The sequence below is a fragment of the Diadema setosum genome, chromosome 1 (genome assembly GCF_964275005.1).
Source record: "Diadema setosum chromosome 1, eeDiaSeto1, whole genome shotgun sequence".
Lineage (NCBI taxonomy): Eukaryota > Metazoa > Echinodermata > Echinoidea > Diadematoida > Diadematidae > Diadema > Diadema setosum.
Genome location: NC_092685.1, coordinates 5,499,449 through 5,643,627, shown reverse-complemented (window position 1 = coordinate 5,643,627; position 144,179 = coordinate 5,499,449). Strand labels below are relative to the sequence as shown.

The 144,179-nt window shown below is 38.6% G+C and overlaps 6 protein-coding genes across 10 annotated transcripts; 2 read left to right on the top strand and 4 right to left on the bottom strand.

Moving 5' to 3' along the window:
• Positions 1 to 24,433: 24,433 nt before the first annotated feature.
• On the bottom strand, positions 24,434 to 39,589 carry LOC140233592 (uncharacterized). The gene is made up of 10 exons (XM_072313687.1): positions 39,294 to 39,589; positions 35,984 to 36,121; positions 35,443 to 35,610; positions 34,505 to 34,666; positions 33,136 to 33,269; positions 32,230 to 32,615; positions 31,455 to 31,621; positions 30,565 to 30,916; positions 29,028 to 29,138; positions 24,434 to 27,825 (listed from the first exon to the last, which is right to left on the bottom strand). Exons 1-10 carry the CDS (start codon positions 39,387 to 39,389, stop codon positions 27,629 to 27,631), a joined length of 1,911 nt encoding a protein of 636 aa, XP_072169788.1. The 5' UTR covers positions 39,390 to 39,589; the 3' UTR covers positions 24,434 to 27,628.
• Positions 39,590 to 42,805: 3,216 nt separating this feature from the next.
• On the bottom strand, positions 42,806 to 47,918 carry LOC140246969 (COMM domain-containing protein 1-like). Its single transcript, XM_072326282.1, has 4 exons — positions 47,724 to 47,918; positions 46,328 to 46,486; positions 44,897 to 45,031; positions 42,806 to 43,527 (listed from the first exon to the last, which is right to left on the bottom strand). Exons 1-4 carry the CDS (start codon positions 47,898 to 47,900, stop codon positions 43,426 to 43,428), a joined length of 573 nt encoding a protein of 190 aa, XP_072182383.1. The 5' UTR covers positions 47,901 to 47,918; the 3' UTR covers positions 42,806 to 43,425.
• A 26,370-nt stretch (positions 47,919 to 74,288) lies between these two features.
• LOC140233560 (arginine kinase-like) lies at positions 74,289 to 97,078 on the top strand. The gene is made up of 8 exons (XM_072313683.1): positions 74,289 to 74,447; positions 91,186 to 91,391; positions 91,959 to 92,063; positions 92,420 to 92,587; positions 93,442 to 93,613; positions 94,378 to 94,501; positions 95,081 to 95,279; positions 95,840 to 97,078. Exons 2-8 carry the CDS (start codon positions 91,214 to 91,216, stop codon positions 96,010 to 96,012), a joined length of 1,119 nt encoding a protein of 372 aa, XP_072169784.1. The 5' UTR covers positions 74,289 to 74,447; positions 91,186 to 91,213; the 3' UTR covers positions 96,013 to 97,078.
• Positions 97,079 to 97,582: 504 nt separating this feature from the next.
• On the bottom strand, positions 97,583 to 105,606 carry LOC140233576 (translin-associated protein X-like). Its single transcript, XM_072313684.1, has 6 exons — positions 105,464 to 105,606; positions 103,504 to 103,609; positions 102,801 to 102,917; positions 101,914 to 102,007; positions 100,871 to 101,041; positions 97,583 to 100,418 (listed from the first exon to the last, which is right to left on the bottom strand). Exons 1-6 carry the CDS (start codon positions 105,510 to 105,512, stop codon positions 99,927 to 99,929), a joined length of 1,029 nt encoding a protein of 342 aa, XP_072169785.1. The 5' UTR covers positions 105,513 to 105,606; the 3' UTR covers positions 97,583 to 99,926.
• A 4,033-nt stretch (positions 105,607 to 109,639) lies between these two features.
• LOC140233523 (carbohydrate sulfotransferase 11-like) lies at positions 109,640 to 124,411 on the bottom strand. 5 transcript variants are annotated; one of them, XM_072313668.1, is made up of 5 exons: positions 124,316 to 124,411; positions 120,211 to 120,359; positions 117,565 to 117,715; positions 116,117 to 116,265; positions 109,640 to 110,588 (listed from the first exon to the last, which is right to left on the bottom strand). In XM_072313668.1, the coding sequence occupies exons 3-5, from the start codon at positions 117,704 to 117,706 to the stop codon at positions 109,731 to 109,733; spliced, it is 1,149 nt and encodes a 382-aa protein (XP_072169769.1). In that variant the 5' UTR covers positions 117,707 to 117,715; positions 120,211 to 120,359; positions 124,316 to 124,411; the 3' UTR covers positions 109,640 to 109,730. The 5 variants fall into 5 exon arrangements, with proteins under 5 accessions (XP_072169769.1, XP_072169754.1, XP_072169761.1 ...); XM_072313653.1 differs by having other exon boundaries at positions 120,211 to 120,434; positions 124,316 to 124,388; XM_072313660.1 differs by having other exon boundaries at positions 120,211 to 120,370; positions 124,316 to 124,373.
• On the top strand, positions 123,803 to 140,797 carry LOC140233512 (uncharacterized). The gene is made up of 9 exons (XM_072313634.1): positions 123,803 to 123,938; positions 131,020 to 131,186; positions 131,657 to 131,785; positions 132,702 to 132,860; positions 133,689 to 134,004; positions 134,285 to 134,602; positions 135,230 to 135,474; positions 136,393 to 136,568; positions 137,438 to 140,797. Exons 1-9 carry the CDS (start codon positions 123,803 to 123,805, stop codon positions 138,912 to 138,914), a joined length of 3,123 nt encoding a protein of 1,040 aa, XP_072169735.1. The 3' UTR covers positions 138,915 to 140,797.
• The last annotated feature ends 3,382 nt before the right edge of the window (positions 140,798 to 144,179 follow it).

Below are 144,179 nucleotides of genomic sequence, written 5' to 3'. Positions count from 1 at the left end.
TGAATATCTCTCAATGATGAAGGGTTTCAAAGTTTGTATTTAGTTACATTTTTTTTTAATAGATCATTATGTTATAAAAGTGATATTGCATTGTGGTAGGCAAGAGTGGATGAGAAGTAGTTACCAGTAGTAAATAAAGGCTCAAAGAAGAAATACTGCGATTTCCACTCTAGGAATAGAAATACAAAGACTCTGGCAACGAGAATAGCTGAGATCGCTCTATGTTTCTTGCTTCTGTCTTCTCATCTACTGTATAAGTGGTTATTTTCGTGACGGTTTAATTTTCGCAAAATTCGCGAATCACAGTTGGATCGCGAATTTAACAACGCGCGAAAATATCGCCATACACTAGATTAGCAATGCATGCAAGATAGCATTAGTGTCAGCTCGCGAAAACAACATCTCGCGAAGATGTCTGTGACCTTCTAATTCGCGAAAATATCTGTACGCAAAAATAACAGCTTATACAGTATCATGTTCTGAAACTCATGCTCTGAAAATTTGTCATTATGCAATTCTATTGATAAACAGCCTGTGCCACGCAATCAGTGTGAACCACAATTTTGCCTTTCGTAGTAGTTGCACAAAATACAAGTTTAGGTAATTACCATTGTTAATTTCAGCTGAGGTATTTTATTTTTTTGTGTTCCAATGTGTGAAAGAAATGTATGAAATTGTAATTATCAAGTAGTGTGAAAGCTTTGAATGTAGACAGTAATGCTCTTGATTTGACAGTAAATAAAATAAATGATTATTATGTATCAAGAACACAAGTAAAGATATTTCCTTTCTGTGTGTGACAAAGTTTTAAAAGTGGCATTTCATTGATTAGGTGATGTGAATGACTAGTGGATCAGGTTTGCAAATGGAAAAAAAAAATTATCTTGAAAGGGTGTACAGTGTGTATGTTTTTAAATCATTTTAATGCGTGATATGAGGGTTTTTTCAGGTGCAGAATTGCTGAATTATTCACTTTCATTCATGTAGCTTTTTTTTTTTCTAGAGTTTGTAATGGCCGTGATGTATAAGAGAAAGATTTTGGCCTTAAAATTCCTGATTTCAGTCTTGGTCACAGTCTCATTGTAGTAACAATTAGATTTTCAATTGAAACAGGGTATTGTAAAGAGAAAAAACAAAACAAAACTGTGAACTCTTTTCTCATGGGTAGCTTGCCTGTAAGTGCAACTTTGAATCAGCTTTCAAGTGTAATGTATGAAGTAGGAAAACATACCTTCACTCACTCGGTGACTGTCTGCATTTGAAGGCAACATTCAATTTGCCATTAATCATGAGAAAAAAGACAACACCAAGTTTTTATCGCAATGTTGGATTGATCTTCTGTTGATCAAACTTCTCTCCCAGGATGTGAATAATGAGGCAGTACTCACACATGAGCAAACAGACACTATAGATAAGTCTTTTTCATTGCAAGATAGATTACAAAATTAGAAGAAAAAAAAATGTAGCAAGCAAACAGAACATATGCACAAGAAAAATGTACACATGAGTTGTTACGATAAAATGATGCATTAAACCTAAAAAAGCACCATCAACTCAATTCCACCTTATGTTCCTGTTGGCTTTGATAAATAAAATAAAAGTAGACAAAGAAAATGGTAGGGGTTTCATCAAAAACAGACCTGACTAAAACAAATTATGAAATATTGCAGTTTCCTTTTATTGAACAAATCACCAATCATGTCCGTGTATTCAAATTTGCAAAAGTAATGATGTAATTAGGCTTCACAAATCTCTTATAGAACTTTACAAAAATTTGTGCTGAATTTCCTTTTCTTGTCATTAAGTTGATACAAATGGCAAGGTGTACCATTATCAAGGAAATGGGTTGTAGTTGCTAAGTGTCATTAAGCAAAAACTAGTTCAGTTGTCTGTTATGAAGTGATAACTCCATTGCCCATCCCAGTGTGTGTGTGTGTGTGTGTGTGTGTGTGTGTGTAGTTCAATTCAGTTCAATTCAATTTAATTCAATTCAATTTTATTCAACCATTCAGTAAAAACATACGTATACACATCAAACAAAAATATGCATGCAATTATATCAGAAAGTGTACATATATAAAAGACATTGAAAGGTCATGGGCCCCTGTGAAGCAGGGCTTGTATCGATGGGGCCCAGTAACAAAATCACATTCTGACACAAATCAAACTTCATATGATACAAACATTGCAATCAATGCTACTGTTTGATGGAAATGTGTCCTTTTGAAATTCCGTAACTTGCTTATTTCATGTCCAGTTTTGATGACACTTCTACCACTGTCTGACTTTGTTTGTCTGAAAGCTCTATATTTTTGAGGTATATGATATGGAATAGAAATTTATAGTACTTTATGTCAACATTAAATCAGAGCTTTGTCTATCTTTTTTTCCCCTTTATTTTACAAAAATAATGCAATGGAACTAGAAATGGTTCATGAGTTTTGATCACAACCTTCCTCACTGGGAGCAGAGGAGATGCATCTGGCAATGTTTTATTACATAGTGTGTTTGTATCACTTGTGGATATGATTTCTGCCAAAATCTAATTTTCTCTCCCTACCTGAGTGAAATTAAATTCCCAAAAGGTCTCACCACCGCAAAATTCCTCGATAAGCTTTTGTGTTTTTTGAGGTTACTCTTCAAGGGCGATTTAACTAGATGACATTAAAGACCCTGAGTGAATGCCAAATTTTGTTCCTGTGTTCCAGTTTCTCACATTTAATTTTAAAGTGTGATAATGTGAAGAAAACATACTCATTCCTTTTCTAGAAAATGCAATTTCCATGGTTCTCAAAATGTGGTTTTGATGGTGCCGATAGCTACCCACAAGAGAGAAAGGATCATTGTATCCTCTTGTTATTTTGATTGCTTTTGTAGAGGTTTAAAGTCTGTTCTCTTGGGTAATCAGCTAATATCTCCTTCACTTTCGTCCCTCAAGCTCTTGGGAGCATATTTTCCCAAAACTTTGCATTTTCTGACAGCTAAGACATCTTGCGGCCTACCATGAGGGGAACCCACGCACTTCCCTTTAAACTCTTAACGGATCCAACAGATCATATATTAGCGTTGCTTCCACTCAGTCAGCTGTGTGAGGCCCACATCTGGTGTGTGTGTGTGTGTGTGAGAAAGAGCGGGGGAGTACGGAAGACAGGGAAAGCATATGCTTAATTGGTTCCTTGTCAGTCTTCGGTACTCTGTCCACGCGAGGGGACACAATAATCTTCCGTGCCATTCTGAGAGGACGACAGACCGTGTTCCGTAGAGGCAGGGGTCAGTTTAGACACGGGTGGACGGATTATTCTGGTGATTTTTCTTTACAAGTCTTTTGTGCCTTGGATATTGGCAAGGTGAGTGTTGTGACTGCCAGTGCTTTATGTCAAACTTTCTGTAACAGGTTCTTCAGTTTACGTGGTGATGGAGGTGTACTTGTAATTTCACAGTGGCTGCATGTGCACTCTGAGCACATTGACACACCACATTGGGACTTGTGGCAAGAAATGCCACACCCACATTTTCCCTCTCTCTCTCTCTCTCTCTCTCCCTCCCTCCCTTCCCCTCTTTCTCTATATACTCTCTGTCTGTTGGTCCATTTGTCTGTCTTTTTGTCTGTCCTCTGTTCTTTCTCTATTTGGCCATTCTTCTATATGTCTCTCTGTTTTGATTCTTGCTCTGTCTGTTTTTCTGCTCCACCTTCATCTCTCTCCCTGTCTCTGTCAATCCGTTTGTCTGTCATTCTCTTGTACTGTATCTTCATAAATCTGTTTTCAAGTTTTTGGTCTGTCTGTCTCTATCTCTATTTGCCTATCTGTCTTTCTTTGCTTTCTCTGTCTGTCTGTCTGTCTGTCTGTCTGTCTGTCTGTCTTTGTCACTCTCCTCTCTATTTCATCATTCTATCTGTTCATACATTAGATCTGAGATCATTTCATAATGAGCTGAATGGACTTGCTGGGCGTAACACATAAGACAGCACTTAAAGTCTCTTATGCCATACTCATTATATTGGTGTGTAATATGTTATGACAATCCCTTTCCCTATTTTAGTATCCCTTCTCTTCTCTATCCATTTATCTGTCTTCCAATCTGTCTATCTATATCTGTGATATCTGGCAGTATCATTTGTCTGTGCTGGACCTTTGGCCAAACACCAAACTTACTCCTGTCCATTTATTGTCGTTCAGATGTGCCTTTTACTTTATCACATCTATTTGCTCTTTTCATATGTGGTATTGGAAAAACTGTTGAGATCAAAACATATCTTTTTGTTCAACATTTGATTCAGTTTTGTTGGATGGCATATGTGCTCTATGCCTGAATGTCATCATGTGTATGTGATCGATCAGTTTTATTTATTTTTTTATTTATTTGTTAAAAATAGATAGCCTGTGTAAAGTGCTACTAGTATAGGCCTCGTAGACCACTGTGTATATCGCGTCCACCGAGGCACATTGATTTTACTTTATCACATCTATCTGCATTGCAACGTGGAAAAATTTCTATTTCAACAATTTTACTCTTTTTTTTTCCCGAAAATTTGTGGGAGTTATAAAAAACATATGTAATATCATGCATAGTTTCGAACCACTTGTGAAATTATGGATTCCTCTGACAGAAAGTGCATTATATTCTTCAGGGCTGCACCCTCAGAAAATAATGCTATTCCTGCCACCTCGGAATCCATAATTTTGACTAGAGCCTCTCAGTGCATGGTATATATTTGTTTATTACTCATGGTCATGCAAGGATCGATATGGTTGCAGGTGCAAAAAATAAATGAAATCCTGCATCTTCAAAAGCATCTTTCAAGCCCCATTAATGATTACAAGGCATTTTGACCTAGAATTTGGCTCATGGTCTGCAATGAAACTCGATTGAGACTGTGAGGACAAGCGTGCGAGAGTATTGCTACCATGGAGCAGACGCCTGCTGTGAACATCTGGGGTAGTCTTCTGCGTGGGTCTGTTGCTCTTTAGCCTTGCGACAGCTGCTGATGTATCAGGAATTCCTGGAGAAATCTGACTCAGGGCAAAGCTCCCAAGCCGACAGACACAACTTCCAGACAGACAAGACATGTTTCCTCCAAAGGAAGATACTTTCTTGACATTTTAGGCATGATGGCCATCACTGCCGACCTTGGCGGAGTAAACTAATGGGCGTTGGCTGCAGCAACATGTGGGAGATAAAAAGAGAGATGTCTGTTGGTTGGCCTATATTTAGGAATAAGAGGAGAAAATGCATGGCCTCAAATTATCAGAAGCCAGTTTCTTAAATCTTCCAGGTCTTGAGAAGTATTGCTTAAAACATTTTGCCATGTCACAAACAGGCCTCTGGTCACAGAATGTCTAGAGTTAGTTTTTGTAACAAATGCAAGGGTGCTTTCAGAGACATTCTTCACTAGTAATTGCAGTAAAGCCATATTCCCCATGTAGGCTACTGTTGCTCATTGGTTATGTTACAGAAAATCCTACTCCTTAAGATTGTCAGCTACCATGGATAAACAAGAACAAGAACAACACCACCACCACCAACAACAACAACAAACCCAGACAAAGTTGTCAAGTACCAATTAAAATATCTATGCTACTTATGTGTACATAACAATTTTATTTTTTTTTTTTGTAAAATATGATGTACGATACAATCCTGACTCAAAGCAAAAGTAACAATTTATATATCTCAATCAAATTCTAATTTGGTACCATTTCCCAAAAGGTAACTCAAATAAATTCAAGTGTGAAGAGTGTTTGATTAGGCCTGCTCTATCCCTTTATTTTGAAATGGAAATAAATAAGTGAGTCCACAAAGAAATTGAAAAAAAAAAGAAAAAATCACAGCCCAGAAACTACATTCTGTGGTTTCATGCTGTATGTGTATATGATGATTTTTACTTGTCATTGTCAGGCAGAAAAGAGACTTTTCTTTCCCTTGAGCCCTGTAGGCCTGTTGGTTTCATACCATTTTTCATTTCACTTGTAAATTTATCAACAGCCTCAATGTTGCTGTTTTCATAAGTAAAGTGATATTGTACTTTGAATGGCAACACATTTGATATGCTTAACACCAATATACTGTATCTTTCTAATATGATGGCAAAATTTGTAATGATTTTATGTAAGATTTATTGACATTAATCAGTTTCCTCAAGTCTTTCTCCAGTACATGTATAGGATGTGGTCTCCAAGCCAATAACCTTCAAAAGTACTAATTTAATTAGAACAGAATGATCATTCCTGTGGCAAAATTACCCCAGGACACAATAGGTTAGATGAGGCTAAAAACCGTTGACTGGCAGTCAATGGCATGGAGGCATCCAGATTGCTGAAGCAATGGATCACGCCATCTCACATCTATGAGTCATTCTTGACCTTACACCACCATTAGGGTGGAGTAGACTGGAGTGGGAGTAGAGGATGGAGGGAGGAAAAGGCAAACACAAAGACATGCTCCAATTCAAACAAGAGTCCAGAGGCATTGGGAGGAGAGAGGAGGAAGAGATGGATACACTACTGGAAGAGATGATGGAGGGAACGACTGATAGCAAATGAGAAGTTTGAGAAAGAGGAGACAGAGAAAGAAATAATGAGTGAAACAGACTGAGAATGGGTGAGAGAAGGATTTAGCAGGAGAGCAGAATGAATTAAACTCTTCTTACCACAGCTTATTTAGACGAAAGAAGGTGTTCATGGGTTTATATTTGTTAAGGTGATAATTGTATAGATAACATCACAATTGAGGTGACTGGTGAATAGTTTTGTTGTTTGTTTGTTTCATGGCACTGTAAATTAATACGTACATTAGAATTAATTACCTTTGATTTTTTTTAACTCTCCTTTTCACAAAATGAATTGACAAACTGCAATCTTTCTATTCTAAATGCTTGCTTGATGTCCAATAAACAATTTTAGTTATCCATTGACATTTTAAACAGCCATTCTTCCAATAAAGATGCACATAACCTCATGCCTTAGCACAAGACACAATGTAAAACATGAAACACTTATCTCCATTCTAGAAGCAGTAGAGTGCCACCCCTGTGGACTTTCTATAGTATTAATGCCCTTTTACTTCTCATGTTGTTGTAAAAGTAGAAATATTTTAAAGTGATGTCTAAAAAGGTCTTTCATTCATCAGAGATTTGACAGGAAAACCTTAGATCAGCTTTAGAGTAGTGTTTGTTGATTAGCCGCATTCTTCCTCTGAGCCATGATCTCCCATGTCATTATACCAATGAGTATTTCCAATCATATGTGCAGTTCTTAATGCTCAAATGTGATGGTAGCTATCATATACAATCACTATCACCTTCAAGGTGAGAATAGAAATACTCACTTTGGCATTCATACAGGCCTGCATACTATGGAAATCACAGTGATGTTAAATGTAAAGTCTTGCCTTCATTTCAGAACAGACAGGAAGACCACAGGTAGGATGCAGTGTTTGTTTATCACCTACCCACATCCTCTCAGTCATTAAGTTACAGTATTCCATAGTAGCACAGTCATGACCACCAAGCATTTTCATACAGTTTTGCTGCTTCCAGGAGAAGATCAGTGTCACATTGCATGGTCCAGACATGTCCGTAACTTGATCCATTTTAAAGGTACCTGTTCTATACACTTGGGCGGGTGGCGCTGAAAGTAGTGCACGTGCATTGAAACTCAAGCAATTTGGTCTCGTCAAGAGAAGTGTAATGTGTTTTTAAAAAAATAGGGTAATGCCCTGGTTGCTTCTTTGTGTGTGGACAAATCAAGGATGTCAGTTATTTATATTGCCTGGTGATGGGTTGACCCAGGGCCCGTTTCATAAAACTTGTCATCAGTGACAAGTTGTCATAGATGTGACAAGCTACTGAAATCCTTGCATCTGATTGGCTGAGAGCAAATTTGTCATAGAAATGTGGCAGTTGTCACTGATGACAAGTTTTATGAAACGGGCCCCTGTTCTGTTCATCTGTTTCTTCCAGTTTTTGTTTTTACCCTGTTGTTACATCAGGTAAGCGTAGGGCAACCCTGAGGCTAGTTTTGGGGCTGTCATATTCAACCTCTGTAGCAGAAGTGTGCATAAGAATTTTGGCCTTCTTCAACATAATAATTAGGCTTCACTTCCTTCCTGGTTTGTTTGTTTGTTTGTTTGTTTTTTCAGCACTCACTTAGATTCTTGCTCATCAGTGCTGATGTTGTCTATGAACTCATTTCTTCATAAGTGTCCTCTAAAAGTCTGCCAAGCATGAAAAAAAAAAAAAAATATATATATACATATATATGTTCAACTTTTCCAATATGATACTCTAGAAAGGAATCACCCTATGCTTCTTGATAAAAGGATCCCCCCTTTAAGTCGTTCTTGTCACCCTCTATAAGGCCATCATTTTTAATCTGTCACTGTCTATAAACATCCTGTCATAGTCCCAGGGCCAAATTCCATGGAGCACCTTGCATGAATTACAAGGCCCATTCACATACATCCAAAATGAGCAGTTTTCAAAAATTAATTTTTTTGCAATATGATGTAAAAAACATAAATTCTTGTGAGTGGACACTCAAGAAAATTGCTATTCTAAAGTCAGTCCATCTTGATTTTTGTTTGTTTGTTGGAAATTCTGACAATAATTTGAGTCAGCAATTTTAGTGTTTGAACCCTTGAGTCTCTTAACCCCACAATCCGTCTTACCACACAAGATCCTTACAATATGGTGCTTGTGGTAATGATTGACCTCAGATCATTGTTTAGGCATTTGCTGTGCATTCGAATTAGGTGATCCGAGTATCCTCTCGGATCACCTTCTGTATCTGTACGGATTCTTTGTTGGTTCTTCTTCTTCTTCTTCTTTATTTCTGGACAAAATTTGTGTAGAGGTTAGCTCAGAAAGTCCTCTTCCTATCAATTTCAAAATTATACCATATATGTATCATGTCCCAAAGACGACAGATCTAATGTATAATAGTGATCAGTCGACCGTGACGTCACTGTGACGTCATTATATGAAAACACATTCTCAATCATATCTCACTAATGGAATAGAGTTTTTCAATGAAATTTACGTCACATATATTTCAAGTTATGCGCATTCTACTCATATTCTCAAAATTCATATTTTCTCTTAAAACGTGCGCGTACGCGCGCGTTGAAATATTTGTATCCTCAAATCGAGCTCAAAATTTTTTTGCACACGTTTCAGACCATTTGGAGCATTTTTTGAAAAATTGAAAAAATCGGACGGACGCGTACGCGCGCGCACATATACGCACGCACAGCTCATATGCAATGAAAATTTCCCGTTTTTTCACTTTGATCGGATGTCTGAAATGTCAAGGAATATTTCTACCAAGTTTCAAGTCAATCCCACTCAAAATGACGTCATACGGGCCCGTCAAAGTTGAAATTCCGCGCGCGCGTCAATGGCGATATACAGTACAACAATGCCAAAAAACCGCCAATTTTAAATCCGATTTTACTCGTCAGGATGGACGGTGACCCCCCATTTTCTTTACATATTCTGAAAGCTGATGAGTTGTACATGTCATTTCATGGGTTGGCAATGCTGGAAAAATGATGAAAAGATATCAAATTTCTTAATAAATCAAAACAAGTAAATTTTCAAAATGACGTCATCAAATTTCAAGTTTACTCGAGCGTATCTCACTTATCCTTAGTCAATTTTCACCCAGATTTCAGTATGCTGTAGCTTATTTAATACTCTATCAGTTATGTAATAACACAATTTTGATTGAATGACAGCATGACCTCATAAAAATGAATTGAAAGTAACCTTGTCGAATTTGACCAGTTTACGTGTTATCTCTATGGGAGTGCAGTTTTTCTGGAAATGAAAATTGACATGACTGTTTTTTTTCGAGCACTAGCTCACTTATGCTTCGGTGAATTTCTCCCAGATTTTAATATGTTGTAGCTGAGACCTTGGGCTATCGTTAATGTGCATTTTGTTTTTTCATACGATGTCGGGATCACGTCAATAAACGTGGTTGAAATTAAAGCTTATATTCGTTGTATTGAAATATTTCTTTCTTTCTGCAACTTTCTTTGCAATAACTCAAGAAAAACATAGGAACCTACCCTATCAACACCATATTTTGTACATGCTTAGTTCATGTCACGTTCATTATTTCATAAAATAACAACTACTTGATCAGATGCCATCTTGGTTATGTAAAGTAGGGTCAAAGGTCATAAATGTTTCATCCTGTATCTTGGTGAATACATCTCCTATCTTTCCCATATTTTGCACACGTAAAGACCATGTGACAAGGATCATATCACAAAATAACCACTTTTTGCTCAGATGACATCTTGTCTTTGCAAAGTGGGGTCAAAGGTCATATGTACTTCTTTCTTTATCGTCATTATGACGTGTTATCTCTATGGGAGGGATTTTTTCTAGATGTGAAAATTGACATGATTGTCTTTATCGAGCACTAGCTCACTCACCCTTCGATGAATTTCTCCCAGATTTTAATATGTTGTAGCTGAGACTTTGCGCTATCGTAATGTGTCCTCCGTTTTTTCATACGACGTCAAAAGCACGTCGAAAAACTCGGCTTAAGTAATCAAAGCTTAGCTTCATTAGGTGATCCGAGTATCCTCTCGGATCACCTTCTGTATCTGTACGGATTCTTTGTTAGGTGATCCGAGTATCCTCTCGGATCACCTTCTGTATCTGTACTGATTCTTTGTTCTTCTTTTTATTCTTCTTTATTTCTAACCAAAATTTGTGCAGCGGTTAGCTCAGAAAGTGCATTGCCTTTCAATGTCAAACTTATACCATATATGTATCATGTCCCAAAGACGGCAGATCAAGTAAAATCATAGTGATCAGTCGACCGTGACGTCACTATGACGTCATTATATGAAAACACATTTTCATTCATATCTCATTAATGGAATAGAATTTTGCAATGAAATTTACGTCACATACATTTCAAGTTATGCGCATTTTACTCATATTATCAAAATTCATATTTTCTCTTCAAACGTGCGCGTACGCGCGCGTTGAAATATTTGTATGCTCAAATCGAGCTCAAATTTTTTTTGCACACGTTTCAGAGCATTTGGAGCATTTTTTGAAAAATTGAAAAAATTGGACGGACGCGTACGCGCGCGCACATATTCGCACACACAGCTCATTTGCAATGGAAATTTCCCGTTTTTTTACATTTATCGGATGCCTAAAATGTCAAGGAATATTTCTACCAAGTTTCAAGTCAATCCGACTCAATATGATGTCATACGGGCCCGTCAAAGTTGAAATTCCGCGCGCGCGTCAATGGCGATATACAGTGCAACGATGCCAAAAAAACGCCAATTTTAAATTCGATTTTACTCGTCAGGATGGACGGTAACCTCCCATTTTCTTCACATATTCTGAAAGCTGATGAGTTGTACATGTCATTTCATGGGTTGGCGATGCTGGCAAAATGATTAAAAGATATCAAATTTCTTAATAAAGTAAAAAAAGTAAATTTTCAAAATGACGTCATCAAATTTCAAGTTCACTCGAGCGTATCTCACTTATCCTTTGCCAATTTACACCCAAATTTCAGTATATTGTAGCTTATTAAATGATCTTTCATTAATATAATTACAACATTTTGATCGGAGGACGGCATCACCTCGTAAAAATGGATTGAATGTAATATTGTCAAATTTGACCAGTTTACGTGTTATCTCTATGGGAGAGCAGTTTTTCTGGCAGTGAAAATTGACATGACTCTCTTTTTCGAGCACTAGCTCACTTATGCTTCGGTGAATTTCTCCCAGATTTTAGTATGTTGTAGCTGAGACTTTGGGCTATCGTAAGTGTGCCCTCCATTTTTTCATACGATGTCGGCATCACGTCGATAAACTTGGTTGAAAAATGGCACGTGGCTTCGATGCAGCGTCATTTTGCTTAATACACAGGGCCTATGGAGCATGAAATAGGTCATTGCATAGCGCATCCGACTCGTAATCCTAAGGTCCCTGGTTCGAGCCTCACCCCTGCCAATATTTTTTTTTAATTTTTTTAAACACTTTTTTCTTCTTTTTCTTTAGTTAGTCTTAATCTCCCTTCATAACTTTATCTTTTTCTGATTTATTTATGCTTCTCCTTCAAATTTCTATAAAATAACATATTTTTTTCTTTATTTTTCTTTCTTTCTACTACTTTCTGTGCGATAGATGAACAACAACATTGGCTATTGATCCCATATTTTGCACATGTTTAGTTCATGTCACGTACATTATTTCATAAAATAACAACTACTTGATCAGACACCATCTTGGGTATGTAAATTAGGGTCAAAGGTCATACATGTTTCATCCTGTATCTTGGTGAATACATGTCCTATCTTTCCCATATTTTGCACACGTGAAAACGATGTTACAAGGATCATATCACAAAATAACCACTTTTTGCTCAGATGCCATCTTGTCTGTGCAAATTGGGGTCAAATGTCATATGTACTTCTTTCTGTATCTTCGTTATGACGTGTTATCTCTATGGGACGGAATTTTTTTTTATGTGAAAATTGACATGATCGTCTTTATCGAGCACTAGCTCACTTACCCTTCGGTGAATTTCTCCCAGATTTTAATATGTTGTAACTGAGACTTTGCACTATCGTTATATGCCCTTCGTTTATTCATACGATGTCAGAATCACATTAAAAATCTTGATAAAAAATAAATCTTATCTTCGATGTATTTAGATAGTTCTTTCTTTCTGCAACTTTCTTTGTAATAACTCAAGAAAAACACGCCCTATCACCCCCATATTTTGCACATGTTTAGTTCATGTCACGTACATTATTTCATGAAATAACGATTACTTGATTGGACAATATCTTGGGTATGTAAATAAGGGTCAAAGGTCATAAATGTTGCATTTTGTATCTTGGTGAATACCTGTCCTATCTTTGCCATATTTTGCACACGTATATAGACGATGTCGCAAGAATCATTTCACAAAATAACCACTTTTTCCTCAGATGCCATCTTGGGAGTGTAAAGGTGGGTCAAAGGTCTTATGTATTCGTTGCTGTATCTTCGTTATTCAGTGTATACAGAATTTGGTACCAATGATGGCAGATACGACTCCCTTTGCTAAATGAGAATGCAAACATCACACGGCCAATGTCTCTAAACACAGATGAAACTTGTATGGTCATGCCTATTGCGATCAGGACTCGAATCATTGATAAAAAAAAAATCGGATCACCTTAATTTGTCAGTGATGACAAATTACAATCTCTAGTTAGGATTTTTGTTTGTTTGGGTTTTTTTTTTTAGCCATGTATGAACTGTGACAATTATGATTGATTTACACATTGGATCCAAATTCTGATAACTTTTGTGTGTGGATGGGCCTATTTTTAACCCTGTATCCCAAGGAATGTTCCAGAAGAGGACCAGGTCTCGGTATCATTTATTTAGTATGATTGTGTTTTGGGTTATTCTTTTTTTTTTCAATCTTTATTTTCTTAAATTTTGATTGTCATCTTTGCCATTTGTCTGCTCCCTGCAGAAAAAAAAGTAGAAAACATGCAAAATAACCCTTTTCAAGTAGAAAAGCAAGGTAGAAGCATACAGCTACAATACACTTCACATAGATTTTATTCTTTCAATGTGACAAATGAAGATGATGATCATGACTGCAGTGCAAACATCTTGTTTAAAAATATGAAATTATTGAGTGAGTGAGGTAGGATTTTTTTTTTTTTTTTTTGGGGGGGGAGACATGCTTAGGTATCTAAAGGAAGCAATTAAATGCTGAAAAAAGGAACCCACCAAAGGGCCAATTGCTTTGAAAGTCCACTTTGAAGGACATAAGGCACTAAGCCTGGGGATCAAGTGCCATGCACAAGGGATACTGCTGATGCTGCTGTGAATGGATTGAACCATAGACCTCGAGATTGAGAATTTGAAGTCTTGTCCACCAGCTGGAGCCATAACAGCTTCACTCGCTGATTGAAGAATGATTTAAAAATGTAAGGCATCATATCATCTAGCACTCCCATGACATGGTGATGAGAGTTAGTTCCTGGTAGTTTATATCTTGCAATGCATTTTTTTTTTCAATGGAAGATACCATATCACTTCATTCATTCATACAACAATGGGTATACTTGTGCCAAGTCAACCTGAAACCATTTTGCTCTCTCTTGCTAGACTGTCATCCAGGGCACAAACTACAAGGGGTTGGTATCATCAAGGAGGTATGAGTTCTCTCATACCTCCTTGGTATCATTCACATAGTCTCTGGTGTGTGTGTGTGTGTGTGTGTGTGTGTGTGTGTGTGTGTTTGTGTGTATTAAGATAGGCCACTACAGGTTTCCATCCTGCCTCCTGGAAGGGACAAGTGAAGTGGGATTTTGTGCAAACATGAGTGCATGAGTTTCACTTCTCTCATACTGGAGATCTCTATTTTATGTGTTATCTGGAGGGCACAACAGTCTATTATCTTACCAAAAGGGTTGCACAATGTTCATATATAGCAAATGTATATTTGCTGAGTTGGCTGCTCTATGCCTTGAACCCAAGCTCTTGATTATAAGCTTGACATGTTTTTGACTGAACCTGCCACCCAACTGTATCAGTACCGGTAATCTTGTGAAAATGATGTTCATGTATCAGATAAAACAAACTTTCATCTTGTTCATTAAGGCTTGTCATAATTTTAGAGAGAAACACCACAATATGTGAGGAGTTGTATAATTTTAATATTATGTGACCTTGAAAATCATGCGACATTTCCACCATCCATTTATGAGACAGTTTCATGTAATGAAAACGAAATTAGGTGTGACATTTCGATGTTACATTGCTCTTTTCCAACTCTGCAGATTGCGTGCATAGCCAGCTCTCACATCAATTTGCCATCACACAAGACAAGGAAGTGCCCTGCAGCTTATTTCAGCAGCCTTCCTCCAGAAATTCTGCTTGCATCCCCATTTCGCCTCTCCTTCAGTGCACCGCATCCCACCACACCCCGTTACCATGGCAAACTGTGGCTGGCTCTGGAGCATCATCTGGGTCATTCTTCTTATCATCATCGGCTGGCCCATTGGCCTGCTGTGCGGGATCCTCTACGCCATCTTCTGTGCCTTCCCGCCCTGCTGCCCTGGTTGTAACGACCTAGTGAACTTTATACACCGCGGCCTCGACCTGCCGCGTACGTGTTCCACCAACATGGTGGCCCAGCGCTCTGGATGTTAAAAAGAGGAGTCATCAAGGGGTTCTCCAAATTTGATGTGGAGGTGAGATGAGAAATGGAAGCTGCGATTACCAGGCTATCATCAGGGACTCAACATGTTCTCTGGGCTGCTGACATGCAGAGGATGTATTAACAACATATCCTGTCAGTGAAACAGATAACAGATAAAAATTCCAATATTAATTGATTAAGATTCGCAATATGTTGCCAATCCCTAATTGAAATAGATGCACAGTTAGATGCAAATGATAGAGACGTTCTCCAATGAGATTTTGGCAGGAAATTCCAAACTTTGTATGAACCAGAGAGACCTGGGTTTAGTTGCATCAGAACTCGTAGCGCACATCACATTCAATTGCTGCATATATTTCTTCATGCACAATTTAGTTGACCTCTAAAGGCTTTTAATTATTCTTTATGGAAGTGGCATTATACTCGAAATGGAAAACAGTAAACCTAAATGAATGCTCACAAAACTGGATTGTTTTGAAGATGCTGTTTTATGAGAGATAAAAACCTACCAGCATCTTACAAGAATCCAGTCCAGCAAGACGAAATCTAAGTCTTGTGATCCAGCTTGCTTTCATATCCTGTATATACCATAGATTAGCTAATGTTGTAGCCACTAGATATCTAATGTATTAGTTTTACTGTAAACATAGATAAGGCAATATAGTTACCTGTTGTTCCCCGTCATTCTTCCATATAATTTTATCTGTCTTTGTCCTGAAATGGCTGTACCTGCTCTATTCAAATTGACATTGTTAAGCCTGGTGCATGTAAATGTGTTCATTACAACTCATCAGTGTTGTATCTTTCTATCAAACATGTAGGAAGAAAGAGGTATTCAGCTTTTCAAATGAAAGACATGCAGTAATTTGTCCAAAAGCAGGGGTGACCTCCCTCCTTACACAAACACACACACACACTCACACACACACACACATAATGTTAAAAAAAAAACTACCAAATCATAATTGATGTTATCTTCTGTCAAAGAAATATGAATCAAAGATTACTGTACGAGCTGAAATTTTCGCGGTGGTTTTATTTTCGCGAATTTCGCGAATCGCCTTTGAACCGCGAAATTAACAACACGCGAAAATGTCCTCATAGGACCAATTCGCGAAAATATCTGTACGCGAAAATTTCAACTCATACAGTAGTATGGCGGTACTACATATGGATGAGCAAATGATAGACCTATTGACTTGAGGTCGCGCTTTAGGGTCACCATTTGGCTTTCCTTGTGAAGTTGATTTTTATTGAAATGACAACTCAAGAAAATTATTCTCTTTTCTTAATGGAAGATTGGAAAGCATGTTTGGAGTAGGAGCATGATTATATTATTGATGTTGGAGCAGCTGTTCGATTTGGTGACCCAGGTATTATTCAAAGAACGACTTTATAAGGCTCATTGTAAGTTAATAAGATTCCAGGTCTTCTCTTTTAAGATTTTTTTCTTTTTTTTTTAGATTTCAACAATCATATGGGACATGGACATTGTGAAAACTTACACATGTAAAAAAAAAAGAGACTGAGATTTAAGAAAATGCCAGTTTTTAGCTTTTTTTAGTCTGCCATGTACTAAGCAATCGTGAGTAATATGTGAAAGCTACAGGCAGTTGAAGATGCTTAGAGATGTCATGATGTAGATATTGGGGGATGGCGATTCTCACCCATCCACCCAACCTAGACATCACCCAGTCATTGCTGTAATTACCCCTTCCTTCATTCATCTCCCTTGGGGACGTGATCCAGGTCATCTCCAAAACAAGCAACGTCTGACGGGTTTTGCCAGGAATATATAGAGGTCATTGCACAAGTGTCAGTGATACAGACAATTCCACTTCAGGCCTCCCAGTTCTTATTTTTAGCATGTAAAAGATAAATAGGAGCACAGTTTAAGGAATTGAGCAGAGGTTAGGGATCTACTGACATTTCGAACCAGGATGTAATGATATAGGTCCGTCATCGAGGTAAAAGGGAACAGGCAGACTAGGAGCAAGGCATTGCCAAATGGTGAACTAAACGTTGTCAGGAAGGATGTACTTCCTGGGTATCCAACAATCACTTAACGATATTTGATCATTGAGCAGTGACATCCCAAATTTGGCCACCTGTCTTTACAAATTCCGATAGTTACCAATTTAGTGATTGATAGGCATATATGTTTGAAAAACAGACATTACTGCCATTTTTTAATGGTTTGATCTGTGTTAATTCTAAATTTACAGTCTTCTGTTCTTCTTCTAGATAGTCTCTGCTTGAAAGATTGCAGAGCAGAGATTTTTCAATTATCCCAGTCTGTTTCCTTTCTCTCTTTGATGCATTTAATGATCTAGAGTTATTGGTTTACTTTTGAAGGTAGTAGCTGACTTTTTAAAGGCTGAAAGTATTTATCTCATAAATATATCCACAACTGAAATATAAAGAATTTGCACTCATAAAAACTTGCCTAAGAAAAGATGCAAGAACATGTCAGATGTCCATAGGTCTATGTTGTAGGTGTCCGTGATATCTTTTTTACCAAAAAATGGTAGCTGATGATTGATAGCCCCAACGTCCGGATAGTGGGTGTATCAGGAATATAGGTTTGTGCAATTTCTGCACGTAGTAGGCATTTCTGTTCATAGAATATGAAGAATATGCAATGAATAAGATAACCCAAGATACATACTGTTTGTTAACAAGTATAGATGTGGTATGAGTGTGTACGTCGATGCATTGCTTGAGGATGAGGGAAATATTAACGCGTTGACTACCACTTTCTGAAGTCTCTGTTGGATTTTAAGATGACCTAGCAGCTTCCAGCAGGCAATGGCACATTATCTGGTGTGTCCTTGGGTGCAAAGGATCATGTAGGAGAAGACCTGGTTCATTTCCTCATCCTTTTGTTTTCTAACAATTAAGCAATATGTTTTGTACCATGTTTTTATTATGTATGTGAACTCAAATATGTATGTTCATGCGAACCCCGGTGCTAAGACATCATTTCAGAAATATCACTCTGGCTGCCAAACAAAGAAATTGTAAAGATTCAAACAACAAGCACATTTTTAAAATCTCAATTTTAGTGTCATCTATTCTAGTAGGACATAAGAAATTTATGATAGACAATGTATATAAAAAGACACTAGAGCTGAAGTGGAATCATAGATTTCCTGTGCCAAGACATTTCTGAACTGAAAAAGACTAAAAATTATCATACTTCCATGAGCTAAAAGTCTTACCTGACATTGTCACTTTAATATGAATGTGTTGTTATTTGGATGATATTCAACTTAACATGTGTTTGGTGTTTGGGATTTATTAATGGCGGTGTTTGATACATATCGCCAATGCCTTCCAATGAATATGGATAAAAATTGTGCCAACCATTTTTGTGTAGCCTATACTATTTTGTATATTAAGTAAACAGTGGAAATATGGTTTTGCAGGGATCAGCACTTCATTTTAGACTTTGTAATAGCTGTGTCAGAATATGAATGGACATTTGGCATTCCAAACAAGGTGACTAACATCTCCTAAAGCACATACTGTCTATTTTACTTTCACAAACTTTCTGTCTTGTATTCTGTTATCAATGAAATATATCTATTCTTATATATAAGTTGTTACCATTGCAACTATATTGAGAATGAGCATATGAGTTATGGGTGGGAGGAAAGAGTCAACACAGAGTGAAATTTATGGATATATTTCATGTATCTTTTTCTCTGTAGAAAATCTAAATTATACAATCTTCCAATTGGAACATCACATGTTTAATCGGTAAAATGTGGTTGTTCTCTGGTGCCTGTATTTTTCTCTATTTCTACCAGTTCTTTCAGTGAAATTTGCTTATTCTCAAACAAATCAGAAGTAAACACACAGCACACATGATGCACATAGGTCTTATGGTTCTGTACAGTTGTTTTTTTAAACTGCTGTTGCTTTGAGGGATATTACTCATAAATGGATTGTTTCCTCCTCTTTTTCTTGTTGTTGCAGACAAAAAAATGACATTTGATTATTCAGTGCTATGGCACATTTATTGTATTTTATTATTTATCTCTTGGGGGATACAGAGGTGCATTTTTGAGATATGAATTTTAATCACATATATTAAGAAGGATTTCCAAATGGTTTGATATGATACTGGAAACTCCTCATTAACATGCGTGTTGATAAAATAAACAAAAGGCCTGTTCAATGTTGTTGTGACCAATCTTCTTCAGTTCTATCTATCCTGGGATGATGCTCTCATGTAAATATTTGTGTGCTTTTCTTTTGCTAGAAAAACCTTAATCTACTTGTCTACTTTTTGTGTGTGTGGTGGGTTTTTTTTCAGGGGTCCAAAGATACAGATTATGAAAAAGGAAAGTTGCTTGTATAAGTGATAGGATTAAAATATGTCCTTTTGTCTTTGCAAAGTATTAGATAACACTTTGATACATCTCTGTTGCTGCTGCTGATATATTTTTCAGGGTGGGTCACTGTAGGCGAGCAAAACCCAGTGTGACACCTATATAGTCATCATAGAAACAGACAATAATGATAAATTTGAGCCTGCCAGTCATTTCCTGTGGTGATGTGGTTGCATTTTCCTGAATACAATGTAGTTGTAATTCTTCTGAAAGGTCAAGTCACTTACTTTCAGATAGAACAGCTATCACCCAATTGTGTATGTTGTCAATAAGTCAATTAGGGGTTACTTCAAGTCTGCAGTGTTTTTATGCTTTGTGTTTCCAAACTGAAGAAGTGAAAAATCATGGGAGCTCAGAAATTGTGATTGATAACAAAGTCCTTGCCAGATTGATGTTAGTTGTGTCATGAACTTATGTTGTGCTTTCATGCAGTTTATATCTTGTCTATGTATAACTATAAGGTTGACCTTGTTTTGCCTGCCTGATATCTTCCTTGACTCACTAATACAGAGGTAGCAGTTTGTAGCTAAGTTAATGAAGTCGTTTGCATATCCATGTGTTTGTACATGTAATGTAAAATAAATAAAACACTACATGAAAGTTCAAGTGTGCATTTTTGTTTAACAGATGTAACCTGTGTTGTGCACTGTGTGCAATTCAATTTGGGAAGCATTTACTTTTGTGGCTTTAATTTTGCAAGTTGAAGTCAAATGTGGGTGCTGGTAGATATGAGAGTGAAATACAAAATCAAATTAACGTACAGTTCAGGGACTGTTGAATGGGGGTTGGGGGCATAATCTTGAAGACGGGGGGGGGGGGGGGGGGGGGGGGAGGGATAAAACTGCAGCCCTCCATACTTTTTGGATGGTGAAAAAGAAAAGCACAAAGTATGTAGAAATATATGTACTGTATATATATACATGTGTGTATATGAACACTGTATAAGTACATATTCATTAAAGTGGTGTGATGCTGATATGAATATATATATATATATATATAGATAATATATGTATATATGTATATATATATATATATATATATATATATATATATATATATATATATATACACACACACCTTTATATATACAAAGTATATACATATATATGTTTTATCACCAAACAAAAACATTCTTCTCAAGTTGAGAAATTTGCATTTAACCCTGCTGAAATTACAGAAAATGACAAAGCATGGGATATTTCTTATAACTTCAATAATATTCCTTGTTATGCAAAAGGCAAGGTATAATTGGAATGGTCCCATTTTTGCTCTACCTAATGAAGGACTTACCTTCAAGGGGATGGCTAGTAACTGATCAGTGAGAATCAGTGGGAAAACTGGGGGATGATTGTTCCAATCCTTGTGGGATTCATTTAAGAGTACATTATATATCTATTGTTGTGTGAAAATTATTTGCTTCAGAATGGTCTCATATTCAAGTAATGTGCAGTTTAATGTTTCCAGGTTAGCATGCCTGTACAGGGCAGGGTGATCGTTAACAGCCCGGTAAAATGTACTCTTAAATGAATCCCACAGGGATTGAGACAATCATCCCCCAGCATTCCCACTGATCAGTTACTAGCCATCCTCTTTAAAATATGTAAATACGACACTTAACCTGTTTTGCGATCAAACTAGGTCCTATACGTACAGGACTCGATACTGACTTTTTTTGTTTGTCAGGTGGCCCATTTGTATGGTAGCCCAAAATGAAAGCATAAGAAATGTCTTGTAATCTATTGTAAATCTTAGTTGCCCAATGGGACCACCAAAACATAAACTTGGTGGCCAAACAAAAATTTGTAGTGACTCTGGGCCACCACTAATGTTGAGCCTCAAATATATTTCTGACATGTGTGTATATATATGTATATATATATTGTAGCAGTCTTTAAATCACGACTCGAAACACATCTTTCCATTTGATTTATTATCATCAAGTACGTCAGAAGCTTTTGCAGCACAGAATATATGTCTATAGGTTTTGCGCTTTATAAATTGATATATCATTATTATATATATTCATATTTTTATATAACACACAGCTGTATGTCTATATACACATGTATATGTATATATATATATATATATATATATATAGATAGATAGCGAAAACTTTGAGCAAAGAAAATGGGTTTTCATCGGGATTCGAACACGAGACCTCCGGATTACTAGACCGGTGCTCTACCGACTGAGCTATTGAAAGCCCTAGATCGGTGTTCGTCCCAAACCCTTAATTCTCTTTGCTCGTGTGGTCAGAAGCTATAGTGTGTGCATGTGTGCCACACACACACACACATTAACCTGACATAAACCCAAATGATGTAAATCAACTTTGGAATAAATGTGAGGGATCGCGGAAGCGATGCAGCTTTTTGTAATATATTTTGAAACAAGGAAGGAAAAACTGACCAGAAACAATTGTAATAATAGATAGCGAAAACTTTGAGCAAAGAAAATGGGTTTTCATCGTAATATATTTTGTAATATATTTTCATTTTCTTTGCTAATAGATAGCGAAAACTTTGAGCAAAGAAAATGGGTTTTCATCGTAATATATTTTGTAATATATTTTCATTTTCTTTGCTCTTAAAATGCAAAATGCAGAAAGTAAATAACTTGTGACATGTAGATGTCTTTAACTGGTTAAACACTTGGATTGAATGCATTCTTTACCCTGCAAGGCATCAATTTCTTTTTGTGGAGTAGAGAGGAATCTTTCAATGTAATGTGATTCTTGGAAGGAATGCTAGTGACTATATATATATATATATATATATATATACGTTTATCTTTTTAGTCATTTATTGATTTATTGATTGATTGTTTGATCAATTGATCGATTGATTCATTCATTCATTCACTCATGAATAACTGAATTGAAATTGCTGCACTGCAGTCTCGACCTGGTGGCTATAGCTCTGTATGGCACATTGCTACATGGCACTACATTGCAGTTGTCCTTTAATCAATAGCGAGGTGCATGTGGGAGGTGATTATCCATATATGGTAAGCCCTTCCTACTATCTGTGTGGTAAGCATGTGGTGTATGCTCCCACCTGGTCTACTTCCCAGACCCTTTGGATATTTGCATGTCTTTTGATGTTGTTGCATGAAAAGCAAATATCTCATTCATCTCTATCCCCCTCTCTCTCTTTCTATGTGTGTGTTTGTGTGTGTGTGTGTTTGCACTTGGCCAGCTTGACACAGCAAACTGTATTGATTGCCAATAGTCTGAAGTGCACATTTATTTTGCTTTGGTGTTGATTTATAATCCTCATTGGTGGGCGTTTTTTTTTTTTCTTTGTGTAACCGACATATGCTTGTGATTAATCAATGATGTTAGATTCCTGAAAAGATACTGCCTATATGAGATGACACTGAATGTGCATATTAAACAATGATCTCCATTGCAGCTCACACTAAAAGACAAAGCTAGTTTCATTTTTTTATGCTGCCAAATTCAGTTTCATAAATAATTTTGTACCATATTGAAAGGTAAAATGTCTATATGATTGCAGCGATATTAAGAGGTACATATACACTGTATCAGTCATTAATTTGTCTATAAACTGTCTTTACCACTGGAACTTTATTTGACCAATGATAGCCTGGTACTTTATGGCCAGAGATACAATTTATTTCCTATTAATCTCATTGTATGATGTCAGTTTATTTTTTTTTTTTTATCACTCTGGCCTGTCACAACTTCTCTGTGCATGCGTGCATGATAAGATAAAAGTTATTACATATTGAATACATTGTATATAATGACATATTATATCATGAACTTGGTCAGATGTGTTCATACATGTACTGGAGATTTACTTTCATAATTTGTAAATCATTCATTAAACAAAGTGTTATCACCTGGTGACACAACATTTGTTCTGGTCTTATTTTCTCAAAGGACTTGGGGGTTCGGGTTAGCATAGGGTTGTGATAGGCTTTTAGGTTCAGTTTAATGTGAGGGGTAGGATTAGGGTTAGGGTTCTGTTTGTGGGTAGAAATTACATATACATGTACATGTATGTTTTGCGTAGCATGAAGATATTTCATGGGAGCATTTGCTGCAGGAGCAAGTGTCATGGAACCTACCACCTTTCCTAATGTGAATGCAGGTGTCTTTATACAATACAGTAGAACATTGTACAGTACATTGTACTAAAATGCATGACTAAACCATCAAAGCACACATAAATGTCTAATCCCACACGTATGTCAGTTTACTGATGTACAATAGTAGTGAACGATCAGGAGTGTAAGGTTAGAAGATTTCACGAGGTAAAAAATGATGCGCTTCATTCAACAAAGCTGAGTTGAATAGAGCGTCTCTTTTTTTCATTGAATGTACATTGTAATTATATTGTCGCATGTTTTATACATGTACTGTACTTTCATAGAGATCAGTAACAAAGCTTGACATGATTCGTTTTGGATATTTTTGAATACATCAGTCGGGGCCAGTCTTCCCATAGCATATTATCCCATCTGGGCCCTGTTTTATGAAGAGTTAAAACTGATTATATAGTTGATTTCAACTGTAAGTCTATGGCAGTCTGTGTGATAAGGAAATTTAAAATCGATTTTATCTCTTGATAAAACGGGGCCCAGGCATGCTAACTGAATGAAGATTGGAATACAAAATGTTTATGTGATTGTATGATAAAGGTATAGATTAAAAAGAAAAACTGATGGTGGAAATACTATAGACAACGGCACATTTTATTTACATGCTCATTTCAGAAAAATACATTTCGTACTCATCCACTTCCCTGCAAAGGAAAATGACTCAAAAGCAAGAAACTCCCAACAATTCTGATCAAGGCCGAAAGTGATATGGGCCTCTGGTTTATTTGTATGTACAGTACACGCAAGAAATAGCAAACTTCACATTTTTTCTTTTTACATATTTACACAGATACAGAAACTCTCCTTGGGTTTGTGTAATGTAAGGATAGCTGGAGAGAAAAAAAAAAAAGTTAATCTCCTCGCATACAATGGCCAATGCATGATTTCAAATGTGACAGAACTAACAGAATAACAGAATATGTACACATCAGTTTGTGCTCGCAGAGGCAATTGAATTCCTTTAGTATGTACATGTTACTTTCACATGCATTCACACCTTCCAGCACCTAGCCTGACCAGATGCAGTGCGGAGCAACAGGGCTGTGTATAGTTAGCCTGCACCTAAACATAAAAAAAAAAAATGAATAAAATTGTAGTTCTTGTGTAAGTTTACTAATGCTAAAATATGTGAGATATGTGTTTGATGTGAATTGTTTGTGTTTGTCCTTTCAATGACTCATCTTGAAGTCACAAACACAGGTTTCTCCTATTTAGATCTAAAATTTGAAAAGACAATGCATAGGCATTCCATTTGTATAGAAGACCTAGCTGCCATAAAACCTGCATACATGTACATGTATTTAAGAATCTTTATATTTACATCGTGTCAAACACTAAAATACATTGTATATACTATTCAGCTTGATTAAGTTTCCCTGCAGCACAAAGGCAAATCCTCAGCTACAGTCATTGTTTTGTCTATATGTAATACAATGTAACAAGACATTTCTGCAGAAAGGTTAGAGTACAGTTGTATTTCGAAACAAATTACAAAAGAAAGATAATATTAGCACTGTATTAAAGATTTGAAATGAAATGAAGGGAAACAGATATCATTTCATTATTTACACAGCAAGTAACTCAATGCTCCATCCATGCTACTTCAAAGCTTTTTATGCACTAAGCGAAGTCATACTTCACAGGCCGGGTAAGTAGGTGTAATTAATGAAGCATCCATGCAACATTTCCCTACAACAATGAACTACATTGCTGTTTAGTAGACTAAACTGAGTGTACTCACTCACAATCAGAGGAAAACTAGCGTTAAATGTGTCTTTGACTTTTTGCACATCAAAAGCTGACCAGCAAATGCTCTCATGATGCTACATGTGTTATACTGTCAGCATTCAAACCATGACATACAGCAATAATGGCGTGGGAAACTTTGGCACAATCTTAACAGGGAGAAGTAATTTTGGTACGCAACTTGGCTGCTTATAATGCTTGTACAGTATTCCTCTAAGCCTAATGAAATCAAGGATTTTTCAGACGGAAGTGAAATTACAGCAAGGTTCTCACAATCAAGAGCATTAGTGATTACAAGACAGATATTTACAGGTATACACCTCCAGATAGGTTTCATTGTCAACACTTAAGCACTCCAAATTTCACACAAAATATACAGTACTGGTACTAGAGATCTTAATGTATGCTTGTACAGTATCTACTTGAAAAAACATGGTTTTACATACTTATAAAACATGAAATGATCACACTTTAAACAAAGCATTCCCTAAAACTGGTAAAATTAGTTCAAATCATGTAGCCTTAAAATGCAAAATGCAGAAAGTAAATAACTTGTGACATGTAGATGTCTTTAACTGGTTAAACACTTGGATTGAATGCATTCATTACCCTGCAAGGCATCAATTTCTTTTTGTGGAGTAGAGAGGAATCTTTCAATGAAATGTGATTCTTGGAAGGAATGCTAGTGACTTATCACTCCATGGAATAGATATCAACAACTTCCTCAAAAAGTGGATCATTTTGATGCACAGAGTCTACTGATGATATAAAGAAAAACAACAAACTTATAATTATTTGTGCATAATGTACAAAACATACAGCATATTCACGAATCTTAAACATTAATCATGACATGAGCTATTTTTAGGAATATCAATCATTTCTAAGATTTTTTTCTTATCTGTTTTTATAGTCTTTACATAATTTAAGCCTAGTTTAGCTATGCTATCATCTTACAATGTGAACACAGCTGGTGGGGGACAAAGCGTAAAGATGACTGTCGATACATTACTGAGATTTTCGTACCAAAATGTAGTCTTTAAAATATACAAAAAAGACAAACCAGACAAAGTAAAATTTGGCATTAAAAAGTTGACTGTTTTGCGTCTATGTGCCAATACTGTAATGGCCCACTCATTTTCAAGTGCATTGCATACTAAAACTGCATTCTAAGAAAACTGACAGCCTTTTTTTTTTTCTCTCAATAGTGATGTCTACCATGTGTCACAACATAAAGACCAGTATTACACTGTCACACAATCATTCTCACTCTGAAAGTTTGGCAAAATATTGATAAACCTTCTTATATTCATTTGTCTCTGAATTGAAATATATTTTGCCCTTGAATTAAAAAAAAAAGAAATGAGTAAATTCAATTCTTTTTTTAATTCTTTTTTGCTGTATCCATGAAATTATTCTTTGATTACCCTACACAGTGAAATCTAAAAAATTCAACCATGACTTTAAATGCAAGACCTGTACCACAATTTCCTCTCTGAGTGTTGAATAGATGCCAGTGTCTTGCTACAAGCATACAGTATATGCAATAATTTCACACACTCTATGCCTTTAGTCATCTGCAAGTTGTTGTCCCATACTTCAATTTTGTTTCTGGTCTATTACAGTTTGAAAGATGTTTTCAGGTAAATCTGCTAATTGTCCTACAATTTTAACTTTTTTAAAGTCTATTCAAATTCAGACAGGCAACTCTCAATTAAAAGGAAAAAGGAAAAAAGAAAAATCCAGGACTGCACCACACAGACATTACGTCTCTTCGTTTAGACTGAGAGTGGTGAGGAAGCAACTAAAATAATAAGTCTATAACTTTGTGGCAGCAAACACTTGAAATTTTAAAGAAATTACCTGAGGTTGTGACGAAATAACTTGACCTCCTCTCTGATACATCTCAACCCAGACTTTTTAAAACAACACAATTTGACAAATTAAAATCTACATGAATAGGGGAGAGGATATCTTTGGTCATTCTAAAAAGTCAACATTTTTTCAAAAGTCTTGAACCTGTGGTCTCACTGTCAAACTATGTATTATTATATACATATGTGTATTATACATTCACAAAACTTTACAAATTATAGTCCTTGTCTGTGAATTTTTACAGCGACTGCCGCACAGATTAGCAACCGGGAATGCCTCGCCTTGCCATGAAGCTTTCATTTCGTCGCTGGGCGCGGTGCTTGACGTTGACTTTTCGTCTCTCCTCCTGCCCCTTCAGGTGTGGCTTCTTCATGAGGGTCTTGGCGTAGACGATGTTCGACGCTGGTTTGACATTTGCCTTGCTGTATTGGGACTCACCGAATGGCTTCAGCTTACCTACAGACACAGCAAAAAGAAATGGCATTCTCAAGTAATACAAACCACCTACAGCATAGATGTATACATACAGCATCTTTTGCCATGTTTTCATTTCAAAATATTACACGAGGCACATCATACAGTGGACTCTTGTTATAACAAAGTCCTCGGGACCGGCAGTTTTCTTTCGTTACATCGAAATATTGTTATAACCAAACAAATAAACATTAAAAATAAATGAAGTGGATAACGTTACAGCCTGAATTTTTACTTCGTTATAACCGTGTTCGTTATAACGGGAGTGCACTGTATTTGTGAAATGAATAACTCACAAAAATATTTCTTTCCGTACAACACACACATTGCATGTATCATATCTAAGATGGAAAATTGCTCAAATTTCTCTTGAAGATTAGGACAACAGATCTTTCTCATTCCATCAATGTCGTTCTTGATTGCAAATCACAAAATTGTTGTATTGATAACAACTCACAAAATGGATGAAATATACAGTATTATGTGTTCAGGTCCTACTCAACTACTGTAAAAGTGGAAATTTTCAGTGCTCAAACTTTCATGCATTTCACGCAAAAAGAAACTAGCGCAAAAATAAAAGCATGCAAGTATTTTTGCTTGCCATGCATTCAAGTAGTTGATGTCTTGATTCCACGGAATTAAAAACACGCAAAACTCTTCTTACCTGGCCAAGCGCGAAAAATTAGTCGCGCGAAAAATTAGTCGCACGAAAATATCCACTTTTACAGTATCACTTTGTCTAGTTCTGCATGTTTTGTGTCACTTGGAATATCATTTGCATGAATTTCCAGATCTACACAACAGAAAAACAATCCTACCAGGCACTACTGAAATGTGAGACAATTTTTTGCAAATAATAAAATATCTGACAGTCATATGATCTTAAGATACACTCTACACAAGCACATAACATTTTTATAAATTAGGTTATGCATCTAACAATCCAATGACATGACATTTATTACTTCTCTTCTTTTCTTCACTTCACTTCGATCAAATATGGCAGAATACTACACACCATGTGATATATTTCCCCCAGCAGGGTTGCACTATCACATGTTTCATTGGATGAAATCAACCAGTGGAATCCAGTAGGAATTATCCGAAATGGTTCTATTTCAGGATTTAATAAAATAAAACCCCTAAATGTTTCTATGTTTCCATCTGAGGAGAACTTCACCTACCTGTATGCGGTTTGTACGTGAGAGGTTTGCTCAGCGATTGAGTCAGATTGAATGTCTTCTTGGCAGAGGGAGTATTTGATGTTTTGTCGAGTTGAAACAGCTGTGAAATGCCTGGAAAAAAAAAAAGAGACATAGGAAATTGAATATCAATGGAATAGAATACTGTTGCTTTCATGTTTTCATGTAAGCTTCATATAAAAGAAAAACCCACATTATCTACAGTTTACAACACTACGTATGATAATCAACATCTGACAATTACTCAGTGAGGATACATTCAACAGTTTTTGACCTAATCAACAGTGACATTTAAATGAGTCATTCATGATGTTAACATCATTTAAAGCCATTATTTACCACTTGCAAATGAAACAAAAACCCAGTTATTAGTGCTTGAAAACTGTACAATGTCAGTTAGGGATGAAAACAACCAATGTAAAAATGTCATTCAGTATTATCAATGTTAAGTATTGTTAAATATACAAAATGTGAACAATAGTTATCATAAAATTGTTTCTAGAATAAACCATCTACAATTATTGTTAATTGAGAAAAATAGCGATATCTCCTTTAACCCTAAAAGGGCCGGAATCCGCCCCCCCCCCTCGACGTTTCGCGCTATAATTCTGTAATGTGAAAAGGCCTCGTCGCGAGGCTTCTTGACTTTCTTCGTTCAAGTCTCGCGCAACTTTTGAGACCAAATTTGCAACGTCCGCGCATACTTTTGCGAAGCCACGCCCATTTTTGTAATGGAATGTCGCCTCAAAACGGGCAAAATTTTGTGATTTTGTGTACATTTCCTATGGAAAACAGTGCTCTGTCATGAAAGTCATAAAAACCTGATTATTTTTACAATTAATCACTTTCATTGATTAATTTTGTGCTAATTATGGTAGAAAAGTGGTCAGTGACAATTTCCAATGAAAAAACAAAGAAAAACAAAAGTTGAAAAACAAGGAAATACATAAGAAATTCTGAAAACAATAAAATACATAAGAATTGAAATGAGTTTTGGAAGTTTCTGTGATGTACAATTGTTGAATATGCTAAAACAGATTTACAGATCAAAAATTAGACTCTCAATGCTTTTAATTAGGCTAAAATATCACCTTGAGCTTAATTTGCATAATTAATTAATTAAAATTAGAAATTGATTGTTTCAAAAAATCTTATGACACAATCTTGTAGATTATGACGCGGGTCTCACGCATGCAAAATTTCATCGCGATCGCACCTCCGATGGCCGATTGGGGGGGGGGGGGGGGGGGCGGAATCCATCCCCCCCCCCCCCCCCCGGTCTGAGCATAGCCAAAAAGGCCCGGCCCCTTTAGGGTTTAAGTCAAGATGTTTATCTATGAACCTCATGAAATATCTGTATATCATCATACCTTTCAAACTCAATGAGGAGAAACTGGAAATTCACTATCATGAACTCACTGCAATGAAACTAAACTGGCATCTTCAGAAAAATATTCCCTGGGGAATAGGAAGAGTAGAAACCAAGTTCCATCAAAACTGAACTGACATCAATCCTTACCTCCAACTGATTTCCTGGAGGTGCCCTGTGCCGTCCCAAAGGATTTCCTATCCCTGGCAGGAGTCACCACAGCAATCGATTTGCGGGATACTGAACCTGGGGTGAGAACAGACACTGACTTTCTGGCTCCTGGTGTGGCCTGCCGTCTGCTGAGGCTGCTCCTGCCCCCGCTGGTGGCGGTGGTGGCAACGAAGCTTGGGATGTTGGCCTTGGATGGGGTCTTCAGTTTCGACACCTTGAAGGAGACGGACTTGGCTGACTTGGCATTCGCGATAGCTGGCTTGCGGTTTGGCGCGGGGGAAGTGAAGCTAAGGGGAGGCGGTTTGCTGATGGATTTGGTGCTGCCGGGGACCTGTTGAGAAGCAAGCAAAGCGGAATACCAGTTCTGTTGTGCAAGATGACTTGGGGAAGCAAAATGGAGGGAATGAGAATCAGATAGTGGGGGCTCAAAATTAGCAGTGGCTCAGTGGCCCGAGGCCACTGAAAATTGATGCCAAACCACCAAACTTTCAAAAAGGTTGTCTTTTGCTGGCCTGGTTGGGCAACTAGAATTCAAAATGGACTGCTATGTTTCATTACATTTCAGGCCACCTACATTTCAGATTCACACATTCTAGTGGTCCAAATGGGCTACCTGAGAAAAAGTGTCAAGCCCTGGGATAGTTCTTATGTAACTTGTATACATTACTTACTTGGTGTTCTGTTTTCAAGAGGTTACATGTACAATAGAACTTGAAACTTGAAAAGTATTTGACTTTTGTCTAAGAAGAGTCGGGCTGTTGGCGTTAAACATTTCTAGCAGCAAGGCTCCACAATTAGTGATCACTGAAAAAGCAGTTGGGATGCGTGACAGTCACATTCCACTCTCCTAGGCATTTGCTTGTCCTCACCCTGGGTTTCTTGGAGGCTGACAGAGCTTCAGTCCTCTTCCTCTTGCGGTCCAAGTAGTCATCGATAGACTCCATCTTGTTGAAAGCTCCATGGTGTGTCTTGTTCCAGTTCTTGACGACTGCTTTCTTCGCTGGTTTGGCAAGGGTCGGGATGCCACTCTTTGCTCCTAATGTGTGAGAGGAGAAGTTACATGTTAGAACCTTTGCTTTTCTCCAAGTTGAATCAGCTACTCAATTTGTAACATTGGCATGCCAAGTCCTGCTTGAATTGTTGTTTGATCTATCTGTGCCAAGCACTCCCTGCATTCAATCTAATCAGCTACAACAGAAGTACTATTAACTCGTTGAGGATGAGTCATGAGTACACTCGGGCAAGTGTCTGCGGTGAAATGTGTATTGTAGCAAAATCAGCCCATCCTCAACGGTTGAAATGTTCACACAGCAATTTGTGTAGCATACAACTGGTAGAAAATCACTTCAACTTGTGAAAAAGACAATCATGATTATGAAATGATATGATGAAACAAAGCTCTTGATTTATTTGTTTTTCTCAAAAGCTGAATAGACCTCCCCAGCCACAAGAGAGAAAGCATATCAATCAAAATTCATAGATATATTATCAAATCAGAAAGTTCAGAGTAAGGTCAGCACACAGTACTTTCTTTGCATCAATAAAATGCTTTCACTGGAAAGAAACTAGAAAGTCTACTACACAATTTCTCACTGTAATCACCAAACAGTAAGTGAAGGCTCTTTTTCTGCCCTCTTTACTCACTTGCTTGTTGGACCCTCATGTCAATTTCAGCCATAATCTGATCTTTCAGGGATGTGGCACTGCTCTTGTTCTCTTCTGCCGTCGGTTGAGTCTCCTTGGCAGGGGACTTGTCGAATGTCCCTCGCCGCACCTTTTTTGTCTTCCTGCCGGCAGACCCCTTGGCTGACCTCTTACGGGACGATCCACCTCTGGATGTTGGAGCAGCATTCTCTGGCGTCTTGGATGCCGCTGCTGTACCTGTCTTGCTGGAACTGCGAGATGCCCTCTTCTCGCATGACTGAACTGTGGTGGCCTGGGTTTCCGGCGTCTTGGTGGCTGCCGCTGGACTGGGCTGGGCAAGGGGCGTAGGGGTGTTACTGGCAGATCTTGTTGCCTTCCTTGTAAGCCTGCAGATCAAGTATAGCAGTGGAGTAACAAGGACTGTTTGGTACAGCTGAACCCATTACATCAATTAGTATTAATCTTACAACTGAGATGTAACAGGAAGAGGTGACTAGTGCACCACAGTGCACTCCCGTTATAACGAACATGGTTATAACAAAACTTCGGTTACAACGAAGTAAAAATTCATTCATAACATTATCCGCTCTATGTGTTTTATTGTTAATTTGTTTAGTTACAACAAAATTTTGGTATAACAAAAGAAAACTGCAGGTCCCGAGGACTTTGTTATAATGGGAGTCCACTGTACCGTACAGCATCTTCAACCCTAGTCTTTCAGTTTTTTCTGTAAATAGTAACAAAATCAATGCAAGTTGAAAGATGAATCAGTCCAAATTGTACATGTAATTGAAATTGGTGTCTCTTTCAGTGAGTTGTCAGTCTATTATGATCTCCATTATATCTGTCCTGAATTTGCTGAGGAATAAAGAGAAGCAGCACCTGAACAAGTCCATGCTGACATACCTCGAGCCAGAGTTTGGTGGTGTAGGAAATGTAGGGGCTGGTGCTACAGACACTGGCTGGACTGGTGTGGGTGGCTTGCTGTGAGACCTACGTGTAGCAGCAGGTGAGCAAACCATCTCTGCAGCTGCTTCACTCTGAATAAACAAAGACATTGTTTATTATTGTTTTGGGTTTATTCTTACAAATGGACAGCAGTGTGAAGAGTAATGACAGTCTGAACACTTTGTGACTCTTAGAAAAGGATTCACAAAAATAGTTCATAGTGCAATTAATTCCACTCAGTGTTAAAGTTGACTTAATAAAGCAAAACAAGATGGACAGACTGGTAGAAATTTCTCAAAATGAGACATAAAGCAAGACAGTTATGGAGTTCTTAAGTATCACAGGTCACCAAACTAGTATCATTGGTCACAACTGCACACCAGTTGGAAGAGGCCATAATGAAATTATCCCACAGAGGCTCCAATATTTTGTCTGTTGTATACAAACATATTTCTAAAATCATATTTTTCTCATTCCTTTAGCAACTGCAACCTTTCCCCCTCCCCCTCCCCCCGAATGTAAGTGTTGCTAGCTTTTGACAAGACTACTTAAGGCACATTCATACACAGGATACACCTTCTTGACCTCATGCCATTGCCAGGAAGGAAATTTAGTGAAGATCTGAATACAGATCACTTAGAGACTGACTTGAAATCCTGGCATATAATTGCAATTTTTAGTGTACTGGTAACACCTCCAAAGAATGTAGTTATCCAATAGGTAACTTGCTCATCATGTGCCATGAAGTCAACATTTCCATTGCAAGTTGTCGCTGTCAGTCGTGTCATTTTGTCTGAGCAAAAATGGATATCGCATGGCTGACATCACGTTTCCATTGACTACCATGTTAAAACTCATGACAGACTCAAAATTTTTTGTTCCATTGCACAGCTCTGATGTCACAATAAACAAACATGTGTTACAAACAGCTACAAGTGTGCACTTTGTCACTCATTTTACTGCAAACAACTTCAACCAATTTTTCACACATATGCCTAGACTGACTGTGACTGTGCTACTCATTTTCCTTTCACAAAAAAAAAAATGGTTGTAATTTCTGTGCTAAATTCAAGAATCTGTGTTGTGTACATTTGAAGTCTGAGGAGTTGTATAAAACAAATAGTGTATGGTCTTTACTCATGCAATGAAACAAGATTTTGCACTGACTCAAAGATGAGGCATACTTTTCAACTCGGCTTCGCCTCGTTGAATAGAGCACCTCACACTTTCACCTTGTCCGAAATCTCGCACTACTGCACTCGTGACCATTCACTACACTGCATTAGTATACCGATATCACTGACCCATGAAAATAAGGGATACATACCTTCTGTGCATCACCAGCAGCCTGGGTATCCTCTGGCTCTTCTGCAGGAACATCTTTGGTCTTCTTGCCCTTCTTGCCTCTCCCTCTTCCGCGACCTTTGGCTTTTGCCTTGCTTGCCTTTGGAACAGGGGAGACTGTCTCATCCTCGGTGGTGCTAAGTGTCTGCAGGTTACCACATCAGGTTTGGAAAGTTTAGTTACATTCTTATCACATCCCTTGACTCAACTGTCATTGCTGACACATTCAATACAAGTATAAAATCTAGATGAACTTGCAAAATTGGGTTGAACGCAATGGGGGTATACATAACTGAATTATGTTAAGAGACACCTACACAATATCTTCAGAGGATAAACAAACCTTTTTCCCCTCGAATTTGATTATTCTGCTCTAGACAACATTATATCCTGCAATCTGTAAGTTTACTTAGTTACATTGTCAAAGAAAAACATATCTGAATGTCTAGTGTACCACATACTCATTACGAATCTACCAAGCATAGGAACATCTAAGTTCCATGACAATTAATTTTCAATTTCATAGTAATGTCAGCAAATAATAATGAATGTCACTGAAACTTGTTATCATTCCTATCTCCTGCAACTTTTCACAAACCTCTGGAAATATCTAGACCTAATTTGCTGTATCTTGAACACTGTGACGTAAAAATTCTAGTATTATTTAAGAAGGAAATGTCTCCCCCCCCCCCCCAAAAAAAAAGGAAGAAAAGACTCGCAGTTAAAATTCAACACACACCTCAGCTCATTACTAGTAACCCATTTGAATCTCACTGTTGACACATGTCTGAAAGTGAACTGAATCGGAAATCACTAAGATCAACATTTAGAAATATATGTAAAAACATTGAGATCACTATGAATGGGTAATCCCCGTGCCCAAGGCAATACAAAACTTTACTGATGCACATTGTGCTGTACCTGGACAATGGTTTCTGCCTCTGGTTCCACAGAAATTTCTTTGTTGTTCACTTCAGCTTTAGTCTCAGTCTCAGAAGCTTCCTCAGCAATCTTCTCTTTGGCAGGTTTCTGCTTGCGGCCTCTCCCACGACGCACTCTTGGTTTCTTCTCTGGCACCTCAGATTCAGACTGAGGAGGGGAATGCAAACAAACAATAAATGATAAAGTGTGACCAACAGAGGCAGGCAGAATAAAGGTCATTAATATCAGAGTGAGCTGTTTGAGCAAAGTCTGGGGAAATATGACATTAAAACTTGAATTTTAAAGTCAACAACAATGTCAATATCAATGATTTTCATCCCAATAACTAATTTGATTCATAATTTCATGATTGGAAAATGATTTCTACTTCATGTGATTTTGGTGCAATATGTAGGCCTATGGTTACATTGGGGCAGGGTCCGCAGAAATTGTGATCGGGATAATCAAAGATTAATGTCTACCTCTTGATTTTTTTTCTTTTAACACAGGGCTTTACAAATAATTACCTTCTTATTCTTACCTGATCTTCTGTTGATGAAGCTGTAGATGTAGTAACCGATTCCTCTTTTGGGGACTGGGTTGAAGAAAGCTTTTCAGGCTGGTGTTCTGCTTCACTTGACTCGATCACTGCTGCAAGCGCTTTTATCAAACCATCCGTCTGCATAACAACACAATAAAAATGGGCAGAAATGTATAAGTCTACTACTCATCTAGTCATTGACCACCTATTTTTGTATCACCCACCCTCACACAATGGCTTTCTCGCGTATAGAATCAAAAGTATGTATGGGGACTTGGCGCAAAACTGGAACATTCACACATGAATACAAATCAAGAGAAATAAGTGGGATACAGGTAAATAACCTGAGGAAACAAGAGGAAAAAGATTTGGTGAAATCCTCATTACAATATTATTACAATGTTGTAATGTTATTATATCTATAGATACAAAATAGTAATTCTACACTTTTTCTTGACAAAGATTTCTAATTATTGTTAACACGTCTTTGCCATTCACTCGATTTAGGATCTATTAGTCTAGCAGCCAGAAAGGGTCCCCGTGCACCCCCCCTAAAACAAAATTCTACGATATGTTCGAAGATCGTCAGAACCTGTATTTTCGGAATCCGGTTGTCGCCAGTGGAAAAAAAGGTTGCGCGCGCGTCTAATCTGCATATTTCTAAGATGGGCGCCGCCCGTTGCTAGGAGACGGATTATTTTTGAATAACTTTAGTTAGGAATAACAAATTACCATAAAAATGGTATCATTTTGAAGAGAATTAAATTTCCTACAAGCTGATACCCCATTTGATGGGATAAATAGATGTTGTCATGAAATATTAAGGAAGGAATTATGTTTTTTAGCATTTTTCTAAAAAGATCCGGAATTTGGTTATAATGTTCTTTTCCATACATTTAATATGCATTTACAAATAACATTTGAATTTTCCTATAATTATCCCCCAAACATAGCTATTATCATGTGAAAACGGCTTTCCAATACATCAATTCCTTTAAAAGTTACACGACATTAAAGGGGATATGGTTCAATAGGTTTTACAGCAATATCTAAGGGTTATAATGTCTCCGCGCGCAATTGCATAGGTTCTGTATGTGGGGTTTGTTGTAGATCACTGCTATCTATTGATCAAATCTCATCGAAATCGACGAAGAAAGAAAAAAAATTACACTTTCTATTCCTTATATGAAATAAAAATGTTTTTTTCTATTCTGTGTTACCAAACTCAATCCATTCAGCTTCCCATATGAACAGTTTCTTGTCTTTTTGGATTCCCTCCAAAATCACAACTTATCTGATATTAAAAAGTTAAAGAAAAAAATTTGACGTGACAGTTTCCTCTTATTGGAAGATTAAAGTGAAAAAAAAAAGAAGAATCTTATGCTAAAAGCCCTAAGAAATAAAGAACTTGTTAAATGGCCTTTCAGAGCTTAAAATGAAACATGGCTATCTTATTTTTTCATAACAAAATGAAGGGAAGTATCTGTGTAGTTCATGTCGGCCCATACTGGGTTACTATTCTTCAGAAATGGTCCCCGTGCACCCCCCCCCCCCCAAAAAAAAATCTACGATGTGTTCGAAGATCGTCAGAATCTGTATTTTGCGAATCTGCTTGTCGCCAGCGGAAAAAAGGGTTGTGCGTGCGTCTAATTTGCATACTTCTAAGATGGCCGCCGCCCGTTGCTAGGATACGGATTATTTTTGAATAACTTTAGTTAAGAATATCAAATTACCATAAAAATTGTATCATATTAAAGAGAATTAGATTTCCTACAAGTTAATACCCCGTTTTATGTAATAAATAGTTGTGGTTATGAAATACTAAGGAAGGAAGGATTTTTTTAATACATTTTTCCCCAAGAAATACAGATTTCAGTAATGTTTTTTCCATACATTTAATTTCTGTTTACAAATAACATCGGAATTTTCCTTAAGTTAAACCCCATAAATAAGTATTATTCTGTGAAAGCGGCTATTCAATACACCAATTTCTTAAAAAGTTACACGACATTAAAGGGAAAAGGTTCAATACGGTTATACAGAAATTTAAGGGTAATGTCGACGGCCGCACTTGCGTAACGCGTGTAATACTATAATAATCATTGCAAGTATGAGACCCTATCACTTCTTACATCCAAATTATTGATTAAATATCATTAAATCTTGTGGAATATGAAAACAAATTAAATTTTTTATTCGCTATCACCTTTCATCTACTCAGCTTCACTTTTAGTTTACGTCTTTTTTCATCAAATAGAATGAAGGCCTTACGAGAGGTGTAATTTCATGACGGCCGAAACGGGCTTACCTGGATAGGGGTTTCTAACACATCGATATTAATCAAACTTCTCTTCATCAACTCTCATTCTTCTGATCATCTTCACACACACATACTCACACCTCCAGTATCGCACACAGGCATTCATGCAGGGGAAATGAGCTCAGTCATGAATTTCGTGAATTTATTCAATACGCCATTAATGCATTCATGGAACATCAAACTCGAATGCTTTATTTAGATGTCGAAATAAGAGTTACATGTATACCGCACAAGCGAAATATTTCTCACCATGCTCTAGCATGAAATCAATTTATTTTTTAAAGATAAGATCGCACATACGTGTTGTCATTCTTTGGTGGTTCGCCTGATGGTTTTTAAACATATTGCTCATACGTTTATTATTGCCAAGAAACTAATAGCTACACGCAGCCGCTGTCGCAAAGCGAGACAGCGGCTGCACCTCTATTCCTTCGCAGACATTGTCATTTTTCAGTGTGGTTGTGCGACTCCTTCATGAATATCTTTATTAATCATGCTTCATGGAAAACTAAAATACAAGGAATTATCGTAATCTATGATAATCATTCAATAATCGGTATGCGATTTTTTGTTTAATTACGTCAAAAACTCACCGAAATCTGTGGCTGAAATCAGGTCTGTAAACGTCCTTATTGCTTCACTCCTCATCTGCGTGTTATTTGAATGGCATTCACTCTCGTATAGGCCTAGGTCTACAACGCAACGTACAACGTAGGTAGTCGGAGAGGCGCCCTCACTCCCGTAAGTTTATCAGACGATGATAATTAACGTCATTGAATATAGACTAGATAGATTTAGAATCATTCTTAGTCATCATTACATTACACTGCTGGCAGCTAACTGCGACCAGCCCGAACGCGAAGCATTCAATTGCCAGCGCAATTCGCAAGCTGGCACCGCTGCTGGAAGAGTGCCGAGCCCACGCTAACAAAATATCTAGTATATGGGACTGTTAATCATAATTCGTACTTCACACTCAGCTGCTCTCACCTTCATGTTGGCTTTGATTCCATGCTTTTTTGCAAGCTTTTGGAGATCACATCGCTTCATTCCAGCTAAAGTTGCTTCTTCACATAAACTTGCCATGATTTGATATGTAGCTGAAGCACCGCAATGTATAATTTTTCGCGAAACAAGAGTACTAAATCTTTATTTCGCAGGAACGTAAACACGCTGCGTTGGATCGCTGTTCGTTACTCGTTATTTTCAAATGAGAACGTTTATCATTGTAGATAACTCTGATTGGTCAATAGTCTTCCTAATGATTGTACCGATTGGCTGTTTAAACAGGCGTGTTTTATGCCTCCCCCCCCCCCCCCCCTGTCTGCTATCCAATGTTGCCAGAGTTGACGTTTCAGAATCTAGTAGCATTATGCTAGGCATATTTTGGCTGTTTTTAGCATGATTCTACAGAAAGGAAGTTTTGAAGCCATTTTTGGGGTACTTTTTTTTTTTTTACATCGATTTGTTAGTTTGTGTGTTTTTGAATGAAATTGACAATTAAAAGTGTTTTTTTTTTTTTGACAAAAGTTTGGAAGACGTGCTTTGTTTTGTTTTGTTTGTTTGTTTGGTTGGTTTTTTTTTTTTTGCTTGTCAGCTTATCGGGCACCACAAAATGGGAGGACGATTGGTCACCACAATGCGATTGGTCACTGCAATTTAATTTTTTTTTTCTCTTGGTTTTTTGCTTGTCAGCCAATCTGGTACCATAATTTGTAGCAGAAAGAAATGTGAGGACCTTTTTTTTTTTCTTTTTTTTTCTTTTTTTTTCATTTTTTTTCATTTTTTTTTTTTTTTTTTTTTTGCTTGTCAGCTGATGAGGCACCACAATTGATTGACTTGGTGTGACATAATTTCAGGGCAATTTAGCATAATTTTGGACGCTTCAAGCACAATCCCGTGTTTTTCGCTGGTCACACTTGATCTGTAGTGTAGTGTCATGCATCCCGTAGGGCCTACTTGCAAATCGCTAATGTAACAAACGCATTCCAGGTATTACAGGTAAAATGGTAAAATCAAATTAAAAAGTTGTTCCACAATATTATGCAACAAGACATCACTTTCAATCACAGTATTTCATTATATGCATTATTGAGATAAGATAATCAACAGAGCAGTGTAGTTCTGTTTAGGCACATAGCCTTTGCTTTTGAATAATGGGGCCTATAGCAGACTTTATTCTTGAGATGTTATTTCATTATGGATGCTGGCATTTTGGATTTGCTATTGTGATATGTTTCATTAAACATTCAGCGACAATGTAGATTCACTATAATGTTAGATTTTATGGCAAACATAAAACAGAATTGTGCTTGAGTATATCATTCAACTGCAAGCTAAGCTATCAAATATCATTTGAAGTGCAATACACTTCTTATTTAAATAGATTTCATTAAACGGTGTAAATCATACAAAACATGTAGAATAGCAGATTGAATTGATAGCTCATTGAAAGCAGTTATAGAATATTAGTCACATAATGTGCAGTTCAAATCTTTCTTTTTCTTTTTAAATGAAATAGCAATTTAACATCAGTCACAACCACATAAACAAAGTGGATGGTTGTCCTTTTGGATTTTAAAAAAGAAATAAAATCAAACTCTTCCTTAGGAATTACACTCCCCCCCCCCCCCCCCAAAAAAAAAAATATATATATATATATATATATAGTCAGGTTTTGACAGCAGAAATTATGATTTGATGCAATGGATGGGATCATTTACTTCCATTTCATTTTGCCCCCCCCCAAAAAAAAAAAAACCTAAAAAAAACTGACACAATATGTCACAAAGTGTCAGCTCAGTCACTGCTGGATGAGAAGACTACTACAGCTGATGATGTTACATGCATACAACAGTATAAGGAAAATATAAAGAGAATTTCACAAAATGTTACTTTTTGAAAAAAGTACAAATTTTCTCAACTTGTCACTGACGTATGTGAAGGGTAATATTATTCCCCCTGCCTTCTAAAAGAGGGAAGTCAAGCATTCTCTTATTATGCGAGAAAAGTGAAAATATGTTGAATTTTCTTTATATTTTCTTTATATCGTTGTACGCATGTGACATCATCAGCTGTAGTAGTCTTCTCATCCAGCAGTGACTGAGCTGACACTTCAAAAATTCATAACTTTTCAATGGATTGTCCGAGTTTCCTCAAACTCTCACTGATGTGTTCTACTAATATTGCTGCATTCACTCAATCCACATGTCTATGAAGGTGAACTTGTCCTTTAGGATCAGCAGTTCTTGTTCGTTATATCTGAATTTTATCATAACCAAACAGTGACAGTAAAATAAGAAGAAAAAAAAAAGAGCAGATAATGTTTGGGCTTGAATTTTTACTTTGTTGTAACCAGACATTCCTTAACCGTGTTCATTATCCCTATATACATGTATATCTGTGTTCTGTGTGTCTTAATTTGCATTTATATTGTATTTGTATTACATATATGTCGAGCATATAACTGAGACAACAAAAGGTGGTCTAGTCATAGATACAAACAGCAAGTTTATTTCCCTTAATACATTTGTTCATTTTCCTTTGACAAATGGTTATGAGTTCTAAAGACTTGTTCCTAATTCGAAGCAACATATGGTCTGTCATTTTCTGATACAAATGCATACTGTATACGCCATATATTTCGCAAGTCTAAATTTTCGCGAATCAGGAATTCCCGACGATTTTGCGAGTGGTTAAATTTGCGATTGTGGAGTCCTGTACTGGACGGAGAAGTTTACACGCGTACGTCACATTCACATCGGGATCTGAGTCAATATTTTCGCGTGTCTTTAATTTCGCGAATAGCACCTGACTCGCAAAATTCGTGAAAATAAAAACCTCGCGAAATATTCGGCATATACAGTATGCTGACGTACACACACAAACACAACACATACACATATCTGTACATTTATATAGAGACATAATACTGGCTTTGTTTGTTTGGTTTTTTTTGTTCATGTATTTAATAGAAAATTAAACATACAAATGTAAATAAGTCTAATAAGACTCTATTCATCAGTCATAAGTATGGCATGACTGCTACGATCTTGTAAATATGAACAACACAGGTTTGCTTGAGAACAAGACTGTTCTCAAAGGGAGGTTGCCCAAAATGGATATGAGTTACTTAGACATACACACAGACAAACATACATACATGACTATGACTATGCTAAAATCTCAATGGAATGACCATTTGACACTCTGTGCATATGTAGTGGTAGATCCAGAGGGGGTGCACCAGGCGCATGCCCCCTCTTGATTTTTGTTAAAACAAAAGAAATAAAAAGAAAAGAAGGGGATGCATGCACCCCCTCCCCCTTAATTTTGTAAAGACGCCTTCCCTTTACGGAATTCCTGGATCAGCCCCCGATGTGATTCATCACTGTCATTCCAACTTAAATTGACAGAAGTCAAGTATGTTGACAATATGTGACTCAAACTGATCTAAATAACCTATCCCCAAACTACCCCTCCCCCCCCCCCCCCCAAAAAAAAAAAAAAAAAAAATGCATGAGGTTCATAGCTCAAGGCTAACACAGACCTCTGGCTGGAAAGGAATTTCTCAACGTTTCATGACATTGCGCATGTACATATAATGTGTGCAAGAATTGGCCTGGTTGTGAATCCTCTACTCGGCTCTAAGCAAGCTCAATATTGTAAAAGACAAAGCTAATATGAGAAAATAGCAACGGTTTGTTGTTTTCTTTTCAGTGAAACCCTTATGTACTAACAAAATCTCATTACTGCATGTGTGTTTCCAGATTACCTCACTATATGGAGTTAGTTGTACCATAGATCTGCACATTTCAAAAATCCATACTCAGTAGATTGGTGCTCATCATAATGGGGCTCACCATTACATTTACAAGTGGTACCTGTATAATTTATATCATATTGCAAGTGTGGATTATGCAACTCTGGATGTACCTCTATGTCATAAGATTATGAACTCCAATTTCGGATAAAATGAAGAAAGATGCTCTGAAGAAGATGTCATGATGCTCCAAGGACGTCCGATTCATTTCCCACTTTTGACAAGTACAGGCAAGTGAATCAGGCTATGATGCACTTTCATTTTACACATTGTCTTTGCAGTCAAATACAGATTCTGCTGTCACTGGCAATGGGCCACAATCTGCTTTTCAATTTCTTCTAAATTGCCTATGACTTGACTGAGTTGTGTTTCATCCATCTCAAATCGCAGGTGCTCCGCATCCTGCAGCAAACATATAAAAAGAAAAAACATTTTGAATATCATTACACATGCAAACTTTTGAAACAGAGCAGTATAAATGAGCAATTTGAATCATAAGTGGATGAAGTGTGCTCTTTTCTTGAAGAAACACACTGAAAATCAAAGAAATTCAAAGATGATCACAATGTGATACAGATGCAGACTTACAGCACACATACAGTGGTACCCACGTAGGTGGGAAAAAGTTAGGGGACAAGTTAGTCTGTGGAATTTACCCAACATGAAATCCAGTATAAGGGCATTGTACTAAATCAAGCACAGTAATTAAACCCACTGATATCCACGGCAACAAGAACACACATGCTACAACAAGCAGAAACACAAGGCAAGTGCCAAAATGTGTCTCGCCCATTCGCGTAGAAGAAATTAATGCTTTTCTAAATTCCGGAAGTTCATTGACCCCGCCTATGACCTTTGACCTTGTGGTGACCTTCAACTCCCCAAGGGACATTTACCAGCCAAGTTTGGTCACAAACGGACATATGGATCAAAAGTTATGAGCCATAATTGAAACGCGCCACAAAAACTTAAAATTGGGCCCTAAAAGTTCGTTGACCCCAGTCTGTGACCTTTGACCTTATGGTGACCTGCAACTCTCCAAGGGACATCTAACATCCAAGTTTGGTAACAAACGGACATTATATACATCAAAAGTTACAAGCCATAATCGAAACGCATCGTAAAAACTAACATTGGGCCCTAAAGTTCATTGACCCCTGCCTGTGACCTTTGACTTTGAGGTGACCTTCATGTTTGGCAAAATGTGTAACTTTGTATAACCACTCTTCACTCCAAGTTTGGTTGAAATTGAGGTCATCAGTAGAGAGTTATTCAAGTTTTTGTAGCATTATGGACAGACAACGGACTGACAGACGCCACAGGCGATCCGATCCCTTAGTCTCCCCGCACCTCCGGTGGGTGGGCTCAACAAAAACTGCAATACATTGTATAAAAGGACACAGGACATGTTCTTCTGCCCAGTGGCAAATGTTTAGAATGTGCTATTGGCAGCATTTATCTGGGATTGATTAGAAAAAAACACTGTTCGGGTAAGGAAAAGAAATCCCAGAGATTGTTTATATGGATTCACTTGTATAATTTATTGACATTATCCGGTGAGCAATGTACTCAAGATTTCTTTTCAGCTTTTCCACGACATCCCTAGCTACAATTAAAGAGGAAATTGTATCAAAGAAATTTAATCAAATTATATACACTGCCAGAAAAACCTTCATATTTACCACAGCATTTTGAAAAACAAATTCTTGTAATTCTCATAAATTCTAATAATAATTCAAAAGATTCTAAACAAGTTGGACATTTACTGTACCTGATCTGGACGACTTCTGTTGTTTAGCTGCAGCTCCACAATTGCAGTGGGTGTGTTAATTTGGTCAATGTGCTTGGCCTGACTTTTGATGTCGATTCTCCAGCTCACATCTTTCAAGCTGTTCCCAAAAACTGACTGGAAAGAAAGAGTCAGGAAAAAGCATTGCTGATTAATGCTGATAGGAATCGTTCAGCCTAGAGCTGAACTTGTTTTGTAATCCTTGATTTGTTTATGGCATACTTGTCAGTTTCACTCTTACACATATGTATACAGTGAAGATAATAATGATTTTTTTTTTGTTATCTTAATGATGTTGAGAGGGATTAAGGGTAATACTCATTGAGGGAGTATCAAAATGCACTAAAAGAAAAACAAGAAAGACTAGCTATGGCACTGTGATGAAATCAATACTATACTTTCACCTGGTATCAAGCAAAAGAAAGGAAAGCAAGAAAAATCAAAGCATTTTGCCCCTTTCCCTAATTCATTGTTCATTTTTATGGCAAAATATGCCAGGCTGATACCATATTTGCTGACTATTGTTAGTCACCTTTAAGAAGGCAAACCACAAGGGGTCAACCATGATATATCATTCATCTGTTTTCAAGTGCATGCGATGCATATGGACTACTACACCAAGTTCACATCAGGGAGGTGCTAGAAGAGGAGAGGCAACTAAAGCTCTCCTTTGAAGTCATGCGCGGCACCGCCGAGAAGTTATGCGTTCAACTACAGGTGTTACCCATGTGCTTTGACAAAAGAGAGCATCAATAATCGGGACTAGCGCTCTCACATCTAGAAATATTTGCTCCTACTGCAATTCGCTCTCTCTTTCAATGTGATGGCAACCATGAATTTGTGTACCTTGAATTGGAGCAGCGAATCAAAATGCAGTGTAAAACTCACAATTTTAACAGCAAATAGTTTAAAAACATGCTGGAACACGCTTTAACGGAGTACTTTATTTGAAAGATCAAAATATCCCCTTATTAACAGATAGAAAATTAACATGCGGAAATGTGCGCATTATAGAAAAAAAAAAAGGTTTTTAAGAGGGCCTAATTTTGATTTCCTTTCGATTTGCGAATTACGAAGAAACTAGAAATACATGTTAATAATCTATTCTAAATCAATTCGAGTATTTCATTTAAAATTTTGCGGTGAAATAAAGCTTATAATTCAACGAAAGGTGAAATGCGTTCTTCGTCTCCGAACTTCGTCTTGCAACTAGAGCGGTGCCGAGCATGACTTCAAAGCGCAATGGAATGCTAGACGTCCCATTGTAACGCCTTGAACCCAAACATGTGTTTGCATGAATTACGAAGAGTTGCCACTCCATCTCTTTAACACCTCCCTGTTCACATCCTTCTCTTTGTGAAGAAGTGAAGCACATGCATGTTACATGTCCCAAAAGAGAAGCTATTTGATTACCTGATAAACCACCTTGTCATGAATCTTTGAGCGATTACTCTTCCAAAATTTGGTGAAGGCTGTGGCTTGTGCTTCGGATATTCCACCTTCTTTCTTCTTCATCTGTGATGTCAGAAAAGCCTCAAGTTGATTGAAATCCATGTCAATTGATGCAACATTCTGAAAAGATAGAGAATATTACAAAATACGGATATAATCTTCGGTTTTCCAGCAAAGAGCCTGTTTACCTCATAATGTCCTTTCTTCACTAAACAGGGAGCAGCTTAGCCCTACCAGACACTGTGACAATGTGTTGTGTACAATGGCAGGGCTGTGAAGGCCCTATAGTTAGGAGTGCTCAGCTTTTATTCTACACCATCTCATGAGAAAAGAAAACATTCTCAAAAACAGATAAAATTATAGATATTTTTCATAGCATGGGCCATGGACTGTACGTGCTGGTGTCACTCCAGAATCCCTGTCACTATGACACTACGATCACTCCCATCTTTAAACAGTTAGATTTAGAACAGTTTGACTTCCCTATGTTAAAGGTGCATGGTCCCGGTGTTTTAGTCAAATGCGTACGCGGGCGCACGGCGCAAGTTTCCTATAGAGACATACGCTATCGACTTCTCTTTGGCGCTTACGCTTTGGCCCACTTTCCCGAGTCCGAAGAAGTCCGATTCAGTGTAGTCAGTGGTCCGATCACAGTTCGGCTCATGAATCAGCTGAGGGGGATGACAGCTTTAGCAAACTTCTTTTGTGATGTCACAATAACAAGCACATATGCACACACCCTGGCATTACTACAGACTGCGCGATGCGCAAAGAAGACAACAAAGGCAACGTTACTTAGCAACACCTACGCACTTTACTCTTGATGACAGCTCAACTTCGGTAATCTTTGTATCAGTGCTAACGATGATCGGCAGTATCATCAACAGCGCCATCTACACTACCGGGACTAGATTCTATGCCCCTTTAATGTGAAATCCCCATTACGCCATATGAAATAAACAACACAACAGGCATGCAATTTATGCTGAAAGAGAAAGCTCCAAAACCGCAATTGCTGTGCCTGCAGTGTTTCATCATCACATCATTCTCCGAGGCCGATAAATGATAAGGTAAATTATTTCCACTGATAAGTCTTCTGGCACAATAGCAATACGTTTGTTGGTTGACAGCCTACGCAGCACCGACATACAATTTAGGTGGACCAGACCCTCATCATGATTGATATTGATTGCAACCAATGATTTTTATCATTGCGCTGATTCATTTAACCAGCATACGATCACAACATGCATGTCGTTTTTTAATGAATACGCGCGACGCAGAAGTGAAGGACTGCGCTTTACAGGTTACACAAAGTTAAATATATGGGACTGAAGAACTAGCATAAAGGACCCACCTTCAACAGGCTCTTGCATTTCGTCAACAAATTCGCAAACTCATCCTCAGAGAGATCCGAAAATAATTCTTCTTTCATCAGCTCATCGGTGATTCCTTCAACTCCGAGATAATCTCGTTTAGCAATTCCATTCAACAAACTGGACACCTTTGAGATTGTTTTCTCATCCTCAGCCATCTTTGCGCTAGTCTTTTACGTTTCTGTACGTAAATTGAGTGATTGCTCCTCCCCATGCCGTGTATAATGTGTCAGGTGATCTACTAGTACTGTAATATAACTACACAGGGATTTCTCAAACTTTGTATATACAGTCAATTAACACAATTTTTGACGCAGATGTTTAAATTCAATACAAGTATGAGCTGTTTTGCTGAAGATGATCCCTACATTACCCTCGATGGACTGAAAGGGGGGGGGGGCATTCATCGATTATTCATCACTTCATTCGATTCATCAGCAAAACTTGTTCCACATGCTCCGTATTGATACCTACACTCTTGCACAAAACACTGGTCCTAAACTTTATGATGATAAGCACCATGCACTCGATGTTAGATATGCCCCCAGTTTATTTGAATAGTTTAATCGCAAAACAGGCTAAGCCTCATCATTTTAGAGAATACCCATCATCAGACGGAGCAAAATAAAACTTTCCGACGACACTTCACTTCTTGCATATAACAAAAATATTCTAAAAGTTATGATTGAAATACTCCTTTTTTTTGGGGGGGGGGGTATCATTTCCTTTGCTATTTATCAGGTTTAATCGCAAATATATACCAAATTAACAACTTATGGATAGATAACTCGTTTTGCAATTTATCTCTTCAGCAGAAAGTAAAAAAAAAAAAAAAGAAAAACACTTCCTTGTATCTTACGTGTTGGTTAATGAATCATATTTTGATTCAATAATTGCCAATGCACATCTCAAATTACTCATATTCTGTACTCACAAATGCCGTTACTAATTCTGTGCAGCCAATTGACATGCAACTTATTCAATAATGCCGAACTTGCTCTGCAAACTTTTTGAATATTTTATTCATCTTCTCAATAGGCCTACAGCTCCCCGTTCAGTGGAAACTACTTGAAATCACTTTTGCAATGTATGACGTGATAAACTACTAATGAAAATGTTAACTTGTGCATGCCTTGTAAACTAGCATTTCCAGGTCATTCTCAATGTTTATGCAATTATCAATTGCAGTCATGATTAACCCTTTAGAACTGTGCTATCAAGTGAGTCAAATGTGGACAAATTTCACACATAGGCCTATAGGGACCTACCTATGGACAGGAAATAAACGTAGCACATAGAGAGTTAACTCATTGGCTGCACCGTGTCAACTTACTACTCTCTGTCATCTCCTTCACTTTGGGTTTTTTTTTTTCCTTTCCCCCTCCCTCTACCTCCCACTTTATTTCACATCCCAGCTTTACCTTCTTTTAATAATCTACATTACTTTCACTTATCTACATAATGCACCGCATACTTTTAGATCTTGTTCAACAAGCTGTGTTTTATTTAGGTCCCCCACAGCAAACAAGAATGGATAAAAGGGTTGCAATTTTGTAAATCCATATTTTACAAAATGTTCCTACATGTACATGATGAATGTGACAATCACTCACGTTATGTAAATGTTAATTGAAGTAAACAGAAACTGAAACTGAGGTGATGATGATGATGATGACGACGACGACGACGACGATGATGATGATAATGACGACGATGATGATGATGACGACGACGATGATGATGGTGATGATGAGGATGACAAAAACAGTAGTAATCGATGGTACTTTATAACTCTATAGCTAAATATATCTGATGAATCATGTGATAATGTACAGTGTATCATGTAATGTGCCAGTTCAGTTCTTCTCCATATTACAGAATATCTGCCTTTCCCGCTTCATACTATCAATTTGCCAGCAAGAGAACATTATGAAACAAAAAGTCAAACGAAATTTATGGTTATCCAGTAATGTGTTTGTATTGACTTAATACTGGTACAATGTACATCAAAACTCTATGTGGTATCACCGCAATTAGTGTTTGCTGCCATCAACGCTCATTGACATTTAGGGCCATGCACTGCTGTTTACAGCACTGATCTCTAAGGAAATATTTTCATAGAGAAAGGGAGGGGGATTTCATGAAGAGTTTGTCGGATGATTTCTGATAAATTATTTGCTCATAGCCCATCAGATGCAAGGATTTCATTAGCTTATAACAGCTTGTCGGGAAAAAAATAACTCCGTATGCTAAGGAGCCTAAGATTCAAGAATGACATAGGTCGGATTACAATTAAGCTTATATATTTATGGTCATAAACACCTCACAAAAATTTCGCACCACATAAAGTGGAGGCTGGGACGTTACGCAAAATGGATCCCAAACGTTCGACGAAACTCTCTCCTACACTTGTTGCTTTGCAAATAACCAATTCCTGTTAAGGGTTTACCGTAATGTCACTGAACAATGTAAGATAAGTCATGATCTAAAAAAAAAAAATAATACGATTATCATAATCGTCAATGATTTTATTATTGATATTATCACTATTACATTTATTGTCTGCTGCAGTAGTTATCGTTTTATATCACATTATTACTATTGGACCTAGACGTCAAACTATTGAACTAGTCTGAAGAAGGCAGGCAGATAATGTATCTATATCAATTTTTGTATCTTCAATAATTTTTCCGATGTTTTCTTGAAATGTCTTTGTCCTTAATATACTTAGCTCATGAAAATTAAATCAGACCTGGCCTTTATACTATGCGTTCGGTGACGAAACTTTGTGCTGAATAGTTGTTCCGAAAACATCTTCATCTGAAAACGGTTTATATCCTTCTAGCGAACTCATATTCTCTTTTACTACCTTTGGAATTTCTAAATTGAACTTTGGTGCCTTTGAATGTTATAACCACTCCTGGCGGCAAAGTCGCCATCTTCTTGGCAGTAAAGGTAGATATCCCACCACATTATTTGGCATACATCAGATGAATGGCTATCCATTTAACAGTTAAAGCTTTTTACAGTTTAAGTGTCTTATGGGAGGTACTAAGAGATTGCAATAATTGCTTGAAACGTTCTGTCTCATATCCAGCTACCTTTGTCCCATGATAAATCATTCCAGCATTTTATGACGATTACAGAAAAAAAAAGCTGTGGGTTCATTTATGTCAGATGATATAGGTATACGCCCAGGCAAAAGCATTACAATTGACAACGCTGGGAGAAAAAAAAAAAGGAAAATAGAGGAGGTGAATGCAACAGAGGGGACTGGGGGAGGGGGAAGTAACAGTGTCTAGAGGGTATAAGTGTGATTTCAAAAGAACATAGGATCCGAACATTCTAGCTTTAACACTACAAACTGATGAACAGCGCATGACCCTGATATTTTACGAAAAATGATGGCCTTTACTGGGTGTACCTGACTTGGACCACATATAGAGTGAAGGCGACTCGATGGTGCCATGCAGGTGCTCAGTCACGTGGTCTTTAAAGAGTGTCAAGGAGACATCGCCCTCAGTCTCCTTTCCTTGGTCTCCAGCACCTCTTGCATGGAGACTTCTTGAATATGTCTCCCGAGTCGCGGACAGAATGAGTATAGCCCACGGGACATATCCGCAGCTTCACGGAGTCGTCTCCGATACCTGCTGCATGGTGGAGACCGGAGGAAGTCTAGGGGGAAAAAAAAAAGAAAAAAGGTCGAATATATTTGAATTTCCTGCGACTCTCCGGAGACTTGGTCAGTCTCCAGGAGATGTTGTGGGGACCTATGAGGAGACTCGTACAGGGGGCGCCCCCCCCCCCCACATACACACACACTCATCACAGATAATGTAGCTTTATGACAGTAATTAAAAAGATGTGACTATGAAGAGGACTTTAAAATTTATCATAAGTTTGATCATTCAACTCGTGTAAACTATGTTCTTAGCAATGATTGAACAGGGCCGATCCGATTGTATACGGAAAGATCCTACCCTGAGTTGAGTAATATAAGTGTGGGTATGTGGATGCGTGTGTGTGTGTGTTGTGTGCGTGTGTGTGTGTATTTATGTGAGTGAGGGTGTTTGTGTATGTGTGCGTGTGTGTGTGTGTGTGTGTGCGTGTTCCTTGTATCGGCAGGCAGACGTGCCGCCGTGTGGAAAATGAGGATTATAATGCAATGTATATGAAACATAGGGCATGGACGACTGACAATTATAATCTTCACAGGGTGACACGGAGGGCGCATTAGCAATGTCTGTTCATCGGTACAACCTCGACAGCCGCGATGATGACGTATAACCCTGGCCTCGGTGGCTACTCCGGGCTCCCCCCAACCAGAGAGCAGAGAAGCCCACTGCCGGCCCCGTGGCATTCCCAGCATACCACTCAGATAGATCGACTGGGTCCTCGTGCCCAAACATGGCAAGACTCAGCCCAGGAAAAGGAGAGATAAAAAAGGAAGAGAAGGGGAGAGAACAGCAAGAAGAGAGAGAAGGTGAGACAGAGAGGGAGAGGGAGGGAGTGAGATGAAGAGCGAAGAGGAGGGTGAAGAAGTTGGAGAACGCCAAAAAGAAGATGAAGATGAACCCTGGACGCCTTGGTTTCTAAAACTTTATCTGCTTCAGATGTTGAACTACCGCAGTCAGGGCCAGTTTAATGACCGTAATCCTAAAAGGGCAACTGAGTTGACTAATATTGTAAAGTAAAGTAAGAATCATCTTTGCTTCGGTTTTTTTTTTTAATATCAACATCCAATCATTCAAATGAGTAGGCCTACTTGAATACACGAAAGACCCAAGTCTGCTAGAAAAAAAAAATGAGCAGAAAAAAATAATAATATCATTATGTTTTTAGAATTTTAGTTAATATGAGAATACCATAAATGAATGTACAAAACAATCACTTGAATGATTAGCATTACATCGCAAGGGGTCTCCAATGGTGATAACCAATACATTGTACTAGACAGGCATAGACATGAGATGTTAAATTAATATATATATATTATAGGTATGTTATATATTATTATCATATATCATATATTATACATTAAATGATCTTGAATGCAATATACATGTACTAGACATTTTGCACGATAAATGCAGAATTAGCCCTATTGCACGAGGGCTATATATGCATTTACAATGTATAGTGTAGATAGAAAAGTGCATGAAGGAGTACGTACTATTTGTTACATTGTAACATAGATTTAAATTCCCCGTGCAAGAATAAAAAAGTATGCCAGTGGTTCATGGCCGTGAAGTACTATGACGAAATCAATGAATGCCACGTACCGATACGATCAATCACAAATCTTTATATAAATACACTATTCACTATATTCTGCATACTAACACAACACATACATCATAGCAACCTACAGACAGACAGACAGACAAAGACTTATACTAACTGACGTTCCCCTTTACATTTCTTTTTTTTTTTAATCTTCAGTTTCTCGAACACGGTCATGATAAGACAGTGTATGCACGCTTCTGTTATTACACATATGATAAGTGTATTCCATCATAGGTTTCAAAACTGGAAACGAGAGGGAGCTACCGAATATTATCAACATCTTTTACAGCATAGGAGCACCCATCGCATGGCGGAAGTGGAGTTATATACAAATACTGCATATATGCACTCTGTCTTTGTGCAAATGGTCACTACATGCAAATTTGGGTGACTATGTGTAAACATTAATTTACAGATACCCTTGAAAGCGAAACCGCTGCGTTGCAATTTAAATCCGTCATGCTGGGCTCTCTCCATACGAATTGTCCACATGACTGCATAAATCCATTCGCTTAATCGTTCTACAATGAAATAGGTTGAAGACACGAATCGACATGCGCTTCAACTCCAATCAAAAGGTCATGCGCTATCTCGAGCTTCCATTATGCCAGCTATAGATGATAGCTGCGCTTGATGTCAAGATAAATGCCCCATTCCTTCTCGAAGGCGCTCAGGTCGTAAAATATATCTTGAAGTTGTCAGGGAGAGCGCATTCCCATAGTGCTGAACAGCACACGCATTACTGTGGTGTACGTGTGATCCATCAAACCAGAGGAGATCCCACTTTTGCATGACGAAGCCCCATGAATGCTTCACTCACCTGTAAATACTGACCCTTCAGTCTCATTCGTGCGTGTCTAATTGACGTACGCGATCAAGGCATTCGCTTTCTCTAATTCGCAAGTGACATGATTGTCTTCTTTGGGGTGCAGATTATGTCATCAGTGAGAAAGTGTGCTATAATTATAATATTTGCCATGGAGGAAAAAAAAATAATTTCTCAGCCCTGACACAGACGAACACACACACACAAACGGACAAAGAAACACACACACATAATACACATTAAAAGTAAATCTTTAAATTATTTTACAGGATTTACAATGTGATAGGAGGTTGATTGTTATTGATTCATATTGATGATTTCATGATAATATTAGTTACGGAGTGAATATCATTTCCATAATCAAGACACTCCCTGTTCCATCTATTAATCATAATAATATAATGACATTGTTTATTATATTGTTTGCTTTCTTTTTTTTTTTCAACGGGTGCAAAACTAAATTCTTTGCGAACTTCCATCAGGGGGGGGGGTTTGTTTGTTTGATATTTTGTTTGTTTTTTGTTTTGTTTTGTTTTGTGGTTTTGGGTTTTTTTACAATGGTCGGCAATGAACAATTTCCTTCAGATTAATAATGTGTTCAATGCAGCATCATGAAATTGGCACAATAAACTTCACCGACCCGGTTCGCTCATTATTGAGGGGGGGGGGGGGGGGTCCGGAGAGGGATAACGCCAAATCAATAGGGTAGTGGGTACGCTTTCGGCAAATCGATCATCCTTTATCTAATAAAGAAAAGAGAGACAAGCTGTAACAATAGTCCCTCCGTACACATACTGACACACAAAATATGCAACGTTATCTCCCCAGCACGCTTTACTGTAACAGTTGACTCGCGTGCTCCCCCATTCTCGATAAATCTTTTTAAAATCATATCTTGCTTAATCATCGTCATATCTGACACTGTCTAAACAAAATGATGTCAATCAGCCCTTTACTATTTCATTGTTAATTAATAATCCAGAGATGCTCAATGTCATCCCGAATAGCTAGATATTCATTTTCGATAAGTTTCTAATGGAAAGGGATGCGACCTGGCTATTTGAAAACATTAATATTGCTATAAATGTTAGCGAGTAGACTGCATTGAAAGGTTATGAATGGAACCAATTATTATGTTTCAATTATCATTCAATTTTGAAAACATTCATGGGACAAAAATGACTTTAATCTTTGGAATGAAATGAAGCAGTGATCAACCATACTTCAAATAGGCCATGTCACGTCGGGGTATAGTTTTCGCGCATACTATGTTACCTTTGCGCGATCACACAGTCGTGCTCAAGTGGTTCGCATTACTTATACGTGGAGCTCATGGTGCAGCCGACTCACGCAGAGTCCAAAGAAACACGGCAAAATGTTGTCCGCAATGCAACTGCTCATGCTTTTAAATTCGGGATCACGAGGCGCTCAAAAAGGGTAAGTAGATATGGGCTAGAGCGATAAGTCAGTCTTTTTTATTACTTTGTCGGGTCATGTGGTCCTTTAAAGGTGAGCTGTGCCGCCATTAACATGCCGAGCCGCCCTATTGAGGGCCGCGAGCTGTCCGCTGTAATTTCTCAGTCGGCGGCAAGCGAACGATGCGGCGATATGGCTTCTTGTCGGATTTAAGGGGTGAATCAAAACATCTGTTCCTTTACTTAAACGCTCAATTAAAAAGCATGTGAGATGAACTCATTCGCGCGCCGGTGTTTTCTATATTCATTCTTTCTTCTTTTTTGTTAGGGTGAAAAGACGGGAATGCTATCGCAAATTATGTGCTTTGCAACCTGTATCATTTGATTCGTCGCGTACACAGACTCAACTGAACTATAATATTATGAACAGAAATTTGGACGGTGATAAAAAAAAAAATACATTTGAATCCAAACAGCCGGTAACACATCTCTAACTCCATAAGAGTAAATCCCCAGTATATAAATCTCGTCCATCACTAATTAGCTATAACCAACAAAATGGCGGCGCCGTAATACGTGAGGCGCCAACATCCCATCACGCTATTGAGAGTGACATTAAGCTGTCTATAGGAATATAGGGCTGAGGCCCAATTACAATACCTTTCATCGTCACCGATGTATGCTTCATTAATCAGGTATTGTTATCTGTATAGTACATTAAATGATGTTATTAATTATGGTAACAGTTGTCCTGGGGTGTGATCACAGTCGTAAAGAAAAAACAAAAGCTAACTAAAGTTAAACATCTTCTTTGTAATGTGCTTTTTATGGAGAACGCATGCATCAAGAGGTTGAACGTTTGCAAGTACATAACTATTTTTTGAAGACAGCAGCTTATTTATCTCTCTTTCTCTCTCTCTCTCCCTCTCTGAAATAAATCTATGAACACGTATATAATGTGGTTTGAAGCTCTCACAGATGTCAACTATGAACAAACGGGCATTGATATAGTTATGTAAATAAGATCTATCATGAATTTTCTTGACATTCTTTTTTTTTTTTGCCCTGCAAAGACCTCACTTTCTAAACTTACCATCATGCTTTCTATCATTGGTAATGTGTAATCCCATCAATGTAAACAAATTTAATGATCCCTCTCTTATAGTAATCACGGATATGTGTCGTAGATCTTTTGCTATAAACAGTTTATGTAAGATTCGGTGATATGAGGTGGGGTTCTGTCGTTATAACATTAATGTTTAACAAATCTGCCTCATATATACAATTATACAAGACAATATTTCATAATGCGGATACACATATTACAGACGAACGTATACACTTTTACAAACAATGCGCAAAGCAAGCTTACATGATTGTTTAACATACTATGATTTCCTTAAATTCAGGTTTCCAGCTATCATCTTAATGAGCTTTCTTTCTTTGTGGAAATGGGCAACGAAAGATACATCGCTAACAAAACTGTTTTTCATTTGAATTGCAGTAACTGGCGAAAATCTTTTATGCCTCACGACCGGCGCTGATATTTGTTGTACAAGTCAGTCACCATTAGATATTTACAAGGAACAACAACAAAACAAAACAGAACAGAAACAAACAAGCAAACAAACAAATTTGAATTATGACGGTTGCTCACTGTTTTCCTATAATTCGTTAATTAGTTACATGGGATATGGCATAAACATGGGGGAGGAGGACACTGCGTTTTCTCTTCGCGAGGCCAACATGAAATAGACAGTTTTGCGTTTGCCTCCAGAACAGCAATAATAATTATTGTGCCATTTGTCTGTGCAGCTTCGGAAGTGGTATCGTCAAATAAGCGATCGTGTATGATGAGTCGGCTTATATTATGAATGATGATAAATGTCCATCTTCGTAATATACACTTCTTTACACATGTCTGGTTTTTTTTTTAGTTCAAGTTCAAGTTCAAGTTTATTTTCATATTTCCACTTTCTCAGTGATGGGATTACAAAATGATTGACAATAAAACAAGAATACAAAATATATACAACCATATCTTTTGATTGGAGAAGAAAAAAAAAACGCAACCAAAAACATATACCTAACACAAATGTATAATGGTCGTATCATCTGAAGATGTCACAAGAAAACGTCAGAAATAAGATGGGGCCTACATAAAAGCAATGATGCTTGTAAAACTGTAGGTTCCCGAATTCTTAGGCATGAAATTATACGGAGAACGGATATGTTACATCTTGACCAACCAAAATTATACCAGTGCAAAAATCAATATAGCGTCCAGCGGTGTGGCAGATAGAATTACCACGTACATTATATTTTTATGAGAGTTACATGCCATTTCATGTTTATATAAAATTCAGCCGATAGAGTATATATACAATCAATCCAAGAGAACGGAAATGATTTCATTTCCATTAGGTACAAAATAAGATATTATGGGATATTACTAGTTTTGCGTGCCCGCATAAAACTCTCATTTTGGTCACATTCATTTTTGTCAATAGGATGAGGTGAGGATGGCAAATGAACTCCTTAACCGTCTCACAATAGCCTACATAACAATCTTCACTAAATTTTGTGTTTTGCAATTAAGCATTAGAGAGCTTTTTATGTAATTTTTCTGAAATGATTGTAGAGTTCTTAGAACCCAGCAACGATGAAATACATGGGGGAAGTCCAAGCTGTAAATACATATTGTAATACTGAAACACTGAAACATGACTTTGATATTATCATATGTGCAACCAATGGGAGAGCTGTGAGGCGATGGTATTATTGCCTCGTATACAATTTGCTTATGTGGCTTAAGCGACAGACCGAAGTCGCCATATTTCGTGAAAACGTGCAAAATGTCAAAACTTTCTCCTTCTCTGCTCGATATTGAACGAAATTGCTACCATCCTGTTTGGTTGGTTGTCATGACTATATTCATGAAAGCTAAACACATAGTGGTATACTTTACTTCAACAAGCCACAGATTGTCATAGTCTGTCTCTGTTCTGTAGTCTCGCATCACACCGTGTCATGTTACAGACGGCTGTTGCATTTATGCAGCTTCTGCCTTCGTGAAACCTCTCATCTGTATAGTCATGATATGAGATTCTGTACCTTGAACTTTGTGCCACATATTCTTCTCTCTCGTCTCAAGTACAAACGTGAGCATGTCTCCTTATCAGTCATACATACATATACAACCATTGTTGTCCAATACAGACAAAGGGATCGATGATTGTTTCACAATAAAATTCACATCAAATCCATCCATGTAAATTGTCATACGCTACAAAACCTTCATCATTCATTCAGTCGCGTCGTTGTTCTCATTTGCTCCAATTCAATTTCATCATTCGAAATTCCAAATAAATGCAATTGAATTTCCTTCAATTCAATGCTCATTCATATGCAATCTAATTTCATTTTCATCCCATTCAGCATTCCCGTCTAATTTGATATTCATCGGAGCAATTCCATTGTGCATCTGATATCCAACAGAGGAATATATTTATTATATATTGAAAGTGACGTCTCTCCCCCTCCCCCTCACTCTCTGAAAGAACAGCTTGCTACGAGGCAGTTGCGGGTATTGTCATTACATGGCTGTGCAAAATTTTAATGTGATAAACGATCAATTATAGCAAATGAGGATTTGCGAAAATGAGGAACAATTAGAAAAGTAGCTGATAAATCACCACAAGAGTAAGTTTAAAAGCCACCAACAAGCAACGAAAACAAGCAAAATGAAGGGCTGATTTAGTAAAGCAAACCATACTGAACGCGTCATATATATTAATCTGAAATTCCTGGTGAATTTTCTATTGGAAAAAAAAATCAACAAAAATTTTTGGTCAGGCCAGATCCACATCGAATTAAGAGACATATAACAGATTGTGTGTTTTGTTTTAGACCGGTACAACGATAGATCACCAACTGGTGGTTGTCTTCGTTAAACGTTACCAGACATGTAACTTTACATTGTTTTGAATTTGAACCACAGATTTCCTTCAAGTCGCAGAATGTCATTACAACTTCCCGAGATGCAATGGCCGACACAACACTGTATCATTCCCCGTGCAACAAGCGCCTTACAAACACCATCCACCCTAAATTTCGATCATTTTATCATTGCTTCAGATCCAATAATTGTCATAATTCATAAAGCTCTCTCTTCTAAAGACAGCCAGAGAACAAACCATAAAATGTGTGGAACTCTCCTTCAAGAAGCCAAAGCAAAACCAATCGAGACCTGGGGAAATTTTGCAGCCTGATTTCATCATTTCGTCATCAGCATGATCAGATTGGCACCGCTGTATTTCTTGTATGTCTGATACTGCAGAACGATTAGACAAATTGTTATTTTTTTTTTAAATCTTCACAAAATACTAAATGAATACAAAGATTTGTCAAATAGAGAGAGAAATGGAAATTTCAATCCTCTAAAATTTAATGCCGATTAACGAATCAGTTATATATTGATTAATTGATTGAGAGGAGTTTTGAAATTCTGCAACCATAACAATCAGATATAACCAACAAATGGCCCAAATGTAAAATAATCTTTTTCTTTGTCATACCTTATGAAGCACTAATAATAGATAATACACGTTGTGACAAAAAGAAAGAGCACCTAATCACAGAAAATTTATTTCTGGAACTTGACGAGTTAAGGTGAATCAGATTTAGTCTGTCATTGCCAACCTGTATGTCTATGGTGTCTTGGATCGGCACTCTCCTGAGGGTTGAGCCACATTTCCGCATCCTAACGCCCTCGCATTCCCTATGTTAGGAATCTTGCGCCGAAAAAAAAAATATACTGCGTTGTAACTACAAGAGCTGGCAAGGCTGAAAGATGGATTCCATCGTCTCATGCTACGCTCTGTTCAATTTTGTGCACCATTTTGTCTGGTGAAGGGTAACATGACTGCTGTTTAAGTTTCTGTCTTTGCCAGATTATAGTAACCCTGCTATACCATGAAGACCCTATCTGGTTTTGCTCATGCTCAATCTATATTTGTCTTGTGATAGCCAACGAGACTATTGGAGATCTGAAGTTTGCATAATATATATTCTTTTTTATTAATGTAATGTCACCTTAGTCTTTCATATCGTTTGCCTATAATCGTATAATGTCCATCAAGACATCTGAACACCGCCTTGCTAAAAACACCCAAAAAAAAAACACACAAAAAAAAAACCAACAAACCAAAACAGTTGTTCAGGTGAAAGCACACTTTCGAACCCCTGTATAAATACACTCATCTCATTTTAACACAATATGTACATTTACCCGAGGTTTGCCAATTTCATGATATGCAGCGTGTGTCATTGTGCTGCATAATGTATGTCATCTAGTTCACAAGACTTTTCTTCTCTCCAGATTCTCAACTTCTTGATTAACCTTTACCCCTCCCTAAGATTCGCAATAATAGTGCTTTGATGTGCAGAAAAGTTCCCATAAAGTAATGAATATCCACAGAAACAGGTTGCTTTGAGGATGGCCGGAACCCGGCGAAATGCCGAAATTGCAAAATTTCCTCAGGGTCTATCATCGAGAAAAAGATGCTACTGTACCCTCTTTACGCACACATAGGAGTCTCAGCAACATGGCACCAAAGGGCATCATGGTATGAGACAGACGATAGACATGATTAGCTCTCTAGGCAACGCGGGAAATCTCCGCGGTCTATTTTTGTAGACTCAGCTGCATCAGCAAAGTATGATTGCATAAACTAAACGACCGTATCATCTATCTCCGGGGGAAAGTAATCACAGAGCGACGGGATAAACACGTCGTCGATGAGTGCACAAAGATATCAACACGCAAAGAAAAGAATTTTTGTGAGCGTGAAACGAGGCGTATAATTCGCTGCCGAAAAATTGCTCGAAACTCGACACTTAATTTTTTTCTTTCATTGCTGATCTCAAAATAACCGACTAATGCTGACTGACTGCATGCCCAGAATGAATGCGTGGTAACGAAAATGTAATACTAGTAGGTTCATTGACAAATAGGCTGGGAATTAAAGTAAAGAATAAGTTGTTTTTGACGACACAATACAAAGCTAGCTGAGCTGTCACGATGGTGACTGGTAACGACCAGGCGATGGTGTACATTATCATTCCACGGTGTGCAAAGTGGCAACTGTCAGACACTACAGGGCTCTAACTTAGAAGGAATAAAGATGGTGTCCAATCATCGTCAACAATCATTGCTCTTATTACCAAGTGATATATCGAGCAGATGTTCCATACAGAGATGACGACTTAGTAACCGTTGTTTTTTCCTTCCTATATAGTTGGTATCGTCAAAATTACCGGGAAATACCGGGAAACCAAAACCATATTCAAGTATCAAGCACCAGGATCCGCTTTAACAGAAACTGGTAGAGAATCAAAACTTACGAGGTAACAACTTCCACGACAAGATGACAGTTAGCAAGTTGTTTCGTTCTTTGCTCTCGCAGCAAGCTTATAACTTGACAGTTACTTGATTGTAAATCACGTTTGAACAACACGGAATGTCAGCCCATTGACAATGTCGTGCTATATCTAGACTCCATGATATAAGTTTTCACGTTTGGGAAATGTCTTGCTTACACTCACTGCCCTATGGGATTCCAGTAAAGTAAAAGCGAAGTTACTCAAAAGATGAATCTTTTTTTCCTTCAGCCTTCTGAAGTTTGTTCTGAGCGCAAGTCTCAATCTCCAAGCCAGAGTAATGTTAAGAAAATGATATGATGTATCGCAGCTTTGAGAGCACCTCTCTGAAACAGTTGAGATTTAGCACATACAGAACATATTATGTTCTACCGAGTACTCTTTTTACGCTCACTTTGAAGAATAAAATGAATAAACATAATGGGGCGAATGTGTTATTTTCCATAACTATTAGACGTAGGAGTCACTTGAGACATTTATTAGAAGTAAGATTTTCTTCTAGAAGGTCATTTTGCATTCTTGAGTCAATTACCTTTCAAAAAAGGAACAAAATTCGTATAAAATTTACAGAGGCAACAATCGGTATAAGGAGCTGCAGGGACTCAGTGTATGAGACAACGAATTCTCAATCTTGAGGTCCTAACTTCAGTCTTCTGGCAGCAGTGGTTGTGCTCCAACGCAAGGAACCCTATCATCATTGCCTAGTCTTTTCGGGTGGTTCCGTGGATGCCTATATGTAGCGGCCATGTCAAACAAATCATTGTAAATTCAAATATAACGTCGTGGTTGGTGTGGTATGTGGTGGCAAGACTGACGCTTTTTTTATCCTGGCCCATCTCTTCTCAGTTGTCAGTGGTGAGGTTCAGTTGAAGGGGTTTTCACTACGACTTGGAGCTGTGATTTTCCATCAGCTTGAGGTGCCCACTGACCACATCACCTTGTCTGTTTTCGGTTTCCTCTAGTCGTCAGTCTGATCATGCGCACAAAGGAGAAAGTCTCCTCTGCCATGATGTTCCTTGCCAGGTATCTTTTAGGGGGTCAACCCACGATACCGACACCCACGAGTCACAGGCCCACGAGTTCGATATTAAAAAAAAAAAAAAGGTCCATGAGTCATACAGCCCATGAGTTCGACACTATAAAAACAGCCCACGAGTTCGAAATGACAACATGGAGTTTAATGTGACGGTCTCACGGGCCCTGTTTGCCTTAGTGTCAAACTCGTGGGCTGTGTGACTCATGGGCTGTTAACTCTTGAGCCGTATGACTCATTGGCTGTATGACTCATGGGCTATATGACCCCGTTTACAGTGCGAGGCTCGGCCGCGGCTCGGCCCAGCCCCGCTTCAGTGTAAACGCGCAAAAGGCCAAATGCGAGGCCAAAATTGGCCTCGCATTTGGCCTCGCTCTGGAGGTGGTCACGGCCGCGGCCGAGCCGCGGCCGAGCCCGGCCTTTTCTCAGTGTAAACGTAAACTGGGCCAATTTTAGTCTCGCTTCCAAACCCTCTGCCTGTACTATTTCGCTGTTCAGGATATTAACCCCCTCAACGTCGAAAACTAGTATAGTTTAAGGTGGTTTTGTTATGCAAAGGATTTTTTCCTTCGGCAAAGGCCTTTGCCCGAACCGCGACTTCGTCGCCACGGGATTCATTTGGCAAAGGGTCTGAAAACCAGACAATACCAAATTGCATTTGTTTACGAGCAGAGCGCCACTACGACAACATATTGAAAGGTTTGAATCAAAAGCGCGGCCGAGCCCGGTGTAAACGGGCAAAATTTGCGGGGCCCGGCCTCGCAATTGAGGCTGGGCTCGGCCGCGGCTCGGCCCAGCCCCGCACTGTAAACGGGGTCCAAGATTCGTGGTTGTCGAACCCGTGACGTGTACCCTCTTTTAGATGTCTTATTCCTCGTCTAGCCACTTGATTTTATGGTACATTTTACCCCTGTTATCACTGGATGATGGGACAATACTGAGAGTCAGAGCGGAGTTCATTCAGTTATCGCTGAATCACAAGTCGCATCAGGATTACTTCCATCATTTCAAACTTTTTGTTATTGACGTCATCAAAAAAAAAAAAAAAGAAACACTGTTTTCAGCGGGATTCCATTGAATTTCTCGCAATGTCATATGGACACTTCTGCATCACATAGCAGCTGATTTTATAGTAGAATTCTTGCCTCTCCAAAGCTCGCATTGGCTCATTATCGTCGAAGTGGACGTCCTGAGCAATGTCGCCTGATAGGTTCTTTTCGATATTCGGATAGACATATTTTGCTGCTAGAATGCCTTCCCTCACTCGATTTATTTGGTAAAACTCACTCAATAAAATGGCTCCTAAGTATATCCATACGACATATTGATAACGATTAAAAGCATGCGTGTGAAAATAGTAGCAGGTGGAATCTAGGATTTTTGGCAATTGGGGACCACAGTTTGAAGACTGGATAAAATGGACTTGTATACGACACAGTGACTGACCCAAGACCTTAACCCTATAAAGCCCAAGGGGAGGGGGGGGGGGGGGCACATTGTGCCCCCCTACCATATTTTCGTTTGCCACTCCTACACCCTTCGCCCGATTTCAACCAAATTTGGTGACTTTTCCTAAAATCTTATTGAGAACATTTTGATATATAATTTAGCTATGTCCAATATTGTTGGCTGCCATGGGAACCATAAACTGACAACCATGTTCGTCAGATTTTGCATGATTTTCCGTTCCAAGTTCAGGTAACAATATAATAATGGATGAAATGGGGGTTTTCTTGGCTGTAATTTGCTGAAGGACCAAAATGTGAAGTAATTATGGTTGTGAATTACCCTGAAATGGTCTTCTTATTATTTCCTTTATTTTCTATATGACATAGGCATCAAACAATAGATATAATAGAAATAATCGAAAATACAGCATATTCCAAAGACTACCCTTTTGTTTTGTGTTATATTCACACAAGCTTTACCGGTAATATCATTTGTATATCATATTATCAATCTGCAAACTCAAAATTTCAATATTTTGGAAATATGAAATGCGATACCAATATATGTACCCATTCCAAGCAATGCATGATAGGTTTCATATATTTCTTTATATTGTAATGAATAGGGCCCCCACATGTTGACCTTGAGAAATTTCAACCATAACAAATAGTGAAAGTTGACTTGCTTTTCCTTTGTGGTTAATATGAAAATGGTTGATATAAAATAAAAACATATATACTGGGGATAAAGAAATACAAAGAAAAAACATGATTTTAGCGTAGGCCTATTTCCTATGTATTTCTTTATATTTTGGTAAATAGCGCCCTCAGTGTATGACTTTGAGAAATTTCGAATGTTGGGTCATGTAGAGTATGAGTTGCTCTACCCACGTGCCAAATATGACGGTCATACATCATATAATAAAGAATTTATATGGGGGGGGGGCACAATGTGCCCCCCCCCCTTGGGCCTGGAAGGGGTCAAAATAGCTTGGGCTTTATAGGGTTAATAGAAATTGAAGGAGAGCAACCAAAATTGATATTCGACTACCACTCGTTTGTCTCCTCTTTATTTTATGAATTATCGGGTGTGCATTTATGTTCTTCTTTTTCTAAGTTTAATATTAGATTTGTTGTCTTAAAAGTTTACTATGTTGCGTCATTTCGTCTCATTTGTAGGGGGGGGGGAACTAAAATCTACAAGCACTATTTTTCATTGAATAATGAGTGTGTCTGAAAGAATCATAGTTGTCAAAATTTTCTGTCGTCTACTTTTGGTCGTGTAGCTATGCAAACAAAATGTCAACAGTGTAAACACAGCTACCTGTTTTGCTACCAATGTGAATTGACGGCTATTGTCCTCTCGATCTCAACTATAGGTCCAGCGTCGATAGGGTAAAGTTCAACTACCATCGCTGACAGCAAAATGTCAAAACCGACTGCAAGAAATATATTATGACGTTTTGTCTTGGTTGAGTTTGTCATGAAAGCGTTAGTTTGTGGTTGGAATCATTATCGGCTGTGATGTTGTCTTGGTACTGTTTTCGCGGCATGAAATTTTCGCAAATGGGGGCTGATGGCCTTATTCGCAGCATGACATTTTCGCGAGTTGCCTCTTACATTCAATGCATATAGTGTAGACAAGATCTTTAGCGCGCATTTTAATTTCGTGAAACTCGGCTCTCACGACATTCGCGAAATTAAAATCCACTCGAACATTCCTCGTTTTACAGTAGTTGATTTTTTCTTTTGTGCATTGCATTTGTTAAGTTTTACAATCAAAGTCACTTTAACATAGAACTGAAATAGTTCGGCCGTGTGGAGGTAACATAGGTTGCTAGCCTCCTTCTCCCCCACTGAGACTCGGTGAAGCCAGACAACCCATTCAGCCCAGCACGAAGACTGCTTCCTCCAAAGCGACGAGCGACAAAGTTCAAGTTGCGAACAAAGGAAGGCAGCCGTCACAGGTCGAAATCTCTCCTTTGTCATCGAGCCTGATGCCTTTACATGTAGAGCGATGATTAACACATCAACTCAGGAGGATGGTATTTTCGAACCTCAGGGCTCGACTTAGTTCGGCTCAAATTTATATATTTTGGGTGACTGATTCTGCTCCTGTACGAAAAAAAAAAGAAGACCTTCAAAGACAATGGGTATCGTACCTACTGAAACAGTGGAATCCTTTGAAAACTGTAGATTTATTCAAAAATGAAGTAGTTCGTTTGTTCTATACTCCATGAAGTATATATGGTTATAGTCATAATTAGTCAAAGAGAGGAAAACACTTTTTCACGTTAGAGTATCATTAATAATCAATATTGGTGCTGGTAGGAAACTAAGTGTTAAGTTCACCACTGAAAATAGTAATAACCCAACAAAACAAAACAAGAAAACATGCGCGTTGAATTTTGGGTGCACGTCACGAGTCCCACACCCACGAGTCACATTTACAGACCACGAGTCCGACACTAGGAATAAGAAAGGCTTAATTTTAATACATTCAGTGTTTTTCTCAGACCCGAGTAATGAAGTTAAACTCAGAGAATTCTACAACTCTGTACTGTATCCAATTAGCATAATCATATATACATTCACAATCTCTTGAGTATACCGCAGATCTTAGGTTGATTGCATCAAAACTGTTTAGTGTGCCGAGGAGACGGGAACCTCTCTTCGCCACCTCCCTAATGTGTCTTGGAACGGTGAAAAGCTCATTCGAGCTGCCTGAAAGAAAAAAAAAACTGTTTAAATCTAGAGAATTTACATCATCAATATACTCCTGGAAACTTCACCAAAGTAGATGTCAATAAGATCTAAACCAGCTCCCTGCGCGATTCTGAACGTTCTCATTAACTCCTGTAAACACCGGTAAAAGACGTCCCAGTTAAACTCTTTCTGTGCCGTCGTTCCTTGGAAAATGTGTACAACGCTTTGATTTTCCGTGCCGAGCGACACTCAAAACTCAGAAAGGGTTAAAGTACTGACCCTTTGGAAGGTTGCTGCTACCTCCTGTGGCTGTATAATTTAGGATTTCCAATGTTCTCTAAAAAGCTAATAGACTGGACTGATATCATGTGGGATCCATCCCAGATCCCTCGTCATTTGTATGCATCAGTTTTGTTGAACAGGAAAGAGCATTTCTTGGTGGACACATTCCGATAAACAATTAGACAAACGTGCATGTGTATAGACGTGTTTGTCGAGATGGACACGCTTCTCAACAGCTTCGTTTTGAAGATATTAGCAGCTGAGCAGCTGCACCATGTTTTGCCTCATCAAGCACTGACACATGGAATATGCGAGCAGACATGGCAAAATTATTCCTATATCACGCATGAAAACGGCGTCGAGATCTTGTGGATCCATCATGATAAGCCATAGGCACGATCATTACCTACCGCAGCAATGGCATTTTGAAAGGCAGCTTCTTGTGGGGAGTGCCTATATTATCCCATGTGCTATCGTGCACACATTTCTTGACTGAAATTGCTTCAGATTAAAGAAAGAGGAACGAAAAGTTAGATCTCATTTGCATATCATTCACCAGGATGAATAGCGCAACCTACCTGGACTTGAAGTGCTAATGAGAGTAACCACTGCGTAGAATTTCTTATGATTTCTACTTATATTTCACAGTGTCATTAATGCATTTCCTGTGGCTGAAAAAAAAAAAACAACACCCAAACAAACGGCAGTTAAAAACAAAATGCCGAGGAGAATTTGCTTGTTGGCTTAACCATTCTTGAAACTGGAAGCTTAACCCAAGGTTAAGAAATCCAACATTTTAAACATAGAATTTTGATTTCATAGGAGTTCCAGTTCCTGATCATAATAAGATATGTATTCGGAGTCCATTAAAAGCTTTGGTATGATTGTTATCATCGTGGCTACCCACTCCTATATCAACTGAATAACAATTAAAACAAGTAACGTATCAACAAAAGCTCTCTAGCCAGGAGGAGTTGCTCATTTTCTTTTTAGTTTTTATAGCTTTTTGGGGGGTTATAGGGCCCAGGGTAGGGGGCAACATATAACTTCAAAGAGAGATAGTCTTCAATTTGCGTCTTCTCCTCGAATAATTCCGGACCGTATCGACCTGTTATTCTATATATGAAACGTCGGAATATCGCTTTATTGTCACAAGCCAGAAACACAAAGTTTGATTTTTCTCCCTCTTTGATTTGGCGAAACAGTAAAAGTTTGTTGAATGTTCATTTATTCCTCTGTCATGACACTGGTGAACGATTAAGAGGCAGTCTAAATCACCATCCATTACTCAAACTGATAGGTAATGATAACGATAATGATAATGATAATGATAATGATAGTAGAGCTTCTAAAGAACACCAATGTCCCTCACACGCATTTTCAATTATCAATTTACACCAAAAAAAAAAAAAAAAACCTAACACACGCGAGCGCTCGCACACTCTCACACACACACACATACACACACACACACATTCACACCCACATGCACGCAAAAACATTACAATGTATCATTAAAATTATTACAATAGAAATTGAATTGGAAAAAAAAATCAACTTCCTAAATCTGACAAGTGGCATTAGCGACATGTCTGTTTATGGTGTATGCTATGATCTGGTTTATATTGGTAAAGCAATTCCAGAAACGAGCCTCTGCTTGAGGAAGAAAGTGACAAATTTACATTCGTGATCACAAGTCATTATCAAAGAATCCTATGATTACATGTCACAAGCTTGGAGATATTCCATGCAAAGCACATTTTAATGTTGATTGTGCACGCATGAGAGATAAATAATGATCATATTTTGATGTACTTCTGTTTTCTTTACATTTATACTTCTGCAAACATCATTATGTTTGTGAATGGTGTAATACACATCTACATTGGGGCTGCCTGCTTACTGTGACTGCAGTCGCAGCAACTGATTCTATTTTGATGCAACCACTAGTTTGTTTCTCTCTTGACCTGCACAACGTACTTGTCCTTTTTGTTTGCAACAGTTAATATGAAACAAATAAGAATTGAAAACAGAGGACCGTGATATGCTGACCACTTATGTTTTTTAGTCGACCCATCACCGGTATCATGATTATTATGATTCTATTTCTATTTTGAAGAATATAATATGATTTCCGTTCCCTTTTGGTATACCCATTTTTACTTTTGCACAATGTCATCCCATCATGCCTATCACGCACCAGTGCTTCATATAGACTACTGTTGTATGATTTATAGAATATTTTGTAGGGATGCAATTCCCGAATCTGCACAGTGGTGATTTGAAGCTCTATTATACTCCAATTGAATTGACCAGTGGGGGGGGGGGGGGGGAGGGGGACCAAAAACACTTTCTCGAAAGATAGAATGCCTGGTTGCAAGGACAGTTATGAAGCCATACAATATGCCAAAACATCCTCATTATAACAACGAATAGAAGGAGGTCAGTTCGCAAAATAACATAGAAAATAATCAATAAGAAAAAGAAACCATAGAGTGAAATATGCCCAACAAGCCTAAATGCAAGATACAGAATTGACAAATAAACTTACAAGCGTGGCAAATAGACTGTATTTATAGTCTGAAGTACTCTGAATGATAGTCGATGGAGGAAGCATATCAATATTTGAATGTACATTTTATATTGTTTAAGATGAAGTAGTCTTCTAATCAGTTTGATTTGAAGTAGAATCAGTTATATACAAATCAGTGTTATCCGCCACAATGATAATGATCATGTTATATTACATTAATTTCCATAGCTCTTACATAAGATGTTTTACACGAGTGCAGTACAATCGAGTTGACATACCCTTGTCGTCTTCGTCAATTCATCCATCTTCACCATTGTCCAAACTACTTAATTTTCTCCTGCAGGCTTGCCTATTAGACAATTCTATAAATCTGTTTGTAAGTTCAGGTTATTCATTTATCCATCTATCTTTCTCGATCTTATAAAGAAAAGAATAATGGCTACTGTTTTATGAATCGGTCTGCAGAAACTATTATTGTCGTGTAATATCATAAAACACAGAGGATGATGTTTATATATTTCGCTGGTATACCATGCTTGGGTCACCTGCTCGTTGAGGTATTGTGAAAATGAAAAGAGTCATTTTGCAAAGTTCGGTTGTTGCTGAATCTGATAATGGTCTGAGGTTTTTTCTTCTCTTTCTTTTTGTGGCTCAAAGCGTGAGAAGATACCACTGTTATACCTCCCTATCACATGCTCTCACCAGGTAAACACATCTACACACACACACACACACACACACACACACACACACACACACGCATATATATATATATATATATATATATATATATATATATATATATATATGCACACACACACGGTGACAAACACACAGACACATCTTCCTGTTTCCGGTAGCATCCAGATCTACGTTTACGATGTTGCTATAAATTGATTACCGAAAATCTCATCTGAAATATTGCTTTCATGTAGGCCTAATGATAACTGTCGCGGAGCTTTGCTTCTCCGATGAACCAATTTTCCTGTCAACCGTCCCACTTCATCATCAGTCGTTTTTCCTTTTTTTTTTTTTTTTTTTTTTTTTTTTTGGTCATCCCACGGGACGTCTAAATCACGATATTCCCCTGTTCCAGCATCTGTGTCGAACGTTGACCGCACAACCGTCAGTTAATTAAGTCGGTCATTGTGCATGTATGCAATTAAGCTCAATTTGTGATAGGCAGTAATGGATCTGATCTCTCCGTGTCTCTAAAACACTGGTATAAAAAGGTAACCGGATTTGTAAAAACAAGAACAAAGCGCATCAACAAAAAAAAAAGTATCAAACAACACTGCCAACTCGTGGATACAGTTATCTCATTTCTCAATCTCTTTCTCTAACAATACACTTACATGTTTTACGTGTGTATAATTGTTGCCATTAATAGTTGCAATTCATATTGCGCCAAATTCATTAAAAATGCTTAAAAATTGAACATTTTTAAATATCATGAAAAAAAGGAACGATGACGTATTTTAATAAGGTGGCAATGAATTCCATACAGTGATGGCCCAGCATGTGCCAAGTCTCGCTACCTCCAAGATTTACTGTACAGGGCCTATATAATTGCAGGGATCATTAAACCAGAGTCTGCTGACCAAAGTAAAATGTCTATTATATACTAAGTAGTTATACAGGTTACATGAACTTATCACTGTGTTAATGTATGTATGTTTGTATGTATATGCTTGCAGTGAAAAAAAAAGTATGTCCATATATTGTACGTACGTATGTATGTATGTATGTATGTATGCGTGTGTGTATTTGTACGTGTATGTATATGTTATGAATGCACGTATATTATGTGTATATATGAGAGCCTACTGTCCAAAGACAGAGAACCTCCAAGGAGTAAATATTACTTTACAGAATCGGAGTCTAATATTTGTTGTTGTTGTTTTTTTTGCTATTATTTTCATTATGGCTGTTAATTATTATTTTTATTGTGGCTGTTTAATGATGTCAGATCAATTTAGTTTCGTACTTCGTCTTTTCGTCAAGGTTCTCTTTTTAACCCTTCTATCTCTCTCAGTCCGCATCATCCTTTACTTTGATTTCATTCTCATCTTTGGAGACCTGCTTTCATTCCCCTGGCATTGGAACTGTTAGAACCAGCCGTGGTTTCCATGTCTTGATCATCAAATTGTTTCTTAGTTTTGCGTTTGTAGTTTTTTTGTCCTTTTTTTTATGCAGCGTTTTGTACTGCTATCCGTCGTCAGGTTCAATATTTGTTTACTTACCTTTACAAGGTTGTTTAATTAGATTTCCACTATATACGAATAGGAAAAAGATTATACCTATAATAAATACGATTTTGTGTGTGATTGATAATACTAAAAAGTACTCTAGCATAAGCATTTCATATCTAATTTAGTAGCAGCATGTTTCAGCCAAAGGTGCTCTTAAGCACATCCCTAGCTGAATACATAAACAGCATAATGAAATATGAATACGACATTGCATTATACAAGTGAAGAGTAACACACATGAACTTCTATAAGGTTTGAGGACATCAGATAACAATTTTGTTTGGCTGTTTTTGGTGCATTCTGCTAGGGACATTTACAAGGAATTTACTTGAGGGCGTGTCTGAATTGAATAGACCAGTACAAATTCTATCCATACCTCCATGAGAAAGGCTGTTTTTTACAACCAGAAATTCTTGCTGGAGGCATGTGTGGTATAGCAACGAGTGTAATAATGTGCAAAATGGATTCCAGTAATTGAAATGCATAGTGAGAACAGGTGAATAGAATAGCTTGCTACTAGATCCTCGGGAAAGAAAAATGTCCATAAGGCTGCGTTCACATAGAAGTATACTATTCGGGTATTCGGGCTCGTTTTTCGAGGGCACGCGAATAGCTTGAATCGAACGATAGGATTTCCTCACACCGGTTCACATAGGAGGGCACTATTCGAAAGTACCGAATAGCTGCGAAAAGTATAGCAAAGTGGGAATCGAACTTGTTCGATTTTCTTGCAGCGTATACCGTCTCTCGTTTATGAAATAATGACAATTTTTGTCTGGATTTGCCCTTTAGCAAAAATAAGCATGTAGACTGACATTCTGATGCAGTTTAGAAATTGTTAATAAGATTTGCTAGGATGTAGGAGGAAGAAATCCTCACTGCATGGGATGGTGAGTTGACGGTGCGGGTGATGGTGTATTCGGGGCCCGAATAGCGAATAGCGAATAGCGAATACTTCTATGTGAACGCAGCCTTAAAGATTCGAATACTTGTATGTCAGCGTACCAGTCTGTTCCCTTCAAGAAAGTATACGAACAAAATTGCAGAATATTTCAAATGCATCCACACACCTATATTCTCACGACACCACTTGGTGACAGACGTCATCTGGCAAAAGTGTCCCTTTATTTTATCCATTGTCTGCATGGTTGTAATCGCTTCCCTGCAGACTGACGGTTTGGATCTTACAGCGACTGATGTTTTCCCTCCCTTTATAAGAGAGCGTTGAGTAAAAGGTGTGCAGTTTCAAGTGTTTGTGCAGGTGTAAATCTCATGGCTTTTGTTATCCTCAGATGATCCTGGTTGGTAACTGACCTAAGGGCATCCACAATGGAGGGTTAATATCATACACACCTTTACTTTCAATCAGCATTGTTTAGCAATCTGGCCTAGATTTCATTAACTGCGAAATATGGTGTCATTAATAAATTAGTAGTAGCCTCTGAAAACTGTCGAGCAAAGGAATTTAGCATGGATTACAGCATGCTCAGAGAGAGTGCATGTATATGTGTGTGTGTGTGAACAATGTGTACATTATGCACACTTTCCAGACCACAGTATTAATGGAAAAATCATGTTTTCAAGTTGTAACTTACGGCGTTCTCACTCGAATGTTGATTGAGTGATACAAGAAGGGAGTCTTTTCAAAGCAACACAGCTGCATGCTCTCCCTTCTCATCCACTCACTTTCTTCTCTTCCTCCTCTTCCCTTCTCCTCCTCCTCCTCCTCCTCATCATCACCCTTCTACTCCTCCTCCACTCTTCATCCTCCTACCTATCATTCCTCCACGTTTCATCTCCCCCTTCTCAGTTCTCAACTCGATCTCCTCCTCTCATCTCCGATTGTTGTTGTTTTTTCTCCTTCCGCGTTCGTCTGTTTTCTCTTTGATATTGATTCCTTTTCTCCTATCTCTCAATGATACATTTTTTCTTTCTGTTCTCTTCATTTTCCTCCTTCTCTTTGTCTCATTTTTCTTCTTCTTGTCATGCTTTTCTTTTCTTATCCCTGTTCTGTCCCCCTCCCCTTAATGTAGGCTATACTAGTATTTGCTAAACTCCTCTACTCGGATTTATATTGGATATCAACACTAAATACAATTTTATTACCTTGATCCAAGTAGGACCGAATATGACTACAGAATATGTGGGAATATGATTATCCGCAAATGAAAATCACATGACAGTAGATAACGTGTGTGATTGACACGAATGGGCGTCCATATAATATACAAATCCATCCTTTGACTTCAATGTCCACCCAGAAAGCCTTTAATCAATGTGGCGGAACGCCGCTCCGTTAATACGTCAGAGGAGACACACGTCACGTGACCATACCCTGGCGTGTTTCTTACTCCTCTCGCTCGCTTGCTCGGTTTGCTATGCTGCGAAGGCGAATCGCACGGAAGCAAATAGCGTCACTCCTCGTCTGATCCAGCTCGTAGGACGTACCGCCTTCTGTGTGTCGCACCTTCTCTACTTCGCCGGTGAGTAAAAAAAAATTATAAAAGGAAGGGACTAGTATAATTTATTATCCTCTTTGGTTTCGTTTGCTGGCAGTGCTGAGTAGCAGGCTTCTTTCGTTGCGTTCTGTGAAATTGAGAGCATTTATTTTTTCTCATGAAAAATTAAATGAAGATTTGCAAATCATGTATATTATACTATACCGTGCTGAGCGAAAGCAGAAAAGGCATATTAGGTCGTTTGTATTTCAGCTACATTTCGTTTACTGAATGCTCTGTTAATAAAACGAGCTCTAGCATATAGATTTAAATGCCCCAGCAAAATCAGGAGATGGGGAAGTTAACGGGAGAACGGATTTCTTTGCCCGTATTGTAGTTGACCTGGTGACACCAAGATGTCTGAAAAGGAATTAGAGCATTCATGTAGGAAGAGAGTGTTCGTTCTTCGGCAGAGATTTGATAGCATTATATGTTAAAAAAAAAATGTTCCATAGCCATCGCATCACTGATACGCTGTATTACGTCAAGCGAAACTGTGTTGGAAACGGTTTCTCCAAATCGCCATCTCACAAACATGGCTGCTTGAAGACTACAGTCGTCAGATGGAATGCAGTATACTAATTAACATAATTGTATTCAGGGGGCCGGGTCTCTTGCTCGACAATGATTGGCTGTTCCGACACCTTCATGATAAACAGTAGTACCAAGCAAGCAAGATTTTGTTTCTATGCCCGGGAGATGAGAATGAGACTTCGGATCATATTCAAACTATTCAGATGATGAAGAAGCGACAGAGCATTTAAGACACCGCATTCTTTAACACACATTTTCGCTAATTTCGGGTTTTTTTTGTTTTTTTTTTACTTTGCTCTTGTCTTCAGATGTCCTTTTGTTCTTCCTAAATATCACTCTCGCTTTTCCTGTCCTCCTGTTTCGAACTCTTTAAATTAAATCATAATGACTGGTTACAATTCACAGTAACACTTTATGGGTACTTCATTCATTTTCAGTTTTTTTTTCTTTCTTTTTTTCTTTTTTTTTTTTTTTGGGGGGGGGGGTAATATTGGTGGATCATTTTCCCTTTCAAAGACGTGGTTCCTAAACCATCGGTAACGTCTATGGTATATAGTTTTAATGTTATTTAGCGAGTTCCGTAGTGACGCTTAATTTGACATGAATAAAGACATGGATCCTTCCATGCAGCAGTTGCTTCTATAAAGTTTCAGTATTATAATTGTACATCGTAGAACAATTTCTGCATTTAACGAGATTTTCCAACAAGAAATAACAGACTCCTCGCCAGCCACTATCATGGTCTACTGAAATATTATGATGATAGATATGCATGAATCGTCATCATTTCAGGGCGGGGTTTTTCTGTTCATCTTATTTTACCAGCTTGCAAAAACGCTGAGATATTTCATCTAGAGCGTCAAATATATACAGTCGTTAGAATAGGCTTTCCAAGACTACATTTCCGTTTTGTCTTTAAGCCGGTTGATCGTATTTATTGATACCTGCTCGCTCCTTCAATGTGATTATTTACACACTGAGCGTCAAATACAAGGAAACGTAGCAGTTGTGAATCTTTTCTATTGAGAACACTAAAGACATTTGGTTTGGCACGCCGACCCGTACGGTCCTTTTAAATCACCTGAGATCTATTGATTGCGAGCTTGGTCAATAGCCCGTCTCCAGGTGATAGCGTTGCAACCCCCACAAGAGCTTTGTTCGATTCGTTGTAGCAACGCGCTCCTCCTCTGCACCCCTTTCATGGTCTACGATGTAGCGGTCCAGACACGACAGATGAGTGTGTTCTTCATGTGACAAAACGTGCATGGCATTGCGTTTTCACGCATTGTACTTCCATTTACACTGAGCCGCGAAGATGACAATGCTACCTGTATCCGACGAATATCAATTTATTATAGTTTTCTTTTTTAATCTGTCTCGAAATGCGAGGAAGTTAAATTTATGTAGCTTAATGCACAAAAACTAGATTATAGTGCTTTTTTCCAAGGTCTGACTACAAATTGCCCAACGTAATGCCAATAAGCTGATTTTTTTTTTTTTTAAATAATGCATTGTACTGAGCTCGGATGTTTCTTTACTGAGTGATTTTTATCCTCCATTAAAGGTTTTGCGCACAATGGGGACTGTCATCTCTTGAAATGTCAATAGTGATTGGGTTTTCAAACTATCCCCGACCTAGGGACAACCAGTTCGTCCAATTAGGCCTACATATTCACAGGACAAAATGACATTGAAATAAACAGATATACACAAATCATGTCATTATATCACACGGTATCACATGGGTATTTAATCATTTGAAGCAAATAATTTACTGATCTTTTCGCTTCACTTCACATGCGGCATTTGATAACTTACCCCGAGATATATATAATTTGGAGCAATGTCTAATTACGTCCGTTCATGCCTAGTGGTCGAAGGCAGTGATATGTGACAATAAGATCAGTAAAATATTTGCTTCAAGTGATTAAATACCCATGTGATACCATGTGATATAATCACATCATTTTTAAGGTTCACATCCGATGAAAGCTTTCCAGAATAATTCGAAAAATGAATATATCACGCGTATCGTATAGTAGGTACTTTGTTTGTTTTATTTCCGTCCTAACATAAATACAGATATAAAAGACAACATAAGGAACAAGGAAAATGATACATAACGCCTAAAATAAAACAGACATACATCCATAGCGTGACACATCGATATACGAAAAAGAATAGAATGTAGGATTAGAGAAAGATAACGGCTGGATAGCTCATAATCAGCTGCACTTTTTTGGTGCCGCTGGTCTTCCATGGGGACCAGTTATAAAGAGGTAAGAAAGAAAAAAGAGTAAAAGATTACACATCGTATAAATACAAAATTATAATAGTCTCATGAAATATGGTTTTATGTTGCAATAATATACAAAATCGAGAGACAAAATACACTTTCTTGAGATGTGTAGATACATTTCTTGTGTGTCAGAAAAAAAGATAGATGGATTTACACAGATGAGATTAAACCAATTCAAATAAGGGACAGTTTAAAATCCTTCAGTGACGTACAGTATGACGGATATAAAACAAAGTACCTTAGATATACGATACGCGTGATATATTCATTTTTCGAATTATTCTGGAAAGCTTTCATTGGATGATAACCTTAAAAATCGTGTGATTATATCACATGGTATCACATGGGTATTTAATCATTTGAATCAAATATTTTACTGATCCTTTTGCTTCACATGCATCATTCGATAACTTATCCCCGAGATAATTAAATGATTTGGGATCATTACGCAGCTTGACCAGTACGCAAGTTCCATCACCCAAAATTGATTAGCGAACGTTGATCCTCTACTTTCACGATGTGGACTTTGCCCTGCATAGACTAAATGAGAACTTTCAGATTGGCAAAGTTCAACTAGAGTAAAATTATGATAATTTATCTTCCTTGGAGAGAGATAAATCAGCGACACGGTTGCCCAAAGTCCAACCCAACGCTGACTTTTTTCTCACAGCACATTAACACATCTTATACATAATTATGTAAACTGCATTTAACACCATCAAGCAAAGTGACGCAGTAATGTTTTGGGTTATTGGTGAATAAACTTGTGGAGTTGTCTTTCTTGTCTCACCTTGATATAATTATGTCATGTTCTTATTGTGCGACTCAACTAAAAACATTGCTATTGGATGATGTACCTAGTTTCATTAGCCTTGACAGTATTATCATACAGACATCAAAACAAAAACGAAGGAGTTGCTACATGTTATTGGCTTTAAAAGGCTTGAATATTGATGTTGCAAAAAAAAAAAAAAACAGAAAACAACAATAACAACACATAAAAATGTTCCCCTCTCCGGATCTTACTTTTTTGTATTTCAGATCTATGTTTCTCTTTTCCATCTGAAGGAGAATAGAAAATGATTGACCTATCAAGTATAGTTCGAACGTTCTTCATGAGAAAAATGGTTTATATGGAACTAGAGAGAGATGAAAATTTGTCTACGGATAACAGCGTGCATAATTATTAACCATTCAAGCTGTTCCCCATGCGTCTGGGCTCACTCTTGACTACACTTCACATTGCAACCATGCCAGTTACAGTGCAGACAGCCGTCTTCGCTACAGGCTCAAGCGCGTTGCTACGAAACCCGAAGCTGTTTATATACGTTACTATGCCAACAGACCACCGGATCGCAATTGACATCGGAACTCGGGGTCAAAGTTTCGGGTCAAATTCAAATGCGGAAGGAAATGTGTTGTGAGACGTCAAGCTACACTAAGCAAGATCTATGACGATACTATTGTAGAAACGTTCGGAGAACGATATGTTTTGCTCTGCCACATGGAACAAGATTTGCTTGAATTATGTGAATGGCCCACGGAGTAGATTGTCCTGTAGACAGGAATTTTAGAGGCTTTTCGAGGTTTTTGTGTTAACGGCGTGGGCAAAATAATTATGGTAAACAGGAGCTGTGGGTCGCTGACACTGTGATATTATATTACGTCAGTGGTATCCGACTCTTCAGTTCTTGCTATACATAATATTGCAAGTTAAGTTATTTCCGTCTAACCCTGTTCTCAGCATGTTCGAGAATACGATGTGAAAGGGGAATCTTCATAATTTCCTGGAACAGAAACGGATAGCTTCGTGGTTTCCTCCTATGATAATGACATTTTTTATAGTCAAACATAAAATAGTGTACATTTTCTCCAAAATAACATACTCGCTTACGTGACACATTTTTATGAGTGATCCAGTGACTAATCGCGCCAACATTTCAGTTTTGAAAGATTTCCTTTAATAATTCCTTACCACACCATACAAATAATAATTATCATGTGGTGACATGCTCTGTCATCTCTCTCTCTCTCTCTCTCTCTCTCTCCAATATATATATAATATTATATCGATCATCAAACCCTAAATTTGCAAATCCTTTTTAACAGGTAAAATATCTGAGTAAAATATATTTTTAGTCTCTAACATGAAGACATCTGGAGAAAAATAGAAGGAATAAGGGTGGATGATTTGACCAGTTACTTCACGTATAAACGTTTATAGTTTGTTACAATGCCAAACAGGCAATGGTATTAGGCTTTATTGAATGGGTGTTAAGGCTGTCTGCGTGGTGTATGAATGACAGAGGCGAATACAGACTTTCTGTTGTGACTTACATCAAGTCAGAAATGTTTTGTACAATCTTTCCTCTTATAGCAGTTGTATTGCAATTATCTGCTATGTAACATACGACTAGTCATGGCTGATACTTTGGTATACCCAACACCAAATTGAGGATTGTTCTTCCTGGTATTTATTGAGATTTTATTGATTGGTTTCTATCTGTACGGGTTGTTGATTTTACGTCTTGCCGGTATTAGACATACTTGGTTCCGCTTAGAGCGACTGTTCCGTGAACAAAGTGCACGTATATTTGAAATGTTTGAAGACTCGCAAATCTCTAGTGCATGCATTCATTATTTGCAGTCACCATGACTGTTGAATCTAAAGAATGTGAGTCATATTTTGTGATGCGTTTATTCTACTGTATGAAAAACAAATAGACCTCTAATCTATATACTTTTAAATTTCTGAGAGCAGATGTCGGTTTGACTTTGAACTGAGGATGTTCGTTCGGAAAGACTGTCGAATTCTTGTGCAGAATTTGGTACATTAAACAACAATAAATGGGGGAAAACAGTTTTCATTGTCCATTTTGGTCCGTCCCTTGCACCTGAAATTTGATAACAGTAAAATGTCTTATTAGCATTGCCAGTGCGCTTTTTTTTTTCTGTTTTTCATCTCAACACCTGTTTCAAGTATGTTCCACATCTGCCACATTTCACGGCTTTCATAATTGCCACGAACATTTTTTTTTTCGAGTCGACATTCTTTTCAAAGTGTTATGTATGACTCATTGCTCAAATATTTCGTCTATATTGATCCACGTGTCTAGACTAATTATTGACGCCATGACACGATTGTGACTATACAAAGAGGACACCGTGCTTTTATAACCTTGGAGCAAGGGGATAGAATTATAAAGAAACTTGAGTGTAATTGTTGTTCTTGTAATTTATTTCAATCGAGCTTGAGTCAATACCACGACCCCTTTCCCTCTCCCACTGTTGTCCCAGTACTTCAAGTACACCGTATCGTGGTTTATCTTGACTTGCGGCGATATCATATTCATATTTGCTAAAATACGCAGTATCGAAAGCGATATCGGGCAGCCGTTGTTTCCGTCCGTATGGTCACATCGAAATACGCTCGGAGTTGCACGTAGTCCGGACAAAGTCCGGGGCAGGTGAAACCTTATATGGCGACCCACACGTGTGCGCTGTAAGCGCGCTTTACGCAATCTAACCGCTCCTGCACAAGTGCATCAAAAAGTTGTTTGTTGTAATGTCAGACGAGATTATTAAATGCCTGATAGACTTTAACTCCATATTTCATATTTCAGGCATTTTATTTCATTTGTTTTGTTTTGTTTTTTGGTTTAATTTGTCGTTGGTCATTGGGGTTCTTCAAAGAACATTTTCTCTCAACAGTTCAAAAGTGTAATTGAATTTGACAGGCAGAAATCATTTACCGGTATGTTTAACAAGTCAATTCATTTCATGGTCTTTCAAACAAGGTGCAATCAGAAACTTGAGATGGGGTGCTTTTCATAAAACGTTCCCTTAGAAATCATCCGCTGATTAGGCAGTTCATTGGGTATTACAGTTTTCAATTTTATCACGCCACAAGCAGACAGGTGCATGCTTTAAGAATGATTCCAGATTTTGAAGTGATAAAGATGTGCATATGTGGCAAAGGGACATGGTTGTAAGGTCCCCCCCCCCCCCCCCCCCATAATTCATTGATCTATGCCGGGAATGGGGTGGGGTTAGTGAAAGAAGCTGCGTTTCATTCGGTCTACGTGCAGAATTGATATCGTGTGCAACCTTAGGCACGTTTGGATAAGGGGCGGTTAGAATACTCGTGATACTAATATCCTTCTTGGGGTTGTCTGAACATAGTCAGGATACATGCACACCCCCAGTCTAGCTCAGCTCGGCACAAGGTTTTAAAGTCTAATTGATCAAAGTCGAATCGAGAATGAAAATCAAGTCGTCGCTGTTAATGGGGCTACCGAGATCGATGTCCACGAAGGAAGGGCTAAGATAGTGTCAAGAAAGTGAGACGAATAATATCAAGTTGATAAACTGTTTTCTTTATTAGGCAGTAATATTGTATGATGAATAATAGTTTTTGTGTCCTTAGCCAAACATGGTGACACGTGATTTTCAGTGATTATAATATTTGTTCGGTGTTACTAAGGAGAGCAATTATGTAGAAGTGTGTTTAGTGTGCATTTTTGTTGTATGTGTGTCCGTGATAAAGGCATCCGAACACTGTGCTCAGCTTAAAAGTTATCAAAATAGACGCAAGCGACTCACTGAAACGATATAAAGTCGTCAAGGAAAGTGATCCGCGACGGATGTATTCCCTTACATCGTTAAAGGGCCATGTTGACATAACATGAGATGATGTGCATTGAGGGGGCTTGACCTAAATACAGAGGAATCAAAGTGACTGAATGCCGATTTTGTAAGTCCACTTAATGTGAACTGCGCATCCCATATTATCACCAACGCAAAGTCACTATAATAACCTGAATTTTCTGATCAGTTAGCGGTTATGAACTCCAGTGGTTTTGCTTCCTATCAGAGTAATGAAGAGTACGAAACCGGAGGTTACATTATGTAATGTAAGACGTCCATGCAAAATCTAAAGTGTATCATATAGATATTTAGTGTTATGTCTATATATAAAAAAAAAGGTGCTGCATTAATACCGTGAAAGGGAATAAAACGATGTCAAATGATCACGATGTTGGTTTCTTGCTACTGTATGCCGTCAAGGAAATGGCTGCCATGCGTATTAGTGATCGCGAATTTACCGCACTGTTAGTCATCCTCCCACAGTGTCTGTATACCAGTTGGAAGACATTAAATTGATGGGGAAGTCTTCTTCACATATAATTATGTGGATTAAGTGAATGCTGCAATATTAGTAGAACACATCAGTGAAGTTCGAGGAAAATCGAACACTCCTTCAACAGTGTTATGATGAATTTGTACAGTTTGGGTGCCGCCATCGCAGGATGAGAAGACTCCAACCGTTCGTGACGTCACGACAGAAAAAATATCTGAAGAAAGTATAAAGAGGCTTCCACAAAGTTTCATTGTTCTAGCGTGATGGAGGAGCAAATGCTAGCCTTTCCAGAGAGCAGGGGGATGATTCTACCCTTAACACAATTATGTCAGTAACAAGTCAAAGAAATGCGTTCTTTTCATTTGAAAATAATGAAGAATTGTAATACTTTCTTTACAATAATTTTTTTTTTCGTTGTTCTGCAGTGACGTTACGGACTGTTGCAGTCTTCTCATCCAGCGATGACGATACAAAAACTTTTGAAATTCGTACATTTTTTTTCAAATGGATTGTCCTCGAACTTAATTGACATGTCCTACATACTAACAAAGTTGCATTCATTCAATCCACATTCATATTTTGGGAAACATCCCTTTAAATCGCTCTTGACGGAACAAGTGTTAGACACCGAGGTTATAATGACGTTTGGGAAAACTTGCTTCTCGAGTCGTCATTGAATTCAGGAGTGTCGAGTACAGGTTATCAGGGTACCAGCTAGGCAGCTACAAGGGAGAGCTAAGGGGTTGAACCTTGTCCTATGAGGATAGCAGTTGAAGACGCACACGTTTCTAGCAAAGCATTCACCCGATAACCCTGAAGAAAGAGAATATTATATTTCGTGAGCAAAAATAGGGACAACTATCATATCAAATATTATTATCACGTGTCTTTATATCTCCTCTTTTCCTGCTTTTAAGGGACTTTGAATCGGAGGAACAGAATACATTTTATTTTTTCAAAGTCCATGAGTTTGTCTATTATCATCTCAATACACCAAAAGTTAGGCAATGCATTTAGGCACGAAATGTTTGACGATATTCTCTATAACAGCAACGAAATAAACATCTTGGAAAAAAAAAATGACTCTCTCGTATCAGTGAATAAAGTATACTGTCAAGTTTGCCGAATTGTTGCTCAACATTGATGATACAATCATGTATTGCCGAACACGAAACGCAAATATGAACGTAATGAACAAAGATATTCCGAGAAGGAATTCGGTGCTTTTTGTGTAACCTCGAGATGGATACTTTTCTTTCTTTTTTTTTTTTTCCTTTGGGGGGGGGGGGGGGGGGACTTAAATTATTGCATAATACAGCAACTGACTACAGTGGTTGAGGAAGTGTTTTGTTTGTTTGTTTGTTTTTTATATGAAAAACACTTCACTCAAAAGAATACAATATAACCTCACAGATGATAATGATTAAACGATTTTCTTTATGCTTGAACTTGATGACACCAGCGCGGAAATATATTGGGTCACACACCCAGAGAAAAAAAAAAACAAAAAACAAAAAACAAAAAAAAAAACAATCACACTCAATGGACAATGCCTCAAGGGCGATGGGGGCTGCTATAGGGCACAGTGCCACCTGTCTTGCGTAGATTGGGAACTGCTTTCTACACATGTCGATATACTGACCTTTTGCACAGCGAGATGTGCATAATGAAAGCACGTAGCACGTAAGCTTTTGCAACTAGAGAAAATGCATGAGCATGCTTTGATCAAAATCACAAATATTTGAGTTTTCATTGCTCCGTGGAATTTTATATTGCAACACGATATGGTCTATAACAGATCAAGCCGACGCACAGGCATATTCCACATTCATGGAATATACAATATCTCTATATTTCTCTCTCACATACATGTATATACGTGGATTGAAAATGAATGGAAGAAAAGCAGCGCTTTAAACTTGAAAAGATTTATACCATTTATGATGAAAGGTTATGGTTATGAGGGATGGAAAGGACATTTCATGTATACAGTGACAGTGATAATATCCTGTCGTATGAATATTATGATGTAGACATAACCTTGATATTAACACATAAATTCATTCTATCTTTTCGTTTCACTTTTCGCATGTATTGCACAGCATCTCTTGCTTTCACCGGATTTATTAAATCTGTTTCATCCTATTCGCAGTTTATGTTGTTTGTATCTTACCAACAGTCACGAAAACATTTCATCTTCAGTTTTCTATTGGGGTACCATTGCCAAGAAAGGCATCGAGAAACCGTACAGCTCTCAGAGGTAATGAGATGCCGCCGAGTATTCTCCACACACTACGTACGGAGTGGTGGTGTCGTGCGCCACAACGTATTCAAGCACTGCTCTGTATATCATTATTCCCACTGCGTCAGCCTTATACCTCTATATCGAATGCAGCCGTTTGATGGCACAGCGGTGCGACTCTGCCATTGGATTATGTTGGGCTTTCACTTTTCAGCGAGAGCTTGTTATTTATAGATTCTCCTTAAAGGTTCCCTCCAGTGCAGTAATGCAATATATTATATTGATAAGTGATAATTTAGGGTATAAAATTGCTGCATAATACAAAGTTGTTTTTTCTTGGTAACAAGGTACATTGCATGTCTCATTCACAATACCACCCAACAAACTGTCTTTTTGGCACCCAATGTTAAATTTGAAGGATTGCTAGGTGAAACCTTTTACGAACGTGTCCTAAGGGATGTTACGTGGGCATGATGTCCACACTTGCCTGATTTTTCAGCAGTAACAATGTTTTCTCGTTTGACGCAGGAAACCAGTACTTTCTTGGAGTCGAGCACGTCGGTTCGACTCGACTCAAACATTCAATGGAAAAGAATACCAATCAAATTACATAGGTAAGGCCAGTGGAAATGGATATTTTTCAAATTATATACACTGTATATATTACTATATATCTCAGTATCTTCATTGCGGGGGGGATGCTTAAGATTCGTAATCGGATATTCAGATCACCCTTAAAATAAAGCTTGAGAGTCTGATTTGTTACAAACCCTCTGTAATTTCGATAAGGAGGTGGAGAAATAGAAACTGCACGTCGACTGAAAAGACGAAGGGGATGATGATGATGATGATGACGATGATGATGATGATGACGATGATGATGATGATGACAAAAGTATGTGAAAATCAAAACATAAAACAAAAAGATACCATGCGCAGCATTATGGTGTTTGGTCATTGCAAGTTGCGGATGACCGTGTTTATCATGGCATACCCACAACTTTCTCAATACATTTTCAATTCAATTCAATCTGGTTTATTGAGAATACTGCCATGGCAGCCAAGTGGCTGAATTGCGGAGTGACGTACAGCTATATACAATAGAATATAAAATATCATTATTGCATTAAAAATGCATAAACAATCATATACACACATACATACATTCATAATTACTTGAAAACTGTGAAAGAATGATAGGTTTACTGCACGGTATAAAAATACATAGTAAAATGACAACAATCAACATGCCTAAAAATATAAATTACTAATTTATCATTCACCAATATCGGGCGCATGGTTTGCTATTATATTAATGGCGTATGAATATAACCTAGAACCAAGTGGCATAATTGACGTTTATTAATGGAGATAAATAAACATTATTACTTTAGCAGCATTCATAACTCAAAAGCACAGTTTTGACAACCATCAAGACAATAGATTTCCTTACAATGTCATAACGGGGCTTAAAACCGCAGACAAACGTTCAACTGCAGAAAATATAATGCGAAGGCATTGCCATGACAACGGATGTATGCCAGCGCATTATAGAAATGCATGAGCATCGTGCCTCGAGTATAAAGTGTACACAGACGTGAGCTAAGCGACTTTAGCGCAAATGTGTGAGATCGTTCGAAGGTGAAAGGGAAGAGCAATAACCGGTTATCTGATAAACCGCAAATTGCCGACAAGAGCATATAGGGCCTAATAATTATTGTCACCGCTGGGCAAACATACAGGGATAACGATAATGATGTATTTGAAGAAATCATAGCCTTGCTACCAGGCGGAAGTAATTGACAGTCGTTGGATCGAGCTTATCCCCTTGTTCCGAAAGTTGGCCAAAATCGCGAAGAAGATTATGGACTTTGATAGGCACTTATACGAGCAAGACCGTTCTCAAGACAAGGCTCAATATTAAGAGGCTTTGAGTGTATGTGTATGTGTGTCTTCGTAAATATATTGTAAATCGTACTCATGAGCAGTGCTCCGTGAAAGACGCTATTAAATGACACGAACATGCGATGTTAATAGCTGTCGTACCATATACAGACATTTCATTTCATTGCAGATGGTTCACTAGTGTCACAGTTTTAAGAGCAAACCTTATCGTTACCATGTTATCAAATCATGACCGATCTTGGTCTTAAACTTTCTGTGAGTATGTAATCTGTGATAAACGTCATGAAATGACATGAACAGCGATGTTAATTGTTTAGCCTTCGTACCCTATATTTTCAAACAAATATTTTCTTTGTTTGCAAATGGTTCACCAGTGTCACAGTTTTAAGAGCAAACCTCATATCGATATCATTGTCATCAAATATAATTATTACCCATCTGGGACTTGAACTTCATGTCATAATGTTCGATTTTTTTTTTTTCGAGCCGTCTGATTTTTTAGATTACTGACGCCCATCAGAGGGGGCCAAAGATGAAGAAATGTGTGATGATTATGGTGCATTCCCTATACTTATATAGGAGGACTTACATGTAAATACATGCTTGAGAGGGCGAACCCATTAGGGTCTCTTTTCGGGAAATGCACGTTGTTGTTTAATATGATACGATAGCACACGCTAATGATGCAAAGTAGCTTAGAACACAAGATTGGGGATACGTTGGAATTTCAAAGCATACAACTTCCTTGTATAAGCTGAACAAAATATTCTGCAATATGAAAGTGTATGTGTGACGTGTGTATAGAAGTGTGTAATTATATATTGTGACACATCATGCATTCAATACATCTCACCTTTGCTGTCACTTAAACCACCACTGTGTGTTAGTTATACCTCGCCAGGTTGACGTGCATCACTTTCTATTTAACAAATTTCACAAGCGCGATTGATGTATCCAAGAACGACACTAAGCAGTGAAAACGGCACGTAATGCAAGGCAGCAAGAGGACTGTTACCATGGAAATGCGCTCAAGTGAAGTTTTACTAATATTATTATAAGACATTACACCGTTATCACGGAAAGCCTTATTGCTCTGAAATACAGTCGCCGAGGGGAGACTGAATTCCGACTAAAAAAAAAAAACAAAAAAACAAAAAAAAAAAAACACGAAAACAATGTCGAACGTTTGTCAATTCAACGGGCGATAGCTGCTTAGTCCCCGGGGTATAAGCTCTCAACCGGCTGACCGCTTGGTGGCGACAAAATGATTACGCATGATATCACGTGAAGGATGAAAGAAGACCTCCTTGGAAAAGGGTCTTTAACTTTGGGCTATGAAGGCAGTAGAATCCCCCCCCCCCCCCCCCACACACACACACACACAATAGAGACCTCGAGAATACGGTCTATCATGTTTACCGCCGCTTTTAACGTTTTCTGTTTTCATATCATCTACTTTCTGTTCACTTAGCCTACTCAAGTATAGCTGAAAATGATCGAACGAGCGCTCGAGAGTATAATAATCATTTTCACATTTGACCGGAAAGCGAGATACGTTCACATCAAGACTAACTTGACACACATTGCGATAACAATTCATAGACTGATTACATTGACGACTATACGGACTGATAACCATACATATTAGAAATCCATGGTTTTTCATAATATAGTGATATCCCATAAGGAAGTTTTACCCTCAAGCCTTATCACTCGGAACCGAGACGTGAGTGTACATAGCTCCTAGAACTTTGCATACACGTGACAGTGAACATTAATTTTCATTGTAAAGTCGCCGAAGACCTACAATCTGACTTCATAGCCTGAAGTTAAGGCGGAGTGCATTCGACGCTTCATGTTGTCTACTTTCTATTCACTTACTCCTGAAAGGAAAAATACTTGTTGAAACAGAGGAGAAAGCGCTCATGAATGTACACTTTCATGTAACAGGCGAGCGAGATTTACATAAACAGCGAGACTAACTCGGAACATAAGTATCGTGATAACAATCCGTGGATTGATTACGTCGATAATTATTTTGACTATATGGGTCAGACATCCACGGTTTTCGATAGTGATACCCAGGAATGAACAAGGAAGTTCCACCACCCTCGAGCCGCATCACCTAGAACGGAGAAGTGAATTGTACTCGACCAGAACTTTGAATACGTGACAGTGAGATATTTTTGTAACAAAAATTCTCCAATTGAAACAGTTAGGCTACAGGTCATAGTCTCTATAGTTAAGGCGGCGTGGACAAAACGGGATGGACGTGAGACAACACGGTGGGAAGGGATGGGCAAACGTGAAGAAGGGACGTGATTGCCGTGTATACCGTGCCAGATCTTTAAACTGTCAAAAAAAAAAATGCTCAGGCAGCCCCGGTGCTAATGAGAAACCTTGTAGGCCGCATTAAAACGGGGTGACCACAGCAAAGCGTGACAGCACGTAATATGCTGTATAACAAAACTTGGAGGTGGTCCGTAGTAGTCTTCATGATGGGGGTGGGGGACGGGACAGCGCGACAAAGTGTGGCACCTTTAAGTTTAAGCTACTTCGAAAAATATGACAATGAGCCTTGCTTGTTTTCGTCCGTTTGGGATTTCCGGGGATGTACGTGCGATTTGGATGAGAAGCAAACATTTTTTAGTTTGTTACATACATTTTTTTTTTTTCCACAGAAAGTGTTGTACTTTGTGTTGCTTATCTGGCATGAAGACCGGGATATGAAGAGTCGGATGTGGCGATGACACGTTGAGTAATGACACAGCGTCCGGGGATTAGGACAGTGTGCGATTCGAAAAACAAGAGAACGGGCCATGGTAATCTTTGGGGTGTATGTGAAGTTCAAGCCTTGCGGCAAAGGTTCAAAGTTGATACTAAAAGTTGTCGATGTATCCCTCAATTTCGGCGCATCGTGATATTAAAACGCCGACTCTTCTTCAAAAAAGTAAACTAGACTTATTCCCATCATATATCTAAGTCGTCACTACTGTGTATGGGTATTACGATGACGGAGTAACCGATACTTTTCAGGCAAAATTTGTGCATCCGCGGGGGAAAAAATCAGAGGAAAGAAAAATAGGCACACGTGTCAGCTATATGGCTATGGCAATGATGGTGAACTTTTAAGATTGAGGGTCCTTTGACTTTTGTCCTATATTTTGCCTGAATTGCAGGCAAAGTAAACGATACATAAGAAAATAAATAACTAAAGAAAAAGTGGGAGAGAAAATGTCCTGTACATTGGGAAACAGGCTTCAAAGCTCTCCTCATCGGAGGTCACATTGAACTAATATAATTGACCCACGCAGCTACCCAAATGTTACCTTCATTTCTCTGTCTTCATTTTTCTTTTCTTTTTGTTTATCTTCTTTCTTTCTTTCTTTCAAGTATCGCATCCAACAATGGAGGTAAATACTGCGATGAAGTAAATGTTCTACTCTGCACGTAGGCCTAACAGTCGACTTACGGTGATGCAGGCCTTCTTGTGTTATTGCTCACATCCCAGTATCTTCAAGGATGAATAAATAAAAGGATTCGTGTGAAACATCAACATATCTTTTCACCAAGTAGTTTCCCCAGTAGATCTATAAGGCGTGGATATTCTCAAACATCATTCATGACGCAAAAATTGAAAGAACCAATGAAAAACGCATTGATTCGACCAATGAAACACATTGTATTTGTGAATAGAATTATTTATTTACGTAGCACGAAGTTCATCATGGCCTTTCCCATTGATTGTACAGGACATCCGATACCTATCGACAGCCCCTGATCCAGTGATTTCACGCGATATGTGTATAGGTTGCATGCTTCTTTTCCTTTGTCATTGACAAGAAATGTAACGAGTACCAGGAATACATTCAGGACACACCTTCTCTCTGGTCCGATATGCGAATACGCGTAAAACCGCAGGAAAAAAAAAAATTATAAAACCCCATGGAAATGCGCGGGTCTTGAATAGTTTAAAGGAAAACCTGTTGGCAGAGTATGTGTCCACGTGATTGTGTGTGAGCTTCGAGTTCTCCTGTGTTCCCTTTACGGTAGAATTGTCTTTTTGTGACACTTAATAGGAGACCTCACTTCATAAAGGGAGTTGTTTGAATAGATGTTGTGAAAGCAGAGCAACAAATTGGCGAACCTCTAAGAAACTTGGACCAGCAGTTTACCTGGAAAGTTACGAGAGCGAACATCAGTGAGTTATATGACAAGGCATCACCTGAAGTAACGCTGGAATGTTTTGTTTCGTCGTCGTATTGCTTGCGTCAGTTTTCTCTTCGCTTCCCTAAATGACGGATCATGACGTCACGTCACATTTTGTCTTTGATCTTCGTCGTCCATTCTGAGTACAGGGGGCTCTTCTGAAGGCGCGAATCACTCTTGAAGATGAACGGGCCAATCATGCTCTCGGTTTTGCCGAAAAACAACGACGAATGAATAAACGAAATGAATGAATGGCTGAATGAATGAATGGACTACTTATAGGATGGATGGATATATGACCCAATGATACATTAATGAGTGAATGGATGAAACAATGAGCGACAAAAAAAAAAAAAAATACCGGATAAAAGAATCGTTTTGTTCTCTTTTACAGAAGCATCCAAACACCAGTTCATCGCAGCATGGCCAACCTGAACAAGAAGAAGTATGACACTGACGAAGACTACCCGATCATGGAAGGCAACAGGACCTTCATGGCTAAAAACCTCAGCAAGGCGCTCTACAAGAAGTTGAGGGATGACCCTACATCCAGTGGTTTCACCATCGACCAGTGCATTCAGAACGGTGTGGACAACCCAGGTAAGAGTGCCGCCCGTAATTGCTGAAGTGAGATTTGATAGAATATTTTCTCATGACATTTTGTTTCTCCTTTTCATCTTGAGCCAGCCATGGTAGCAAAAATGTTTAAACACTCAAGTTCATTCAAAACTGGACAGATGCTACCGAAACAGTGTTTTGGTGGCATTGTTCTCTTTACGTGTCGGTAAATCACAAAAAGTCACCACGACCTTAAATAGATTAACTGCTTCTTGAAAAAGCATCATAGTATTACCATCAATCCTTCCAGCATTCACATGTAAAGAATAGTTTCATCAGAGTTTGCTGAACCACATATACCACAAAAATAAACATTTGTCGGTGGATGATCTTTCAACTTGTGAGTAAATGAAACAAAACCCGTTTTGCACCAATTATGATACAGGCCTATTGTCAGTGAAGCAAACTACATTGGAAAATTAGCACGTATACTTGCCGTCAAGAAAACTGCGTGTGGCTAGAAAAAGAAATCAGTTCTTAACCAGTCAATGATTTATAATTCATGGCCGTGATAGGAGTATCTCATGGATTCATTTTCCTCGTTTGCAGACTTCACCTTGGGAATCCTCGCTGGAGACGAAGAGACCTACACCAAGTTCGCTGAGCTCCTGGACCCCTGCATCCAGGATTACCACAATGGCTTCAGCAAGGACCGTAAGTAACCATGGAAACGTCACTCTGCTCAAAACCTTAATTGGGGATAAAAGAACTTATCATTTCGTGATTTGGACCTTTTTTGGTACCACAAACTGAAACAAACAAAAATTGAGAAAATCACTAGTGAGATGTTTTCTCTCATACGTAAAATCAACTCCTGCATATCTCGTCATTTGTCTTTCAGAATGACACGTAATGTCTTGTGTTTGTGTAGCGTATTGTTAACTCTGTAGATTGCATTAATGGGGAAAGTCATGTGTCTCGGTGTGCTGTTTTAAGCACATTTCTGATGCGAGCATGTTAACACCATGCGATTACTTTAACTGACTTCTTTGGACCCCGTCTTGTCGCAGAGAACCACGTGACCGACCTGGACGTGAACAAGATCAAGGACGACGTCCTGGACGAGAAGTACGTCATCAGCTCCCGTATCCGTACTGGACGCAACCTCCGCGGCTTCTGCCTCAGCCCGTTCGTTTGCCGTGCTGAGAGGAGGAAGATTGAGAAGCTCGTATCTAGCGGTGAGTCTCACAATACCACGTGCTGGCGTTTCCATGGTTACTCCTGCCCTCCCCATCCCCTGGAGACTAATTTGACGGGGAGAGCTGCGCCTACGTGCTGCGTGAAAGTGTTCGTTTTGTTTGTTCCTTTACTGAAAGTAGATTGACAAGCTGGAAAGCACTGCCACCTATAATCAAGTCACATTTTACTATAGCTTTGTTGCAATATTCTAGACATTGACCATGACTATCTAAGTGACTTGATTGCTCTGCAAGCATGCGGTTGTGACTTGTGAATTGTAAATCATCTAATAATTTAATGATAAATGCATATTAATAAGGATTTTTTTTTCATCATACGACCGGGCTATCATGACACACTGATAAATTTTGTATTAAAGACCACAACTGAAAAATTCTCCATTGAGGATGATATTTCAGGGTTAGAACTATACGATCAGAGAGATTCTTGCCAGCATGATTATAGTCGACAAATCTCAAATCTATTTTTCGTTATCATTCTGTGCGAATGTCAGAATTGGTATCTAAATATATTTTGCTTATAGATTTTGAACCTCGCAATGGTCATTCGAAAGGAAATCGTCGGAATAATTGATAACTTAATTTGTCAAATGACAATGAATAAAATTGGTTTCGTAAGAGGGCTAAAAGACAAGATTTTGACCGCATGGCGATTTTCAGACCCAGCTATCGAAGTGCATGTTGGAAATGAGAAGACGGAAATACAATGTCATGTTTATCCTGATATTACAAGCGAAATCAATAATGTATCGTGGTCACAGATGTAAATTTATAAAGGTTAAGTGGTCGCTGTAGAAGGGTTTGACTTATTTTTTTTTTCTCTCTTGGTACAGCTCTTGACTCGCTAGGCGGTGAGCTGAAGGGCAAGTACTACGCTCTGCCCAGTCTGTCCGAGGCCGACCAGAGGCAGCTGATCGAGGATCACTTCCTGTTCGAGAAGCCAATCTCCCGCCATTTCACTTCAGGTGGTATGGCACGTGACTTCCCCGACGGCCGTGGAATCTGGTGCGTGTATAGATGGGATGATGTAATCAATTAATTACAAAAATTCACTTTTCTAGCATAATGAAAGAGCACTCGACTAACCGCTTTCAAAAAGCAGGGGGAATAATATTGCTACCGTTAACATACGTCCGTATCAAATTGATGAAATGTGTAATTTTTATGAAAAGAAATAGTTTTTCTGGAATTCTCTTTATATTTTCTTTACATTGTTGTCCACATATACGTCATAACCTCTACTAGTCTGCTCATACAGCGGTTCCAACACCAAAACTTTACAAATTCATAACTTTTGCATCGATTGTCCGATTTCCTCAAACTTTCACTGGTGTGTTCTACTAATGTTGCTACTTTGACTCAATCCACATTTCTCTTTGGGTTTGGGTTTCCTTTAAGCTCTGAATCTCGGAGGAAGCGGGGACCCAGTATTTAACATCTCGGAAAGCAGAAGACAACATGTTTCTCAGTCTACAATTTCTCAGTCTACAATTTGTGCCCCGTCTATGTACAAGGTGTCTGGTACATTAATTTCTCCTTGTAAAATACATCTTTTTATCCCTTATCAAACACCCACCAAGCAGATAATAAATCATCAATCTGTAAAGGTAATGATTACTTGATCATTGATCACAATGCACCAGTTCAAAAGCTAAATTCTCTGGCAGTTCTCATTTTCACAAAGTAAAATTATACTCAAACTCTTTGTCGCACTCTTAGAAAGAACGATGAAAGATCTTGATGTATTTTGTTTCTTCGCTCTCGTGCAGGCACAACGACAAGAAGAACTTCCTGGTGTGGGTCAACGAGGAGGACCACACTCGCATCATCTCCATGGAGAAGGGCGGCAACATGAAGAACGTCTTCAAACGCTGGGCCTCTGGCCTCAACCAGGTGAGGGTGGCCCCTCTTGATCCCATCGGTGATACAGAGAAAGAGTTCTCGAAATCTCGCAAAATATTGGACTGATGATGAGCATGATAAAATGAAAGATGATTTGGGAAAAGCCTTCTCTGTGTCAAACTGAGATTCCCTGTGGATCTATTTCCGAGTAACTGATAATAAGCTGTAAAAGCCACGTCGCTTTAACTGCTAATCAAACTGGAAATCCTTGTTAAATCCATGAAGTCATTGAAAGGTATGACTCGATTTTTGAACTGACCGTCATTTCATCTTCAACTCTAATAGATTGTACTGCTTTTCCATAATCTACATTGAGCATCCATTATGTCTTTACTCTTAGAAAGTTCCTGAATTTTTGTTTATTTTTTATCACTTGTTTCAACGTCAGAACTACATGTATTATGTGCCCAAACTGGATATTCATGTCCAAACAGCATTTGACATCTTCTCTTTCAAACCGATATCTTACAGAGGATTGTTGAGTGAAAACTATTGTGAAGTGGAAATGAAAAGGGTGAAACATATACTAACCAGTCCTTCAAATTTCATTGCTTTATGGGTTGTGTGCAGGTGGAGGAGCACATCAAGAAGAACGGATCGGAGTTTATGTGGAGCCAGCATCTTGGCTACATCCTGACCTGCCCTAGCAACCTCGGCACCGGGGTGCGTTGCAGTGTCCACGTCAGGATCCCCAAACTGGCCGCCATCGATAAGGAGGCTAAGCTGAAGGAGATCTGCAAGAAGCTCCGACTCCAGGAGCGTGGCACCTGTAAGTCTCCCCTGCTGTGGAGTTAACCATCTCCAAACTTCCTCCTCGTTACTATCCTTTGAAGTGGAGGTGATGGTGGAAATAATTGGGTTAATAGCAGTCCAGTGTGGGGTATACAGGGTAGAAAGACAGATTTATTAGTAATCTCGGAACCTTCCGTTAAACTCGCTACAATCCAGACTCATTACTTTGTAAGTAATGAATCTTAATTTCTTGCTTTGGTTTCTTTCTTTCTTCGTGGAGAAATACCCTACTTTATTTAATTTCTATCTGTAAATCGGTCGGAATTCATGGCAAAATAAATCCTGTATATAATAAATTATGGATATATTTTTTGTGTTCAAGGAGGAAGACGAAGTAAACTATGAGTTCATAGATTTTATGAATAACAGCAAATTATTCATATGTTCCCGTTTTAACCTGAATTCATGACCTGTTTGCAGCGCCATTTCTGCTCGACTGTATGTCCCGAGGTTGTAAACGAGTTGAATATGAATCGCTACTTCTCCTCATTCATTCATTGTAACTCAAATCTCACGTCTTCTCACTTCGTCTCCTAGCCGGAGAGCTGACCGAAGCCGTGGGCGGTGTCTACGACGTCTCCAACCTGGACCGTCTGGGCACGTCCGAGGTCGAGCAGGTCAACTGCGTCATCGACGGCGTCAAGCTCATTATCGAAATGGAGAAGCGGCTCGAGAAGGGCGAGTCCATCGATGATCTCATTCCAAAATAAACGCATCGTCTTTAATACATCAACCGCTAAAAAAAGCATAATTACTACAAAGAGTCTTAGGCCCACACTTGTTACATCCAGATAATGTGTATTTCCCTTTGCGGCTAACATGGCAGCAACTGCACATGAAAAAAAAAAAAAATCTCTTAAAAGAGAACGCTAGAAAACACACATTGTGTGTACTTACGCCGCACCATGGAATAGTTCTATTTGTCCTGTTTTCTCTTTGTTGAAACAAAATAATAAAGGAAGTGAAACCAAACTCGAATTGCACAACACCCTTTCACGCATCACTAATTTGTTGTGTAAATCTGCTTGAAGCAATTATGATCGTTTATAGTATTGTCTCGTTCGTCTTTTGGCTGTGTCAGTTGAGTTCAAATTGCGACATGTAACCAAAATAGGTATTTCCAAAGACAGTGGAGATTTCTCCAGCACGGGAGAATCTAAACGAAGTGTGCAGACGCTCGAATAGACCAGCATAGTGGCTTTCCAAAGAATTAACGTGGTACCATCACTACCACAAAACGGTATTTTTACAATGCTTTTGACAATGGTGAATTTGATCCTATCACTAGTTTCGTTTCCATCGCAAACGATGAACTTACACAAGCCAGTCAATTGTTTTGTTCCGTGTAGCAGGGTTCTTATGATTTCGTTTGAAGCTAATTATTTGGACATGAGTGCTTGCAGTTTAATTTCATGTAGAGTGTAGCTTTCACCTCTTTTCTTTTTAATAGTGCTTTTTTGTTAGTATACTTACTTTGTGACATTTATTCTCAAAGAAAGACTATCTACTTCAGATCATGCCGTATGGAAATCACATGTGAAGTAGGATAATCCTGGAAAATCCTCCCACGCGAATGAGCGCGTACATTTGCCAGAGCAACACCAAGTGGTGTGCGACAATGTCATCAAGGAGATGCACAAAGTGTATAGACTTCACAAACCCTACAGAGAACTATTTATCAAAGTTAAACTTTTATTCCACGTCCTTGCGTTTGCCCTGTGTACATTGGATATTTGTGAAATAAAGATATATCAGCGGTTTCCCGTGACTAACTTATTGTGGGTGACCAATTCTTGTGTTATTCTATTGAGTTTGCTCGTGTGTGTGTGTGTGTGTGCGTGTGCGCGTGTGCGTGCGTATATGCATGCGTGCAAAAGCTCACTGGTCTAAATTGAAGTCACAGTATAACAAAAAAGGAAAGTAAAAAGGTATTATGTACACAAAATCATAAAATGTTATCTTCTCAAAATCGATCAGCAAAACCGGTGCATATCCTCTCTCAGCCTTTTTCTCCCTCTTCATCTCTCTTTCTCATTTCAAAACTTTTAGGGGACAGATGAAAACTTGCATCCTTAGTACACGAAATAGTTAATGTATTACACACTCAAATGGATATGGACGTGTCAGTAATCAGTGTTCCTGAAAATAATGGAAATGAGACAGAAGTTTTCCCGATGTATGGACATGCAAGAAAGGCTTTTAAGTATATAAACTTGAAAAACAACTGATCTCAAAAGCTGCATCAGGAACACAAAAATATCAAGATCTTTACCTCCAGAGTCCTTTCACCATTATCTTCATGGTAGTTTTATTAAGTATTTGATACCAGTGATAGTGTTTCTTCCTGCAAAACAATTCTTGCAGCTTTCACAAATCTCACAGGATTACCTTTTCTTTACCTTTTCTTCTTTTTTTTTTTTCCTTTCTAAGGTCATATGCTGGCTCAAAGGCTTCCTGAAGTCAGATTGCATTGTACATGCACACACAAATGTATCCAGAATACAATCACATTCTTCAGATAATGAAGCAGATGGGAGAATACCATAAACAGATTGGGGTGATTGTACTATATTAAACTGGTGGTAGCTAAATAAAAAATCCCTGTTGCAGTACACTGTAGTTTTTAATGAAATTTTACATATGTTGGACACTAAAGAATGCATGGCAGTAGCAATAACCACAGTAAGCAATGATCTTTAACAGCCTCTGAACCACAAACTTCAAAACATGGATTGATCTTTTTAAATAAAACGGCAGTTGAAAACAGCCAAGCAGATAGTAGTAATTTACATGGAAGTGCTGCATGAATGGCTTTTCTTAGTTTGGTTGAAAGAAAACACATTCACTTGTACAGTCTGATACATACATCCTATACTAGGTCATGCATGAATATCAATGAAACAATTTTCATGAAAGCCTATCCAGATTTTGAAATATATGTACCTTACTTACAAGCCAATTAAGAATTTCAAGACAAGTCTGCAATGACCTTTATCTGCACATACTCGGATTGTAACAGTGAACTGGCTCATGCCTGAAATTCCCCTAATTAATCCCATGGTACGGCATGATGTCCATTAGAAACCTTACTATTCATAAATGGACACACTCCTGAAAGAGACGCCACAATTTCCCCCTCTTTCTCAAAGGTCAACTGCTGAGTTTAGACCAGACTGGGAAAATATAAATGATGTCTACCTGTCCATCACAACACACATTCCATAAACAATCTTTCAGAGGCAGTATTGACTTTCTTTGTATTTTGCAAGCTTATGATGACTCCATGACGTCTTAGAAATATCCCCATGGATCACAGTATGCTGGATTCTCATAATTTATTCATAGGGAGGAATACTACCTACTAACTACTAACTACTAATTACTAACTACTACTACTAACTACTTCTACTAACATTGAAGTGATCCTAGGATGGGCCAAAATTTCATTCAGATCTTCCCAACTAAGTAAGCTGTCCAGTTCACACACAGATGAAATGTTTTACATAATACAATACCAAACAAGAATGGGAAAATACCTGACAATTCTTACTGGAGGTAAAAGCAGTCTCTGGTACAAATTTGGTTCATTGTTCATCATGATTAGTCACTGCCATCATGAAGTTCATCAGTTTCATGATGCCAGTCTAATTTGGAAACTTTGAAGAATATTTTTTCAGTATAGTGTTTTAGGTATGTCTGTACAATTTGAAAAACATGCCAATACATTATCTTACAAACAAGATTGGTCTCCATATTTTTCATATTCTGAATAATGATTTTTGTAAAAAGTGCTCTTCACCGACAGAGGGACATATCTTGAAAGTTTGTAGGACTGCTGCAGCTTCCTTGTATCTTTCATGAATATTATGTGAATGCATCACCAAGATTGCTAATAAGTATGCCTCGATGATTCCATACACATGAAACCAAGAGATATCTGTGTTCCAGAGAATACAGCTAGGGACTTTCAAATCTATCTGTTTACTGGTGGTTTGCCCATTTATTTCTACCCACTGCAAATCCACATTACCACTAAAGAGAGAGACAAATGTGAGATATTTCATCATGGTGTTTAAAATATGACAGGATGGCTAGCTTTAAGCATTTCCTTGTATCTGGCACGGATCTATATATGACGCCAGTATGGACATCTGACATTTCTCTATAATACCATGAGACTGGTCATCATGGAAGTCACATAAAGCTGTTATTCTTTAAATTCTCCAGAATCTAACTTTCCACTAACGTTCAATATGGCCTGCTTTAGTTTCCCAAATGGCCACCGAGTGGTATAAAAACTAGCAGGAAAACATTTTTGAGAGGGTGGGCTTTGAAGTTCAGATGGAGTGAAGCATACAGAAGATAAGTTATTCAAATATGAAAGGATCATTCAAAACACAACATTCTAAACATATTTTAGATGAACCTCACTTTTGACATTCTTTTTTTTTCCCCAACAAGATTACTTAATCAGACATGTGTGTTGGCTTTAGAGTAGGGAGATAACCCTTTTTAGAGTTTGCAACCTTTATTACTTAGGGCACTAAGGTGACAAGTCATACATGAGTGAGATAACTCCACCTTGTCCTCGGTGATTCCTTCCTGTAAGTCAGCATCCTCGAAATCAATTCACCATCTCCTCCTGCTTGAAGTCACTGTCGTGGCTGGCAAACTCCGGAGGCGAGAAGAGGGCATCCTTCAGCATGTGCTGCGGAATCTCTGACCCCCTGACCCTGATGACGTAGCACGCATCCTCCATCTTCTTCAGGCTCTGCCGCATGACGGAGGACTTGCGCACCATCTCTCTTCCGGCAAGGTTGCCGATGAGCTGGAAACCCTCATTAATGGCCCTTGTGAATGAGACGAGGTGGAAGGGTCGTTCCAGGTCACCGCCACCAATGGTGTTGATGCACAGTCGCATCAGCTCCCCAGTAAAGTCTGCGAGTCCCAACATGTACTCCAGAGGAGGCAGTTCTAGGGACGTTGATGCCCCTTCTGATTCTGCAGCTGATTCATTACTGGCAGCACTTGAGGACGCAGAGGGCTTGATATCGGTCGTTTCCTCACTTTTTTGACCCGAGTCATCTGTCCGGCTCAAGGCTGCCTGCTCATCTTCCTATTCATGAGGAAACAAGTCAGTCAGGGTTATAATTACGTTGTTGACTGACAGATGCTATGTCACTTTTATAAATATGTGCCATTTTGAGTCCATTCGGTGTATGCCTTGCAAAAACCGCATTCAAATTTGCACTAGATGCCTACTACCTAACCATTGGTATGGCATTATCACATGGTGTTGATCTGCTATATTCTTTCTCCACTGCTACATAGTAAACTCTGGAGCTTACTACAAACATAGGCAATGACACATAATAAGATGCCTAAAAGCTGAATGACAGAGCCCAAACTTTAGGTGATTACTCAGAATAAAATTCAAAAATGATGGCTCAATGAATGCTGAATTAGAGTGGGGAATTTCCCATTAAAATGCACAGAGGAACGGGTAAAGAGGGCAAAAATTCCCATTGGGGGAAAACAAGGTAGGAAATTACTCACAGCTCATCTTACATTTGACGTAGTGTCCCTCGTTTTGTCGCACTGCTTGAAAATAAATCTGGAAGCGATTTCTTTCCTTGAAATCAGTCTTTCCTCCTTGAGGTAGGAACAGAAGGACAATGCTTCGATGTATTCCTGCAGGCCGGGGGAAAACGCCCTCAAGAACTGATGAAGGTCTTCGCCCTTGAGGAAAGATATCATCATGAAATGAATGAATGCTACAAACAACCGCCAAATCACCAGCTATGAGCAGATTCAATATGGGCACCCTCGTTCAGGGCTGCAATTATTCTTGTTTATTTAATCACTTTGTATTCCTATCATGATGGAACTTGTTCAACAGAGAACATTATTACATAGATGCATTTGCAATATACCTTCCTTTGATAATTAAAACAAAAACAAAAACAAAACGTTTGTCAAATACAAGATGAGCACTTTGGTAAATTATAGCATGAGCAAACACCAATGTTTCATCACACTTAATAATGTGAAAATCTTAGCAGTTTTGATAAACATCTACACACTTGTAAATCACAAATACTAACAAAGCTATGTTCATTTCACATCTCACTCTAATTACCTGAAACACAACTCAAATTACTTTGCCAGTATAAATGACCAGCAGGAGTCATCCTGTGGATCCTCACCTTACTCATCCCATAATCTAAATGTTTTGTACACACTGAGTTTTTGCACATAACAATGAATATATTTCAAATTTGATCTTGAGCTTCAGACTTGAAAGTTACCTCTAACCTCCATTATATCTTATGTACTGTTTAGTCAGTTTGTCCTATGATTCTACCAGTTTTTGCTTAAAAGAGCCTTGACCAATAATTGTCATAATTTCATCAGTGATTTGCTCTAATGTACTCGATAACATTTCACCTATTTAACATCTATCGTGAAGAATATTAAATACCTCCTGACCTATAAAAGTTGCACAAGACACACATTTGGGTACTACAGGAAATGACATTGACCTTTCACCCCTGACATTTGCAGAAATATTATGCACGAACACATGAGTACGGCCTACAAGAAGAACCTACCTTGAGTTCATGAGCAATCTTGGCAATTAAATTGCTCTCGACTGCTTTCAATTTCTCCTCTGCATCCTTCACTACCTTGTTCCTGCTGGCTTCTCTGCATTACAGAAATAATACACAGCAGAATATTGTGACTGTACAACATAATCTAAATCCCATATTGCATGTTTCATTCTAACATAAAATGTTTGAAAACATTTTTTCATACCATTGTAAATGGAGCATATTGCACCATATCTGTTGCCTTCAAAATGACAAGCATATCATTGAAAATTAAAAATTAAAATAAAACAGGACATCAGACCAAAAAAGAGAGAAAACAATTCATATACTCTGAAGTTTTATATGTTTCTATATTTCGCATGACAGGATTAGGTACAATAGCAACATGCCTACACACACAATTTGAACTCTCAATAATTCAATAAGAATAGAATAGAACTCTATGATATCACATTAAATGCAATGCCAATACAAACAATAATGTTCATGATGATATCAATAGTGACAATAAGAAATTAACAGACTCCACTTATCACTGAAACTAGTGAATTTTAAATCTTTGAGGCAGCAAGAGTTGGGATTTAGCTCTCTTTGACTTCTGTAATGAATGGACATTATCATCCTGTACAATCTCTTATGAAGTAGCATTTTTCCCCTGTAAGCTTAGATTAAAAACACACACACACACACACACACACACACACACACACACACAGTCAAGATGAATATTCTCCTCTCAATTTTTATTGTGGTGCTCCTGTAATTGCTGTTGAGAATTTAAACAATTAAGCAAAAATGGGGGTGCTCGACACATCCCTCCACCATGGAATCCTTTCTATTTCAATTCTTGATATACATGTACATGTACACGAACGTAATCTACTCACCCATCTATTCTGTGCAACAGGAAAATTATCCTCTTGCTCTCGATTGTGATGTCCCTGCTCAATTTGACCAGCCTCTCATACTTGTCATGCTTTCTGTCCAGTTCAGCTTGGTAGCCTCTGATGGAAAGAAAGCAATGAGCACCAAAACTGGCATATTACTGACGAACACCATGTGGCTCTGCTTAATATCAACTACATGTTACATCAGCACATCTGAAAATGAATGTTACTGCTTTGACGTCACAGAACACAAGATTTGGCCCAGAGAAATTATGTTCTGGTTGAATTGAAAGGATACTTCAAATATCACAAAACTACAATCAGCCTTCTTCAAATTGATAATCATCAGTTGGTATTATGATTGGATATATAGCATTTCTTACATTACAGTATTTTAAAAAAAAAAAATCACTAGGGCTATATTTCAAGGGCTCTGTAGAACAAGTCAGAACACTGCTCTTGGCAGACAGAAGTCTTTACCTATGTGCAGGTGGTGATTAAAAAGTCTTTGCACAATTGATTTTATCGATTAAAGCAGACCATATTTCATCTCCAACAAGTAAATTACCGATTTGTGCCATAAGTATTATATTGTACTCATTACATTTCTGTTGTCAATTGTAACACAGTGCTTCTCTATGCTGAGGGAAACTGAGACAATCCTCATACATACAACAGTGTACAAAGAGATTGCACAACTTACTTGAAAGCCTGAAGAGCAGGAGTCATTTCTACTGGTTCTACATTATCTTCCTTTCTCTGCTTTTGATGGGATGGGTGACCTCCTCGTCTGTTCCGCTTGTAGTTACCTTGTGGAGACAGGCCAAGAAATATGAATTGAAGAATGTCCTCATATATACACTGTGTGTTACTAAGATTAACTTCAGGTAAAAAGAGAATGGTTTACTATAAACCAAATTTGAACAGATTCAAGAGAGCTACAATATTTCCCACAGAGGAAAGACAAATTATAGTAAGGACGGATTACAGTGTTGTCTTTTCACCGTTTTTTGTCCAGAAGTCAAGCCATAAGCCTGAAGGTTGCCTTAAAATTAATGTGTTCCTCAGAACACAAATCAAAATGCTGACAATGCTTACTGAATCTTGTACCTTGTAGTTGATTTCTCTGAAGACATCTGCCAGGAAGGGTTACTCAGGAGTGACGAGAGTGGAGGCGGCACTACTAGCTCAGTATTAGCTGTTAGTTCAATCTGATTAAATTTAGAACTGAATTTACTGTATACATTGTACTTTTGTAGAATCTAGTACACATTTATATACACATCCATACTCACGTATCGGCAAACCAGTCCAACTAATTATAGATCTCTGATAGCCCAGGTACCGGTATCTAGATCTGTATTTCCTACATTATCGTAAGTACAGTGCACTCCCGTTACAACGAACACGGTTATAACGAAATTTCGTTATAACGAAGTAAATCTTCTGGTCCCAAAATTATCACCATTAAAGTCTATGGTACAAAATTCGCTTACAACGAACACGGTTATAGCGAAATTTCCGTTATAACGAAGTCTTTACCGAGCGCCACAGACAAAGAAAAACAAAAGAAATGTGCTCCGTTATAACGAAATGCGAATTGCTTTCGAAAATACGTAGCGGAAAAAGCATTTATTGCGTCTTTGCATGGGTGAACGCTTCATACCACTGTGTGTTCGCTCCTTGTTTCACGCACAGTTTCTGAGGGGAACTTGCGTTTATTATTGTAATACAGTTATCCCATCACATTTCACATAGCTTTCCAGTGTATGATGAGTATTCAGTTAATATGATATGATATATATATATGTGGTTCCTTGTTTTCGTTATATATTGTATTTGTTCGGTTATAACGAAATTTCGTTATAACGAAAGAAAACTGCCGGTCCCGAGCATTTCGTTATAACGGGAGTGCACTGTAGTTAGAATTTCTAACATTGTTAGATGTAATTTACATTACTGGATGGGCAAAGGCTAAGCTGGAACTTTTTTTTTTTTTTTGTATTTCTGTTTTTATTGAAAACTATAACATATAGAAATCTATAATGAAACAAAGTACATATCATACCTGTTAAAGCATAAATAATGCTCGATGAAGCATAAATGAACACACAACCAGACAACCAAGACAACTCAATGCAATACAACAGTACACAACACAACACAACGAAAATGTCTCCCTGCATATGCAGTGGAGTCCCACCATATAAAAAAACAAGAGCCATGGAAATAAATTACGTTCTATAAATAATAATTGCATCATACATGTATTGAAATCACACAGACTTGGGTCACAGTAATAACACTAAAATAACAGGGAAAAGCATTCACAATAATTTGAGATAAACGGGCGCGGCCGGGTGCCACTTTTGAAAGAAAAAAAGAATCAATTACAGATTTTGTCGACTAAGGTAAGCTCCCCACCAATCTCTCTAACATAATAACAAGGGCAAATGCCCCATCATTCACTCCAAAAACACTAAAAACGACTCTGCCTAGGTGGGGCTCCACTACTACTAGCACTAGGCTACGTGGAACTTGAGGAGGACACCGGAGACAACAGGAGGGACTATTGTAAAGCAAGGGTTAGGATTATCTCTTGCAAGCAAGGTGACTACATTTCTGAAATAACGCCTCCACGTAAATAATTACACTAGGCCTACCTTTGTCACGTTGACCCTTCTCATAGTTATCCCAGACACGTTCTGCCATTTTAGCTGACGTAATTAATGTGGCTGTACTTTTTCTTTCAACTTCAGCAGCCGTCTACCTGCGAATGCTACATACACCAGCTGCAGCGCTACTATGCTCGAGTTGCTTTTACTATATAAAACGCAACACGTGACTATACTGTGGACCAAAGAACTACTGTATCTTTGCTGTGGACTTGCCATAGGACAGACGTAAAAAGTCTCTTTGACTGGTGATCATTAAGTGAAGAGCGCCAACTGCTGACGAAAAGGTACATTCTCGTGCAGTCTTCAACGGAAGACTCGTCACCACGCACCCCACGCCTACCATGTTTAAGACTTTGGAAACTTTCATAGAAGAAAATCAGCAACAAGATAGCCGATTGCTGTCATTTTCTTTCAAAGATAAAAAGAAAAAAGTAAAAAGAAGAAAAAAGAACTGTGTAAAGAAAATGGTGTAAAAAAAAGTAGCAGCTACAAACAACCATTGCAGAAAATGCGAATTATTGATTGCTTGACTGCTTGATTGATCTTCTTCTTTTTTCATTACATACTGTAGGCATACTTGTATAATTATCTTTTTCGGGAGTGGGGTACCATTGGACTTCTCCGAGGCGAAGCCTACATGATTCACATGTATGGTGCAAATGTAATGATGACTGTGCGTTATTCCTGATCTCATGAGCGTCAACGATAAATTTATTCTCTTTATTGTGCATAATAATTCATTAATTTAGCCTATACGCATTATGAATTCTCTTTGATTGGTCAAAGTATATAATGCAGGCCTATGTGATGGTAACTGACTGAATTAACTAACTGACTTGTCGTCTCTGACTAAAACCGAAACGCTCATCATTGGGGATTTGAATTCCACTGAAACAATGGTACGTCATCGATGTTTGGATAAGATAACTGCACGTTTGATAGTAGCTCTTGCCGACAACGTCTAAATTCGTCAAAATTGCATCCGATTTAACGATGTGATCATTCCATATCGGGCAAATTTGAATGATCACGGTAATCAATATTCAAATAGCTAACTACTTACTAGTGTGAGATTTTATGATTTTATCACACAGCATGTGTAAAACACGCGTTCAAACATTCATGTATAAAAATAAAAAATAAAAAAATTCAACTTCGCACCATCACCACCCTAATGAATATTGAGGAATTCACATTCACGAAAAGGCAAGCATTTACAGCCTTTGGGTAGTGTTTTTCGTTATTGCTTATGTATAGTTCAATGTGTTCTTCATCTGATTTGAGAGATAAATCACTCAAACGTATTTCCCTTACATGGGAATCATGGGCGTATCCAGCAAGGGGGGGGGGGGGTATTTTAAACCCCCTCTTTTTTTTTCTCTTTGCTCTCAGTTAATATCAGTAATTACGAAAATCACTCAACGTTTATTTCTTGTGTCTGTCAATTATACATTCCTCTCATCTTGTTAGAGTAATATGACACAAGTCATGGCATTATCTTGATTACCACTCCGTTCACTGTCGTTTATGTTTTTCATTGCCGGTGAGAACTATGCACCGCCATATATAGACTTAGTACACAGTGTAGACAAAGATTGTTTGTTTCATTTCCATCCGAGAAGATGGCTGGATAGCCCATTCAGCTGGAACAGCTGGTCATCCATGGGGTCCAGTTGGATGTGAGGTGGGACCACTTCACCAGGTTAAACACCCAGCTCTTTGCGATGATCTTTTACGTGCACGAGTTGTGACTCTCTCACACACGGGACCTCCATTTTATGTCCTGGAAAATCCGAGGGATGAGTGTTTTGCCTCTTACCATGGAGCTACTACAGTTAGTAGCTCCATGCTCTTACTAAAGGACGGTATATGGTTACACACAACATTGCTTAGTGGGACAACATGTTATGGGAATCGAACTCGGGTTCTTTGGATCGTGAGGCAGACGCGCTATGTGACTAGCAACTGAGCTAACTCACCGCCTTAAGGCAAATCACGAGGATTGATTATCACTCAAGTTCACCTGATTAGTGATTATTGTCTGTGTCACAAATGTACACACAAGTAGTTATGTACATGTATCAAGGCTGTATGCATGGTTGTTTTAATGTGTATGTGCACAGGGTGACCAGATTAATGGAGAACATTCTATATGAGATAGATATAGTACATACAGGCTGACCAGATCAGTGGAGAATTTTCTATGTGGTATACAATGTAGCTACAGTACATGTATGCATGTGACAGGAAATACATTATAGCTCATTCAATCTAGAATGATATAACCCATTCCAGGAAATTCTAGGAAGTGCTTACATATTTGGCTCAGTGAGGCACTGTCCCTGTAGCCCAATGTGATTGGTAGTTAATTTTGACAATGATGTTATACACATAGTTAGACAGTGAGTCATCCAGGATTCCTGGAATTTGGACTTGCTAGTATGTTCAGGTATGTGGCCCCAGGTTGGAGAAAATTACAGAATGTACTAGAAAAGGGTGAATGGATAGTATATAAGCTGGAGAAATTCTGCAGTAGGCAGAGTACCCAACACCTCTGCTCTGAGAGTTACGTCACTTCTGGCTCTGAAGCGACTTGTTATAGTCAGTCCTGTGTTACCTACTGACCTGCTACACAAACTGTGTTTGTGGAGATAAGGCCTGGCTGGGAGACATTTTGCCTGCAGAGAATTAATTTGCCTACGTTGGAGATAGACTCCATATTTTAATGTCAATGGACATTATTACGGCAAAGCTGTGACGGGCTGGATTCCTTGCTGGACATTATAAAGTGAATCATCATTCAACGCATCAACTGGACGTGGTCATCATAACATTTGGATTCTGCACGTTTCGCTGTGGACATAATTTATATCGTGGAGTTTACCTCGGATCTATACCGTGGACTATCGTAACCTGCGCCTTTGGAGTTACGTCGGAGGAATCATTCATCGGTGCATCGAACATCGTATCTGAACATTTTCAAAGGATTACTTGATAACAAAATATGTAAGTGATTCCATTACCGATTTGTAATTGTTTCTATTGATCATTATTGTACTGATGTGCGAACCGATTACGAGTCTGTACCCACAATATCACTGTTAATAAACCGCCTGAACATTAGTTGATTGTTTCTTTTGTGCAATCATTCTCAGAGTGATTGTGGTCGTAACATCTGTGATGGAAAATCCATATCAGTTCAGTCAACAAAGCAGTCAAGCACTTGCCGGAAGACGATACGAGATTGAAACTAACAAACATTGACAAAGGAAAACAACCTTGTAATGTTAAACATCCTTTGGTAATTGAAGTATTCAGTTAGAGCCGTTACAAAAAATAAAAAATAAAAAAAATGTGGGGTATGATGTTTTGAATCCATGCTTGCATGTAAGCTGTGCAACCACGGGACCAACTGTTTAAGTCTCATCCAAAAAACCAACAATTAAGATAAAAGGAACATTGTTTCAAAAATGATTCAATCATGGGTATTGTTTCCAATGGTGTTTATTCTTTAATCCATAAACGACAAAATTTGTGTACATACACACACACTGACATGTTAAACGTACCGATGACAACAAGCTTGTATACAAGTTTTAGTTCACTTTAAAGCTATGATGTTCAATTTACTCGATTTACGATGACACTATTTTCTCTTGTCTTGTATTCTATATCAGGATGCAGCAAGCGGAATGTTGTCTGCTTGATGACAATAATGTATAACTTTGTGAAGTGACATCCCATCAGCTTACAATATACAATCTTGGTGTTCCATTGATATGGTAGATTATGAGACGCGGATTGGAGAATGTCTTAAAAAGAAAAGAAATACATTGTATGACCATGATAACTTTAAATCATATTATGTGATTATGATGGCAGGTCTCTTAAAGACAAAATATGCTTTAGTTATTAATGTTGGTTTTTTTTTTAATCGTTGATATTCATCGTATCCGGGCAATTACCCCCCGAGGGCAATTACCCCCCCCCCCCCCCCCCCCGGCTAAATACTGGTTAGTGGTAAGGTTAGAGTTAAGATTAGGGTTAGGGTTGGGTTTAGTGTTAGGAGTTTGGGTTATGGTTAGGATTAGTTTCAGGATTAGGATTAGGGACAGGGGAAGGGTCCGGGGTAATTGCCCAGGGTGTAATTGCCCTAGACCCGATATTCATACATATTTGGAAACGAAGACAGATATAAAAAGGTATATAACGGTTTCAATAGCCGTGGCAGGTAGTGAATGTATTTATGTTCTCAATGCTTATCTGTCAGGTATTGCATGACTACATCTGGAGTTATGTATCCGAACAAAATCTTATCTGCCACAAAGCGCTTCGTAAAATTTCCGATCTGGTAAGGGTTTAGTTGAGAGAAATAATGACGTAGGGTGACATCGCTAATGTCTTCCTCCTCTCTCTCGATCTCCGACTCGTTGACCACTCCACGGAGACCGAATTTCTCGAAAACCTCTTTCGAATCGTCGGCAAAAGTTTCGTATTTTCCAACGAAGTCATAATCAATGCCACAGAGGTGACAGAGTTGGTACATTCCCATCCAGTTCGCCTCATCGCTCTTGTGGAATTTGTTGTGTGATTGCGATATGAAATCTATAAATTCCGGGAATGATATAGCATCCAAGGTCTCGTTTGTAGCTGTTCTATCGCCTGACTCAGATTTCCTTTCAATCTTAGATTTGTAAATTCTCCGAACTTCCTCCTTGTCGTCACCACCGTGGTCCAGTCGGAAAGAAGTTATGAATGCCGAGAGCAGTCTGTGAAACGGATTTCGCGTGAAAATAAACGACGAGTAGTTTAGGAGTCTCTGTTTAACCTCCCCAATCCCGTACTGGCTCAGCAATCGAGTGGCCGACACTCTCCCTGTTGCCTGCCTTTCAACATCTCCTCGTTCATCTCTGCGGTACGATTGAAACAGGTGTTTCCAGTAGTTACAGCCGGTGTGCGGGATGCAGCAGAACATCAATTTCAAGTCGTCGAGAACGATGATGTGGTTAAGTGATGCGATGACCTTCGCCCCCAGGTGGTTGTAGAGATGGTAGTCTGGCCGCATTCTCATTGCCAAACAGCCCTGCGATATCGTGCGTCGCCTCATTAGCTGTGCGAGTACAAAAATGGACACTAATGTTATGCATCCAATTCGACACGAAGCAGTCATTATTGTAGAAATTAGAAATTTAGAAATTAACAATTGGACAGGTCTCTGTATAGTGTGTTTGTAATGAGACTTCGTTAACATGATAATGTGTGAACTGAGATGTAAATGACAGAGGGCGTGGTTCGGTGAACCCCTGCCCAGATGCACTGAAATCTAACGAAATATTTGACATTATTACCTATACGAGGTAGTTTTGCGAGGCAATTGCAGTTGATATTTTGCAGGGTTAAAGGTCAGCAGTTGTTATTTTGCAGGGTTAAAGGTCAGCAGTTGTTATTTTGCAGGGTTAAAGGTCAGCAGGCAATATTCGTTCGCCTCTGCCGGTTTTCGCCACGTCGCTGCGTGTCGGTTACACACACCGTACCGTACACAAAACAATGTGTGCAAACAGTGCAATCTTCCGGTTTTCGCCATTCACTTTACACAGGGAGGTGGGAAGAGAAAGAGAGAGAGCTCTCTCCCCACCTCCCTGCTTTAAATGTAAACATTCCTATCGACCACGAAAAGAAAACTTTCCAGGACGTCGCTGGGTGTCGGTTACACCAGGGAGGTCCTCTCACCTCCCTGGTTACACGCACCGCAGAAGAACGCTGATAAATCAACTCATACAAGGTCGACAGCAGCACTACGCGTCAAACAATGACTAGGCCATTTGTGCTCAATAATTGCAGAGTGACCATCAGTTTTATAACTCTCCAAATTTAAACAGAAGTAAAAAATAAAGTGTAAAAGCGTTCAGATGTTTGAAGTTCGCCTGTTACAACTACATAATTATGTATCTTTGAAGTTGGAGTTGAATGATATACATCGATGAACAATTTTTCAATTATTCGACATGTTGATGATCTACAGGTAGTCAAATGTGGCTTGATCTATATCATAGTGTATAGCCGTATTCACATATTTTCTTAATTCACCTAGGGGATAGGTAATAATTATGATATTGACTGGCCTTGAGGGAGATACCAGATAAATATTGCCCGCACTGAAAGAATATTGCCCTCGTCTTCGACTCGGGCAATATTCTTTCAGTTTGGGCAATATTTTCTGGTATCTCCCTCGAGGCCAGTCAATATTATATAAATGTACTGGTAACAAACGCTTTGATATCGTTCAGTTTTGAGATGGAACAATAACTGTCACATACCGAAGGTTTACAATACATGCACCAGTGAACGCATTCTCGTCAAGTTTGTGTGTTGGGTGACGGAGTAGCGTGGCGTGACGAGGCTCGACCAATGAGAAGCTTCAGACTAGACCATACGAGCAAGTGTAACATCGGGTTCACTGGCAACTTTCATCCAGTGCACTAACTTACTGTACTCACAAAAAGGATTGTAAATGCATTATTCGGAGTCTATCTTGCCTGACCAGTTTTGACATACTTTTCTGGGGGGGGGGGGGGGCAGGGAGAGCGATGATTGGGTTTAGTTTTTCGGAAATGTACCTTGGTCATGAGTCCATAGGTATGTGTTTTTTGTGGTGTTTGTCTTGTTCTTGTCTACTGTTTTTCGTTTGCCCTCTTGTAATTCTCGGGTATTTACGTTTTCTTTCTTATTTCTACTTCTACCACTTTTTCTGTTCCTTCCTCCTCCTTCTCGTCCTCTTACATTCTTTCATGCTCTCTCTTACCTCATCCTCCTGGGGTCTCTGCCATGCATGCTCGAACGCACACTGGTGCTCGATGGCACCGAGTACGTCCTATTTCTTCCTGACTCCTAGATGATGCGAGTCGCAGACTTTGCTTTTCATTCATTAAACAGTGATGAGTTCTTTGAAATGTTCAGTAATAACACAGAAACACAGACAACTAATGACTTCTCTAGTAAAGATTATCAGTTACCTTTTAATTTTTATGAGGATAGTGTTAATTTTTGTCAGAATAACAATGAACAATATCCAAGTTCAAAATATTTCACTATTAACAATATCAAATCTTTGGTTGAAGGTAATGATTGTGACAATAATTTGTTTTTAATGCATCTGAATATAAGGAGTTTGAATCATAATTTTGATAATTTTCGCTTATTCATGGATGGCACTCAAGGTTTTTTTTAATGTAATAGGTCTTAGTGAAAAATGGGCCACTCAGGGTTTTACTTCTATGTTCTCACTCCTAGGTTATGATTTCATACATAATAGCAGAAATCAGAGAATGGGCGGAGGCGTTGCTTTATTATGTCTGAATTATCTGGATTATGTTATTCATGATGAATTGAACTGTATGAGTGAAATTGTTGAATCACTTGTTATGGAAATTAAGGTCCCTTATTCAAAGAGTGTAATTGTGTCAGTATCATATAGACCTCCTAATACCAAATATTTGTGATTTTTTTGATTATGTACAATCCTTATTATCAAACCCAACTTTTAATAATAAAGATTGTTTTATTATGGGAGATTTTAATGTTGATTTGTTAAAGTTTCAGACTTTAAACAATGCCCAAATTTTTCTGGATATAATGACTTCCTCGTCTTTTTTACCGCTTATAACAAAACCAACTCGTGTTACCAATCATTCTGCAACACTTATCGACAATATATTTTGTAACATCAGCCCTTTATCTGTCTCCGGAATTATTTTATCAGATTTAACTGACCATTATCCCATCTTCACTTATATACCCCTTAACCGTAGAATTTCTTTAAAGCCTCCTATGGTAAGTTTCCGGAAAATAACACCTGACAATATAGTTAGGTTACAAGACGAGTTAAACAGAGTGAACTGGACAGATGTGTATGATAATGAGGATCCAACTGAAGCTTATGATTTGTTTATGCAAACGTTAATTTTCATTTTGGATAAACATGTTCCCATTGTTAGAAAAAAAAATGTAACAATTTCAAAAGATATCCTAGGCTGCCTTGGATATCTAAATTTTTGTTGCGATCGATTAACCGTAAGAATAATTTGTATTATGTTGATAAATTTAAACGCACTCAGCAATCTCATTATAAATATACTTCATATAAGAATGTTCTCACGCAAGTAATACTGTGCGAGAAACGTAAATATTTTATTAATCAGTTATCTTTGTTTAAACATGATATTCAAAATACGTGGAAAATTATTAATACAGCTATTAATAAAAAATACGGAGAAACCGCGTATTACCACAATCAAACATAATAATTTGATTATCAATGATACTACATCCATTTCAAATATTTCCAATCAGTATTTCTCACAAATTGGCAATAATCTTGCTCGCAATATTCCGGATAGTCAAAAGAATTTTATTTTTTTTTTTATTTTTTACAAACTCGTAATCCTAACTCATTGTTTTTTGTTCCTTTAGAAAGAAATGAATTGTTAGATATTGTTCAGAATTTGAAAAACAAGAAAAAAAATTTCTAAAGTAATTCCTAATTATAAAAAAGGGGATAGGGAAGATGTTTGCAATTATCAACCTATATCTTTGTTGACTTCTATTTCGAAATTACTTGAAAAAGTTGTTCATTCTAGATTATTAAGTTTTTGGATATTCATAAAATAATTTCTGATTATCAGTTTGGTTTCCGGCAAAACCACAACACATCCCACGCAATACTTACCTTTTTAGATAAAGTTTCAAAAGCTATTGATCAATTTCATCATACAATCGGCATTTTCCTGGACTACTCCAAGGCCTTTGATACCATTGACCACAATATACTTTTTTAAAAATAAATTATCACATTATGGTATCCGAGGAAAGGCCTTGGAGTGGTTCAGGAGTTACCTTTCTAACCGAAAGCAATTTGTTTATGTTAATGGACATACATCTGTCATGCAAAATGTTAATTGTGGAGTGCCTTAAGGAAGTTTGCTTGGACCTCTTTTATTTATCCTTTACATTAACGACATGCCGAATTCATTAAATATTCTTTCCTTATTTATTATTTGCTGATGATTCTAATGTTTTTTGTCACATTCTGATCCTAATATGTTAATTGATGTTTTAAATGTTGAATTTGATAAATTACTTCAATGGATAGGAGCAAATAAATTGTCCATAAAAAAAAAAAAAAAACTAAATGTATGATTTTTAGTAACTCATTGGAAAATGTACCTAGGAATGTATATCTGAATGACACAGTTATCGAAGAAGTTTCTTCAATCAAATTCTTAGGTTTGATTATTGACCGTAAACTCACTTGGAATTTACATATTGATTCCATAAGCCGTATTATTTCAAGAAATGTAGGTGTTATAAATAAAGTTAAATTTTGTTTACCAAAAAATTTGTATTTTTTACACCTAGGACAATAATTCATGTACAAACTTACCAATAATTCTCTCCCATTTGTGTTTGAGTCCATGTTCACTAAAAATAGATCTGTTCATTTTTATCCTACCCGGCAATCTAACTCATTTCATTTGCCATTAACTAGGACTATGTTTGCTAAATCTATATTTTCTTTTACTAGCCCCTAATTTTGGAACACTCTCGATAATAGTATGAAACAAGTTCTAAGTTTAAACACATTCACATTTAAACTGAAGAAGTTCTTCGTAAATTCGTATATAGTTGAATGAGTTATATTTTAATTAACCTTAATTTTGAGCTCTCTTTTATATTCGTTGTACTCATTCTTTTCTTTTATCTATTCCTTTCCTACATTATGTACATATACCTCGGTGATCCACCGCATCATGTGCCTCGCGTGTGCTGGTATAGACCTTTCATCTCTTCTCCTTTCTCGCCTTTCCCTGTCCTCTTGTCTCTTTCTGTTGCTTCTTTCAAAATAATTTCCTCTTTTCCTCTTTTTCCTTTACTGTGTTTTGTTTTTCTCTCTCTATCTTTCTCTTTACAAGAGAGGTTGATTGTGTTTGTTTGTCCGTCTGTTTGTTTATTTGTTTATATGTATAGGTCTGTATGTGTTGTACACCTTTTATATTATGTCTAGCTAATTGCTTTTTGATGTTATTTAGTCTTTTTGTCCACGAGGAGACTGCAAAATACAAGCTTAGCTTTTTAGCATGTCTCCTCCATTTCCTGCAACTTTAGTTTCAATTCAATTTTCATTGTTTACTTTGCTTTTGTGATGCGTAGTATTGCAACTTCACGTATTTTTCTTTGTTACTATATTGCATTGATGTTGTGTTATTTTGTGTATGAAAATGTTGTTGGAAATGAAATAAATGAAATGAAATGGAATATTGTAGAGTTCATAGACAAAATAAAAGAAAGCAAAAAGGTCTATAAACATCTTCTTACAATCACAAAGACTTATACAAACAAACAGAAATGAACATGCTGTCGTAACTATGTCAGATTAGAATCTATTGTGAGCTGCAATTAGTGAATCTAAATTGCGGTATGTGAGAGTAAAATTGTGACTGTATTAATTTGCAGCTTTCTTTATTAGCATTGGGAACATTATCGTCATAATATTGTCATTTCGTTCCAAGGGTGGGTGGGGGGGGGGGGGCACCCTGAGCAAGTGTAGGAGAATCATAAGCAGTCATATTCACATAAGTTCACCTGATTAGATGACAATATTTTGTCTTCAATGATTGTATGTGACGCATGCCTGCTCCTGATCTCCTCATGGGGTAACTGTCTGCTTTCCGATTGGTTGTAATTGTAGACCGAAGCTCTCTGAAAAACCACACCCCTTGAATGTAAACGCTCTATTTTGGAGAAGAAAACAAAAACATCAAGAACAAGAAATATTCAACTCTCCAGGTACTGCAAGATAGTGGCACATTGTCGTTAGTGAAAATGTTTTTTGATAATTTCTTCAGCAATCTATATGCGTTTCTGTAAAGTCTTATGGCTTAAACAAGGAGCAATCTCAGGTGCCCGAGATTTAAAGACAAATCTTATAGGAATAAAGAAGTGTTCAATTCATGATTATTCTTAGAAGACACAAAAATCTAGTTTGGAGAAGTACATTGTATACAGTGATAGCGGATTTTTGTAGATTCCTTTTAATCTCGAGTATTAAAGGACAAGTTCACCTTCATAAACATAAGGATTGAGAGAAAGTAGCAATATTTGTGGAACACATCATTGAAAGTTTGAGGAAAATCAGACAATCCGTTCAAAAATTATGAATTTTTGCAGTTTTTGTGCAGTCACCGCTGGATGAGAAGACTACTGCAGCGTATGATGTCATAATTATGAGTACAACAATATAAGGAAAATATAAAGAGAATTTCACAAAATTTCATCTTTTGAAAAAAGTACACATTCCCTTGACTCGTTACTGACATATGTTATGGGTAATATTATTCCCCCTGCCTTTAGAAAGAGGCAAGTCAAGTGCTCTTTTGTTATGCGAAAAAAGTGAAAATATGTTGAATTTTCTTTACATTTTCTTTATACTGTTGTACGCATATGACATCACAAGCTGTATTAGTGGTCTCGTCATCCAGCAATTCCAACACAAAAATTTTAAAAATTCATAACTTTTGCATCGGTTGTCTAATTTTCCTCATACTTTCACTGATGTGTTCTACTAATATTGCTGCATTCTCTCAATCCTTATGTTTATGAAGGTGAACTTGTCCTTTAAAAAAACACCAAAAACCCAACAACAAACCGCATAACATTCATGACTAGAAAAGATTATAACATTTTGAAGCATCACTTACCATATTTAGAATAATAGAGAATATTGATTATCAATCATTACTTTCCTTATGGATGACCATTATGGGGTAATGGACAAAACCAAGCAGAGTGAATTTGTTTCCGATCAAGAACAATTGCGTTTTCAAAAGTGTCACTGATACTGTTAAAAAGTATAATTAATTGAGATTTACATAAAGTCAACATTATTATCAAACATTGTCATTCACTGCAGGATTTGTTGGACAAAGACCCTTTTCTTTGATTTGCATTTAAAGAATATTCTGGATAAATTTTAAAGGAATGGCTAAATTGAAATTACATATAATAAGCTTCATACGATTTAGAGTAGTTACCTGAAAATATCCAAGTCGATATTGTTGTCGAGGCAACAAACAGTCCAAGGTAAATCCACACTTTGAAAACCGACATTGTTGACCACGTCAATCTATGCGTTTCTCTTCCTTTCTGAAACTCCGCCAGTTCTGAGTCCATCATCCCACTGAGCTGGGTGAAAATATTGATATTAATGGTCATGGTAGCGGTATACTTCAATCACACACCCGGTGCGACTAATTTAGAGATTCACCCCTGCCCCCATTCCTTTCACTCGAGCAAACACATTTTGTAATTTCTAAATCATGGCAGATTTCACACCTTCCTCCTTGCACTCTTCCTCCGCCTATATACAGAGGCCATCGATAATTGTCTTCTGTTTAGTCCAATGAAGAATCGATTAGTAAAGATGGATTCATTCCATATGCCGAGGCACTCTTGGAGCAGATGGGTAAATATTTACCCTGAGCTCCAAATGACAAAAGGATCAAAACAATTTTGTCTGTATGTAGACGTATTTTTTCCACATTGCCAAAAAAAAAAGTCTCTATTAAGTTAACCAGATAAGGATCTCTTATATTGTTTGATAAAATTTCAGACAATTAGTAATTGATGACTGAGATACAAATGCATCAATTGATTTTCGCCGATCAACGTGCTTACCGGTCCCCATGAAGTTTACCTACTTACAGTAACTTCATGAAAACTTTATCAATAGGCCTACCCCACTTTGTAATGTGTGAATGTGTTTGTGTATGTGTGTGTGTGTGTGGGGGGGGGTTGGTGTTGTGTATGTGGGTTGGTGGATGTGGTGTAGGTGTCTTTCTGCGTTTGGTGAATCGGGAGTTGATGGGATTGGGATTTGATTTGAAGAATAGTTGTATAAATTGTAAGAAAGATATTTTGTAGGATTATTATCTTTACAGGATAGATGAACATTTGTTTTGGTTGGGAGGGGGAGGGCTGGTTGGGTTTTTATAAATGATTTCATTCTAGATTTGCATAAAGTATTTCTTGTTTTTTATGTATATGCTCTTATAAGTGGAGGATGAGTTATATGATCTAATATATGTTTGGCATTATGTTTGGCATATGCCAATATTTTCTTGTTAAGAACTTATCAGTGGGATCGATTGATGATTGAGTTATTCATGTTGAAGAGAGATTATTATTTTGTAGTATAAATTGAAAAATGGATTGCTTGTATTTTGAATTGTGTTTTGTATTGTTGTTGTTGTTATTGTTGTTCATGTTACACCCAGATTGGGTTAATTATGAATGATTTGAATGAAATCGATAAACATCAAGAAAAAAAAAAAGGTATTTATGTGCTTGTGTGCTGGTGCTATTTTTCCACATTAAAAGGATGGTACAGTATTGGTGGAGCTGAGGATTTGGCTTTTAACTTTTTGCGAGATTAAGAGACCACTTGTGAAATGGTATACAGAGCATGCCATTCTAAGAGGAATTCAAAGTTTATTTGATGAAAATCGGTTTTGGAATGGCTGAGACATGTAAAAAAAAAAACAAAGTAAAACAAAGCGATCGTAATAAAACGTGGGTCTCATATTTTATTAGTACTGCTCTGTATTGGGTATCTCAGTCATTTCATGACCAATTTTCATCAAGTAAACGTTGAATCCCTCTTGGAATTACATGCTCTTTCATATTTCATAAGAAGTTTCTCATTATCTCACCCAAAAATGTTAAAAACTTGAAGTTAGGTCTCAACCAAAACTATACGAGCCCTTTAAACTACACGGGCCTGCAGAACATGTACTCCGACATTTGTTTGAACAGAGGCCCAGGAAAATATCGTAATTTACTCGCCAAAACTCTATAACGACGACCGTGGTGATAGGTAAAGTTTGACTTGTCTGAAAACAGACGGTGCTAATAGTGCAACAGCTCTGCAAATACAACCATAATGATTAATTCCGAATCAATCAGGCGTGCTATAGGCCTAGGGGTGTGAAAATAAATTGCAACCCACTTTCTCTGGCAGAGCTATTTGTAGAGATAATGTATGTAGTTCTCTTGTTCTCTTTCTAATTGATGAAATATAACCATGGTGACATGATCTGTTATAAAGGAACACAGAGATCCGTAGGTGTTTTTGTCTTATCGTGTTTCATACTTTACATGGGTTTATCATTATTGTGAAATTTTCTATTCAGGTAAATCATGGTATGCAAACTATTGAGTTGATTATGTAATCGCCTCAAATCTAGCCATTGATTGTGCACAGAATTTTGAAATTTCATTTTGTGTGTGTGTGTGTGTGTGTGTGTGTGTGTGTGCGTGTGTGTGTGTGTGTCCAAATGCAATTATGCCCTAGTCTCAAATCTTAACATAAATACTTTCTGACTGGTCAGTATTTTGACGTTATTCATCCAGGTATAACATGTTTTACACTCTTAGAGCAGGAAATCAAATTTTAGTCAGGTTTCATTTTTTTTTTTACACAATCCAAGGAGAACTGCGAGGTGATGACATCAGCAATTCACCTATTTTTTTTTTCTTTTTACATATTCATATCTATTGTTTAAATTGTTTACAAAATAAGTGAAATTTTGCAATTTCATATTTACCCCTAATATTTATCTGATTTGGATAAAATTTTCACTGTTGTGGCTATAAAATTGCACTCTTTCTTTTCAGACTACCTTTTGAGCCTTTTAATTGTTCTCGACTCCATCTCCTCTTCAGCATCACCATCATCACTCGCCTTCTCTGTCTTATTTTGTCTCCTCCAACTTCTCTTTGTCTCTTCCTCAAGTGAAGGGCGATCTTCATTCAGTGGAATGCTGGAACACTGCAGCCGTCCTCGAATTATAATAAGGTGTCAAGCATCGAAATTTGTAGGAGCCTGTAGCAAATCGTTTTGGAACTGAAAATGGGGTTTTGGTTATAAAACAAACAAAACACAGGGGGAAAAATGAAGAATGCTAAGAGCTCAGATGCATGAAGTGGACATCAATATACATGTACACTACTATTGTACTAGGGAGGATTATCTTGTATCAAAGCAGGCAGGCTGAGGTCCGTCCGTTCTTCTTCTTCTGCTTCTTCTGATTAAGTCTGCCTCCTTCAATAGACTGAAGATTCTTGCAGACTGGTGCTATTTACATTATAATACAATTTATTTACAGATATTTACAAGCACATAGAAAATTTGACGAAAAAAATAGCCACTGTGATCAACCGTTAGACGGTTTCGAAATGATCCCACAGATGGCGCTGAAACAATTTCTGACGACAGGGAATTCCAGTTCCTTACAGTTCTTGGGAAGAACGAATGGCGATGCGATTCAGTTCTCGAATATGGTACCTGATAGGAGTGTGGTTGCGAGGCTCTCGTTAACTGAGTAGCCTGTTTGATAATAGTCCTGTGCTGAAAGAGGAGTGAGATTATTGTGTATTTTGTACATCATAATTAGCCTGTCATTTTCTCTGCGCTGTTCCAGAGTGGTCCAATAAAGTTCTTGTAGCATTTTGGTGACACTCGAGGTGTTATGGTAGCGATTTAAAGTGAATCGCGCAGCTCTTCTCTGGACCATTAATTCCACTTGGTGGATTAGGTTCCAGATGGGTCCCAAACTGCGGAAGCATACTCAACAATTGGTCGAACCAAAGTTTTGTAAGCTGTGGCTTTAACATCAGAAGATTTTATGCGAAGATTGCGTTTTAGATATGCAAGCACGTTATTGGCTTTATTGACAGTATTTTTGATGTGTTGGGTCCACTTCAAATCAGAAGTGATGGTTACACCCAAGTACTTCACGGATTCAACAGATTCAAGAGGGGCGTTATTTAGATGATACACCACGTGTTGCACCCTACTTCTTTTCCTGGATATTGTCAAAACCTTACACTTATCTGTGTTCAAATCCATCATCCATTTTTTCGCCCAGTCACCAATTTTGTTTAGGTCCTCTTGAAGATTTTGCATATGATGTTGATTGTCGATGGTCATGTAAGAAATTGCATCATCGGCAAAAAGGCGAACCTTTGACGCGAGACCATCAGGCAAGTCATTGATGTAAAGTAGAAAGAGGCAAGGCCCAAGAACCGACCCCTGAGGCACTCCAGATCCTACCGCTACTGAAGAAGATTCAATACCATCCAAAACGACCCTCTGACTTCTTCCATTGAGAAAACTTTGAATCCATTTCAGATTTTTCCCCCTGATACCGTAGTAGTCCAGTTTACGTAAAAGCCGCTCATGTCCAACCTTGTCAAAAGCTTTTGAAAAATCCATGACTGTAACATCCGTTTGACGCCCTGCATCCAAGTTCCTATGTAAATCGCTTGTGAAACCAAGTAATTGTTGTTCACATGACATGTTCTTACGGAAGCCATATTGCAGGGGAAAATGATGTTATTTTCGTCCCCGTGATTCATAATTTTGCTGGCTAAAACGTGCTCCATTAGTTTACAGCAAATACATCGCAGCGAAATGGGGCGGTAGTTTACAGGAGTAGATCGATTACCTTTCTTGTAGACTGATACAACATTTGCTTCACGCCAATCATTTGGTATTTCACTTAATTCATACGACAACCGGAATATATTGCAAAGAATTGGAGCCAGAATTTTTGCCAGCTGCTTCAAGACTCGTGGAGTTATACCATCCGGTTCAGGGGCCTTGCATGTCTTCAAACCACAAAGCAACTTCTGAGTCTACACCCTTTGATGTAAACAAAATATATCCTCCATTTCTTCAAAGTCTGAGGTTTCCGGTTGTAAGTCATTCGGTATGGGAATTTCCTTGGTGAAAACACTTTTGAACTGTTGGTTCAATGCTTCAGCTTTTGCAACTGGATCAGTAATCGTATTAAATACCATCACTTTTCAGTTCTCTTATTCCTGTATTATCAGTCCTGTTGTGTTTGATGAAGCCCCAAAATCTCTTCATACTCTCAAATTCTGTGGTATCTTCATCGATAGAAAAACGAGATTCCACATAAATTCCAATAAGCCCTCCTTAGCTCCTGTTGCAGTGATTTCTTAACTGCTTTCAACTCTTCCTCCAATTGAAAAGGGACTACCCCGTGGTTTCTCAATTTCATGTTCCGACTTGCCCAGGGCCTGCGTGCCAGGCAGTTGCCGACAAAGAGAATCAAACCTCTTTGGTTGCCGGTACGTACGTTGTACGTCCACATACGTCCCACTTGCACGCAGGAGGCACGGGACTGGTCGACAGTTTGCAGTCCGGAGGGCCAGGGGAGCGGCCGGAGGCGTGTTTTTTTTTTTAGACGGCACAGATTGGGGACCCTATCCCTAAACCTAACCCTAATCCTAATCCTAAATGACCTTAACCATCAAACCCTAACCCTAATCCTAATCCTAACCATAACCCCAACCCTAACCCTAACCCTAACTATAAACCCTAACCCAACGTTTTTCCCATAGGTTTAACACGCCCCAATCTGTGCCGTCTTTTAAAAAAAAACGCCGGCCGGAGAGCGGGGTGCGATGTAGCCCCGGAGACCCCGCCGTAAGGCGGGGTCCTGGCGGCTACCCCTCGGTTTCGTGAAAGTGAGAATCACGAACAACTCCCTATTGCCACATATACGGCGACTTCACCAATAAACCATAGCTAAATTTCTATCATAAACACAGTGACAATAAAAGATGAAATATACATTACCCCATTGGCTTAGTCCTTCTCACCAATTTATCTGGGAACTGCAAAATTTTCCACATTTTCTAGGAGTAGGCAGACTGCCCTAGTGGAGAGACTTGCTGCTATTTTGAACGTGTTTATCCATCAGTACGCATCTACGCATGCGTAAACAATGACGTCAACGTTACGGACGCAAAAGGATATGAATAATGCATCATCGCACGGTGAATATGCATCATGTAGCGAGTAATACAGCTGTCAATGCACTGCACTGAATGCATTGTGTGCGCATGTGCAAGTGATTGTGAGTTTTAGTGAGCATCGGTGAGCTGAAGATATTTGCCTTATAAGACAGCATTTTCTGCATCATAAGCAATGAAATGCATCAAACAGTCGCCGATAAGAATCATTTAGGTTTAGTCCACCCATGTAAGTATTGCCAGTAGTTTTTGTTGAAAAATTAAGGAAATACAGCGCCGGAACGGCACCCGTTTGGTACAACATTAAAATATCGAGGCCAAAACGGCGCAGCCCCAACACTGTACGTTGTACGTTGGGGCTGCTGGTCGCAGTTAGGTGCGATGATACCAATAATTGTCAGTGCAATCGACGAGGATGCGCCTGCTACCATGGCATCGAAGTCGAGCATCACTATGAAATGTCGCAGTATCGAGGACGTGTACAATTGCATTTCAGAGCACGAAGAGCGATACAGAGTGAAATTCATTACAGTCCACAAAGATAAGGATTTTGGAAAACCAGCAGGTCAGTGCTGAATTATTTTGTTGCGCAAAATTGTTAATTTAGCAGTGCGTTTTACTCAACGGTAATTGCCTTATACGGTCCCACTCGTTGAAATTGTTGTTAGTCTACAAATTGTGTAGCTGTACCGGTATGTGGACAATTGAGTTTCAATGCATTGCCTTGGCGAACAGCTCGCTTGTACTAGTAGAGCTAACATATTTGTGCCGGAACTCGTGATGCGATATCTTTAAACCTTCCAGTTTTATATAACATGTCATGTGTTTCATACCCAGATTCAAATTCCAATTTCCATTCCTTGCCCTTATTTGTTATTTACCACATGTTACTGACAACTGTATGTCACTGTTTAGTAATGTTGTAGTAACGGTAGTACTTACCGGCACTACTGGTGAGTTGCAACTGTAACTTGTCTTGTAGCTCAGTCAGTATGTCTTTCAATCAGGTTCCAGGTCACAACTGAGGGATGCGCGTACAGGCAATCCCTTTTATACCTCCCCTGTGTAGACAGGGGGGTTAGGGTGAAACCGCTAGGGGGCGCTACTACTACATTCCCCCCCGTTTTATAAAACAAGGGGCATAATAGGAAAAAAAAAACAGCCCCGGCCAAAATAAAAACCCAACTATAACCCCCAAATCCCGCACAACCGGGGATCTCGCAGAGCCCCACCCATGGGAATGCACAATCTGACCAGCCCTCGGGGGTCTGCCGAGGGCAGTTCAGCGGGCCACCGCCTAGGTCACTCATGTACTGAGTGGAGGTGCAAGGGACCGTTGATGTTGGGAGGGAGTAAAGACCCTATAGCCCCAACTAGCATTAAAAACACCACCATAAAATAGGAAAAACACCCCTCTCATGGGATGACCTAAGTCCCAAAATATAAAACTGTTCCTATTACAAGGAACACCAATATACAAATAAAAACCGCCAAAGAAAACCTTCTTAAAACAAAGACGTGCATAAAATGCAGCAGAAGCTTAGTTGGCGAACCATAACAAATATGTTGTTTTGGCCACCAACACTCTCATAAAACCTTAATGTGTGACCAAAATGAATTAAACACTTCCCTAGCCTAGCATCTGTTTTAAAAAATAAAACTAATAAACCGAAAATACTTTTAACTTTTTTTTTTTTTTTCAAACAGATACCTAACCAAATCTTTCTTATCCTACAAAATCCTATACAAACTATACTTTATCCTTGCGTGGGGGTCTGATCCTCCCATTAGGTTATAAGACTAATATCTAGTGGTGGCAGCCACCACTCTCTTTACAGGTATTGGGCTGTATCAGCTCCAAACGGGCATGGGTGTACTTCTTACACCCAAGAAAGGTGATGGGATCTTCCTCATCGCCTAGTGTCCTAACCACCAGGGAAGCTACTCGCCCAGCATACTGGGGAGCTATGCAGGGTAAACCCCTACCTGGAAGGTGTGATAAATCCACCTTCCACAATCACAGGAGAAAGCATAGAGGTGGTTTGTTACACCTCTGTTAACACCTTACAGGGGGTGGCCCTGATATCTATGCATATCCCATCCCTTTCACCTTACTGCATAAGTAGCGTCGGATACTACCAAGCATACCCTGGGTAAACTTAATCCCAAGATCTTTCTCTGGCTGGTGTATCACACCAGTAATCCTCTTCAAGGTGTTTGGAGGGATGATTGCGCGTTTCAACAAGCACACGCAAGAAGCTCGTCCATATGGTGACTGTTCACCATGCATCATTGGGATGCGAACATTCCCAATTTCTAGCCGTGAATGTTGTAGGTGCAGTATAATTCTATACTTACGGAGGAGATCTAACCCCAACAGCATTTCACCTTCGATAGGGGCCACATAAACCTCCGTCAAGAACTCACAACCCCCTAGCTTGATCCGAATGGGGTCTACAATCATACCTGGCATCCTCAAATCACGGCCATCTGCGGAAATAAACACATCCCTGATCCTTTGTGGACAAGGTTGTAACTTTTCATACACCTTGTGGGATATGATTGATATTTCCGCCGCAGTGTCCACCACTGCCTTTAGAGAATGGTCACCTACGTTTATAGGTACTGCAAACAAGGGAGTTGATCTCACCTTGCATACAGCAACCTCATCTAGTGGTGTTTGAGGGTCCAACTCCCTCAAGGGACTCACCCCAAAGGATTTATCTCCATCTCTTGACTGACCTGTATTTCCTTTCTGACTAGAGGGTGCATCGCCTACCTGGTTTACTCCCTCTCTGTCTGGTGACAATATAGGAAATACTGGGATAAATTCAGGCTGGCTACTGCCATCCTCATCTCCAGCACTGTACTGGATATCAGTGGAAGGTTGGCCCTCAGTTGTGCAGGTCGGAGCAGGGCCTAATCCTCCGACCCCGGGGAGTTTGACTCCTCGGCTTTCCTGAGTGGCGCCTTCTTGTTGTTAGATCTAGAAAATTTTGGGCAGTTCCTTTCAACATGCCCTTCCTTTCCACAGTGGACGCAAAGGGGTTGCTGTCCTGGAGAGTTTGGAGCTCCCCCAGAATTACGGGGGTTCTGCCTCTCCTTCTGTTGATTCAACTGTTTTCCTAAGGAGGACAAGTTGTCTAGCTTCCGTCCCATGGATCCCAGTATGTTTTCCATGGATGCTAGGCGATTCAACCTGTTACTCAATCGTTCAACAGAGCCTTCTAAGTTTGATAATCGGCGCTCCATTGTGGGCAAAGGTTGGCCATTTCGTGTACCTCCTTGACCTGAATGGAAGGGGGCATTTTCCACCCTACAGTCCTGGGCTTCTCCCTCATCTTCTGGGTTGAGGGCCATGGTCTTAACTTGGCGTGGCCTGCCATACACTGCTATACGGGAGTGTTGATACCACCGTAAGGCTTCCACTGCATCGTCTACATTCAGGGGGTGTCGGTCAAGGGCATACCACCCTGCCTCCTTGTCAGTACACCCCTGGCATAGACGGAGTACCAGCTGTTGCTGCACCGCTCTCTCTGGGACTTCTGGAAATGCGCGACTAGCAAGTTCGTTCAAACGATCCGCCCATTCGCAGAGAGATTCCTCCGCGCTTTGGCTGGCAGTGCTGAACTCTAATTGCGCGGCCTCCGCTGGCTCCTGACGATCGAACCGTTTTGCAAAGCGATAGACGACTTCGCAATATTTGAGCTCCGGCTCGCGACTAATCAGGAGCTCAAAGAAATTGCTAGCCTTGCCCAATAGGCACCAGCATAATTGATCCAAACGATGGGCCGGGCTCCAGTTTCTCGCATTTGCGAAAGCCTCAAATTTGCGGCAAAACGCCCTCCAATTACCTGTTCCATCGAAGGTAACAGTCTTTGGGGGGTATTCGTAACCCCAGTGGTGTGGTGGGTCCATCCCAGGCCTATCATTGGAGAAGTCATGGGAATCACTTCTCCTTGCAGAGCTAGGAGGGTACCCCTCCTGCCTACCCCACTGGGTTTCATTGTAATCCCATTGCGATGCCCTGCCACCCATACGTGTGTATGAATGCTCTTTGGGTAGGGAGTGAATATTCTCCCTATCTCGGGAGTACTCCCTATCATTCCAACTCCTCCCTCTGGGAGCTCCACGTCGCTGAAACCTTTTCTGTCCGATTGCTACACCCTCAAATTCTTGGGAGTCGGAGGCAGAGGTGTCATGATCGAAAGCACCTCCATATGACTTCCCACATAGGGTGTCTTGTCGGGATCTATCTTGCTGCAATGAGCAGTGACGCAACTGCCCTGCATGGGAAGATGGGGTCTTCCCTGTTTGATCCTCCCTGGGGGGAGGATATACATCATGGGGGTACGGAGAAGTCCCCCGAGATTGGACTCCTCCCCTTGATGTCTCAATGGGATCAGCAGTCGCAGTGTCTGAAGGTAAAGACTCTTCAGGCTCTAACTGCGGACAGAACACAAATTTCGGGATGAGATCCTCGATCCCTGGAATGTCAGAGGACTCCAACAAGTCCTGAGTGACATTTCCATGCTCACTCCGGAGCTTCAAAATGTCATTGACTTGGATTAACGACAATCCAAGACGTACAAACTCACTACGGGATAAATAATTAATGGGCATCGCCATGACTAGCACCCATGCAAACAACCTATTCACTCAACGAATATGTTTAAAACAGGTACCAATAACTAAACTAAATCAACATGTACTAATGAAGAAAAGACCTTGAACATATACTCACTGGTACTGACCAATGATATACCAATTACCACAATCTGTAATTATAATAATCAGCGACACATTTTAAACACACAAACTATTACTCACTTTAGTTTTTACTACTCAAACGCTCCCAAAATACTACTCAAAACAAACACCAGATGCAATTGCAAATATATATGGCTACTAATTACGAACCTAAAATGGGAAATTACAATTCTTTTCTATTGCCTGATGTCACTTAAAAAATAATCACAGTTGTTCAGATCTCACTCCTCCCTTATCACAAAAATAGGGAGGTCCCAGTAACAACTCAACTTGGGTAAGACTCAGGAGTCTAGGACCCACAAATATAAAACCAGAATAGAATATGGCAATGCTAGAGAAATAAATCTGTGCTTGCAGGAAAACAGATATCTATGAAAACACAATCTCTTTACGCTAGAAGTTACCGTACAAACACAAAGGCAGAAGCAAAACAATCAGTCACAATTAACTTTACCGCCAGCACAAGTGAAAAGGACAACACGCAATCAATGTATCATGCGACACACCTGACGCACAGCAGCAATACAGCACACGTGATAAGCAGTGCCAGTAGAAACTAGGCCCAAGTCAAATGTGGTTACGGATACAGAACTATTTTCGTATCTGCAAAACAATCCAAAATGACAGTAACAGCATGAAGGTTTATACACTACAGATACTCAAAACAACTAGTAATGATCTATAATCCAAACAAACAAATCAAAAGTTAACGGAGTAATGTATCAGATACAGTGTACTCACCAGAATGATGTCCTTCAGCACCGCAAAATGATGCAGAATGAATGAGCCAAGTTGTAGCACCAGTCAGGCAAAGGACAGTCACACAAACAATTAAAAATTATTGTATAAACGGTTGCAATTCCGCACAGCAAAAGGAAAAATGCAATCCAATCCTCCTAAGTAAAGGAGAAAATAATGACAGGCCCTCCTCACCAAAGAGGAGTGAATGGTGCCCACCAACTTCCTCCCTCCTTCCCAATCGAAAAGAAGGACGTAGCACTCCCTCACGTAAAGGGGGATACCTCCCACAAAAAGTGGGGAAAAGCACAGACTTCCGCTGCCGCTAACTAATCGCGGGGCAAAATACTCCCGCGAAAATAGAAAAACACGAACGTTCCACAAGTAACAGCTTGAGAGAAAGAGGAGAGCAATGGAAAGGGCAGAATAGAGGTGGCAAGAACAGTCAGAATGACAGCAGAAAGTGAAAATGTCGACGCAACAAACAAGGAGAGAATGAGCGCGACAATAGAAAACGCGATCGAGAAAGGAAGGTGATCGCGCTTCGAATCTCGCAGGTCGCGAAAAGTAGGAGAGAGCGCGACAGAGAAAACAGAAGAAGAACACGAATAGCCGCGCTATACGAATACACACTAAAAGGGGAACGCGATGCCAGAGAGGTCCAGCACAACAGGCGCGCAGCTCACCGCAGGGAAATACCCTCCCTCCTTACACACGATGGACGTGGAGAACTGTGCACGCCAGAGCCTGAACACACTGGAAGCTTTGACAGAACGGCTAGCGAGTGCAGTGAATACACCCCGCACACACGAGCTATCCGTCAACGCTATCGCGCGAAATATCAGGCAAGTTAAAACTCGCCTGAACTGGGACACACAGGTATACACAGGGATACAACACGCAACGAATACAGTGATATCACGCAACGAATGGGGCAAGGGAGGTCCACCTACCCAAGCCACCGAGACACACGTGTGGAACGAAACACGTGAAACAAATATGACAAATGTAGATCTAGCACGCAGACGACCACCACGCAAATACACGTAACGCGTATTAGGGCTAGACCGAGATCTAGACCTGGACCACGTTTAAAAAGAAAAGCGCACCACGCAAACAATGACAATCGCACTCACAAGCTGAAATCACGCCGAAGAATAATTTTAGCAAACACCATCGACAATCAAACTAACAAACGAAACACGCTTGCAACTAGAACAATCAGAAAAGATGATATTTCAATGAATTTGGAGCTCCCTGAATACAGGTGGGCCTGGTCTAGTGCAAGATGTTACAAATCACGCACTGTCACTCAAACAATCAACACACTCCTCCTCCCCAACAAGCAAAATTACCAATGAAATGATTACACCAAGACAATTAGACAAAACAAGCACAAGACAAATTACACTACAGGAACAATCGACAAACGTGGACACCGCCAAGCTCCCTCGCGCTGCCAAGAGCTCTCGCCTCGGCTCCGTCGCATGTGCTCCACCCTTCGCGTATCGGTGCGGTATAGGAGTGCAACGCCTGTTGGCGAAAATAATAGCGGCAGCGGAGTCAGCTTAAATTGCGGCTCTATGTCCACGAAAACAATGGCACAGGAAGTAGGACAATTGTCCGTGACGCCACTGTTGTAGTAACGGTAGTACTTACCGGCACTACTGGTGAGTTGCAACTGTAACTTGTCTTGTAGCTCAGTCAGTATGTCTTTCAATCAGGTTCCAGGTCACAACTGAGGGATGCGCGTACAGGCAATCCCTTTTATACCTCCCCTGTGTAGACAGGGGGGTTAGGGTGAAACCGCTAGGGGGCGCTACTACTACAGTAACATTTTATTGTATCTAATCATGACATGAATGAGCTCTCTTTTTGACAGTAAATTTAATTCAAATTTAGGTCATTTTTAGATTTAACTTGACATGGAGCTTGCTATGCCAATGGCTGCCTAAAGCAAAATGTTGGTATGCCACAAAGCATTGATCTGTAGCAGTAGGAGAACAAATAGTAATGTATATAACCATAAGCACATTTACCGGCTTCTCTCCTGCCTGATCAATTTAAAAAGCGGAATAATTTTTATCAAAAATATAATGTATTCATGCTTCATTTGAATACCTATTTTCTCACTTCAGTGTCTATTCCCGACCCTGGCAAGAATTTCTTGCGATGGAGGCTAGACTATGGAGGCCAGTCACCCAAGATTGAATGTGATGGCGTTCCATTCTTTTACATGCACCGCCATGTCTATATCTGCCATCAGGGAAGAGACCGCAATGAAAAGGCAAAAGCAAAGAGAAAGGTAAACAAAGATGTTATAAAGTTCTAATCTTTTTTCTTTTCTTTTCTTTTCTTTTCTTTTAGCTATCCTACAGTTGTATGAATGAATTTTGACATGACAGGTTTTGGTATCACTGCTAGTATAATGAATATAATGCATTTACATATGACTTTATATACTTTATATACATTTGTATGACTTTATCAGGATATTAGTAAAATATTTTCATGCTTTGATGCTAGTTTTGATGACATATCTCTGAAATGGCCTGAAGCTAGGTACATTCTTGTTTAGTGTGCATAAAAACCCTTCCAAATGATTTTTCCCATCTATGCACGTTGTAGCATTCATCTTTACAACATACAGATTCTATAACAATCAATGTTTCTCTTGTAACGGAACCCTAAAGTATTTTATGTCTTGTGTGTTCATGTAGCTCATTGATCATTGGTAATTATTTTTTCCCCTCATATGGTTATTGATCGATGAAGGCAGAAGATGCATCAAATGATGCAGTTCCAAAGAAGAGGAGAAAACTTGTCCAAGATACGAAGAAAGTGGACTGCCCTGCAAGCATATATGTGGTACAGATCCTCAGATTTCCAACACATAAAATTGAGGTACCGTAATTAACATTCATATATTTTTCTCAATGTACTCTATCTGCCTCAGGGTTACTTCATAATTTTTCTCAATATGAGACAAAAAAGTGAGCATAAAATTATGAAGAGAGTTCAGCAAAATTTTCCAAATATCTTTCCACATTAACAAGGAATATACCCAATACTGCTTGAGGAGGATATATCTGACTTGTGGAAGAGTGCTCTTTAGTGCACTTTGTTAAACGACAATTTTGTCAGATACAGCACCTCAAACATTTCTCTTCTTATGGGTGCACTTCTCTATGTACTAGTATTTTGATTTTTGGTCTCTTTGATTTGAATCACTTTCAGGTAGATTTAAAAAAAAAGATTGCATTCTCAGAAATTTTGCAATATCAGCAAACATTTGGATATTGTTAAAGAATTAGCTTTTCATAGTATACTGTTCTCATTCTCACTAACATGAATAGTCATTGATAGTGTTCTTGTAATAGATTTGTAAGCATTTATAAATGATATTGTTGCAGGTGCTCCAACTCTCCCGCTTTCATCCAAAATCCTCCCTTTGAGGCCATCTGTGCAAAATCTCCCCCTCTCTTGCTTAAGTTTCACCCACTCTAGGTGTGTATCTCCCACTTCAAATGTATTTTGTTTGCTTTGAAGTTAGTTTTATCTCACCCATCTTTATGTCAAAGCTAAATTTAAGATAGTGACAGAAAGCATTCATAACCCAAGAGTTAGACCCTGCATGCAAGGGACACTGTGCTTCGTGCACATGATATCATGCGCATGTTCATGTGATTATAGTCTCCAGTTTGCTGGGGGCTCCAGGCAGGAGAATCTCCAATTTGGGAGGTGCTAAGGATTGAAGTCTCTGTAAGTGTGACGACCCGAATTCAGCAGAATATTCTCCATGAATGAATGTACTCGTCAGGTGACTGGGCCAGAGCCTTCGGGACACACCCGTGTGATGGCCAAGAAACGTCTGAGGGAGGAGTTTAAAGTCGGGGCTGATTCCATCCAGACAGAGACCCTCTTCTATGTCAGTCTTCCTCCACTGTCTTCACACATCGGGCATCCTGTCAATAACATAGTGAGTCACACCAGCGTGAATATCACAGCTTTTTGCTACCAGAATATCCAAGTTGCATGCAGTTCCATTTAGTTTGATCCTCCAATATCATGGTTTATGCCGAGTGGGGAAATCTAGTGTTGGATGTTTTGATTTGCGTGCATGCTGCTTTTCCAGTTGTTTTGTTTTTTTAAATTGTGCCACCAGTAGAGGGAATTTAAGATTTGTGTTTTCACAATGATGATCTATATTCTTGCTCTCTGACATGAGTTACTCTTTTGAATTTAGTGAGCTGGCACATCAGGGACTGGAATAAATTGTCAGTTTCTTGCTGCCTTTCTAGAAAGCAAATATACCGGTATCCAGGGACTTTTCTTTGTAGGTATACATGTCCTTCAAGGGAAGATCAAGAGTTTTCATCATCATATCAAACATTCTAAAGTCTGTGAGATGGAAACTGCAACCAGAGGTGCATCAAGAAAATCATATTTTATCATGGAGTATGTAGCAGGGATAATGGAAAGACAGTATTGTTTTAGTGTAATATTGCAAATGAGCTACCAATGTATCTAAATCAGTTGCACACTCAGCTGTAAGATGTGCATGCTTTGCTTTTAACCTGAGGCACCCCCCTCCAAAAAGTTACAACCTATGCCATTTTTCTTTTCCAAATTAAAGCCTTCCTAGGGGCCACATGAAGCACACAAGTTTGCCATCAATTATTGTTATCCAAAGCGGTGTGTTACAACTATTCTAGGATACCTAATCAAAAGTTAGTGTGAGGGGTTACTAACAATACCTATGACTAGCAACTCACCCGTGCTGACAAGCCATACCATCCTGCCTCAGGCTGCAGGACTCAGAGAAGCAGTTGACCCCAGGATTCTCCACAAGATCGTCGAGCTCACCGCCAGGGGGATCGTCCGGGTGCCAGAAATCAGGCGGCACCTGGAAGAGTATGTGCAGAGCGAGCTGTTCCACTCATCGGAGCAACCGCACAGGACGCGGCGGCGCTACTACCCGACAGATGTGGATATTCGGCACGCAGTGCAGAAGGCCAAGAAGGAAATCCACACCAAGGTGGACCAGGGCAACATGTCCTTACTGGTCAAGTCATGGGAGAGTGCCCATGGTGACTTCTTTGAGTATCGGCCACTCAGAGCAGGTACTGGTTTGCTATAGACACAGGGTCTGTTCATCATTTAACTGGTGATTTGAAGGCCAAAAAATGTATGAAGTTTATGAACTTCTATTCTGTAAAGTTTCCGTGGATTGCATGATATTTTTCTTGACTTCATAAAGATCTTTCTATCAAACCCAAAGTTGTAGGAGTAAATTTTGCCAATGATGATTCCATGATAATTTTCCATGACTTTGCATGTATCGTCTATATGGAATGATTGGTAAATCTATTTCATTTTCATGTCATATTGCCCACCTAACAGCACCCGAATCAGGCAAGTTCTTATTCTGCAGCCAGACACGCTGGCAGCAGCGCCTCCTCAACAAATATGGCACAACGGTCACAGTGCTGGATGCAGTCTACCGGAGTGCTGGTTACCCCTTACCCCTCTTCCTCCTGTCAGTCAGGACCAACGCTGGCTATGTAGTTGTTGGCTTCTTTGTGTCCCACAGTGACACGGCGGAGGATATAGCTGAGGCCCTTCGCATCTTCATGCGATGGAATCCGATGTGGAAACCTGCTGCCTTTCTGGTTGACTACTTTGACCCAGAGATTGAGGCCGTGAGAACTGCTCTGCCTGGTAAAATATGCTTTTGCTTTCATGTTGCTGTTTTGTCTTTGTGTGTGTGTTTTTTGTTGTTGTTTTTTTTGTTGTTGTTGTTGTTTTCTTTTTTTGTGGGGGGGGGGAAGGAGAGGGGATAGATGAAGTTTTTTAAAGATATACATTGTATGTGCATTCAGTTAATGGGAGTTTGAAGGATGTCTGTCCTTTTGCAGAACTGTGCAATTGACATATTTTGATTTTTGACAGTATCAATCATTTGTAATAGAGGAAATATTAAGGTAATATATCATACTTTTAATTCTGTAAATTTTGAACAAGGCAATTGCTTGATACAGAAGGAACCCAAAACCTGTCTTTACATTTTCCAGTGAAAATAAAAGTCACTGATATTTAATATTTTTGGATTTCAAAAATTTGGTTGAATGTGGTGGTTATTGATGTGAAGATTGCTTTGTATAACTGGCTTGACTTCCAACTACATGTACAATTGGTGCTGTATCATGATGTGAATAATTATAATTTAGGAGCAACCTTTTATGCCTCATGTGGTAATGTGACTGTATCATAATGGGGGGGGGGGCGATGGGGGAGTATCTCTTATGGCATTAAAGAGCTGAAAGTAGTATTACTCCTCTTCTACAGACTGCAGTGCTCTATTTTCTGTCAGCCGGTGTGAGAAGATGTGGACAGATTGGTTGGCGACATCTTCTGAGGTCGTCAACCCGGTGACAAGGAACCGCATCATCAAGACCATGCATCGTGTTGCCATGGCACCAACCCACAGGGAACATGCATCTGCCCTCAAGGTTCTGCGCTCCATGTTTACCTGGAAAGAGAATGAACTGGTGGCAAATTATTTCTCCTCGTACTGGCTCTCGTGTTCCAAGGTAGGTGATGATATATAAAGGTCTGCATTGAGGAGGACTTTGGATTGAGTGTGGTTCTTTGTATTTATATGTAGCTCATACTAAGTGTCACTCATTATAATGTCATACACTAATTGTAAATATATCCAGTATGATGAAATAACCATGCAAATGCATGCAGCTCCATAATGTCATTAAGTGAGGATATTACAACCATGCTTGAACTGATTGACTTCACCACAACACTTCACATAATAGGTATATATGTATGAAGTACAGATATACATAGATATTTATGTAATTTTATGTATAAAGCATAATAATAGATATTTATGTAACTTTATTTATAAAGCACACATATATGTAAATATAAAGTATTTATAAAGTATAAAGTATGTATAAAAGAAGAGACATCAGTGTGGATGAACAGACATGGATTGAATACTGCATACTGTGATATATTTTGCAAGTGGGCCTACTGGTATCGCGAATTGGGACTTGTAAGATGATTTTGCAAGCGGTTGAATTCTCAGTGAATAACCACATTGACGGAATGGAAAGATGATGTATCACTTAAGCGAAAAGCTTGCAATTTCCAATTTTGTAGAAGTTTATGATGTATTTGTGTTACGGGAGGCAATATTTTTGCAAGTTGCTTATTTTCTGAATATTTTTTTTCTCACAAAATTCATGAATATAAAACACTGCAAAGTATACTCTGTATACAGTTTATAAGTACAGAATCATAGTGAACATATTTTGAATCAATCAGTGAGTGGAAGATGCATATGTTTGCATAGTTAGCAAGAGCTTGTGGGCGGTTTGCCTTGAACAAAATAATATGACAACCCTTTCTGATTATATATGCAAAATATGTCTGTGGTTCTTACATTCACTTGGTCATCTGTAGAACTGTTGATTTGTTTGTTACAACCCCAGAGGTGGGCAGCTGCCTTTCAGAGTGAGAGTGTCAGGGTGAGCCTGTACGCAGCCAAGGGCGTTCGGCAGCAAGACGAGATGTTCCGCTGTGACTACATCAGCCAGTACAAGGAGTGTAGCCTGAGTGAGGTCATCACAGTCCTATACACAAAGCACTTTCCCGCTGCATACAGGAGGTAAGGATCTTATGATTTCAACCTTTTAACTCCTGAGAGAATTTGGCCTAAAGAGATTTTGTCGAGCTATATACCTGATATTTTCAGGGGGTTCTTATAGGAAAATTCTTTATTTGTTTTTTGTTCTCAGATTTCACTTTAGTTAAAAAAAAAAACTGATATTGAGCAAATTTTCCTGGTCCAAAGTTCTCTTTATTCCAAGTTCCCACTGTAGTATTTCTGTGTCTCCAGTTCTCCCTATCCTCATGTGTATAACATTTCCTCAGAGAGATCACAGCATCATAATTGTGGTTCATATCAAAAGTGTGATCAAATCATCTCCAATTCTCATTTTGCTATTGATAGTGACGAAACAATGAAAACCAGTTCCATCAATTACTAATGCTCTCTAGGTATATAGGATGTCTTCTTGTTGAAAATGGCTTTTAGTGCTATCTCGAGTAGTTTACTGAAAGTGTAAGCTATCCTGTTATGCTGGCTGGCAGGAACCTTTTCTGACCGAGACTCCTTGTAAGGCATTGTGTATTCCCTATTGTATGAAAAAGACAAGTGGAAATTGGATTATAGGTGACTCCCGTTATGTCAAAGTCCTTGGGAATGGCAGTTTTCTTTTGTTATACTGAAATTTTGTTATTGCCAAACAGTAAAGTATACAAGGCATAATTATAGACAATAATTTTTGGACCTGAATTTCTACTTTGTTATAACGAGAGTTTCGTTATAACCATATTCATTGTAACAGGAATGCACTGTATTGAAAAATATTTTCCATCTATTTTTTTCCAACTATTTTGAAATGTTTTCTTTCCTGTATTTCATCTTGTCCCACTCTGTTTGATCTATTTCACTTGCCTTTTCCACCATGCTAGGTATGTTGAATTCAACGCACGCTATTCTAGCAGCTACCTCAAGTACAGTGAGGCCGTGCCTGCTTTCCTGCACAGCAGACCAAGACTCATTGTGGAGCACATTGAAAAGAACATGGCCTCTGGTATCAAGGCGGAGGGAATCCAGGCTGAACAAAACGGCCAGTTCTTGGTTAGAGGGGACAAATCCCAGGCCCACAGAGTCTCCTTTGGCAGTGAGGACAAGTTCCCGTCTTGCTCATGCTCGTACTGGTCTAGATGTCTCCTGCCATGCAAGCACTTTTGTGCCATCTTCAGACACGTAGAGGGGTGGTCGTGGGACCAACTTTGTGAGCCGTACAGAGACAATCCCCTCTTCCGTTTGGATGATGATGTCCTTCATGACAGTGACTCCCACCGTCATCCTCCTGGAGGAGGTGATGATGAGGACCACATAAAGTCTTGTGACTCTGTCAAGCCAGAAAGTACAAAGGTATCTTCAACACCCAAGAGGAGTGCCACCAAGTGCCGGCAACTTATCAACAAGAACAAAGACCTCCTTGACAAGCTCCACTCTCAGGTCTCACTGGTGAAAGATGAGAGATTCCTTCGGGATATGTTGCACTCGCTCGAGAAGTTGTCAGAAGGAGTGGCATATAGGACTAAGAAAAGATCACAGGGATCTTCTAGAGCCAGGAGGAATAATGCCGAGACCCCAAAAGTCAAGGAAGTGAATGGCAGTAGCAGCCTGGAAGGTGGTGTTCACATTGGTCCAGGAAGTCCCACACGCCTGGGAGATACCCAGGGATCCACATACCAAACACAAGTCGGCAATGATGTGTCGAGCAAATGCAATAACATCAACGGCAACAGGGTCCTCTCTGTGGAGAGTAACACTGCTCCCATTGTTGAACATCATCTCACAGCCATGCCACAAAGCTCATCACAGGACAAGAGTTCGCTAAGGACTCTAACGTCCCCACAAGAGTGTGGGGTGTCTAAAGCTTATCCTACGGTATCCAGTACTAATGAGCCTCCACCACAAGGAGATGTGGAAGGTAGTAGTAGAGACATTGCTGCTCTACATGCTCAACAAACCACGGGTCAACAGGGGAAGGCTGGACTTCAGTCTAGAGCACCAACACCATCTACACAGGGTGGCGACATGACCGTTGTCAATGAGACAGTCCAGACGGAGGTCCTCAAAGATGCAGAGGGGTACTTAAACATCATAGCTGCCAGTACTCCGGGGCCAGGCACAGAGGGCAGCATCATTGGCCATCATGATGTCATGGAGAACATCACCTACGTCACGTTAGATCCATCCCTCTACAACCAGGAGGTTCTCACCTCCGGAAACCTGATTATTCAGGCAGATGATCAGGCAGATCAAGATCAGGGCAACTTTGTAATAGATGCTTGTCACCATGAGGTCACAGTGACTGTCGCTAATAGTGAACTCGCCATGGGATTGACAGCTGATACCACTATCAAAGAATAATCCCAGCAGCATATTTTAGTCCATCTCAGAGTATTATGTGTACTGTATTTCTTTCAGTTGCATGAAGGAAATATAAATGTGCTGGATGTCAAAGTTAACGAGATGAGTCACTTTTAATGCCCATATGGAACAACAAATTAACCACTGCTTCAACCTTTGAGATAATTAAGCTTGTTTATTTTTGTATGCAAATTTTGTGAACAGAGGAAATGGGCTGATCTGCTTGCTTCCTGGTTTCACACGTTTTGATAACTCATTTCACTGTCACCTTTTTGGCTTGATTAGGACTGTTACACAAGCTCACTTTAATTAGCCTTTCATCATCATTACATGTGACTCAGCATGTGCAAGGTAACAAGTTTGTATGTGTTGATTTTACCTTCACTTCTGTGCTGTTGTTGCTTCAATGCCTTGTATTATATCTATGCAATTGGAGAAATCAGATGAATGTTTATTTCTAAGCCATGACTCATATCTTGTTTTATTCCTACTGAGGTACTGAAATCAGGACTTCTATCTTCTGTATTGTTTTGCTCAGATATTTCAGTGACTGAAATATTCAGACTTCTCTTTGCTCAGATTCAAGGTTTGAGTAAAAATCTTATTCATGGTTAATTTGACATAGTGAAGTACACAATAAAGTAATAATACTTTGTGGCTAGTGTTTACTAGAAGAGTACATGTATGTTGCAACATTGAGGATTGGTCTGTTTAAAACCTGTAGGTCTTGGGGGAGTGTGCTGCAGAAAAAGAAATCATCTTGTCATCATTAAGTTTTCTCTTATGAATTTCATGGCAATAGTCTCGCAAGTAGTTGATGAACTTCACTAATAACAATTGACTGGCAGATTTTGCAAAAATGAAAAACTGAAATATTCCTGGTAAACATTAAGGAAAGGTCTATGAAATTTCTGGAACTGAAACAATTAAGTGTTCAAAGAAAAGATTATTTTGTGAAAAATAATGATAATTACCGGTAATGATTAAAGTTAAAATCAAAAGATTTAGTTCCAAACCACAAAACTGTGGTTTCTGGAACTTGAAGACTAAAAGAGAAATGATACCCAATTATACATGTGGAAAGAGTAAATGCAGCAATATTAGTACAATACAGTGGTGAAAGTTTAAGAAAATCTAACAATCTTTAAAAAAACCAGTAATTTTTAACATTTTGGTGTAGCCATCGCTGGATGAGAAGACCACTATGGCTGATGACATTAGGGATGCACAATGGTATAAAGAAAATATGAAGAGAATTCTACAAATTTCCTCTTTTATAAAAAGTTCACATTCCCTCCACCTGTTACCGACATTATGTTAAGGGTGATATAGTTCCCTGTGCTCTCTGAAATAGGTAAGGCAAGTGTTCTTTCATTATGCTAGGAAATTGAAAATATGTTGAAATGTATATGATAAGCTGAAAATATGTTTTCTGTATATTTTGTGTGTATCATTGTCCATGCGGGATACACAGTGTTGCAGTTTTCTCATCCACCAATGGCTGCACCAAAACTTTAAAACTTTTGAAGAGATTGTCAGATTTTCATCAAAACTGGCTGATGTGTTCTATGAATATTGCTGCATTCCCGCAAGTCACTTTGGCTTTCATTTGGCTTTCATTCTGTATTAATCTGAAACACCTCAGCCACTCACAAGCTCACATTCAGCAAGAATTGCTGTAGTTATACCAGTAGCAGTATTTTTTGACTATCATTACAGTCTATCTCATGGAAGAGTGTCATTCTAATAATGTTTTCTGAAAATATGAGTGTGAAGCTCCTAGTAGAAATAATGATAAGAAGAATTCTTCCAAATTGCACTAAAAAGTGTAAATGTCTTTAATGCAGGCTAGTCGAAAGTCACCATCAATAAAGATTAGTCGCAAAGATTGGATATTTTTTGATGACTCTTTTGTGTGTAGTATACGTATGTGCAGGATGGCATGGCCAGCTGTAAGTTACCTACCACACACTTGCCCAATTAGTGAAGGGAGGGTTCAGGCATGTTTTGCACAACCGATTTCCTAGTATTTTCCCACACATTCATTACACTACCTCAAATCTTTGTAATACGGGGCAGGCACACCCACTATTCAATGCTCAATCAAATACACACGTTGTTAATATGTTACAAATATGCTTGGCATGCTGTCAGTTTCATGAACATAACACAAACCTCACTTCTGTGGACTTTTACAATTTTTGATTGTTCTAATAGACTAATGTATGCTATGACTTCTCAAATCTACAGGGCAGGGGGTCTTCATTCAAACATAAATGAATATGCTTTTCCTGAATCCTTTTTCCCTTTGAGAAAATGAAAACTTCGCCCAGAATTGATGCCCAATGAATGCAGAATGTTGGCCAATCACAACACCTCAAATGCTGAATGGCCATGGCATGTTTGCTTAATATGTGTATGACACAAATAGTAATAAATTCATCAGTATCATCATGGCATATTTGCAATGCCCCACAACAATGGGAGGCCAACTTTATTTCAATTCTTTATTACAAACAGTCCATACCTTCTCATGCGGTTATGAACATGAATGGAAACAAACAGTTGTTTGTTTTTTTTTGCACACTATTCAAACTTGCAAAAAAAAAAAAGAAAAAAAAGAGAAAGAAATGAAAACTTAATGACAAACTGGCTTTTCAGAATCCCAATACATATGCATACATGAATAAAAAATATCTGTCCCTACTACATGAGCCATAAACATTGTAGCCACTAATGGGTCTGCATTAATACTCCACAGGCTGAAGAAATCAGTCTAAGAAGCTACTTTGTTGTCCATGTAATAATAATAATAATTAAAAAAAAAAAAGGAAAGGGGGGGGGGGGGGGAGTAGTGAAAGGAAAAAGCAACAGGAAAGAAATTCCTATCACGTGATTTGGTTTCTGGAAACTCAATCAGGTTAAAGCAGAAGGCCACAATATTTATTCCTTGTTCTGCCATGCATGGGGAATAAAAAATAAGCAGACCTTTTTCGATGGCAACCCTTTGCATCAATATCCTGCTAAAATTAAACACTCATATAGCACCAAGTCCAATGTTTTCTCTGACACAGAAACTCCATATATACACATGAATTGCTCTTGACAGCAAACACATGAAACCGGAGTACCACAGCTTCACTCCACAGAGTGCTTAACATCTCAAAATAATGAAAAAGTAAAATGATGAATGAAATCTGTGCATAAAAACTACAAAGTACACTACGTCTTAGTGTGATATCTACGTAAAAACAATGAACATGCAAAAAAAAAACAAAAAAAAAAACAGAAGTCACTTTCTTCACTTGGGTATCCTAAAAAATTACCAGCCTTGATAATCAGTACTGTAGTTACCATTAAAATGGAACAATGCAGCAGACTGTATGAAATCTGGATGTACACATATACTGACTGGACAAGAAATGAACACCAACACATGCAATTTTCCACATACCTGACTGTATCAGGTGCACAATACATGTATTTCAACAACTCAAGAATAGTCCACCCTGAATTAAATAGCATCAGATCAGTAGTATCACTGGGTTCTTGCTGATATTTCCGACAGCAGGTGATCTACGGTGATCTTTCAGTTTTCATGAGGCACATAACAACAATGTTTTAATCTGACCAGAGTTTAATGACCAATATCCCACATGCCTTCTTAGTGTTAATTTGTTGGTCTATTTTTGTATACGCATATATTTCGGATATAACTCCTTTTTGAGGAGTTGTTCCAACTGCAGCCTCGGACCTTATTCTTTTTGATCTTTTAACACACACTACATAAAGCTCTGTGTGTGTGTGTACAAAAAAAAAAATGAAAATGAAGATAAGCTTATTGTAGAAAACATTAAAATTGGTGGTTAAGAATCACAAAACATCTTGGTAAGTGCAAAGCATTGTCATATTGACAGAATATGGGTAACATCATCGAAAAATTCAGTCATTTTGGTACGCTTTTCTACAGCGTAAATGAGGCAACATATGAAAGACAACAGAAGAGAATGTTTACAGAATAAATCCATGGACTGCAAGGCAAGAGTTATGTGACAAAATGTTCTAATAAACAACAATTGCGGAGTAACACACTTGACGTTCTACGGGCCATATACACTACAGAACAGAACTCACTCTATGGGGGAAGAAAAGGAGTAACATTACCCTGTCTCCAAACCACTTACATGGTGGTACAAACAAACAAGGATGGTACAAAGAGAATTACCTCAATGATAATAGTCTTTTGTTATTCTCAAGAACAAAACATTACGGAGCTTAAAATGCTTAACCACAATGTATCACTGCCCTAGATATTTGAAGCAAACTGGCATCACTTGTGTATGTCAATTCATTTGTCCATATCTTTCAGGCTTCATTCAAACATAAGAACATTCAGTTCCCTGCCATATACCAATACAGGGGCAGATCCAGGAATTCCGTAAAGGGGAGGCACCTTACCATTTTTTTTCTTTATATTTCTTTTGTTTTAACCAAAATTGAAGAGGGGGTGCATTGTGAAGTGCAGAGTCTTGTGCAAGGATGCAAGTTTTGTAGCGGGGCTTGAATCCTCGACCTTCTCAATAGCCATGGTAACACTGGCAAAACTTCTCAAAGTTTTGGTCAACAAGTTCTCAAATGTTTTGCCAATGTGACAGCAAACTAGGGCAAGTTTCCAAACCCAAGCAAATCTTTTAAAAATGTTTCCAATGTGAACGCATGGTGCTGAAACTTTCCAAAGTTTGTAAAATAACCAGCACTGAGTTCTCTTAGCCAAACTGTCACACAACACAAAACTGTGTGTAGTTACTTCCCGATGACTTCCAGAAGTTTGAGGATGCGGTCACACTAAGCAGACAAAACTTGATGTAGTTTCATTGATACAAAACTACCCATACTTTCAGGCTCTTGCAGTAAAAAAAGAAAAAGAAAAAAGCAAACGTACAACAGTGTACAAAAGAATGCAAAATGTGCATTAACATGAATAGATCTATCATCATGTCACACACTTATCAAAGTTTCAGCCGCACACTGTTCCACTACACAAAGCTACGCATAGTTTTGTGAGAAGCAAAAAACTTCTCTCAAGTGCATGCAGCAAGTTTGGCTGGTAAATTCTTGAGAAGTTTTCAATCATACTGCCTATACTCTATGCGAAGCAAAACACCGAGTAGTGAAATTACAAGTAGTTTTGAGACTGCACCTTCTGCATTAATTGGTCACCTGTCAGACTGTGCACTTTTTCTTCATTGTTGCAAGTGTGTGAGT

Bases quoted from the DNA above. Each gene is read 5' to 3' on its own strand.
- LOC140233592 (XM_072313687.1), bottom strand. From the start codon at position 39,389: ATGGCAAGTTTATGTGAAGAAGCAACTTTAGCTGGAATGAAGCGATGT. The intron at 36,122-39,293 runs GTGAGAGCAGCT...GTTGTTATGCAG, and splicing joins GAATCAAAGCCAACATGAAG to ACGGATGGTTTGATAAAAGC. The intron at 27,826-29,027 runs GTAGGTGAAGTT...CTGTGTCTGTAG, and splicing joins CACGTACAAACCGCATACAG to GTAAGCTGAAGCCATTCGGT.
- LOC140246969 (XM_072326282.1), bottom strand. From the start codon at position 47,900: ATGGCTGAGGATGAGAAAACAATCTCAAAGGTGTCCAGTTTGTTGAAT. The intron at 45,032-46,327 runs GTAATCAAATAG...CTTTCTTTCCAG, and splicing joins ATGACAAGGTGGTTTATCAG to TCAGTTTTTGGGAACAGCTT. The intron at 43,528-44,896 runs GTACAGTAAATG...TGTTTGCTGCAG, and splicing joins ACAGAAGTCGTCCAGATCAG to GATGCGGAGCACCTGCGATT.
- LOC140233560 (XM_072313683.1), top strand. From the start codon at position 91,214: ATGGCCAACCTGAACAAGAAGAAGTATGACACTGACGAAGACTACCCG. The intron at 94,502-95,080 runs GTGAGGGTGGCC...GGTTGTGTGCAG, and splicing joins GGGCCTCTGGCCTCAACCAG to GTGGAGGAGCACATCAAGAA. The intron at 95,280-95,839 runs GTAAGTCTCCCC...TTCGTCTCCTAG, and splicing joins ACTCCAGGAGCGTGGCACCT to CCGGAGAGCTGACCGAAGCC.
- LOC140233576 (XM_072313684.1), bottom strand. From the start codon at position 105,512: ATGGCAGAACGTGTCTGGGATAACTATGAGAAGGGTCAACGTGACAAA. The intron at 103,610-105,463 runs GTAGGCCTAGTG...TGTCTCCACAAG, and splicing joins GAAGGGTCAACGTGACAAAG to GTAACTACAAGCGGAACAGA. The intron at 101,042-101,913 runs GTAGGTTCTTCT...TCTTTCCTCAAG, and splicing joins AGATTGCTCATGAACTCAAG to GGCGAAGACCTTCATCAGTT.
- LOC140233523 (XM_072313668.1), bottom strand. From the start codon at position 117,706: ATGATGGACTCAGAACTGGCGGAGTTTCAGAAAGGAAGAGAAACGCAT. The intron at 116,266-117,564 runs GTAACTACTCTA...TCTCCAAAATAG, and splicing joins ATCGACTTGGATATTTTCAG to AGCGTTTACATTCAAGGGGT. The intron at 110,589-116,116 runs GTGAACTTATGT...GTACTCGCACAG, and splicing joins AAATATTGTCATCTAATCAG to CTAATGAGGCGACGCACGAT.
- LOC140233512 (XM_072313634.1), top strand. From the start codon at position 123,803: ATGGCATCGAAGTCGAGCATCACTATGAAATGTCGCAGTATCGAGGAC. The intron at 123,939-131,019 runs GTCAGTGCTGAA...TTCTCACTTCAG, and splicing joins GGATTTTGGAAAACCAGCAG to TGTCTATTCCCGACCCTGGC. The intron at 131,187-131,656 runs GTAAACAAAGAT...TGATCGATGAAG, and splicing joins AGGCAAAAGCAAAGAGAAAG to GCAGAAGATGCATCAAATGA.